At 37.0% G+C, this 144179-nt stretch overlaps 7 protein-coding genes and 1 long non-coding RNA gene across 13 annotated transcripts; 6 read left to right on the top strand and 2 right to left on the bottom strand.

Annotated features, from left to right (window-relative positions):
- The first annotated feature begins 2644 nt into the window (after nt 1–2644).
- LOC117331364 (caveolin-1-like) lies at nt 2645–4919 on the top strand. The gene is made up of 2 exons (XM_033890050.1): nt 2645–2750; nt 4276–4919. Exons 1-2 carry the CDS (start codon nt 2682–2684, stop codon nt 4606–4608), a joined length of 402 nt encoding a protein of 133 aa, XP_033745941.1. The 5' UTR covers nt 2645–2681; the 3' UTR covers nt 4609–4919.
- A 2989-nt stretch (nt 4920–7908) lies between these two features.
- LOC117331365 (caveolin-1-like) lies at nt 7909–11116 on the top strand. The gene is made up of 2 exons (XM_033890051.1): nt 7909–8048; nt 10456–11116. The coding sequence occupies exons 1-2, from the start codon at nt 7980–7982 to the stop codon at nt 10786–10788; spliced, it is 402 nt and encodes a 133-aa protein (XP_033745942.1). The 5' UTR covers nt 7909–7979; the 3' UTR covers nt 10789–11116.
- Nucleotides 11117–14183: 3067 nt separating this feature from the next.
- LOC117330709 lies at nt 14184–16242 on the top strand. Its single transcript, XR_004533390.1, has 3 exons — nt 14184–14290; nt 15169–15240; nt 15735–16242. It is a non-coding gene; the product is annotated as an uncharacterized LOC117330709 (long non-coding RNA).
- Nucleotides 16243–27111: 10869 nt separating this feature from the next.
- Nucleotides 27112–28447, top strand: LOC117331493 (caveolin-3-like). The gene is made up of 2 exons (XM_033890228.1): nt 27112–27174; nt 27735–28447. The coding sequence occupies exons 1-2, from the start codon at nt 27112–27114 to the stop codon at nt 28065–28067; spliced, it is 396 nt and encodes a 131-aa protein (XP_033746119.1). The 3' UTR covers nt 28068–28447.
- A 4993-nt stretch (nt 28448–33440) lies between these two features.
- LOC117331802 (caveolin-1-like) lies at nt 33441–34786 on the top strand. The gene is made up of 2 exons (XM_033890698.1): nt 33441–33602; nt 33951–34786. Exons 1-2 carry the CDS (start codon nt 33549–33551, stop codon nt 34305–34307), a joined length of 411 nt encoding a protein of 136 aa, XP_033746589.1. The 5' UTR covers nt 33441–33548; the 3' UTR covers nt 34308–34786.
- A 2779-nt stretch (nt 34787–37565) lies between these two features.
- LOC117331010 (caveolin-1-like) lies at nt 37566–38212 on the top strand. Its single transcript, XM_033889603.1, has 2 exons — nt 37566–37619; nt 37880–38212. The coding sequence occupies exons 1-2, from the start codon at nt 37566–37568 to the stop codon at nt 38210–38212; spliced, it is 387 nt and encodes a 128-aa protein (XP_033745494.1).
- Nucleotides 38213–52387: 14175 nt separating this feature from the next.
- LOC117331366 lies at nt 52388–108959 on the bottom strand. Its single transcript, XM_033890054.1, has 32 exons — nt 108825–108959; nt 101462–101560; nt 97328–97639; nt 89318–89502; nt 84754–84919; nt 84056–84304; nt 81357–81458; nt 80261–80365; nt 79694–79945; nt 75170–75336; nt 73360–73512; nt 72839–72989; nt 72032–72319; nt 71250–71458; nt 69525–69753; nt 67860–68273; nt 67115–67339; nt 66899–66974; nt 66484–66656; nt 66111–66263; nt 65656–65778; nt 64947–65069; nt 62595–62801; nt 62029–62359; nt 57689–57867; nt 56981–57115; nt 56605–56721; nt 54152–55711; nt 53783–53910; nt 53539–53594; nt 53044–53282; nt 52388–52898 (listed from the first exon to the last, which is right to left on the bottom strand). The coding sequence occupies exons 1-31, from the start codon at nt 108913–108915 to the stop codon at nt 53252–53254; spliced, it is 6789 nt and encodes a 2262-aa protein (XP_033745945.1). The 5' UTR covers nt 108916–108959; the 3' UTR covers nt 52388–52898; nt 53044–53251.
- Nucleotides 108960–124757: 15798 nt separating this feature from the next.
- LOC117331367 (guanine nucleotide-binding protein-like 3 homolog) lies at nt 124758–138754 on the bottom strand. 6 transcript variants are annotated; one of them, XR_004533506.1, is made up of 18 exons: nt 138671–138754; nt 136345–136397; nt 135570–135624; nt 134954–135036; nt 134107–134235; nt 133782–133865; nt 133128–133263; nt 132508–132611; nt 130730–130874; nt 129062–129149; nt 128576–128687; nt 127890–127955; nt 127057–127199; nt 126335–126471; nt 125649–125845; nt 125219–125471; nt 124920–125031; nt 124758–124874 (listed from the first exon to the last, which is right to left on the bottom strand). XR_004533506.1 is itself a non-coding variant. In XM_033890058.1 (18 exons), exons 1-17 carry the CDS (start codon nt 138687–138689, stop codon nt 124970–124972), a joined length of 1866 nt encoding a protein of 621 aa, XP_033745949.1. In that variant the 5' UTR covers nt 138690–138754; the 3' UTR covers nt 124762–124874; nt 124964–124969. The 6 variants fall into 6 exon arrangements, 5 of the variants coding, with proteins under 5 accessions (XP_033745949.1, XP_033745950.1, XP_033745948.1 ...); XM_033890058.1 differs by having other exon boundaries at nt 124762–124874; nt 124964–125031; XM_033890059.1 differs by having other exon boundaries at nt 124762–124889; nt 124964–125031.
- Nucleotides 138755–144179: the final 5425 nt, after the last annotated feature.

Here is a 144179-nt window from a genome sequence, read left to right on the forward strand (position 1 = left end):
TGTACAGGATTTACAATCCTCTGACAACACACATACAATATGTGCAGGATTTATAATCCCCTGACAACACACATACAATACGTACAGGATTTACAATCCTCTGACAACACACATACAATATGTACAGGATTTACAATCCTCTGACAACACACATACAATACGTACAGGATTTATAATCCTCTGACAACACACATACAATATGTACAGGATTTACAATCCTCTGACAACACACATACAATACGTACAGGATTTATAATCCTCTGACAACACACATACAATACGTACAGGATTTATAATCCTCTGACAACACACATACAATACGTACAGGATTTATAATCCTCTGACAACACACATACAATATGTGCAGGATTTATAATCCCCTGACAACACACATACAATACGTACAGGATTTACAATCCTCTGACAACACACATACAATATGTACAGGATTTACAATCCTCTGACAACACACATACAATACGTACAGGATTTATAATCCTCTGACAACACACATACAATATGTACAGGATTTACAATCCTCTGACAACACACATACAATACGTACAGGATTTATAATCCTCTGACAACACACATACAATACGTACAGGATTTATAATCCTCTGACAACACACATACAATACGTACAGGATTTACAATCCTCTGACAACACACATACAATACGTACAGGATTTACAATCCTCTGACAACACACATACAATACGTACAGGATTTACAATCCTCTGACAACACACATACAATATGTACAGGATTTATAATCCTCTGACAACACACATACAATACGTACAGGATTTATAATCCTCTGACAACACACATACAATACGTACAGGATTTATAATCCTCTGACAACACACATACAATACGTACAGGATTTATAATCCTCTGACAACACACATACAATACGTACAGGATTTATAATCCTTTGACAACACACATACAATACGTACAGGATTTATAATCCTCTGACAACACACATACAATACGTACAGGATTTATAATCCTCTGACAACACACATACAATATGTACAGGATTTATAATCCTTTGACACTCAGCTCATATTACAATATGTACCATCATTATTATATTTTTTAACATAACTATCTTTAAAACAAAAACAATATTTCCTGTATTCATTTAGCCAAATTGTTAAACTGCCGCTTTGTTAACTTTACTCGATGGGAGATTATTCTAAGTATGAACAATTCTCTGTGTGAAGGAATATTTCTTACATTTTTAAGTTATGGCCTCGTGTGTTTGGACTTTTTATCAATTCTAAATATGTCAGTATCTCTGTCATATTTACCAGTTTGTAAATCTCTATCACATCTCTATGTCGTGATTCTCTATATGATAATGTTGGTAATCTTAGTTTCTGTATATGTTCCGTATATGATAAAATACGAGTTTTGTTACATTTTCTAGGTTGGGGCTTCACCTAATTTCCATTCTCTATATGAGGTATACCTAATGCTGTATAGGATACTTAGAAACTCAGGGGCCGCGGTGGCCGAGTGGTTAAGGTGCCCCGACACTTTAACACTAGCCCTCCACCTCTGGGTTGCGAGTTCGAAACCTACGTGGGCAGTTGCCAGGTACTGACCGTAGGCCGGTGGTTTTTCTCCGGGTACTCCGGCTTTCCTCCACCTTTAAAACCTGGCACGTCCTTAAATGACCCTGGCTGTTAATAAGACGTTAAACAAAACAAACCAAACCAAACTTAGAAACTATTGTATATAAACAGGACGAGTATTAGCCATCATGGGGTAACCGCAAACCTGTGTTGGAGGGGCTTGAATTATATATGACTGTACATTGACCAATTCACTTTAAATTCAACAACAACAAAAACACACTTGTATGTCATATATTAAACTCATTATTCTTAATACAAATTGCTCCTTCAAATTGAAATAAATGATTCACTTGTGTTGTGGAAATAAATGTTACTACACGTTTATTAGTACCATATGTGGATTGGTAGGAATGTGTGTTAGATAACACGCTTTAATGACATGGCTAACCTCCGTGTGAACCAGGATAACATTTGTCTGGACGATACCGTTATGATATAATAGCTTGTTAATTCTATAATGGGATGTTTACACCACTGATTACAACATACATTCATATCTACAATAAGTTATGTTTCTCCATATTGCCTGATTAATCAGAGTTACATTCCTGTTTGGTACCTTTGTAAACATAAACAACAGTTTTATGTATTAAGATGACCACTATTTACCGGTATGTTATGGTATAAAATCCATAATCACCAGCTTGGGCGTTACGATAGACAGAATAGACATTTCCCTATATGTTTAGTTAAAATTACAGATTTAAGTGGTCATTTCCTAAATCAGATCAGAAGCTAATTCTATTTTCATGTAAAGAGTATTGGTGTTATATTTCAGATTTTCTAGTCCTATCTTTCAGCGATTCACTATTCGGAAGCGTAAATGGTAAGGTATTGTGAGTAGCTCACAGTGGTATTTAAATATTCACTCTATGACGAGATTGTAATAGGTGGCCAATCGAAGAAACGTTACCATCTGACTCCAAAAATCAAACACCTCCTTTCCTCCAAAGGTTGTCAGGTAATTAACAACTCACTATAAATTAAAAAAACATTTATTAGAGAGGGACACTCACTTGGACTACCAGCATGGCGGAACAACAACAAGAGGTAGATCTTTTGAACAGGGATCCCAATTCCCTTAATTCCACAACACAGGTACGTTTTTATTGCTTATTACAATTTTGATTTTGACCTTCTCTATAATTTTTATTTATGTCTGCTTTACATCTTCTTTGCAAAACAAATCAATGGGTTCGTATTGTTAATATTATCTCGGCTTATGTGTGCTTCCAATTGTGCGATTAGTTCAAATGCCGTTTCACGGGCAAATAGATGGTCATGAATGACATGTCAAATTATTAGCATGTTTGTCGAGTATTTTCATATAAGATAGTAGATACGTGTTACCATGGTTACTGTATATGAAGGGTTTGATGAGTAATCTCTTCACACGATAAAACCACTTTCAAAAGTATGTTACATATCTTACTATTTTTTATCTAGTTATATGTTTATATTTATTCAATAAATTACCAATAATCATTGTATGCTAGTTTTTGGGCTTAGACCGTCTTAATGAATCTTACACTTATAATTTATTCATTTGATTTTTTGTCATATGTGGTTATGAATATACTTGCAAACATGACCTTAACACAAAATAAAGCTCAGAATCCGATAGAAACAAATATCCAGCTTTTTAAAAAAAAATGTTATCAGAACGAGCTAAAATTCTCAAATATGGTCATATATATTCCGATATACGATTCAGATTACAAACTGCAGATAACTTATTCAACGTCATTACTTGAAGTGAAGTATCGTAAAACTGTCCGGCTTGAACAATATTTCCATAGGTGGAACTAAAATATTACTTCTAGAGGTTGAACTAAAAAATAATTTAACTAGATTAATCTAAAACATAATTTAACTAGGTTGAACTAAAACATAATTTTACTAGGTTGAACTATAACATTATTCTATAGGTTGAACTTAAGCATTATTCTATAGGTGGAACTAAAACATTATTTCTATAGGTTGAATTATAACATTACTTCTATGAGTTGAATTATAACATTACTTCTAGAGGTTGAACTATAACATAATTTAACTAGGTGGAACTATGACATTATTTCTATAGGTTGAACTATAGCATAATTCTATAGGTTGAACTATAACATTACTTCTATAAGTTGAATTATAACATTATTCTAGAGTTTGAACTATAACATTACTTCTAGAGGTTGAACTATAACATTAGTCTATGAGTTGAATTATAACATTACTTCTATAAGTTGAATTATAACATTACTTCTATGAGTTGAATTATAACATTACTTCTATGAGTTGAATTATAACATTACTTCTAGAGGTTAAACTAAAACATAATTTAACTAGGTGGAACTATGACATTATTTCTATAGGTTGAACTATAACATTATTTCTATAGGTTGAACTATAACATTACTTCTATAAGTTGAATTATAACATTTTTCTAGAGGTTGAACTATAACATTACTTCTATGAGTTGAATTATAACATTACTTCTATGAGTTGAATTATAACATTACTTCTAGAGGTTGAACTAAAATATAATTTAACTAGGTTGAACTATAACATTATTCTATAGGTTGAACTAAGATATCATTGTATAGGTTTAACTTAAACATTACTTCTACAGGTTGCCTTTGAGGATGTGTTGGCAGAACCGGACGGCACACACAGTATCGACTGTGTCTGGAGCAACAGTTACAAATGCTTCACCTGTGGGAAGAACTGTTGCTACAAGCTCATGAGTACCCTGTGTGGGATTTGTATTGCACTGTACTGGGGATGTGAGTTCGCCATGATCACGTTCGAGATGGTATGGTGCTGTACACCTGCTCTCAAAGTCCATTCCATCATGCTCGGAATTTGTCAACGTTTCCTCGGATCATGTATCCAGTGCTGTCTGGCTCCTCTCTGTGAGACGATGGGATTATGCTTCGGGAACATTACAATTACTAAGAAATGATAAAAGGGTGTTTCAGGAATTTGCTCATGTGATATTCAAGTCGACAGCTGCGAATCATTTCTCAATTTAATGACTGTGATACTTACCACTATGGTTTTGCAACTGAGTTAGTCATTTTAAGAAATACTTGACAATTATTTAAAACAAAAACTCGGCAAAAGAAACTGCTTTGATTTTATAAATAAAATATTTTTGTTTGTATTAAGATGACAAGCATTATTGTCTGTATGATGTTGAAAACCTTTCCGAGTATTAATATGCTTATCGGTCTATTTTACGAAATTGATTGAATAAAGAATATAAGTTATACATTCAAGCGTTGTGATTGATGAGCAAAATGTATAATATACATATACAATGTAAAAATGGGTAAATATTGTGATAATGTATAATATACATATACAATGTAAAATGGGTAAATATTGTGATAATGTATAATATACATATACAATGTAAAATGGGTAAATATTGTGATAATGTATAATATACATATACAATGTAAAAATGGGTAAATATTGTGATAATGTATAATATACATATACAATGTAAAAATGGGTAAATATTGTGATAATGTATAATATACATTTACAATGTAAAATGGGTAAATATTGTGATAATGTATAATATACATATACAATGTAAAATGGGTAAATATTGTGATAATGTATAATATACATATACAATGTAAAAATGGGTAAATATTGTGATAATGTATAATATACATATACAATGTAAAATGGGTAAATATTGTGATAATGTATAATATACATATACAATGTAAAAATGGGTAAATATTGTGATAATGTTTAATATACATATACAATGTAAATATTGTGATAATGTATAATATACATATACAATGTAAAAATGGGTAAATATTGTGATAATGTATAAAGGTAAAGGGCCTGTCACACTACGACGTTCTCACCAGCGTTCGAGTAACATGTTGCGAAACGCAGAGGAACGTCGAGAACGTTGGAAACAAGTTATAAGAAAGTTAGACGAGCGTCGACAAACGTTTAGGAACGTTGAGGGACGCCGACGAACGCTGAGGGTGAAAAATATTTTTGGGTGTGCACAAAAATTCACGACGTTCTACCAAAACGCTACTTACGCGTTAGAGGAACGCTACACGAAAGTTGGCGGGCGTTACTCGAACGTAACTCGAACGTCAGGACGTTCCCTGGACGCTAGGTGGACGACGGTCCATCAGGATCGAGTGTACAGCGCGTGGCTTGCGCTTGGGTAACGCCTGTGTAACGTCCGTCGAACGTCTATCCAGCGTGTCGCCAACGTTTCTCAGCGTTCACTGAGCGTTATTAACGCTCATGTAACGCTCTTTTAACGTATGTCAGCGTTCTGAATTTTTCCAACGTCAGTGTAACGTCCATGTAACGTCCTTGTAACGCGCCTGTAACCTACTGGTAGCGTTCAGGAGCGTTTGACAGGCACTTGCCATATATAAGGGGCTTGCAGAGGCCACGCCAGCCCTGTTGGAACTTTCACAGAGTCAAAAGCCCTCAGAAGAATGACAGCAACCCAACCCAAACGCTATCAAAGCGCTGAGAATGCAATAGAACGCTAGATTTTGCTGCTATTTTCGACCACAAATGTCACCTGACGCTGAGTGAACGTTGTCTGAGCGTTACCCAAGCGTTACAAGAACGTTATAACAACGTTGACCTAGAAACTCAATTTGAAGAACGTCGACGTTCCCCGACGTTTCTCCAATTTTTCAAAATGCAACCAAACGTCCAACAAAACGCTATAGTGTGACAGGGCCTTTAGTGAGCGTCCTGATGTCGTAATCACATCACGGTTAGCTGACGTTCCACAGGTATCGTATGGTCGTGTTATCACTATCTGATGAGAAGTACTGATTGTAAGGATACTATGAGTGAACCGATTAAATTTCATACACATACAAATCCATACACATACAAATTATACATATACAAATTCATACATATACAAATACATATATTTACAAATATATGCACATACTCATCTTTACACATACCGTATCAGTTTCTATACTAGAAAGTACATAATACTTTATTTATAATTGTAAACATACAAGACCAATCCCTCTAGAACAATAAATGTGTAGTGAATCGGTATAATGACTCTCGGCACAAATAACTTGTCCCAAATGTTGTTTACCAAAACCCGCTACATAGCAACAGGACAAAACACGCCCATTCTATACCAAAATTTTGTAAGAAAATGTGTCAACGGTATATCTTTTCGAGGTCAGCTATTTTATGATGTATCTCACATGGGTAGTCTTAATACCGAACAAAAGACTGTAGATCAACTAATCACTTAATTTTCCTAAGGTGTTTAAATCCAGGCTGTCACACGCAGAGGCGGTGTAGAGTTACATGATCATGCGGAGAAGTTTTTAAGATATACATGTATAGATCTATAATTATCTTACCATTAATTACATTACTCTGTCTCTTAATGTCTCAGGTGTGAAAGGCATGAGCACTTTAATAGCACTATGAAATACATAATCAGTAATAGATACAGCACACGCCAAAAAAGTAATATGATATAATATATAAGTTTTGTTTTTGTTTATTTTTCTTCTCCACGTCAAAACCTCATAACGGATATTTTTTCCTAAGTGAATAGAAATTTCAGCGCGGCCATTGATTATCAATATGTCAGATAACTTCGTGATCATTACCCCATTCGCAGAAGATGACATTACAAGTACTCTAAAGAAAGAAAAGACGTTTATTTCTCCGCAACACCTGGCCTTGATTACATTTTTGTCTGATATTTTAATAAATAAACATTTTTTTTTGTTCATCATTTGCTATTGTTTATTATTGATGATACCTTTAAATTAAGGTTACATGTCGCGTTACCTAACACGACATAAATTGTTGGCTGACAGCATTAGGATAACGTTTGTTCCCCACTACAAAGAAGAGTATTGGAATATTTTAATACATACAGAAATTGCGTGTAGTACCGGCTATCTATATTATAATGCATCATTATAAAAGCATGCCAAAACACCTTTAATGCATGCAGATAATCTGAAAACAAGTTTACCTAAGGTCATTGGGCTTAATCGTCCCACAATGCACGTAACGCGGTCAATAAAGCAATTGTGTAAGTTTGGATTTTATTTCATCTTTAAATATCTGACGAACCAAACATGCGTTTACTTTATTTTAAATTGCAATAAGAACGAAAAGTAACGTGATACAGGGCCTTGTAACACGTGATACATAGAATGTCCTTTGTTCGAATCCTTATACCATGAACACGAGTACCCATGACTACAGTATAAAAGGGAGAACGGAACGCAATAACGGTCATTTTAAGAGAATAGCCTTGTAAATTAAGTCACTATGGCAGAGCAAGCAGTACTCGTTGACATGGTGAAAAGAGACCCGAATGAGATTAACACTGATGTACAGGTAGGGAGATTAACACTGGTGTACAGGTAGGGAGATTAACACTGATGTACAGGTAGGGAGATTAACACTGATCTACAGGTAGGGAGATTAACACTGATGTACAGGTAGGGAGATTAACACTGATGTATAGGTAGAGAGATTAACACTGATCTACAGGTAGAGAGATTAACACTGATGAACAGGTAGGGAGATTAACACTGATGTACAGGTAGAGAGATTAACACTGATGTACAGGTAGGGAGATTAACACTGATGTACAGGTAGGGAGATTAACACTGATGTACAGGTAGGGAGATTAACACTGATGTACAGGTAGAGAGATTAACACTGATCTACAGGTAGGGAGATTAACACTGATGTACAGGTAGGGAGATTAACACTGATCTACAGGTAGGGAGATTAATACTGACGTACAGGTAGGGAGATTAACACTGACGTACAGGTAGGGAGATTAACACTGATGTACAGGTAGGGAGATTAACACTGATGTACAGGTAGGGAGATTAACACTGATGTACAGGTAGGGAGATTAACACTGATGTAGAGGTAGGGAGATTAACACTGATGTACAGGTAGGGAGATTAACACTGATGTACAGGTAAGGAGATTAACACTGACGTACAGGTAGGTTGTCTTCCCTCTCATGACTTAATCACTTAACTGAGTTTCGATTTCTGAAATGAATTAAGAAATGAAATATTTGAACGTTTGCGAAGATCTGCTAAAATGAATGAGAGACTATATAATCAGATAGCTGACCAGTGTTTAATGTATATGGATACGTTAATTAGCATTGTTTGAAATAAACAGAAGTAATGCTGGTCCCTAACGATATGGTAGTTCTGGTCCCTAACGATTGGGTAGTTCTGGTCCCTAACGATTGGGTAGTTCTGATCCCTAATGTTTGGGTAGTTCCGCTCCCTAATGTTTGGATAGTTCCGCTCCCTAACGAATGGGTAGTTCTGGTCCCTAACGATTGGGTACTTCTGGTCCCTAACGATTGGGTAGTTCTGGTCCCTAATGATTGGGTAGTTCTGGTCCCTAATGATTGGGTAGTTCTGATCCCTAACGATTGGGTAGTTCTGGTCCCTAACGATTGGGTAGTTCTGGTCCCTAACGATTGAGTAGTTCTGGTCTCTAACGATTGGGTAGTTCTGGTCCCTAACGATTGGGTAGTTCTGGTCCCTAACGATTGAGTAGTTCTTGTCCCTAACGATTGGGTAGTTCTGGTCCCTAACGATTGGGTACTTCTGGTCCCTAACGATTGGGTAGTTCTGGTCCCTAACGATTGGGTAGTTCTGGTCCCTAACGATTGAGTAGTTCTGATCTCTAACGATTGGGTAGTTCTGGTCCCTAACGATTGAGTAGTTCTGGTCTCTAACGATTGGGTAGTTCTGGTCCCTAACGATTGGGTAGTTCTGATCCCTAACGATTGGGTAGTTCTGGTCCCTAACGATTGGGTAGTTCTGGTCCCTAACGATTGGGTAGTTCTGGTCTCTAACGATTGGGTAGTTCTGGTCCCTAACGATTGGGTAGTTCTGGTCTCTAACGATTGGGTAGTTCTGGTCCCTAACGATTGGGTAGTTCTGGTCTCTAACGATTGGGTAGTTCTGGTCCCTAACGATTGGGTAGTTCTGGTCCCTAACGATTGGGTAGTTCTGATCCCTAATGATTGAGTAGTTCTGGTCCCTAACTAACGATTGGGTAGTTCTGGTCCCTAACGATTGGGTAGTTCTGGTCCCTAACGATTGAGTAGTTCTGGTCCCTAACGATTGGGTAGTTCTTGTCCCTAACGATTGAGTAGTTCTGGTCCCTAACGATTGGGTAGTTCTGGTCCCTAACGAATGGGTAGTTCTGATCCCTAATGATTGAGTAGTTCTGGTCCCTAACTAACGATTGGGTAGTTCTGATCCCTAACGATTGGGTAGTTCTGGTCCCTAACGATTGGGTAGTTCTGGTCCCTAACGATTGGGTAGTTCTGGTCCCTAACGATTGGGTAGTTCTGGTCCCTAACGATTGGGTAGTTCTGGTCCCTAACGATTGGGTAGTTCTGGTCCCTAACGATTGGGTAGTTCTGGTCCCTAACGATTGGGTAGTTCTGGTCCCTAACGATTGGGTAGTTCTGGTCCCTAACTAACGATTGGGTAGTTCTGGTCCCTAACGATTGGGTAGTTCTGGTCCCTAACGATTGGGTAGTTCTGGTCTCTAATAATTGTTGGTCGCACGGTACAAACAGTTTACTTAAAACATCGATATTCACTATATTTACTATATCGATAATGACGGTAATCAAAATTTAAAAGATATTCGTAAAACGAATATCGAGTCTGATGCTAAGAAAATGTAGATATATTTTTACCTGAAGTAAAATAAAGTTCATCATGATACATGTACATGTTTCTTGCAGGCTAATTTTGAAGACGTACTTGCTGAACCTGACGGTACCCACAGCTTTGATTGCATCTGGAAGTTCAGTTACGTGTGTTTCAGTGGAGGGAAGGATTGCTGCTATAAGTTGCTGAGCACGTTATTTGGTCTGTGTATAGCTCTGTTATGGGGCTGTGAGTTTGCAATTATCACCTTCGAGATGGTATGGTGCTACACTCCCATGCTAAAAGCCTACACGATTTCCATGGGACTCCAACAGAAGTTCTTCTCTGTTTGTATCAACTGCTGTTTGGCGCCTGTCTGTCAAACTTGTGGACTTTTCTTCAGTAACATTAATGTTAAGAACGGATAAATTGTTGAATGAGAACGAAGAGGCAACATTTACACGAAGCTTCTACATAGACTATTCTAGTGTTTCTGAAAGATCTGCGACTATTCGAGTACTTCCGAGTGATCTGTTACTAGCTTCGATTAAGTGTAATCTCAATGCGCTCCCTGTTAATACTTGGCTGTGATAAAAAGCAAACATTACTCAATAGCTGCTCTTTTGCATTATAATAGAAGTGAAATACTTGTGATATCTTAGCCAATAGCTGCTCTTTTGCTTTGTGATAGAAGTCAGAAATGTGATATTTTAAAGTTCATTCGACTTTACAGTCATTAAAATTGTATAAGACAAATATGTTTGTTTTTTATTGACCTATTTTCTCTAACATTGATCGGTGAGCTGTATTAATACATTAACAGCACTACAGCGATGGACGAAACAGCGATGTGATATAATATCATTCATTATATTCGGCTTTTACTGGGGAGGTTTTGAACATCGGAAATAATTGCCAGCCTAACGTCAAAACGCAATATATTGCAGGTAAACGCAAAAAATGCAATTGGGTGCGAACCTTAAATTAATTCGGGATAACGGAATATTTTTCTTTGTCTTTTCCCGGCCACTATTTATAAGTATTATTCCCTATCCTTTTGGCAGCACTGTCATTTAGCGCATGACTATAAAACATCAATGTTACAATGTGTCTGATTCGTCTTTACACGAAAGCTGATTAATACGACATTAAAAAAAATATCGTTATTATGATTTAAGCTATCTCGTTGTTACGACTTACGCTATCTCGTCGTTACATGTACACTTGTATCTACCTTTACTGAGATATATACAAATATATGCCCTTAAAAAATCACCACACAATGTAACATGTCTTTGTGTGTATAAAATCACAAAACAATGTAACATGTCAATGTGTGTATACAATCATCACACATTGTAACATGTCAATGTGTGTATACAATCATCACACATTGTAACATGTCAATGTGTGTATAAAATCACCACACAATGTAACATGTCAATGTGTGTATAAATCACCACACAATGTAACATGTCAATGTGTGTATAAAATCACCACACAATGTAACATGTCAATGTGTGTATAAAATCACCACACATTGTAACATGTCAATGTGTGTATAAAATCATCACACATTGTAACACGTCAATGTGTGTATAAAATCACCACACAATGTAACATGTCAATGTGTGTAATAAAATCACCACACAACGTTACATGTCAATGTGTGTATAAAATCACCACACAATGTAACATGTCAATGTGTGTATATAATCACCACACAATGTAACATGTCAATGTGTGTAATAAAATCACCACACAACGTTACATGTCAATGTGTGTATAAAATCACCACACAATGTAACATGTCAATGGGTGTATAAAATCACCACACAAAGTAACATGTCAATGTGTGTATAAAATCACCACACAATGTAACATGTCAATGGGTGTATAAAATCACCACACAAAGTAACATGTCAATGTGTGTATAAAATCACAAAACAATGTAGCATGTCAATGTGTGTATATAATCACCACACAATGTAACATGTCAATGTGTGTATAAAATCATCACACATTGTAACACGTCAATGTGTGTATAAAATCACCACACAATGTAACATGTCAATGTGTGTAATAAAATCACCACACAACGTTACATGTCAATGTGTGTATAAAATCACCACACAACGTTACATGTCAATGTGTGTATATAATCACCACACAATGTAACATGTCAATGTGTGTATAAATCACCACACAATGTAACATGTCAAAGTTGTGTATAAAATCACCACACAATGTAACGTGTCAATGTGTGTATAAACTCACGACACAATGTAACATGTCAATGTGTGTATAAAATCACAAAACATTGTAACATGTCAATGTGTGTATAAAATCACCACACAATGTAACATGTCAATGTGTGTATAAAATCACAATACATTGTAGCATGTCAATGTGTGTATAAAATCACCACACAATGTAACATGGCAATGTGTGTATAAAATCACAAAACAATGTAACATGTCTATGTGTGTATAAAATCACCACACAATGTAACGTGTCAATGTGTGTATAAAATCACCACACAATGTAACATGTCAATGTATGTATAAAATCACCACACAATGTAACATGTCTATGTGTGTATAAAATCACCACACAATGTAACGTGTCAATGTGTGTATAAAATCACCACACAATGTAACATGTCAATGTGTGTATAAAATCACCACACAATGTAACATGTCAATGTGTGTATAAAATCACCACACAATGTAACATGTCAATGTGTGTATGAAATCACCACACAATGTAACATGTCAATGTGTGTATAAAATCACCACACAATGTAACATGTCAATGTGTGTATAAAATCATCACACAATGTAACATGTCAATGTGTGTATAAAATCACAAAACAATGTAACATGTCAATGAGTGTATAAAATCACCACAAAATGTAACATGTCAATGTGTGTATAAAATCACCACACAATGTAACATGTCAATGTGTGTATAAAATCACCACACAATGTAACATGTCAATGTGTGTATAAAATCACCACACAATGTAACATGTCAATGTGTGTATAACATCACCACACAATGTAACATGTCAATGTGTGTATAAAATCACCACACAATGTAACATGTCAATGTGTGTATAAAATCACAAAAAAATGTAACAGGTCAATGTGTGTATAAAATCACCACACAATGTAACATGTCAATGTGTGTATAAAATCACCACACATTGTAACACGTCAATGTTAAATAGAAGATGTGCACTCGCCTCGTAGTTGATGTATTGAAAAAAATTTAACCGCTCTCCAATACTATTTGCATTTTCCAATAAGAGCGTAGTTTACGATATCGTTCCTTTCTACAGGAAATACTTATCTACGTTTATACAATAGCATTACAGTTACACTCAACAAAGACAATGAACAATGAGCCTGCTACGACGAGACAAACATTCACAATTAACATTGAAAACCATTGTTGTGTTGGTATTTTGACCATGTAAACAAATAATGTAAATGGAACCAAAACAAAGAATGAAAACAGCAAAAGTACAAAGAAACATTACACGTTTAGTCAATATAACAAAGAAGCATTTTTCCCCAGTCTTATTACGAAAAAACAGTTACGTTCACTATTATTCTGGCTTAACTACAGAACAGCAACTAAAAATATCATATACACATGTATCTGTTGAAACATATAGTGAGTTATGGATACTGAAAATGATTGAACATCCAATTAAAACCCTAAATATATTTAAACAACATTAAAATCGTTTAAAGTACATGTGGTTATTCAGGCACGGTTTTGTAACATATCAATTGAGGGTTATTTCTCAGGAAAAGCTCATCCTGCTTTGGTGACACAAGCATGTATGCTAACGAGTTTTCTCGCGCTGTTGTTTTACCTAGTGATGGTGGGGGACGATACACAAAAGACCTGCTGAAATAGGTAAATTCTGTTATATTTATACACTTATTTATTTCGTTCTGTATTTATAAATACTAATCGCAATAACATATCGCATTTTAACGCTAACTTGTGACGTTGTTTAATGTGACAGATGACAAATCTTTACAAGGAGAAATTAGTGTAAGCCGATATAAACCATTTAGGTTAATGTGAAACTATGCCAAAGACATATCATATGTATCAATCATCTATGGTAGTGTATGAAGGAATACCTTTCGTGTGTATTAATGAAACCAATTATTTTGATCATGGATATAAGCGTTTTATAAGTTGAACTGTAGAATATGCAATGGTCTCTCTATGATCAGTATTGATAACTAGTCTAAATCAAAGTGTCTACCTACGATATCATTATGTTAAGAAAAAAATGTCTAATAACGTTTTTAGTGTAGTTTTTATGTGGAAGCTTTTTGCGGTTATAATTACCAATTTATGGGTTACATAGACTTTAATGTATGGAGATTAGATCACACTATTAGTATCTCTATGAAGAATTAATGCTTTAAAAAACATTTCCATAAAATCATCAAAGATGTAACGACGACGGTGAATTTTTCATAATATACAACATGGACAGGGTAAAGGAACACATATCTGATCAAACCAAGCCGGTTACCGAAATCCAGCCCAAAGTTTACTGAATGGGAAAGGTACACGGCGAAATTAGAGCTAAATGTTTATCCAAGGTTGCCACTCAAGTAAAAATAGACAGTTTTCCCTGACCTTAATTGTCTAAGACAATCCTAGACACGTATAGACACTCGAACGGTGGCACGAATGGTGCAATATGTGGATTTAGAATATCACTCGTTCATCTATTCGACCACAAATAACAATTACAGTTCTTTTATTTCAAGATGGCGTCTCATCGATATGAAGGAGTTGATTTAGAAAATCGAGACATCAATTATATCAACGAAAACATCAAGGTAAGAGTTACAATGATTTCATAATAATCTTATATATCCATCACGGTATATTATAACATATGCTATTAAAAACAGAAGAGTTCCAGCTCTGAATTCCAACAGTAATAAGAACCTAAATGTCCGTGAACATTATAACACGATAAATGGGTGACCCTCCATGACTAAAAGGGGAGTTTGCTGTTATATTAATACATGTGATCGCAGCCACCATTCATGTGATATTTCTATTTATGACCATAGTAATGATTATATACCCCTACTCAACCCCGATAATTATCTTACGTGTGATATTGATGTAATTATGGATGTGAACTTCACTTCGGGAAAAATGCTTTGGACATGTATATGATATCCATCTTAAGAAAATAGCACTTTCACATAATATTTCACAAATGATAAAACAAGCGGATCCGCGTTTTTTTGTTTTTTGTTTGGTTCACACAGCCTGTTATGTCATTTGTTTGTGCTATGTACACTGTTTCACTCTTTTTAAGGTTGTGTTTGATGAAGTCCTTGGTGAGCCGTGGGGATCACATAGCTTTGACTGTGTATGGAATGCCAGTTTTACGTGTTATACATGCGGCAAAAACTGCTGCTACAGGTTCCTGACATTACTCTGCGGACTTTGTATAGCACTGTACTGGGGGTGTGAATTCGCTGTCATCACATTTGAAGTCGTATGGTGCTGTACGCCAATATTCAACATATGGAAGCTTATACTGGGAGTGTTTAAAGAGATCAACCAAACTAACATCAGATGTTGTTTAGTGCCATTCTGTGAAAGCATTCGTCTCTTGTTCAGTAACATACAATATCACAGCACAGTCACATACATAGATCTAAGGAGAGTTTGATCGCATGACTAAAGGGGCGTGGTATGTCTTACATCACATCCGTATGGACACATGAGAGAGCGGACAGACAGAACACTTCTGTTGATGAACCAGGATGTCATACATTCAGTTAGACACAGTTTGCTTTATCATACATTGATAATGTATCATCCATTATCTACATTAACTTCCATACTGTATTACTAAATGCTATGGATATAAGTATCATTCCTGTAAATGAATTGATATATTTTGCATAATAAAATAAATGGAAGTGAATCAGGAGCCATTAAATTAACCGCATCGTTGATTTAGTGTTCACGAACTCTGGAGTAGCTAATTAGACACATAGGTGCATTTAACACCCTTAGACCTGAACCTATCTATATAGATCTTTGATCGCAGCAGTAGTATTATCCCGCTATCTCGTTAGTCATATTTACTTATCTACCTACACTTAAGGATGATACATTCTAGATAAAAAGAGCTCGATGACAATTAATGACGAATCTATGAATCCAATCTATAATGTTTGCGTTGAAGGCCAATGGTTTAACCTGTCTGGCAATAACTTAAAATGCTTAGGTGACTAAGTAGCAGATGCTATATCAATTTAAATAACGATACTATAGATTACATGAAAAAATAATTATGAATTTTATTTCAAAGTGTTCAGTATAGATATTAACAGGATAAAAATTTCTGATGAAATTTGATCTTTTTTTAAAATGTTGAAATAAAACACGTTCTTATTATACATCGTTTCACATTTTAAAGACGTGATTGAAAAGGGAACACAAGTCATTGGTAGTAGTTTTATTTATTGAATGCTCTGAGATATAACTGGATGCTCAGAGAAATGATGGTCAGAAAATGTGGCCAGATCAACTATGCGATTACAAAATGTAATCGGAAGGATAGAAAAATAACGACGAGTTGTCATAAATATAGATGTTTGTAACAAATATATAACCGGTAGGCCACGACATAAAGATTAGCTTTCGGAAAATAAAGCTGGGTGTTCATACTTGGTGGTATGTGGAAATAATCAGTGTGGTCAGAAAATATCCCCGGGAAATATCCCCTGGAAATCAGAAAATATATTGGATGGTCAGAAAATATACCCGGTAAATCAGTAAATATATAAGAAGGTCAGGAAATATACCCGGGAAAAATTATAGGATGGTCAGAAAATATAGCCGGTTGCTACACCGAGAGGTTGTGGAGATTTCACGTCCATTAGGAAAAAGAGCACATATGATGACTGCTCAAACAGGGACTACCTATTCTTGTTTTAAATCGTCACCTTACTTTTATCTGAACTCTTATCTCTCCGTAATGTCAATAACTCGGTGAAAACATTAACTTTGTTTGATAAGTAAATATGTCAAGGGGGAGTTGTATTTAGACCCAATTAGTGACTGTTAATATTAAAAGCATGCGCTTGTTATTTGGAATGAGTAGTTATGGATACGGCTGATATATAAGGACTTGGACGACTGAGAAAGTCTTAGACTGAAGGAGACAATTAAACGCTGTAGGTCCCACCGGAGAGTCCGTATATCTATTAACAATGTCTGACTTAGAGGTTGATCTTCTGAACAGAGATCCTAATGGATTAAATAACACTGTACAGGTACGTAAAATAAGTATTTAATTATAAATCAGGTAATAGGAAAATAATCAAAATTACCAATATTCCAAGGTATTGATTTCATAGTTAACAGGCATCATTGTAGGTGTGAATTGTGTCACTTCAAAATGATCAACAATCATAACATCAGGAATGTTGATATACCTATGTAAACAGGTTTGTAACCGTATGTAAAACATGATAAGCCTATTTGCATGAATACTTCTGGGGGAGAAAAAGTATGTATGTGAATTTTTAGGGCTTTAGAGGAAGTGAATGGGACTTAGATCGTGTAAAGGAAGATTCAGAGTGATGCCTAATTTTGCACATATTCAAAATTAGTTCATAAACTTTTCAATATGTCCATTTACAATAAAAATAGAAACATTATCATCACTTAAACGGCCCGAATCTACTAAGATCCTGTCAATCGTCCGAATGGACAGTGGATTGGAAATGAAGTATACGTGTAAGGTCCCATAGTTTCAGACGGTCGAAATAACGCCTCGCATCCAACTCCGTCACATTTTCGAAAAGATAGCTGTTCATTTCGAATCGAAGCTGGAAGCAACCAGAGAACACAGACTAGTCATTATTCTTCCGCGAAGCTGGCAACCATGCTAACTTTAATATTGTTTTATTTAAAATGTGTTACATTCTCTTTAGTTTTTTTTGTTTTTGTTTTTTTTTTATTTTGTCTGTATAATTCTGTTTGGTCGTCTTATTGACGGGCTATTTGTAACACCAGACAGTAGACTTGCGCAAGTTCTAGAAAATGAAGACATTGTTAATTGAAATATAAGAATTAAATGTTGCTTTCGCCAATATCATGGAGTGATGAACTGGGTTGCTCTTGAAACAAAGTCAACATGAACTGCTTTGCAATAAACTAAATTTGTCCTAAGAGCAACTCAATTCATCAGCACTTGAAATCGACCAAAGCAACATCCAAACCTTTTATGAAAATAAACAAATAGACGTGAGCAGACAATATAATTTTTTACTCCAAGGATAGCATGTTTCTGAGAAATAACGTGTTATGCTATTTTGGTGGTCTCTGTTGTTCAAGCATAATCAAAGAGCTACAATCAAAATTTTCTGGCTTTAAGTTTATTCTGATCCCAATTCGATTGTTTTTACACATAATTGTTCCTTTCGTAATAATATTATATTGCATTGTACGAACTATTCAACCCATATTCCAATTTAGAAAACGAAGAACATTTCAAATTATCATGTATTAATAATACAGTACAGAAAAGTAAATTGTCGAATTTTCGTGGCAATCTGCCCCTTTATCAAGACACGAGTAAATCACATATAGACATAGAACATGAAACAGTTACATAAGTTTAGCAGATATACAACGAACAATATCGTTATAAATGTGATATTGATCCCTTCGGGCGATAATTATTATGCTGGAGGTCTTTTATAATTAGTCAGAAATCATCTTAGGTAGTGTACAGCTGGTAAAATAAATATATAAAGAAATAAATAGGAAGGATAAAAGGTTTAACGGATTAGCAGCGCATGTTGAATAGATGTGACGGCAGTGCTTGATCTGTAGCAAATGTTTTTGTTTTTGTTTATCTTCGCATTTGTATAAATGAAAACACCGGCGACTCTATATATATTCTATATTGCAGGTAGCGTTCGAGGATGTTCTCGGTGAACCAGAAGGTACCCATAGCATCGACTGTGTCTGGACCAACAGCTACAAATGCTTCAACTGTGGAAAGAACTGTTGCTACAAGTTTATCAGTACCCTGTGTGGGATTTGTATCGCACTGTACTGGGGATGTGAGTTCGCCATGATCACATTCAACGCTGTCTGGTGTTGCACACCGGCTCTCAAGTCTTACACCATTGTTTGTGGAATCACTCAGAAGTTCTTTGGTACATGTATCGCTTGTTGTCTTGCTCCACTGTGCGAGACTTGCGGACTGATGTTCAGTAAGATACAAATTTCAAAGTCCTAGGGATACTTCTGACTAACCCCATTATCAGATCAGCGGGTGGTGATGCGTGACGTTTGTTTTTGCTCGTCAAGACTTAAACGGATTGTGGCTACAGAACTGATGCCTTTTCCTACGACAAACACTTTGTAATTCATTTTTGCTAGCACTCACTTTAACAGTACAAGCATGACTGTGATATTCCCGGTGAATGTGATGACTTTTATAGCTATTAATACTCACTCAGTCATTGGCTTTAATTTATATTTAATATTACGCTCTATAATGTATGCCAAAATGCAAATTAGCTATAAAAAATGAACATTTTATTTCAATAAATTTTTAAAACTGAGTCTTATGTCTGTGTTTTCTTACATAAATCTCATGCATGTGTTACATATTGTCAATAAAGTGTATGGCGTCACCATTCATGTGTTACATATACATATTGTCAATATAGTGTATGGCGTTACCATGTGTGTGTTACACATTGTCGATATAGAATATGGCGTTACCATGCATGTGTTACACATTGTCGATATAGAATATGGCGTTACCATGCATGTGTTCATCATAACGGTCCAGAAGATAGGCTTACCTTTAATCTCATGCGGTCAAATCAATGTCTCGTTCATCCTAAGGAGAACCGGGGATATGATATCATACATACCAAACAGCTTGGGCATTTATATAACAACAGTAAAAAAACAGAACAATTTGAAACGATATCGAGGTGACAACTGAAACTTTAATCAATATGATACAGATACTAAAAGCTAATATGTGTTGACTCTCTTTCGTAATGTAAATAACTGTATAAAGAACTTAGATGTTATTTGGTAAGAACAAGTCAATGGAAATTACATCTCACGCGAGTGCATATTCTATATGTAACCATGGTAAATACTAGCCGCAATATACCGCTTGAAGGTTTCTTCTTTTAGCTAGATCTTATGCGTAATACTAAGAAGTCAGCGGTCCCGGGTTCGATCCCTAACGGAGGCAGTGATTTAAATTTAATCAATCATGTGCTCTGTTACATATATACAAGTTATCCTTTAATAAAACAAACTTTAGATGTGAATTAACAGACATTGATATTGGAGACAGTTTCCTTGCTATGAGAGTTTAATTCTAAGTAATTGTGATTACAGAGATATTGAAATTCTACATTATAAACATGATATAGTCCATAGTTACATTTGTTTGAATGAATATTTCATCCCAACAGAAAATAACCATTTATGTGTGTTTTATATACAATATAATATTGATTACGAGCGTGGAATCCTTGATGAACGTCGCGATTGTGTAACATACAATATAAATACGTTATGAACGACAAAGACATCGTTTTAAAAAAAACATTCCAAGCATTCTGCTATATTACCACAATAGCCAAGATGTACAGAAGTCAAGCCAACAAATGGTACCTATTAAAATTAATGTGATAATAGAAATAGTATATGCCGAATCGTGAATATATAACTGTATCATATAGCGTTTTCGTCCCGTAGGACTCGTCAATGATACTAAAGACATCATACAGCTGTTCGCCCCTCTAAGGCTCGTCGATGAAACTAGGGGCATCATACAGCTTTTTCGTCCCCGTAGGACTCGCCAATGATACTAAGGACATCGTACAACTTTTTCGTCCCCGTAGGACTCGCCAATGAGGCAAGGTACATCACGCAGCTTTTTTGTTCTTCTAAGACTAGTTAATAATGCTAGTGACGCAGCTTTTTTGTTCTTCCAGTACTCGTCAGTGATGCAAGGAACTTCACACAGCTTGTTTGTCCTTCTTTGACTTGTATCAATGATGCTATGGACATTATGCGGTTTTTTCCATGTCCATCTTGAATTTGTCATAGATGATATTGACTAAATGTATGGAATTCGAGTAGTGATATAAGCATTTACATCACACAAGACAAATCACTGAGATAAAAGGCATATGTTTCGGACAAGGACAAGAGATAACCTTAAAACGATAGAGGATTTGTATACCTCAAGACAGTAGAAAGACGATTTACTAAAGCTAGGTAGCACAATCAAACGCTCTATAGTAGTTACTGTGTAACTAATACAATACCAAACAAAGAACTAAACCAACCATCGACGTCATCATAGTTGACATAATGCATCAGTTTGTGATGATTATTACATTTATCAACACAGATGTAAGCTACCGCATCGTTGAATGTGTATATACAGCCTCTCACAAAACAAAAAGAACACACACAAAAGATATATCAAATAGGACCCAGGTATATAGAGGATTTTGAATGGTTTCCTGTTGAATATAACATTTCACGAGAATGACAGAATGCGATATTTTTAGGAGTGCGAAAAAATATCGAAATATTCCGTCATACAAGTGAAATATGTTATATTCAACGGTAAACCATTTAATTTTCATTTTATTGCATGTTTGTGCTAAAACAAATTAAAAACTTAAAAAAATTAATACTGTAAAAAAGTGCAGGGATCAGTTACATTATTCATGGCGTCGATTCTTTGTGACGTTACTCGTGATCAACGCAATCTAAAGCGTTTTCTGCTGTTGTCGGGAATCTGTACATAAAAAGCTAACGTCAAGTTAGTATTTTGTCAAAAACTAGTCTGAATGTTTGCTTCGACTGGAAAATGTTCAATGAGGTGAATGCAAAGATCGTTCTAATTGGTAAAAAAAAAAAAAAAACGAAAAAGCTTATATTTTCACTGCACATCACTGCAGTGAAAATATAATATTCATCAGTTTGATCAATTTCTTTATTTCACTTGGTAAAAATACAATAAAGAAATATATCAAATCATCACGACCAAATTAATATCAATGTCAAAGCACAAAATAAAGAGGTAGATATTTGAAAGATGAAATAGGAACTTTTGGATTGAAGTGATAACGTAAGACAACATTCTTTTATTTTTATTTTTTATCGATCATAGCTACAAAGGAAGCACGGAGGTTGATAGTTTATCAATTAACAGTTTGTTTACTGGTGGCATACCAAATCGCATTTTATAGAGAAACCTTTCATCGTTTCATTCTAATACGTTTTAACTGTCTCGGGGAGAAATTTGCACATAAATATGGGACCAGTAACATTTTAACTTTTTTTTTTATCAGGAAAGAGATATTTGCATTTGGTAGTTATAAAACAACTTAATCAAAATTTACGTCGAATGAGAAACAGAAGTCAATTTCCGCTATATTTTAGACTAATTTGTACGAAAGTAATTCTAACACAGTATCGATGAAACGAAGATAAACTATTAACACGATATTTATATTTAGATAGAGATCATTTTAAGAGTACAAAGATAACATGACCAGTTGTTAGAAAAGACTAAACGTCTTCTACTTCATCTACGACATCCGCCATTCAAATCTAGGTCAAATCTAAGGTAGGTCACAATTTTAAAATAGGAACTAAGGTGGTGACAACGGAACCACTAGGCATCAACGAACACAGAAGACGACTGATGTCTTACCTTATGTGGAACACAGAACACGTCTGATGTCCTACCTTATGTAGAACACAGAACACGTCTGATGTCCTACCTTATGTAGAACACAGAACACGTCTGATGTCATACCTTATGTGGAACACAGAACACGTCTGATGTCTTACCTTATGTAGAACACAGAACATGTCTGATGTCTTACCTTATGTAGAACACAGAATACGTCTGATGTCTTACCTTATGTAGAACACAGAACATGTCTGATGTCTTACCTTATGTAGAACACAGAATACGTCTGATGTCTTACCTTGTATAAAACATAGAACACGTCTGATGTCCTACCTTATGTAGAACACAGAACATGTCTGATGGCTTACCTTATGTAGAACACAGAACACGTCTGATGTCATTACTTATGTGGAACACAGAACACGTCTGATGTCTTACGTTATGTTGAGCACAGAACACGTCTGATGTCTTACCTTATGTAGAACACAGAACACGTCTGATGTCTAACCTTATGTAGAACACAGAACACGTCTGATGTCTTACCTTATGTGGAACACAGAACACGTCTGATGTCTTACCTTATGTAGAACACAGAACACGTCTGATGTCTTACCTTATGTAGAACACAGAACACGTCTGATGTCTTACCTTATGTAGAACACAAAACACGTCTGATGTCTTACCTTATGTGGAACACAGAACAAGTCTGATGTCTAACGTTATGTTGAGCACAGAACACGTCTGATGTCTAACGTTATGTTGAGCACAGAACACGTCTGATGTCTAACGTTATGTTGAACACAGAACACGTCTGATGTCATACCTTATGTAGAACACAGAACACGTCTGATGTCTTACCTTATGTAGAACACAGAACACGTCTGATGTCTTACCTTATGTAGAACACAAAACACGTCTGATGTCTTACCTTATGTGGAACACAGAACACGTCTGATGTCTAACGTTATGTTGAGCACAGAACATGTCTGATGTCTTACCTTATGTAGAACACAGAACACGTCTGATGTCATACCTTATGTAGAACACAGAACAAGTCTGATGTCTAACGTTATGTTGAGCACAGAACACGTCTGATGTCATACCTTATGTAGAACACAGAACACGTCTGATGTCTTACCTTATTTAGAACACAGAACACGTCTGATGTCTTACCTTATGTAGAACACAAAACACGTCTGATGTCTTACCTTATGTGGAACACAGAACACGTCTGATGTCTTACCTTATGTATAACACATAACACGTCTGATATCTTACCTTATGTGGAACACATAACACGTCTGATGTCTTACCTTATGTAGAACACAGAACACGTCTGATGTCTCACCTTATGTAGAACACAGAACACGTCTGATGCCTTACCTTATGTATAACACAGACACGTCTGATATCTTACCTTATGTGGAACACAGAACACGTCTGATGTCTTACCTTATGTAGAACACAGAACACGTCTGATGCCTTACCTTATGTGGAACACAGAACAAGTCTGATATCTTACCTTATGTAGAACACAGAACACGTCTGATGCCTTACCTTATGTGGAACACAGAACACGTCTGATGTCTCACCTTATGTAGAACACAGAACACGTCTGATGCCTTACCTTATGTATAACACAGACACGTCTGATATCTTACCTTATGTGGAACACAGAACACGTCTGATGTATTACCTTATGTAGAACACAGAACACGTCTGATGTCTTACCTTATGTAGAACACAGAACACGTCTGATGTCCTACCTTGTATAGAACATAGAACACGTCTGATGTCTTACCTTATGTATAACACAGAACACGTCTGATATCTTACCTTATGTAGAACACAGAACACGTCTGGTGCCATACCATATGTAGAACACAGAACACGCATGATTTCATACCTTATGTGGAACACAGAACACGTCTGATGCCTTACCTTATGAGGAACACAGAACACGTCTGATATCTTACATTACGCGGAACACAGAACATGCCTGATGTATTACCTTATATAGAACACAGAACACGTCTGATGTCTTACCTTATGTAGAACACAGAACACGTCTGGTGCCATACCATATGTAGAACACAGAACACGCATGATTTCATACCTTATGTGGAACACAGAACACCTTTGATGTCTTACCTTATGTAGAACACAGAACACGTCTGGTGCCATACCATATGTAGAACACAGAACACGCATGATTTCATACCTTATGTGGAACACAGAACACCTTTGATGTCTTACCTTATGTAGAACACAGAACACGTCTGGTGCCATACCATATGTAGAACACAGAACACGCATGATTTCATACCTTATGTGGAACACAGAACACCTTTGATGTCTTACCTTATATAGAACACAGAACACGTCTGATGTCTAACCTTATGTTGAACACAGAACATGTCTGATGTCTTACCTTATGTAGAACACAGAACACGTTTGATGTCTTACCTTATGTGGAACACAGAACATGTCTGATGTCTTACCTTATGTGGAACACGGAACACGTTTGATGTCTTACCTTATGTGGAACACAGAACACGTCTGATGTCTTACCTTATGTGGAACACAGAACACGCTTGATGTCTTACCTTGTATAAAACACAGAACACGTCTGATGTCTTACCTTATGTAGAACACAGAACACGTTTGATGTCTTACCTTGTATAGAACACAAAACACGTATAATGTCTTACCTTTTATAGAACACAGAACACGTATGATGTTCTACCTTATGTGGAACACAGAACACGTCTGATGTCCTACCTTATGTAGAACACAGAACACGTTTGATGTCTTACCTTACGTGGAACACAGAACACGTCTGATGTCTCACCTTATGTAGAACACAGAACACGTCTGATGTCTTACCTTATGTTGATCACAGAACACGTCTGATGTCTAACCTTATGTTGAACACAGAACACGTCTGATGTCATACCTTATGTAGAACACAGAACACGTCTGATGTCTTACCTTATGTGGAACACAGAACAAGTCTGATGTCATACCTTATATAGAACACAGAACACGTCTGATGTCTTACCTTATGTGGAACACAGATCACGTCTGGTGTCTTACCTTATGTAGAACACAGAACACGTCTGATGTCTTACGTTATGTTGAACACAGAACACGTCTGGTGCCCTACCTGATGTAGAACACAGATCACGTCTGATGTCTTACCTTATGTAGAACACAGAACACGTCTGATGTCTTACGTTATGTTGAACACAGAACACGCTTGATGTCTTACCTTGTATAAAACACAGAAAACGTCTGATGTCTTACCTTATGTAGAACACAGATCACGTCTGATGTCTTACCTTATGTAGAACACATAATAATATGATGTCTTTCCTTGTAAAGAACACAGATCACGTCTGATGTATTACCTTATATAGAACACAGAACACGTCTGATGTCTTACCTTATGTGGAACACAGATCACGTCTGATGTATTACCGTATGTGGAAATATATTAAGTCACAATGCGTTTACAGTATAATAATGTAATTATATGAAATAATATCACCATTAAGCTGTCTTTTGATTTGTTGTTCCTTAATGGTTATATCACTCCTGAATTTCCACACGTTTTAATGAGTCCATATTGTATTTTGAACTCTTACCAATGTAAAGACTCCAACAAGGGGTTCAGATAGCTCTGTAATCAAAGCAAAGAATATTTTCCTGACTTTTAAACTTTAAAACATTCGTAACGTACTATGAAGATTAGCTGTTTGCTAACTCCTTCAGAAAAAACTTTAAGATAAACAGAGAATTACCCGAACCAATATTAAAAGCACGTATAGTCCAGAACCCGATGGGATGATGAATCTCCCATGTCCGTAGTTATGGGTACAGTAGGTATATAAAGACAGACAAAGTAAGAGTGTAGCGTGTCATACCTCAAACGTCCCTCTAACCACCAACCCAAAACGACTAGCAAGTCATGGCTGAGCAGGAGGTCGACCTCATCCAAAGGGATCCAAATGCATTAAATGAGCACACACAGGTGAGATTGATTATGATTAGTTATATTGTTGATGTCATTTCCTTCTAATAAATTAACTTAGATGCATGTTTTAAAAGTAGATAAGATGATCAACGTTACCTAGTGCTGCCGAATACAATAGCAAATGTATATTGTATGCCAAAAAGGTAGCAGACATATCACGCTTACCTTTCCGAGACTTATAATCCCATTATTCGTTGAGTTAGAATGGCAGTTCTGTGTATATGTCTTTACTCGCCACAATGTCTGTTTTACTTAACGGATACAAACTTTAACTCAGTCAACATTTTAAAGAGTATGAAAGAAAAGGAAATTAATGTATCTATTACTTGGTTCTGGACTAATATTAGTATTTTTTATTGATGTCTCTCTATCTTACTGGTAAAATAATTTGATATGACACTCAGCAAAACGTTAGTGACTAAATTCTATATGACTTTATATATTAAAAACACATGCTGTATGTATTACATCATGTATTGTACATATTACAACAAATTGTTTAAGTCATTGAAAGTATAATAAACTAACCTAAATTAATTACATTTTACAAATTTCAGATAGCGTTCGAGGATGTCCTTGGTGAGCCGGACGGTACACATAGCATCGACTGTGTCTGGACAAACAGTCACAAATGCTTCACCTGTGGGAAGAACTGTTGTTACAAGTTCCTGACCACATTGTGTGGCATCTGTATCGGCCTGTACTGGGGATGTGAGTTCGCCATGATCACTTTCAATGCTGTCTGGTGTTGCACACCGGGTCTCAAGGCATATACCATTTCCTGTGGAATAGTTCAGAAGTTCTTTGGCACCTGTGTCGCCTGCTGTTTAGCTCCTCTCTGCGAAACATTTGGATTAATGTTCAGCAAGATTCAAGTGACAAAGTCGTAACAAGAACACTAGTCGTTAATGTTGTTGTGTTGGTTTACACAGCAAAGCACATCTCCGGTTAATCTGATGGAATCCTTAAACATCTGAACTTTAAACCCCATATATGAAGTTCGAATGAAGAATAACAAAAGAGATGATGTTTTAAGTGTGATATGTAACCAAGTTTCATTAAAGCTGTTTAATGGAATACTACAGAAAACGCTTCACGTCCAAGTTATTTCTCTGAGACTGTGATAAGATAACTCAATACTCGTTATGGAAAGAATACCTTTACCTTAGTGCCCTATTTAATGAAGTATTTCATTGTAAATACTAGGATGAAAGTACTTCCTGTATTATACAATCGATCTTATTGATTTAATAAAGACTTATTTATTGTATTGCCTGTTTGAAGTTATTATTTGGGAGTGAGACTGACTATACTTTACTTGACAGTACTTTTACTTTTACTTATGTACTCGCTGACAGGTATATTTTGCGAAAATTATTGCGGTCGGATGATTAAAGAAACCCCAAAAATACCCAGGAAATGTCCACTGTTTCACTTGAAATAACCTACGTTCATCAATCTCCATTTGATTACTGACTCAATAGTACACAATGCGATTAACATACATTGAAGACTATTTTTTTCATTGTATTTTTACGACGTTATAAGCACATATGTGTTAATTATACAAGAGCGTATTTCGTTAAACATACAACTAGGTAATGATATAATAAGAATGATTAATATATTGTTGAGTTTTGTTAACAGATATTCCAACAGATTTTTTGCATACCAATGCGAGTAAGCTGTGGTCCTCTGTTGACCGACTTTTTTCTTTTTTTTTTAAAGATGCGGATTATATTGGAGGGCTTATTAGAACGTATAATAGAGACCTTTCAAAACCCTCCAATTTCACATAGGTATCTAGACGTCGTTTTATCTTATAATACAATGAATCAAAGACCTTTATTGAATATGTCAATCGGATATACCATGTATAATTTAAAATCAAGGACGCTACATCAATAGCAGCCTACTTCGATCCTTATTCACAACATAACCGATACATATATGTATATATATATATATATAACTTACAATTAAACTGTATGATCAGCGTGATGACTTTATTCGCAATTGTAATTTTCCATTTCCAGACAGTAACATCCCAGCTTCCCCTACCTACGGTGTATATATGTCCTTGTTGATTCGATATTCAAAGATTTTTTTTATCATACTTACTACTATGGGATTATTAAGAAATAAAGGTTTCGAGAAATGCAGTTTGGTGAAGATCATGTAAAAGCTATTTGGTCTACATCGTGATCTTATTTCGGAATACTATATTACCTTCTGCAATATGAAGTCAGACGTGGACGTGTTCGATACATGTTGATATGCCTAGTGGTTCTGTAGTCATTGCCCTAGTTCTCATTTGAGATATCGTGATTTGAATAGTGAAGACGTTTACTCTTCCGGACACCTTATTCTCCTTGTACTTTTTTCAAGGATGTCCATATAAATCTATATTTTTGTAAAGATTGTGCTGTAATTTTATTAACTTTGAATTCGTTTTATGACTTGGGTATTATGTATTTTTTCTGCAATCATTACAATATACACTTAATTACAACGAAAAAAAAAAGAATTTAGCATACAAACATATACTGTAAATCACTTATATTTCGCGTGGGATTTATTTTCGCGTTAATTCGCGAGGAGAGTCAAATGCGAATTAAAATCCCTCGCGAATATTTGTATAAGAATGACAAGAATACTAAGTGGCGTCCATTTTGAATCTACTGTAATCTTTAGTTGGTAAGCAAACATCGCCGTTGAAATAATGAGAGAATGATAGATAATATACTTATATCAGAGTGTGTTTTTATATTACAAAACACCAAAATTTCACACACAAAAAAAACCACTGAACACCGATAATGTGGTTGAACTCGGACTTAATTAACTTCTAGACTACGTTTTACATGTAGTTAATTTAAGTTTAATAGGTACGGTCCCGAGGACCCCGAATGGTCACCCGAAATACGTCTTACTTTATTACCCACGCTGTTGCAAGTTATGTAAGGTTACATGTATACATAGCACTTCACATCGCTTGATTCTCGAAAAGATATTTACCATAACAAAGTTGAAATCAAACAAATTACTTATTTAATTCAAACATTCCAAGCAAATAATCGCCTGGAGTATAAATCATTGCAATAGACTGTCCTGAGAACTGTTCATCGGTATCACTGTATACACACGTACGTTAATTACAATGTACTTTAACTCACAACCTATTGTAGTCCCGTCATCATCCAGGCATTTGTACTGAGCCGTGGGTTTTGTTCAATGTCTGACACCACCTTTGTAAGCCATTTAGCATGTATACAGGTACGGTAAATACAATTCAGTATGGCCAGACACCGAAATCACATGATTGAATCACATGACTTTTCTTGTACTGTCACATGACTCTCATCAACAAAATGGCTACCAACATGGGAAAATCGCCGATGTGTTAGACAATCTAACGTCATTCGCGAATTTAAAGTCATTATGAGATCGGAATTCGCGAAATTATGTATTCGCGAATAAGTCAAATTAGACGAGTTCGCGAAATTAAGTACTCGCGAAATATAAGTGATTTACAGTACTCTTATAATAGATTGATACAAATCGTGGCATTGTATTTCATATGCAAATCAAATAAAATGATATGTGTTATTATGGAACATAAAATACAGGTATGCGAATCAGCACAATCACAGTGGCTATCTTGCATAAATAAATAGTTTCTTTTAAAATACAAGTGTGCTCGAGCTTCCAGAAATACGAGGGAAAAGTTGTATTCATACAGCAATCGACCCCTTGTGGTAAGCTGCTGTTCGCTGTTTCTGAAGACACCGAGGGGAACTATTTCTTATATGGCCACATTGGAATCATATAAAGAATAATAGAGGTGTACGGCTCTATATAGTCAGAGAGTAGTAGAGTCTTAAAAAGAATATCATTGAGTACCTCCTTCAATACGAGGCTCACAACATATCAATCATCCCTCGTAACTACCATATACAGAAAAAATAATTGGTCGCATGGTAAAATTGGAGTCGTAGCGTGGCTGATATTTGTACAATGTAGTTATATACTCGAAGAATGGCTATCTGAAATTATAAACACGAGCCTTGTTAACAGTTGTCGCTATGGCCTGACTTTCTACTTAGAAATTGCACGATTTTGTTTTCATGTCAGTCGTTACTAGGATCAGTTCATGTCGTAGCTACTTAACGAATTGTCGCGCCTCAATGACCATATTTCTGATTAAGATATTTCTGTGCTTGCATGACCTGATTACCAACTGGACCTTTTCTATCTCCAAATGCTATTACCCACTATATAAACCGTATTATACGTTAATGTGGTAAATGCAATCAGTGAATCTGAGCAGTGAATCCCACCAATTTGTTATCATTGCTACCACGATTCTTAAGAATTAGACTTATAATATTCAAAGCTAAAATGTAAACGCATTCGATAACTCATCTTTGGGCCCCGCAAATAGCCCCGCTAATAGCCCGCAAATAGTCCTACAAATAGCCCCGCTAATAGCCCCACAAATAGCCCCGCTAATAGCCCCATAATAGCCCAACAAAAAAACCCACAAATAACCCTGCAAATAGCCCCGCTAATAGCCCGCAAATAGCCCCGTAAATAGCCCCACAAATAGCCCCGCAAATAGCCCCATAATAGCCCAACAAAAAACCCCACAAATAGCCCCGCAAATAGCCCCACAAATAGCTCCACAAATAGCCTCACAAATAGCCCCGCAAATAGCCCCACAAGTAGCCCCGCTAATAGCCCGTAAATAGCCCCGTAAATAGCCCCGCAAATAGCCCCGCAAATAGCCCCGCAAATAGCCCAACAAAAAACCCTTTTCTATCTCCAAATGCTATTACCCACTATATAAACCGTATTATACGTTAATGTGGTAAATGCAATCAGTGAATCTGAGCAGTGAATCCCACCAATTTGTTATCATTGCTACCACGATTCTTAAGAATTAGACTTATAATATTCAAAGCTAAAATGTAAACGCATTCGGTAACTCATCTTTGGGCCCCGCAAATAGCCCCGCTAATAGCCCGCAAATAGTCCTACAAATAGCCCCGCTAATAGCCCCACAAATAGCCCCGCAAATAGCCCCATAATAGCCCAACAAAAAACCCCACAAATAACCCTGCAAATAGCCCCGCTAATAGCCCGCAAATAGCCCCGTAAATAGCCCCACAAATAACCCCACAAATAGCCCCGCAAATAGCCCCACAAATAGCTCCACAAATAGCCTCACAAATAGCCCCGCAAATAGCCCCACAAATAGCCCCACAAGTAGCCCCGCTAATAGCCCGTAAATAGCCCCGCAAATAGCCCCGCAAATAGCCCCGCAAATAGCCCCATAATAGCCCAACAAAAAACCCCACAAATAGCCCCGCAAATAGCCCCGCAGGGCTCTGAAAGGTCAGTAACTTGCCAAATAAAGATTTTGATTCCAATACAGGACATGATTGTTGTTGAAACATTACTACTTGGAGGTTTATTGAAGTTTCTTGGTCTTTTTTTCTGGGGTACTTTACTCCATTGTTGAATTTTTATCAGCTCATACATTGACATCTGGATTTCCTATAAGCCCAGAAAAGATATGATGTTGTAATAGCATGCCAGATGCAGTTGACTTTAAAGTACCTCCACAAAAACATATTATGCTTACCTCTGAGGGACAGACAGAATGACCCAAATAGATACGCCTCTTTTATAGCTGCCAATCAAGTCTATGCATTTTGTACAATTTTTGGAGATTGTGAGATTGGTGATGACTGACACGATAACCCGTCACTTATTCCATTGTTACGTATACATATTGACAATGCCCTATTTAACTCGCAGAATCAGGGGTAGATACCAGAACAGGAGGTAAAACATTCGCCGACAGAGTAAGACAATCAATAAAAGATGTATCCAATGCTTCCTGCGCTGTAGAGAATGCCGTCGCCACTGTACCAACATCTTGTTAATTATTAAACGTGTTGACAATAACTGTTTTAGCTTAACTTGACAACGATCTACAGGCTTCCATGCCTGTCCAATGATATATCAAAATACTCTTTACCATACTTTTTTCTTCTTCTAAATACTGGTTAAAGGCAAAGTAAAACAAAACAGTCATGTTTTAATAATCAACATTTCGTTACATAAGAAATAATGGCTTGACAAGGATGACAATGTGACAAAGATAAATAGGAGACATAGATCAATAAACCTAGATACGGTATCTAAGGCCTTATGCCAAACATGGTCGTCATGGCAGTCAACATCCCACCATTAATATAAAACGGAACGTATGATGTTTTAACAATCAGTTCATGAAATTCAGTTGATGAAAGTATCAAGGGAGATAGCATTACCGAGTAAGGAACGACATATATACGGCTAAAATGGATATCGATATGCATAACAGAGACCCGAATGACGTCAACTCCAATGTCAGGGTATGCTTATCTTTTTATTTTATTGTGTTGTGAACACACAACATTGCAATTTCTATTTAAGTACATTGCTTGAAATTAAAAAAAAGGATGAAAATTGTTTTAAATCTATCGTGTTTTGAACATGTAACATTGCAAATACTATTCATACATAATCATTTGATGAATGATAAATATAATAGGTCATAGAATGTCAAAATAATACGTATTCTAATTTTACTGCCTGATTTAATTACAGTACTGAAAGCAATCCTAAAAACAATCAATTTCTAGCTTAGCATTTAAAGGAAATACACAAATATGAAATATGAATATATTGCTTAGTATTAAAACAATGTATTGTGTTTACAGGTTTCTTTTGATGATGTGTTGGCCGAACCGGAGGGTGCCCACAGCATTGACTGTGTATGGAAGTTGAGTTACTGCTGTTTCAACTGTGGTAAAAACTGCGCCTACCGATGTATGACATTCTTTTTTGGGATATGCATCGCATTTTATTGGGGCTGTGAATTCGCTGCCATAGCATTTGAACAGATCTGGATCGTGACCCCGATGTTGAGAGTCTTTGCCATCTACTGTGGAAGTTGTCAAAAGTTCTTCAGCATCATTATAAATTGCTGTATGGCTCCCGTTTGCCAGACCTGTGGTTTATTCTTCAGTCAAATAACAGTGAATCACGGTGAGGGAGGAGGACAGAGGTCTTTTTAGTGGTCATGATGTGGAGTACTGTTCAAAAATGTGACTTTCCTCACATAGCAGAACAAAACAATAGATGTCAATGGTACCGTTTCAAGCCAATTCTGCCGTTAAGTACTACTAATACCAACTTATAGTAAAAACAGTGAAATCTTTTGAATATTCAGTTTCGAACAATACCATACGTTTTTTGCTTCGTGACAGAATGTCAGCATTCTAAAGACTAAATACCTTTATGGAATGATGGGAAGAATGATAAGCATTACTAAATGCTGAAATTATCTAAAGTAACAGCGGCAGTTGATACTGGCAACTATCTCACTTTCGATATATATATATCAAAGATGAATGATTTTGTCAAATTCACTCTACTTAAAAAAGAACAAATAAAGAAAATGAAAAACGGCCAAGAAGATGAGTATCTTAACCAACGTGTATAAGTAACCCATGTTTATCTGTGATATTAATCAAAATAAATGTTTGTATGAGAACTCTTTATTTAACATTTTATTTGTAATATGTTCGTTTTGTTGATATCATAAAAGCGTCGACTGTATCGTAATGCTATATACCTGGTATTTATGAGTGTTGTTTTTCGTTATAAGGAGATGTTACGAACGATGATTGATATATTGTCAGCCTAGTATTGAAAGAGGTACTCAATGATCTTCTTCCACTTTCTCTGACTATATAGGGCGGTGGACCCAAGGACTGGTCTCATTTGGTTTATTTTATAGCGACGAGGTAGCACTCTAAAGTAAAGACAAGTGGCTTTTGCAAAATGGACAAAATCGATGAAAGAGCAGTGATCAATCCATAATGATATGGTAGCAACACTAGGGAAGATGCCCCTTCATATGCTAGGCAAATCACAAGAGATATATAGTCTGTAGAGTTGGCATTTCACAGGACGGAGTACATTCAATTCTGACCAAGAATTTTGCAATGAGAAAGCTTCCGGCCCGATTGGTACCAAGACTTCTGACGGTTGATCAAAAGCACACCATGCGCACATCATCGTATGCTAATCTTAACCGTTTGGAGGAAGATCCTGTCAATTTTTTCAGAGATTTGGCACTATGGATGAAACATGGGTCCATCATTGAACCCCAGAGGCCAAACAACTATCGAAACAATGGAATCATCCTGGCTATCACCAAGCCAATGAAGACAAAGACTGTTCCATCAGCAGGGAGGTTTATGGCATCGGCTTTCTGGGATGCAGGTGGTATTTTGTTGATAGATTATCTCCAAAAGGGACAAACAATTAATGGCACATACTATGCTTCACTTCTAAGGAAATTACGGGAAAGTATTGAACTTAAGCGCCATGGAAAGCTCACCAAAGGACAGTATCGTGCTCCTCGTTGTGGGGATAATTCTAATGTTACTAGTATTTATTCTACTTGTTTTACTTTTGTTGGTGACTGCTGTTCTTTGACCTCTGTCCCAATAGCAAATAACAACGTTTAGCTTTTTCTCATATACAGAAGGATGTTACATGAGTGGTTATGTCACATGGAATTTAATAAACAAGTTTATCAATTCTAAATGCCACGATCTATTAGGCAAAATTGCATATCAAATGATTGATATCAATAAATTCCTATAACAACCATTAATGTAAGATTTCGTTTTTCACCTAACTCATATTCATGGAAATATTAGTGAATACATGCAAATTAATCTTTATGACTCGGGTGATATATTTTCTCTAATGCGCGACGTCATATATTAATTGTGACATCAAACAAATCTGTGACATCACAATGGTGTTATTGCAGAAATGTCGTTATTTTTTAAATGTTGAAATAGACGAAGCAATATGACATTCCTTATACATCTGTCGACATATATGTGTCCATGGTGTAAAGCAATCGCATTCAGGATATGAAGGATACTTTTATGTTGATTTTATTTACTTGAATAATACAGGACATGATGTATAAGCGATTTGTATAGCCGATTATTGACCTTCCAACGCCTTATAATGATTGTTCAATTAACTGCAAATAAAAAAACCAGTTCAATGGCATAAAAGCCTCGTGGCATCAATCGATATTGTATATGATGATTGTGTTTCAGTGCAAATGTGTTATGATTATTCATGCGAGTCGACCCTAAAACAATTGATCAGGAGATCACGCCTAACACAGTCTACACTGAAAAAGCCAATATGAAATATTTACAGCTAAACCAAACCGGGTTATAACTAATACAATACATCAATAAGGACACAATGCCCTAGGTGTCACAGTCCATTGAATTAGTCAATCCATTAACGAGGCGAATATAATTACTTACAGTGTAGTGACTTTCACTCAATGTTATACCACATACAATACAATGATAAGGAAACAATTCACCGAATGTCACGCTCTATTTAAGTTTTGTAATTAATCTGTTTATCTTTAACAAAGCTTATCGTCACTTACAATGAAGAGACTTTCACAGAAATAACACAATGTTCATATTTAAGGAAAATTTCGAAAAACAATCATCTGCAACCGCAGGTTGATAACTTTAGCATTTGTACTAGAGTTAAATTGCTTAATAGGTTTTATATAGCTGAATAATATCTAGATTAGAATTACAGGAATGGACGATTTAATATCGAGATAGTGAAAACACAGAGGGATTTCTTAATTTGATATGGGGTTTTTTTCTGGTAAAAACAAATGAATAGTATTTTGTCTTTTGGGTAAATAATAATTGAAAATTTTGATTTTAAGATGGCAACTATCATAACCTTTTCCTGAAAAAAAAATGTTAGGGACTACAGCAATATTTCTAGTTAAATGTAAATTAACAGAATTAGAAACTGTATTATAGGCATATTGTGTGATATACTCCGGACCGGACTCAATATGTTTGTGGCAATCAATAAGAAGCCATCAGGTATAGCTTCGCTTGACAAAGTTTCTAAAACACCGAGATGCAAATTTCAATCATGGGATTCTATAAAGTGGGGTAGCGAATGAGCGATAGGCTGACTTACCCACACAGATACCTTTGTGACCTTTGTGAGATGTGGTAAGGGTTGATTGCTCCCTCAAAGAACTGGGATCTATCAATTTGCTTTATTTCTAAGACCAAGTCAATTCATGGTAAATGGAAGGAATCCTACGATTATCTATTATTGGACATATACGTCGCTATAAACAAATCAACAATAAAAGGTCACCATGATAGAAACTACAAATATGTGAAAACATGTATATGGTAGATCACTCCGGGCCCGCCTGCTAGAAGCATCACATAACTACCATCATGGAACTCGATATGGAATGTAGAGATCCCAATGCCCTGAACAGTAATGTTCAGGTATGTATACTGTTCGATCAAATGCCAAGCCTTCTTAAAACAGATTCAATTCATGCAATTATATTATAAATTTTCAAAACAAACAAAACAAACAAACAAAAAGGCAAAACAAAAATGATCGTCTATATTTATTCAAATAATCTAAGGTGAAACAAATATTATGGATAACATGATTTGTAATTTGTGTTTATAATCATTCAGACTGATTTGAATGCAACTAATTACCATTTCTTTCACGAAAATTCTTCAATGTTTTGAAGGTTGCCTTTGATGATGTTATCGCAGAACCAGAAGGTGCCCATAGCATTGACTGCGTGTGGAAGAATAGTTATTGGTGCTTCAACTGTGGTAAGAACTGCTGCTACAAGTTTATGACCTTCCTTTGCGGAATTTGCATCGCTCTTTACTGGGGCTGCGAATTCGCCATGATCGCCTTTGATATGATTTGGTGTGTGACACCAATGATGAGGGTGCATGCTATTTACTGCGGATGTGCCCAGAAGTTCTTCGGAGCCTGTGTTAACTGTTTCCTGACCCCAATTTGTGAGACAACTGGTCTGATGTTCAGTAAGATAACAGTCAAAAACACATAGTGGACTTATCACATGTTTCCTGGTGGCAGTATGTAGAACAATCTATTATATTGTTGGAAGTGATTTCAAGCATAAGGTAGTTATTAACTGTTTTCTGACGTAAGTTTGTGAACTGGTCTTATATTAAGTAAACTTATGTTTTCCTTATGTGTACGTCAACAGCTGAGAGGAGCCAACAAGGATTCTGTCTGGATAGAAGAAATAATAAAAAAAAAAACACGAACATATTAACTCCAGGATACACACATTGTGATATTAGATTATTTATTTGTACACTTATACCTTCTACAGCCAAACTTTGTTTCTAATAAATCCTTTTGTTTATTATTTGTTTTGTAGCGTAATTATATTATATAAAACAACTTATATTATGGAAGATGTGAAAGGCCCTCGTGTAGGATATGCTCAGTCGCATACCTTCAAACAATGGTTTGAGGTATTACTTTTCTCAAAGTGGTTGGATAATATACATATAACGTTAATGTAGTCAGCTGTTGTTCGTTGTTCGTTGTTCGTTGTTCGTTAATTCAATAAACATTGCTTCATAGGATGGTACATACAGAAGGTACGAGATCGTAAAGACTGGAATTAGTTTTACGCTAATTCATTGGCGGATTTTATGGAGAGTACATGGCCTTATTGATATAGGAATTGTGGAATACTTCCACTAAAAATGATTACCAACTCCCTGAACTATCATTACGTATAATGCTGTGACTCCTTCCTCGTGACACTTGATTACATTGTCAATCTTATCATAAAATTAGTTTCGTATTCAGATTGAACCTTCATCATTATAATATAATGCGATTACTATAGGTAAAAACCTCTCCAAAGTTAAATTAATTTATGTAGATAGCTATTTTTTCGATAAAATAAGTTCTTCATTTATGCTCTGTGTGATTTAAGCTGATATACATTGTTCAGCGTGGTGCGCTAAATTTTTGGTATCCTTTTGAGTAGATTTATATTGAAGTCATGCTAGTAAGGGTGTCCAGCAGGTAACATTGAGAAGCTATGCTATCAATAAGTTTATTGTTAACGCTATCAAGAAAAGAATTTTTAATAGATGCAACCTGTTTCGATAACTAAACATTCTTAAATTGGAATAAGGATACAACGAAAAATTAAGGGAAGTATTAAGCAAATGGAATAATCATTAACCTCAATTAAAAATAATCGAGGAGGCAACAAGGTACCCGAATGCATATTTCGTGTACCATATCACCAGTAAATCAAGCATGGTCAGTCATCTGATAAAATGTCTCCTTTCGTCTATGAACAGCCTTCATATATTATGGTGAGCTTGAAACACGCAGGAGCCTGTTTAACCCAGAACGTTAAAAAGAAATCAGTATTACAGATCGAGTTTTTTAGCCAGACACCCGATCGGCGAAAGTTTACATGTGTTTCCTTGTTGCCATGGTCGCGCATGAATCACACGTCGATAACCTCTTTCATTAACAACAGTTAGGAATTGATTTCGTGTAGAACAAATCTTTTGTTAACAACTGAAGGAACACTCATGCTTTTATGCTTATAGAAATGTTTTTTAATGTACGTGTGAATGTACAAGTACTCTGAAAAAAACCAGTCCATGTTCTCGTGAGAAGCTTCAATGAATGTTAAAAACGGCCAGTTTTCATATAAATACTATTCTGTATGCGCTTACTGTTCCAAAATGAAGACACCCGACGATGAATATATGATAACCTTCAGTGGTGTATAAGGTTGACGAAATTATTTTTAATCATTTATTATATATAAGTCGTTACAACTGTCATGTAACGTAACATGAAAGATTTATAATTACCACAGCATTTGTATTATTCATCAAAGAATATGTAATGAATAGCTCTTATGGTTACTGAATAATCTAAATGTTTAGTTTAAAAGAATTTAAAGCGAAAACAACGATCAGCATTTATATTTGACCTGCGAATTTGTGTTCGTCAAATAAAAAGCCCTATATATTTCAACGCGACACTGGTGAGTTGTCTGTGATACTTGTATGTAATTCGTGCATTTGTGTAAATAGCTTCATAATACCTTTTGTTTCATTGACAGTATGTCACATTTACTAGAATGTGTATCATATTCTTTGCTGTAATTCAGACTACGTAGGATCTTAAATCCCCATTGGTATACTGTATACCCATCATCAGTGATTAAAATACACGATGGCATGGTAGCGAGCGAGCGGTGGGACCTATATTATTTACCTAATTTGCGTCCCTAGCAACCCTGTCCTAGTGGGCGTGAACTACCGGTAGACCAATGACATATTCCCTGTGTAGGTAACACCTGCATGGTCATGTCCTAGCCTGCTCTGTCACAGATCACATACCCCGGTATGAATGGGGAAACCCATAGGTTGAGGTGGCACATTATTTCAGTGCCAATAAGTTAACCACATCTTTGCAATATGACGGCTGAATATCAATCAAAAGCTATTGATACCTTTTTTGTCAACTGAACTCGAGTTTATAAGCATCTGAGTTCAAATGGTAATGACATTAATATGAATTCTATGCTTTGTAGTTTTTATTGTAATATCATATTATTCAATGACAGCAGAAAACAAAACTGCTTTGACCAGGGTAAGGTTAAAACACATATCTTTACCTATAGGACTCCTCGTAATGTTGATGAGATTTTGATTTTTTTACGGATTATTCTATCAACCTAGTTTTCCTAACGACATGGGAAGAAACTTGTCACTTTCACCATAGTACAACGTTAATAATCAAATCCTAACCATTACGAATACATCTGACGGATAAAATTGTATAATTTAGATAAAAAAAAATATATATTCGAAATGTATATTAACTGCGCCGATATCATCAACATTCATACGTATTCTGCAATACACAGCTGAAATATATGCTGACCGGCCAATCCATTAGTCGATCACAAATCACTACACATAGATAAAACTAATAATACAGCGGCCAATACACGCTCTGTCGACCTGGGTAGTTATGAGGCCACAACACCGTTTATGTATAATCATAATTATGTCTCCGTAGGAATAGTGTCAATAAAGGTAGACACTCCTTGGTAAAAACCCAATCAGCTATTACGGGAATTACACGTACTTTATATTTGGTAATATTTGCGAGGGATTAAATTTCCCCCATATTCGTGGTCAGTAAATATAGCGCGAAAATGAACACCCAGAGAATATTTATCAATATACAAACAGAGAAGTGTTTACTGCTAAATGTTCACAATATGTGTACGCGACCTAGGTCCGACCCTGACATCCGCGACGTACTAGACCCGTGAAATTCAACTATACCGTACATTATCAATATAAGGATAGAATCTGAAATCGGTTTAAAACTTCATTTAAGTGAATCAAAAGACAAATATGGCAATCTAATTTCATCCACATAAACACTACTGTCAAGTCGGTATCTAAATTCAGACTTCTAACTATTGGCCACGCTTTCAAAACATAATAGCATTTTAGTAATGACCTGACGTTATAATGGTTAGTATCACTCCGAGTTATTAATTAGGTAATTAATGTAATTGATTCGAAAATCAATACAGATATCCACCATTTTACATACCATGATTCCTAACATCCATGTAACCTATGTATATTTATATTCAAAGATGAATCATATGTACAAATGCATCTATTTTCTTAAGAACATAGACAATGTATGATTTAAAACTATTCACATAGAATAGAATTTGTAGGCAGACAGTTGTTATTTACATGTATTCTCGGTACGTTTAAATACGATGGTCGTACCCCGTCGCACAGTTAGCATACACGTAGAGCCATTGCCGATGCTTTACAACATAATGTCATAGGAATAAGGTGACAGTGCTGAAAGAATCGGCACAATTTCACAATAAAGTATCACATTGATATTAAGCTATGTAACTCTTTACTGATGAGACCCTTTATACTATTATTGATTTTGGAATATGATAGTTAGGCTGCAACTAATGCCTTACCCCATTGTTTTTGTTTAATCGGGGATAAACATTATAGTATAATACTGGTAGTATATTTTAAGCATTATACAGACCCTAACATCAGTGTGTCATGGTTGGTACTATAACCGGATTCAGGTGATACGCTGTAGTTCCGGAATTATATAGAAGTAGAAGTGATGGATACACCGGAAGTTAGCATCATCAACAGAGATCCAAATAATATCAACGAATTCCTCTTGGTAAGAATGTGTTCAGACTCACCAAATAGACCAACACTCAATAAGGACGCGTGTAATTAATTCTAAATCAATAACAATTTAATGATGTAGATAGCAAGCGTGTCACTATGAACATATAACAAAAGGATTTAATAAATAGATAAATATCGACGAGGCCCAGTTTCGATAGTCTCAGATAATTAATATAACCATTTTGCATTCAAAATATAAATGTCATATTTCGTTTTCATCATCCCCTCTTTTCTCCTATTTCTTCTGCTTTTACTATTTTTGTCAGTGCAAATTAAACAACTCAAGAGTTCATCTAGGTGTGCCATCCTTGCTATGTCTTTGATGGAGATAAGTAGAGCCTACCTGTGTCATTAAACTTCAAACGAGTACCTGATGGATTACCCTTTTCATACCTTTTGGAATTATAGATTCTGAAAATATGTTTGCTGTCATCACAAAATGAGAATAGGATCTTTGTTTGACAGGTAAATTTTGAGGACGTCTTTGCAGAGCCTGAAGATACCCATAGTCCTGGCTGTGTATGGCGGAACGGCTTCAGCTGTTATAGAGGAGGAAAAAACTGCTGTTACAAAATGCTCACGTCATTTTGTGGTCTGTGTATCTCCCTGGCATGGGGCTGCGAATTTGCGTTAATGTCCTTCTCCATGGTTTGGTGTTTTGTTCCGAGTTTGAGAATCTATGGTATCTGTTGTAGTTGTTTGCAAAAGGCATTTGGTACCGCCATGACTTGCCTACTTGCTCCAATCTGCGAAAATTGTGGACTTTTTTTCAGCAGCATGCACTTGCGAAAACATGGAAATGTAAAAGGTATGATGTTTTAACATATTTTAAAAGACAAAAAATTTATCCCTAATTTTTACTTAAATACTGAGGTATATTTGCCTGCCCTATGAGATGAATATGACGAACTATAAGTATACAATACGTAAAATTATTTAACGTAAAGTTGTTTATTTTTAACATTATTAGCCGCGAGTAAGACAAAATGATTCAATTCGAACGTAATCATGTATAAGCAGCAGATGTGACACTGTAAGTATATATGGTAGAAGACAATACTGTCTCTTTCTCTTGTTGACAAGGCATTCTTTCTCGTTCATTTCGGCTTATTGTCATGCAGATACAGGTTGTCAGTTACAGTTCATTGATATAGAGGTGTAGGCTGCCTGTTAATGCCCATTGACATGTGAGTGCAAGGTACATGTACATATTCATTGACATATAGGTACAGGGTACCTGTTTATGCTCATTGATATGAGGATGCGGGGTACCTGTTAATGCTCATTGGCATGAGAGTACATGGATCGAGTCTGCTTATGCCTATTGACATGCAGGTAAAGGGTGCCTGTTATGTTCATTGGCACATAGGTACAGGGGGCCTGTAAATGTTATTTATTCAGATATGGGTACATGGTGCATGTAAATGCTCATTGACATATAGGTACATGGTGTCTGTAAATATTCTCTGATATATGGGTACAGGGTGCCTGTATATGTTCATTTATAGGTAAATGGTGCATGTTCTTGCCTCATTGACATGCAAGTGCAGGGTTGCTTTGAATGTTCATTGGTGTGAAGGTTAAGGGTGCCGGTTAATGTTCATTGATATGCAAAGTACATAGTGACTGTAAATATGCTCATTGATACGAAGTGCAGGATACCTAAAAATGTTTATTGCCATGTTAGAGCATTGTGCCTGTTAATGCTCATTGATATAAAGAAGCAGAGTGCCTGCTTATGTGCATTGACATGAAGGTGTATGGTTCCTAATTTCCGCAGTGTCATGCAGGTGCAGGCAGTCTAATTTCTGAGACTGTGATATTACTCCTGGTTTTTCGCTGAATCACATGACGGGTGTCATTAATTAGATGGATTTTGACCTACGCTTTTGTCCTCTTCAAATCTGAATTCTATTTATTGTTTTGTATAATTGTTAGTGTAATTAATCTGATTTCAACCTATGGCTAATTTTACACATTTATTTCATCGAAATTTAAAAAGTGTTTCACTGTAATAATATGGTGATTAATGTCTGATATTGCGTTTTTTTAATTCAACCTGTCTGTTTGGGTTAATTTAAAAAACAACAAAAAGCCAAGTACCTCCCAACCGTTACAGCTTTTCCTTCAGTGTACTTTGGTATAATTACAGAGAAAAGCTACGACGTGACTGTTCATGTGAATATGCTAAATAGATACATATCACGGTTTTATTAAAAACTACCTTTAGGTTTCTGGAAACCTAATCCGACATTACACGTAATTCACTTCAACGACCATAGAATATCTGAAGGTTAATTATCCCGAAAATAGAACAAACCTGTTTGTTTAACAACGAACAAAGAACTAGAAACACTTTTAAAATCTACGTCACCTGGTTAGAATATCGTGACAGCCACGGGTACCTGATTTAAATACAAGCAAAAAGGTTTAAAAGTTATTTCGTATTATACATGCTTGGGACGGGTCGAATTTGCAATATTTGACAAAATGGCGGTTGACTTACAGAACAGAGACCCCTGCGCGATAAATTCTCACCTACAGGTAACGTTACTTTTATCTTGTCGGTATCTTATAGTTTGTCTTTATTGTTTAATTAAGTTATATATAGTGTCGGAACACTTTGATTTTGTTCTACACGCATTGTTGTGAAAAAAGGTTACAATGTTAGATGAAAATATTAATGCCTATATCAACATGATATTGTGACGTCATGATAAGATGGCCTATGGAATATTTGCTGAATTCATCGCTCATAGATATGATAGTGATCTATTCGTGTACGTATTTTATTGTCGTATCCATGTATTTCAATGCATCAACAACACTTTAAGCTTCAATGATGAAATAACTTAAGATGACACAATCTTCATTTGACTATGTAATATCTATGTCTATGTACTTACACTTTATATAGATAAAAATAAAATAAACCTCGAGATGTGTGGTTCATTTACAAGATATCTGAAGCCAACTATATTTTGAATATATTTTGGACAGGTGAATTTTGAAGATGTATTGGCTGAACCGGATGGAACCAGGAGTTGTGACTGCGTTTGGGAAACCAGCTTCTGGTGTTTCACAAACGGCAAAAACTGTTGCTACATGTTCATGACCGGAATCTGCGGTATCTGCATCGCGCTATTTTGGGGATGTGAGTTCGCCTTTATCACATTTGAACAGGTGTGGTGCGCGACTCCTTGTCTTCGAATATTCTCCATCTACATGGCATGCTGTCAAAAGTTCTTCGGTACCGCTGTCCAATGTATCTTGGCTCCCGTTTGTGAAACATGCGGATTATGTTTCAGTAGAATTATAATAGACCATCAGAACAAGCGATAATCCTCACCACACCACAATCAACAGTTATATAATAATGTTGGACTTCCAAGCAATGCGGTGATTTAAATGACACTGAATATATTCTGGATATTGCTTTATGATTAGTTTTGCTTCTCTTAATCACAGTCTTCCAGCTGAATGACATGACATCATTTGATTTAAATGCACGTTGATATAGAGTCTGGTTTATAGTAACATAAACACTTGTTGTTACGTACACTATATGTGGTGTTGTATATAGTAATATAAATAAACAGTTAATGTTGCGTATCTGTGATGTTAATTACAGTAATATAAATACAACAGTGTTTATGGTTACGTTTCTATGATGTTGTTTATAAAAAAAACGTGAAAGTGTTTTTATGTTTCAATAAACTTAGTGTATATAAGTGTCTTTCCAATAGTTTATACATGATGGTTTGTCAAATAATGCACTACTAAAGTGAAATGACGCTGAATGATAAAAAAAGAAATAACGATTGGAGATTGTAGAACTACAGAATATTATTACATGCAATTTTGTTCATTATTTTGTATCATTGAATTTTACATTTGTTACATTAAACATCAATAACTAATATTGTGTTTTTTTATTTACTCTGTATAAGATAGAAAGGTATACCCGTTATTATATATCCACTGTATCAATACGTCTTTAAAGATAAACTATAACATATATTTACTTTCTATCGATTTATTAATTATTTAAAAGTACTTGTTCTTTGGATTTCCTTAACGTTTGGATTTCCTTAACGTTTGTAGGCTCGTAAAATCCTCCTCCTCCTCCTCCTCCTCCTCCTCCTCAAATAAGACACACGATTATATTACAAAGTAATCGATCATCTCGTGTTGATATCGAACAATGAATTGATTTACATTTGCAGATATATTGTCGGAGTTGTCAATAAAATGTTTTAGGGTTATCAACACACACAAAATGGGACAGGAAATGGCAATCTAGATAATGTTAATCAATCAATTACACTTCACATTATTGACGATCATAACAAGTATATAAACAATCGCTCTCCGATAAGTTTATTCCTCCACTGTAAATCAATTGATTAATTTGATATCTACATGTATATCTGCTTGGTGTCTACTAGGAGAATAAAGTAGTTGTAAAACATAATTTCTGTAATAACAAATAGTAGTACCTTACCTATTTAGACTCAAGACACTATGGAAACATTTCTGTTTCTAGATGGTACAAATCTCCTATTAGGCTAAATGTCAAGTTGGTGCTACCGTTGTGTAACTATCTATTTGTAAACACAGTACTACCATAGTATTTCAGTGGACATCCTTTCTCGTTGATTGAACACAAAAATATTCCATCACAAAGTGAGTGGTTATTGGTATGAAAATTAGTTAAATCAAACATTACATAAAGATGTACAACTTGATAATGTTAATGCCTGTCTTATGTTGTTGATAAATTAGAATTATCCGATATTTTATTTGCAGTTATTGGTTTCTCAGGTCTAGCTAGATATCGAAAGGTGAAAATGTTTATCTGTATGCGAATAAATACGGACAACCAAGCCAAGACTTTTAAAATAAAATCAAAAATTAAAAACATATATGTCTGTTTTAAAACGACATTGGAATTACATGTGATGTTGTTTTTTTTGGTATGTTATATAAATATAGACTAACTTGGATCACTGATCGTGTCTAGTGTTATACTGAATCAGTATGGAAAAACCAAACTGTTCCGACTGATATTGAATCAGTACGATCTCAATACATCAATATTCATTAAAAAGTAATGTAAGCCATCGAGGGTGACCTTGTTTACGAAATGTTTGGAAGTTGTCAGTACCAACCATAAAAAACAAGTGCTATAGATAGTCTTAAGACGACCGCAAGTCAAACAACTTGGAGACGAGCAAACAAACTTTAATTAGTACTTTCGAATTGTGCACAAGTTATTTTCCTATAATATTCTATAACTATCATACAGACAAGTATCATTATAAATGTTTAATTCACTCATAAGGCATATTTCTCTTAACATGGGACATATGTTCGAAAACAAGAAAGTACTTACTATTTCGATAGTTTTATCAAATGTGTCGGCGTGTAGTTGTATTTAGAAAAGATAAAATGTTTTTATTTAACTCTAACTGCATCCCTTATGCCTGGTATTAAATTATACAAAAATCATATCCAAATGTATGGGGTGTTTTTGTCTCGAGCGACGACAATTATGTATTCCTATTAAACCTTTTCGCTTGAACATGGGATCAATGTCCTCTGTTTCAGGTCAAATCGATGTGTAAAGTCAATATGTAAATGACCGAGCTCTACATCAAACAGACTAAGGTGACCTGAGGTCTTCCTGGTGAAACACTATAAGTATGGTTGACCATGAAAGTCAATATTAGAAATGTGGATACCTGTAGAAGTTGTAAGGTTAATTAGATCGGTAATATTTTTAGATTAATTGTATTACTATACATAGTTGTCAGAACAAATAGTTAGATGTGAATATGAGGCAGTTACTAAGGGAATCACATTGACGACCCATATCTCTTTCGTTGAATCAATGGCAACTTTTTGGTGCGCTATTTTCAACCGACCTTTAGGAAAGACTGTTATTCATAAGTACTGCGATAACAACATTTGCCGTATTTCGTGTTGCCTTATTTCAGAAAGAAATAAAAACAATGAATTAGATACAACCCTATTAGAACAACTATGTTAGCATAGATGTGATTCTCACTAAACGTATATATCATTAACAAGCAATTAGTACTACGGTATTACCCACAAAACTGTTCTTACTTATTTCCACCTAATTTCAACCATTCTAAAATACCTGTAATTTTACCCACTCATGCTTTGGATAGGCTTTCTATTCAAACATTGTACATAAAAACATATTATTGAACAAACGAATCCTTGTGGTGTCCCGGGTCGTCATGGCAAACCAAAACAAACCATCAAAACATACACTTACTGACAAGGCCTATTCATTTTTCGGTCGACTATCAATAACGGATGTTATTAACTAAGCTATTTAGGTACACACAGCTGAAAAAAGAAGTCAGCCGTGATGTGCTGAGGTAGCCAGATATCCAACAGCAACCTGTAAATATTTACCTAGGTAAATTTCACCTGGCCGACAGGTATTCCTTAAACTCGCTCGACTGACACGCCTTCTGTCCATTGGAACGCAGAGAATTCACAGCGATTTCTTTACATTTTAGAAAAACTGGGTTATTCATAAAGGTTGATTTGAGTAGTCAATTTAGTTGACTATATCGAAGTTTGTGTGTATGTTTAGTCGTACACATGTAGGAAACATGCATTTTATACATACAATATATGTATATCTCGTTTAAGGTATTAAACGGTGCACGATACACAATTACATTAGTACACTACAATTACAGTAATTAAGGAGACAATGACGCTCGCTTTCTACACATTTATCATTGTCGTACCGATGATAATTATTGACCGATTTTCAACATACAAAAATCGCTTATCTCGCTTAATATTCAAAGGGATAGAAAGTTCCATACATGTTTTTTATTATACATTAAATCGTTACATAAAACATATGATGTTCTTGTAAGTAACTATCATACATCCTAATACTTGTTACATATCAAACCTTATAAGACTATTGTAAATTTATTTATTTTACAACAATTACGAAACAAGTTATATAAACTTATATTAATCACGCTTATTGGCCCGGATTGGAGTGGGCGAGGTGTCGTACGATGTCTAACTGTGTTATACTATTAACTGTACATCGTAAACTTTGTACATTTGTAAACATAGTAAACTCATGTTTTAAAGGTAGCATATCCACTGAATACAATAATAATAAACATAATAATAAATGAATGAAAACGTCAGATAAATAGTGAAGTTCCAAATTGCCTTATAGTGTTAATCAGTGATCATAGACAGTAAACATTACAACAGGTCATTATACACGAGTAGCAATAACAATAATCAGCTAGCGTAGTAAACTTCTGTAATGTGCCATTGTAATCAGCTAGCGTAGTAAACTTCTGTAATTTACCATTGCAGTTTGCACGGCCAGGGCCAAACGATGTAACCGTTTAATTACGACGAGAAAATATCAATTTTGCTGATATTTCGCACTCGTTTTATCCATTTGGGATTACAATTACGATTTCTTTTGTATGAACACAAGAGAGATTCCAAAAGCATGATTGACATTTATCTTCGAAGATGCGGTGACTGAGTAGTTAAAGGTCTCCCGACGCTTTATCACTAGCCCTAAACCTCTGGGTCGTGAGTTCTTTGGGGTAGTAACTTGGTACTGACAGTATGCCGGTGGTTTTTCTCCGGGTATTCGGGCCTTCCTCCACACCTAAACCTGTCACGTCCTTAAATTACCCTGGCTGTTATTTGAACGTCAAACAAAATAAAACAAGTGTAGTATAACGGCATATTGTAACTTAGATTTTCATGTGAAAATGTCATCATTTTTTTTGTTTTTAAGAATGCCGTTTTTCACTGGGTGTATGATGTTTAAAGTTTGTCCTGGCTAATGGAATCCAGTTAATGAAAATATTTTGAAATTCATTTCGTTCTCGGTTGACCTGAAATCGAACGTTTTAGACATTACACATGTAACTTGTTACATGATGTATCTTCCTTTTTATTTAGTTATGGAATATGCTTAAACATAATTTCAAAGACATGAAATATTTCTGAAATATCTTATATTCTCCCAGACTATAAAAATATTTGAACTTATGAATTGTAACTTTAGGATTTTACACTCCATTTAGTTAAATGATGCAAGTTTTACACTGCTGATGGTTTCGGAAGAATAATTTTGGCTTTTTATATTGGGTATAGCAATACAGAAAAGGTAGGAGTTCATCAAGCATGTTCCCGTCGCGTGACAGAAGGGAAATAACTCTTTCTATCACTAACATTACTATTATTTATTGGGTTTCGCGACCAACAGGACACTTTAAATGACTGAATATTCCACTAGATGTTAATATTTTTTGAAAATATATTGTCAGTTTTATATACAACTTTCACTTACAGATTAAACTTGCCAATATGTCTCACTAATACGAGCATCCGTCTTCGTGTTGTATATATGCTGGTTTGTTTGTTTGTTTGTTTAGGTTTTACGGCCCATCGACAGCCATGGTCAATTAGGGCCAAACAAAATACTATTAATTGATTTTATTTGAGTTTAAAAACAGATAAAAAAATAAGACATTTAAAAAAAAATTCGCATTGTGTATTTAGACCACTATGATCATAAAAGGGGTTTAAGATAATAAAAGATATAAAATGAATAGATTATATGCTAGCGTACAAACATAGTTCATCTCTGTAATGATTCGGTCTCGCTATTTTACACATTCATAGGGAGATGAACTCGAGAAGTTGCGAGTATTTTTAATCCAGTCATCATATTTTCTATATCATCTAAATAACCGCAAGTATAAGTGATTTTCTCAGACCTTGATTTCTTTCTATGGTTAAATTCCTTTAGTACATATCCACATATATAACTTTTAGACTGATTTAAATAATGAATTATCGTATAGTGAGTCCCCCATTAGTTTAAAAGAAAAAAAGAGAAATTTTTTTTTCGTGTATGGAAACTATGACAGCGTAGTCAATATCTCAATATTTCTGTAATAATTTGATTTATGCATGTCAACGCCATTAAAAGGATACATCCAAAGACTTCTGAATATTTAGGATGTCGTTTATACTTACACGGCCTTGTACGCTATGGTAACGCCACGTGACTAAAATGCTTTAGTAATTTTACTATACGTAAATTTGATGGTATAAATTATTACCAAGATTATTTAAGGCCAGAGTAATATTGACACAATATATCTATATTGTTCTTTCGAATGCAATGGCGGTTCTGTTTTATAAACAAACACGAAGCCCTAGGGTCTTAACAGTAATCTGACTGTGAAGACATACTCAATAGCGAGAATAGTGGAAATATTGGTCGTGGCGGCCATCTTGGATTTCGGGCCGCCCCGAAAAATAACAACACTTGGGCAGGACTATCTCAGTATCATTCAAGGTAAGTGAAAGCCCAATTTCACTGGTGAAATTTGAGAAGAAGTTTAATATAAGTGTTTTTCAGTAAAACAATGCGTAATCATGTTACAAAAAGACCACCATGGCTGCCATATCAAAGCTTTTTCGAGGCCTAAAAATAACAACACTTTGATGGCTACCCTTCCTTAATATACCTATCAATTTCCAGTTCTAAAGTACCACTGGAACTTGAGAAGAAGTTTAAAATGTGTTCTTTAAGATGGCGGTCATCTTTGATTTTAGTCAGACCTGAATAATAACAACACTTGGTCAGGACTATCTCAGGATCATTTCAGATAAGTTAGAATATAATGTACGTATAACGTAGGTGTTGTTCAGGAGAACCATGATTGCGTAATCATGATACATTTTTTCGGCGTCTTAAAACTTTGACATGGCAGTCACGGTGACTATTTTGTAACATAATTGCGCAATTATGGTTTTCCTACGGGTTCTTTCGGTGACCAAAAAAGTCATTATGATTACCAAATCAATTAAACAATTACAAAACAACATTTATATTTACAATTTCACACAACTGTGACATAAAAACAGCCTTTATTAACTTGCATTAATGGAGTTTACAACACTAAGAAAAGATATCTGGTTATACAATGAATGTCAAGTTCTGGGTACTGTTATGTTATAATTATCTGACGTCACTTTGTGTGCCTCTCGCTGTGTAAGATCTGTATCTCGGTGATGGTATTGACACTAACAAAACATACACTTTTCTTTAAGTTTCACTCTGTCTGAAGAGACCATTCGCGCAGTGAACGTTGTGTGTTATAGGGGAAAACACAACAAATAAAGAGCTTGTCCATTTTACCATATAGTATGATTTCCACAGAGTTAGTCAACAATGAAAAAATGCAGCGTGTCGCTTTTTGATTAGAGCTTTTGGGTTTCACGGCGAGACCCATATGTCTTCTGATTCCATCGTAAAAGCCTGCTGACGATTCTCCCCATTGCCTCTATGTCTGGGTATCCGAATTGTGCCTCTTCGTCCACTACACTTGGGTCTAATCTGAAGTAAGCCCTCACTCTCTTCTACAAAATACAATATACAGATGTGAAATATGGGGGGAAACAATACATACACCATATAATATCATTGTTAAAATACCGTACTTATATCAGGTACAAGAAGTGAATCTTAGTGATGTTTTCTTAAATATGCAAATCATTTTCTTACGTTCCTATCCTTAACTAGTATGACCGTTTGGTCTGACACAGATCCATGGAGTGTTTTACGCTTATGAAGAAACTCGAGGTGTTCCGCTAGGTCAGACACAATCTTGTATATCCGTCTCACGTCTGGTTTGTCCCCTTTCATGAAGTCTTTTAGGGTCACGTGACAGGGTAAATATGCGCCGATAATAAACCGATCACTGCTGCAAATATCATTCCATTTTGTCTCCGGTGTCGAATTTGCTGTTAAATTAAGATATTTTTTTATATTACTTACGGGATGGAATCATTTATTTCACATGGTTTTAAATAAATCGTATGTTTGATAAATAAGCAGTATTTGGCAATGTTAGATATAAGCAACGTACTGTTTTCGCTTTGATAATTAACGTTTTCGTTTAAATGCTATTCTCCTCAAATAATTTGTCGATACACGAAATATTTGAAGATGTTCATACATATAAATTATCACATATCTTTGGTTGACAAGAAAACGCACATGTTGAGAGTCGAGACAGGGTGGTTTTGGTGCTCGCACGGTTGAGACTTTCCTTTCTGAAAAAGTTTAAAATATAACAATAAATAGTAAACGTCTGTGAGCTCATACAAAATAAATGAAATTAAAATATTAAGAATAAAATACATATTAGTCAGGATTTAAAACGGCAACTTACAATAATAATCTTATGTAAGTATATGTAATTAGCTGACATTATTTACAAATTTACAAAAAATGGACGCACCTTCTGTCGTATGATGGCAGAGAATGTGTAAAGAATCGGGTTTAGTGCTGAGTTGATTGGCAAAATAAACACAGCCGCCCAAGCATATACCTCGGGCGGGATGTGGTGTCCAGATAACGCCATGATACCTGTACAGGAAAAGATAATACTAATCAGAGATCTTATTCTTTTCTCTCACGATGTTAAAATCATTTAAAAGGATGTCGAATTATATAGATGTATTGAAATTCAGAAATTATAACACCGACTTATTTAAAGCAACAACGCATTTATGTTAATCCTATAAAAAAGTATATGGCTTCTCTGAATTTCGTTCTTGGTGATATAAGAATAATGTCATAGCCCAATATTATGCTTTGTGATACTAACCCATTATTCCTAGAGGAAACCAACACAGGAAATCTGAGAAAACGACAAGAAACAGACTCCTTGCTATGGCAGCGTCCTGCGAACGCCGTTGTGATTTAATCAGTTCGTGGGTTCCTGACACTTCCCGGTAGATCAGAATCTGTCCAATGGCTATACATATAAATATGATGAAGTTCACCAAAATGAAAATGGCGGTTCCATATTCCCATCCGGCAGGCCATTCGCGTGTGAGTGGTAAGCCTAAACAAACAGCGGATCTCGAATAGAACTGGCCTTTGAAATAGTTGATAGGGAGTAACGGCAACACTGCAATTGACAACGCTATCAGCCACACCCCCATACAGGTTAGCATTGCTTTCCGTTTAGTGAACTGGATCTGTCCAAATACGAACTTCACAGACACGAAGCGATCTAAAGTTATCAGCAACAAAAACAAGACGGAAGCCTCACTGGACACGGTTGCCAGGACACCAGCCATTTTACATATAATGCTGTTACGCCAGTAAATGTCATTCCATATATACCTTCCCCGAAACATGGTGTCTGCGATAGCTATTATTAACATATAAACACCCATAAAAAAGTCCGCACAGCCAAGATTCAAAATAAAAATTCCGTGACCTTTCCTCATGCTCCTACGATCATATATAGTTTTATAGATAATGACTCCGGCGTTACCAACCAACGAAAGACAACCAATGATCCACATAAACGACCTCAGATGGTCTTCACGCATCAGGTCGGCACAAGATGAAAACTCATCCTGATATGGATGGCAGTTTTTGTCTGTGACCGAGCTTGGCTTCACACAACAGAACATATATGCGTCGGTGTATAACTCTTTCAAATTACTTAGTCCATTGAAAATGCCGTTGGAAAACTCCCGGATAGTGTTACCACGTAGATCAAGAACAGACAAATTAGTTAGTGATGCGAATGCATCATTTTCCACTTGTGTGATCCTGTTTTTGGTCAAATTAAGAACTTTAATCTGATTTAAACCGACGAAGGTTCTACTAGCTATCTTCGAGATCATCGTATTTTGGACAGTCAGTGAAGGCAAAAGTGACAATCCAAGGAAGGCATTTGGATAAATAGAAACTAATTCAGTATTGCCATGTAGATGAAGTGTTCGGAGATTCCTAAGACTGTGAAAAGTTTCTTCAAAAATACTTGTCAGATCATTGTAGCTCAGATCTAAAGTGTATATATTACTAAGGTTTTCGAAATTTTCCCGAGTTAGGTATTTGATAGAATTACGCGAAAAATTTAACTCCGCTAATGCAAAAGTTTTCAATTTTGGAATTCCCAATGAGAAATCGGATGCGTTGAATGACAGTTTCCGAACATTTGAAAACACTTCAAATGTATTGTTCGGCGTAGTATTTATATTGGTACATTCAGCAGTCAGCTCATGACAGGTACAGCCAGGTGGACAGTGAACATCACACAAGGCCTCATCGTCGCCCTCTGGACATTGAGGTATCCCGTCACACACCTCGACTTGACCAAGGCAAATGTCACTGTTGTGGCACCGGAAGAGGCCGACACAGGTTCTATCTGCAAATACACACACAACTAAATTCTCAGTAAATGTTATACATTGATGAAGTAACAAATCAGGAAATCCATATTCAATATCTCAGTTTGAGCATAACCCGGGCTTAACATAGATTTGTATGGTGGGTTTCGTCGATCAGGTAGAAGATGCTTGAACTTACGGAACAACTAGTCTTGTTCTTATATTTTTCAAGGATATAATGAAAATTCAAATTTCTTTGATTTTGAGTTAGAAATGCGGTGTCAGTATTCTCTGGTGATTTTGCTGTAAACGGGACCAAATGATTAATTGTGCTGTTCAAAGATATACAGTCATCGTTTTTGTCATGTCTTTCATTGACTCACATAACATCAAGTGTTTTTAACTTCTAATGATAAAGCTATTATATGCATGCTCTTCAATTAACAATTGGAGGTTGATACTTTAATCTATCTAATGATATTCCTCCAGTCAGTATGCAGGCCCACATATATTTGTACATTAATACAATATCGTAAAGAGATAACCTCCGTACATCCAATAAGGCAAAGTTGTGATTGTAAAGAAAATGAATGATCGTGCGCATAGTGCAGTAACTTATAATGTGTGTTAGCAGAACTTTACCCTAATCGAACGATTTATATCCCTATCTTTGTACATTTCTGTTTTATACAGTCACATATGAAATTCTACAAAAATACTATTTTAGTACTATTGACCTTATCAATGTCTTACACTCACACAATCCACATTATCAACAGTACAGTTAATATGGTAAAGGGAGTTGCCTCCCTTCTCCCCTTACGTCATCATTTTAACTTTAACGCAAAGAAATGAAAGGAAAGACATATATACGATCAGCACACTTAATGATTATTAGTATCGTGTCACTCATGATGTTCTATTCACTTACCACACATTTCTTCGTCCTCTCCGTTCGGACAATGTTTTCGGCCGTCGCATAGAAACCTGACATGGATACAATAGCTGTTTCTGCATTTAGCAAAGTCTTGAGGACAGACAAAATCCGCTACAAATAAAACAAAACTTCAATAAACTGAGAAGCTTAAACAGACGTCTACAGTTAACCACATAACAGCCATTTTTTCATTTGTGTATCCAACATATTCCCTACATTGTCTAATGTCAACATTTCTTCGTTGTCTACCGACGCGTTGTTGTTACGTATATGTGATTGTGTTGATACAATTATATGAAAGGCGTTACCTTACAGTTAAGAAACGTGTCGAGACAATATGATAACGAAAGGGAAGTGATAAGTTGCTTACAGCAGTGATCCAAATGTGATAGATCTCTGCATCCTTTCATTTCACCATATTCATCATAGTCCATCAGGCAATATTCCGATTTATTCACCGATATACTGCTTCTGCATAGAAACCTCGCAGATTCAGTGACGTCATCTGGAAACAGTAATTTACATAAAACGTCACGGATTCAATGACGTTATCTGAAAATGAACTTACGTAAAAACATCAGATTTACTGACGTCATCTGAAATAGTGCCTAAAACAATAGTCATATATTTTAGCAAAAATAACATGTTAAAACCTTATAAGAATAAATATATCATTTAAAGAAATAAATATGATGAACATATGGTGGCTCGTTAGGGCAAATATCAAATGCAGGATTTGATGGTTTGCCCTAACGAGCCAACATGCAATGTATGAAGCACTTTATTCTCCGTGAATTACAAATAATAATGACGTCAGATTAGAATCGCACCACGCGAGCTCTTTATAAAATGTCGATGTTATTCAAAACATTATACGTAAGAAAACAATTATGAGGACTGTTTTTATTTTTTATTTTATTAGTTCTATTTTTTTTTTTTTTTTTTTACTTTATGATTAAAACAATTCAGAATGAACAGTTGTAACTCATACTTCAGGGTTTATCAACTCATTAATTTATTACCAATATCTCCCTGATTACAAATTAAACAATTTGTAGATAAAAATGATCATATTTACCGTTTTCGCAGACTAATGGATCCACTTTGAATGCCAGATAGCTGTATTGTCCTCCAGACAATCCTGCATACAGACCAGTGATCGGTAGATCATCCTGTACCGCTATATCTCCAGTGTCCTCAAACTCATCATTAATATCCACCACGTACCATTCATCAAAACCCGTTGTGCAGTTACATCTATGAGGATATGAATATCGAGTTCATCATTATAATCCACTATGTCCCATTCATCAAAACTCGTGGTGCCGTTACATCTATGAGGATATGAATATCTAGTTCATCATTATAATCCACTACGTACCATTCATCAACACCCGTGGTGCAGTTACATATATGAGGATATGAATATCTAGCAGCCCCCCAAAACACACATACGCACTCACCATAATCATGCATGTCGCACGCACGGGAGGCCGTCCTTAAATGACCTTAGCTGTTAATATGACGTTAAACAAAATAAACCAAACCAAACCAAGTTCATCATTAATATCCACCACGTACCATTCATCAAAACCCAAGGTACAGTTACATCTATGAGGACATGAATATCTAGTTCATCATTATAATCCACTATGTACATTTCATCAACACCTGTAGTACAGTTACATATATGAGGATATGAATATCTAGTTCATCATTATAATCCACTATGTACCATTCATCAACACCCGTGGTGCAGTTACACCTATGAGGATATGAATATCTAGTTCATCATTATAATCCACTATGTACCTTTATCAACACCTATAGTACAGTTACATCTATGAGGATATGAATATCTAGTTCATCATTATAATCCACTATGTACCTTTATCAACACCTGTAGTACAGTTACATCTATGAGGATATGAATATCTAGTTCATCATTATAATCCACTATGTACCTTTATCAACACCTGTAGTACAGTTACATATATGAGGATATGAATATCTAGTTCATCATTATAATCCACTATGTACCTTTATCAACACCTGTAGTACAGTTACATCTATGAGGATATGAATATCTAGTTCATCATTATAATCCACTATGTACCTTTATCAACACCTGTAGTACAGTTACATCTATGAGGATATGAATATCTAGTTCATCATTATAATCCACTACGTACCATTCATCTAAGGATATAGACATCTAACTCATCAAAAACTTATTATCAATAATCATACTTATCCTAACTATCCTGTTATTGGTGTCGTGGCAGTTTTACAATAGATCGCGTTATAGCGTGCCATCCCTATGGAGCTAGTAGGTATTTACAGTGAGAAGTTTACATATACCCATACGCATTTGGAGGAGAGCAATCATTATTCATAACATATAATTGTCACAGGGTTATATTTTATGTAAAATCATTGTATGTTATATTTCATGGAGTGTGCATCTTTAATGTACTGTTGGTATTTGTTTGGTGTGAGAAACCTTAATAGGAATGAAAGGAATGTGAGTATGTATGACATGTGACCTGACATGGACAATTTCATTGGACAGTTTTTACCTGTATTGCATGTTTTTAATCCTCTTAGTATTTCAAATCACTTCTCTTCTGGCGCTCTAGCTGAAAACAATCTGTAGAAGTCAGAGCCTAAATTATATTGAAGATCTGGTGAGTTTTTACTTTCATTTGATACTATTTTGTAACTAAGTATATATTAATGTTGTATTATAAAACAACATATAATATTGTGTTTTAATAAGTATTTTGAAAAGATCTGTGTAGAAAGCATATCTGGTACTTTGTCAGAAGTTATGTGCTTCATGTATGTTTAATTGGAATTGATAGATATCATAATACAATATATTTTGTATATGACCTTTTTATTTGTATATATATTAGACCAGATTATTCATTGATTACAGCTGGTGATTACTTGTGAATCTGGTTGGTGGTAATGAATAATGTTTCGGAAACCTCCGCATGATATGTGGGGTGAGTTGTAGTTCTGGTTGTTTTAATTGTATAGTACATTATGTACATGGTGAATTTGTCTGTAGGAAAATTACCAATGTTTTATATATATTAATAGTAATGTAAGTGATAAAGGTAGGGATAATTTCCTAATTTGATATTTGTATATCTATTGTGTCTAAATAGTGAATAACTAGTTTGATATATTCTAGTTATCGATATGTGTATTCTAAAAACATAAATGTATTAGTATTTGGTTCTGTTAACGTATTTATAACAGAAATTGTGCCATCTCTTTGTTATCGGTTCAAATATGTTACATGTAAGAGTTATGTCCCTTGATTATCATGTCTGTAGTTTAGTATGTATGTGTGTATGATTAGTATTTCTTGTAATTGTAGGGTTTTATTAATGGATAATAAAACTACCATGAACAACAAAGTGGCATTGGATTATATATACCCACACCTGTAACATAATGCGTTTTGTATTTTAACGTCTAAAACAGTACATCTTAAAGTAAACAAATACTACCGTGATTTATATGAGTGATTATAAAAGAAAATGGAGTGACTGAATCGATACAATCTCTCGACGCCTATCTGCATTCTTCACTTAAAACGCACGGTCATTACACGGCTAAACGTATACCTGGGTTTACGATGGGGTCATTAATTCCTGATGTATATCCGATGTTTACAATTTATCAAATATATTTACAAATTATTGAACATATTTTTTTTAAATTATTGAACATATTTTCACAAATTATTGAATATATTTTCACAAACCATTGAAAATTTATTTGCAATTATTCAAATTGGTTTGGTGGACGGTATGTGCCGGGGTATTAATGGGGTAACGAAAATGATCGTATTTCGCCTCACGGGGCGACAGAGCTATGATCATCGTCTTTTCGCAGCGAAATAACGATACCTTTACATCACCTACGGGCGGCAGAACAAAGGAACATCGTCTTATCGTATTGCTGAGGAAACCAATAAACGAAATGACATATTAGCCATTGAAAGTGATACATATATCTTGTTATAAATTCACTTATTCAGTTTGTTGGGTTTTTTTTTTTGTTTTTTGTTTTTAGTCCCTCACCGATGGACTATATATTTCCTCTCCGTTTGTCAGTCCATCCTCCTTCCGTTTCCGCACTTTTCTCGGCCCATCTTTGCTAGCCAATGCCCCTGATTACGTTTCACTCCACGAACCGAAACGTAATCAGAAGCCTTGGCTAGCGAAGACGTTTTCGGCCATGCTTCAATGAATTTTAATGAAAGTTGGTACGGCCCAGTCAATTCGATCAACCGCACTAATGACCAGTGTACAGTTCCCTTTCTACATTTTGATATTTAAGCTTGCAAATGTGCATATAATAACCCCGTAATGATCGTGCGATTTAGACCAAGATGGTGTAGGCATCGACACACTGTAATATGAAGACACGCCAAAATGTTCACAATGAACAATACAAATCACAGTTGTATTTGTTTAATTCTAGATATACAATTTTCCTAAACGATAACAGAAAATTCATAATATTTTATAAATAATGCTTGCTCCCATCCAAATAGGTATGTTATACGTATCCGTATACGTAAACCTCTTATTGTAAGCTTCCGTTTTCTTTCTGGCACATGTATCATACCGGTCTGATAAAGGGATGTGTTCAAGAATGTTTGTACAAATATGTTAGTCATGTGATAAACAGAATATATCCATTTCCAATTCATATCAATTATGTGATACTCGTCACGAATTATTTGATTTCACTTGATAAAGGATAGCATGAAAAAGGGGAAACGTTTGATAATCTCATGCAAAATCCATTAGGAATTACATATTCTATTTCTTTTTCTTCAATATCACTCCAGTAACGTTAGGGATTTATACTTCATAACTTTGGTTGGTTTGACAAGATATTGGGAACTTGTACAACCTGACAATACGGGATAATCAATTTATTATTCAATTTAATTTGGTAAACAACATAAAAGGTGCTCAATAAAAGTTTGAGCATAATTGATCGTTTAAATAAGATAAATATTCCTATTAAATAGAAATAAAAAAGTTTTTCCTCAAAACAAAGATTACTCAGAAAGCCCACAGGTTTATTTCCACTGGGGTCCATTGTTGAAGTTTGAATATTCGTAGAATGTTTTATGATGATATCATATTTCATGTCATGACCTTATCACGAGATGTAATTCTTTTATAAGATAAGGTGAGGCAAGTACAATATGGCGAAATACACAGGTTTTGATATAAAGTTCTCGTTAGAAAAGGAAATATTCTATCTTTGATGATTTAAACAGGATTTCGGAAAATTCAGAGTCAGAATAGATTTTAGCTATGCTGATTTCAATTTAACAACAGTGTATTTGAGAATGGAAAAGAGTTGAATTAATACACTGACTTGTCTAAATTTGTGTCACATCTATGGAACATTGGACAGGAGCATGTGCCGTTGTTTGTTCCTTCAGTGTTCGAGTCGTGCCAAACACCATTACCTCCCTGCCACTTATATGTCACTAAGGAGGTCATGTGACATTTAGCAGTAATTCTTTGGGAGCAGTTGTACCGACGTTTTAAAATGTCAATATAAGGCATCGGAACTTTGTATTTGATGACGTCGTCAATATTGTTGACCCTTTCAACAAGCCATTCTTCGTGATCATGGTGGATGATTGTCTTCACGGATGTCTTGTCGTTTAATGTCGAAAAAGTACACTCGACTTTGATTGTCGCTGAAATTTCAAACCACAGACACGTGTTTTTCATATATAGTTATAGAAATGCGGGTGATATTATGTATTCATTCCCCTAGTTATATTTAAACAGAGCCAAAAATTTTTTTTTTTTTTTTTAAACTAATAAAAGTTAATAAAACTTGAAATTCAGCACTAAGCCTTCAAATTGAAATTACAAATGAGAAAAATAGAAAAAAAAATGCATTTAGTACAATAGTTCTGAGGTTCTTACTATCTGTGCCTAGAGTGATTAAGTATTCCCCGTTGTTCGCTATCCCTAGGCTCAACAGATCTGTACACGATGAATATTGCTCTGTTGTACATAGCTGGTTCTCATCCTCTGAAAATCGTCCACCACAATCGATATTTCCATCACATTGACGACTCCCACGAATACATGTCTGGTCATAACACAAGAAATTTTCAGCCCGACAAGTATCTGAAACATAAGATTTTACATTTTATTATTTTCATCGGTTAATAAATGATGCAAGGATATCCATTTTGTTTTCCAAAATCTACTGTCAACACTCTTGTACAAAGAAACAAATATAATTTGTTTTAATTATATTTTTTAAATCAAGCTTGTTCAATAGAAACATGATATTTGCTAAACTTTTGGGATCCTTAGAATTACATCAGATAGAGCGATGTCCTTATTACTGAAATATTAATAAACACGAGAAAGATTACACATATCAATAAATAAAATCACACATTCCTCTTTGTCCCATACCGATCTACACTACATGTAACGCCAACTTTAATCACTCTTATTTAGTGATTACATAGTATCCTCCCTAATTGGGCAAGTGAGTCATGGTCAGCCCCTGTATTGTACTTTTGGTCGATTGTTTTATTTCTTTACGTCAAATCAACACAATGTGGTCATTTAAGGACGGGTCATTCTCGATATTCTAGGGATTACGTTTACGTTCGCTCTCTGTATCCCTGGTATATGTCATGCCAAAACTGAAGGCTCACAACTGGCTATTTAATTGATTTCAGGGAAAACCCCATCAACCGCTAAGCATAGTGACATTTAAGTTCAAAGTCAGTCATTTCGTTTGAGGTACATCATATGATCAAAATGGCCTTTTTATCAACAAAGTGACGTTAACCGAACCTTTTATTTTGCCATGACATATTCCAGGGGTAAAGAGAGCAAATGTGAAGTAAGCCCAGGAGCAACGATGATGATAACGTATGTAATAAAACTAAGTGCTTTAGTTTCATTATGTAAACGTTTGATAACCTAGTGTATATTATTCTGCTTATTAATATAGCCTGTCTGTATTGTACTTTATCGGTGGGAATGGTCCTGTTACCGTCTGGGTAGATGTCTGGATAATTTATCATTGCTGTGTATTTGGGATTGCTAAAAAAAATGTTTTTTAATTGTTAATATGACTTACTGATGGTGTTAATATGACTTACTGATGGTGTTAAGATGACTTACAGATGGTATTACAACGACTTACAGATGGTGTTACAATGACTTACAGATGGTGTTACAATGACTTACAGATGGTGTTACGATGACTTACAGATTATGTTACGATGACTTATACATGGTGTTAACATGACTTACAGATGGTGTTACGATGACTTACAGATGGTGTTACGATGACTTACAGATGGTGTTACGATGACTTATACATGGTGTTAACATGAATTACTGATGGTATTACGATGGCGTATCAATTGTGTGATGACGTACAAATCGTGATTGATTGGACACAAATGGTATTACGATGACTTACATAATTAAGATATGTGACATCCGTTTATAAGATTACGTTGTGTTTTTTGTTGATAAGAGTACGTGCTGTTATCTGTTTATAGGAGTGTGTGGTGTAATCTGTTAATATAGAGACAACCAACCAATTGTTTTCCCATAGACCTTAGTGTTAACGTTTTGGATTATTTCATTCAAATTCTTGAATTGAATATGACGATTATGGTTTATAACAAAAGTTTAGGGTCTGATATAACACCTAATCAAAAAAAAAAGTTGGGTCCTTCAGCTCAAATTTTTTCCAGGGTAGCCATTTTGAAAATAGGTGAATTTCGCAGTAAAAATTCTCAAAAATCTTAAATGTTTACCTGTTTACTATTATTACGTGAACTTTTGGGAAAAAAACAATCGGACTTAAGAAATTTATATCAACATTTCTTATTGATAGTTACCTATCAGGCTATATATCTATTTTCTCACTTCATAACATACTGGCCAATCAGTGGCTGCCAGACATTTTATCCTTGGCTCAACGTTCTATACACAGGGGCTGTTTCAAAAATATATTTTTTTTAATTGGTTGGTTGTTCCCTAATATACTTTCAAAATAGCTCTTCCTTAGTTTTTGCATTTCCCCCCGATATTGTCGTTGTGTATAGCTGGCATTCGTTAGTTGACCTTTGTTTGATTTATTAGACTTATAAACATAGTATGACACTAATTAATACATCTTGATTAACGCTAATACAGGTGAAATGCAACTTTTACTTTCTAATTTCGAATGGTTTCTTTATCCCCTGACAAATCTCGAACCCACATACAAATACAAATCAAACTTTGTGTTACCACACTGATCACTGTCCTCGTCTGATCCGTCCGGGCAGTCCTCCTTCAGGTCACACACCATACTCTCCGCTATACACTGGCCGTTTTTACAGCGAAACTCGTTTGGTCGACACTCAGGGTGTACTGATACAAAGATATTCACAAACAGTTAATTAAAAATTGTAAAAATCGATATCTTTAAAACTCATATAGTGATACTTTAGCATTTTACTTATTTCGCTAACATCCAAACAATAACATATTCCTTCTGGTTACGTGCATGTGGTTATGATTGAGATATTTTCTTTATTTCATTGTTACCAAAGAAATATCGAAAATTCTTCATTCTATAAAAGGGAAAAATATCACTTTTTCTAATTTGGCCAATCAGAAAACTGCTTACAAACGACAATGGGGAAATTAAGATTTGCATATAGCTCCCCGTCATATTATATGACGTCATAAAGCAAGATAGAAAACATAATGTCACGACTTGGCGTACATTTGTGAGCCCCTGAGATGGGACCGCAGTGACCTCTGGGAGAGATTGAGCTACCTCGGTATATTTTGCTATAAAATGTAATCAACAAAATATCAAACAGTATCTTCAAAAATAATAAGGTACTGTTAGATATCCTCTGTATAGCTACACCAACCTAACTTATACTTTATTATATTTCTACGATGGTTTAATACCTTATACATGTTATATCAATACGTTAATACTTACCACACGTTGTCTCGTCAGAATTGTCCTGGCAGTGAGGGATAAAATCACAGAACAGACTCAGGGAGATACACTTTCCATCACTACACCGAAATTGGTGTGGCGCACATGTAGAGTTGTTCACACCTTTAATTGTATACAACAACAAAACTACTTTAGGACATGATTTGGTCATTCCTTCAATCAACAACACGAAACATATCATCACATTTAGCCTAGAGTTACAAATTCCATAAATGGAGAACATCAAAATATGAACAGCTTACCCCTGTGCTGCCTATTCTAAATATTATCGATATCAGATCATTAGAATAGCATACATGTTACTTTTTAATCCATAATACTATAATCTAACTACCGATTTATATTATACCTTACGCGTATGTTATACAATACCTTGTCGTCCCTAGAAATTGAGATTTTACCATTAATAAAGTACCAAATGTATTAAAACGTACCGCAGTCGTTTTCATCACTGCTGTCTCTGCAATCCGCTTTGTCATCACATAGAAACTGGCGTGAAATCGCCTCCCCGTTATCGCAGAGAAACACAGAGTTGGTTGTCGTTTTACTGGAGACAATTGTCGGTAATATACGCTGAACTTCACCATCTGTAAAATATGTTTATTACATCTAAAATTATCAAACATTAAGTAAAATAGTTGTCATTTCTACAAAAATGACATTAGAAATATATAGTTGAACAACAATCTATGAGGGATGCTTGGGCAATAAACACACGTTTTACAATTAAGAAAAGTAGATTTATAATCATCAATCCAAATTAATATTGTATACTTGTTTACTCTATATGTTTAACTATGATATTACCGTTGATATTTGTAGCTGAACTCATTTCACAAATGTAGCTAGGAATGCGATCGTAAGCACAGGCAATATCGTGCCAGTTGTCCAGAGAATGGATGCTAAACAGTCGAATGGCGGTACACCTCTCGTTCCAAAGACCGTCCGGTTGTGACGTTGATGTTCTAGAATCTTTAAACCTAAATAACACACACAAGATGATTTTAATGATAGCTTGGTATCAGGATTGTGAATACATAAAAAGTTGGTAAAGCCTAAAAATCATTCAAAGAAACCTATCAATTCGTCTTAGTAGTTGGTAAAGACCAGAACTCATTCAAACAAACCAATCAATTTATCTTAATGTTTGGTAAATCACATAACTCTTTTAAACAAACCAATCAAACTTCCTGTATTAATTTGTATTGCCTGCATGACATACCATGCTGTATATGTCAACGGTGTTCCATCAAGCCATTCATACTCTGCATCACCACCACTAAAGGTTTTTTGAAGACCTGTCGAGGAAAAAGAGAGAGCGAACTATCATTCTAGGGTTAAATTTTTAATGGAAAAATAGAATATTACATTTCACAGTTACAAACGTATGTGAGCACGTGTTATTTGTTTATAATAAGAAAAACTATAAATAGCATACCTATATAAGCCTCGTCTTTATCCACACCACCCCAGACTTTTGTCATCAAGTAGTGAATGAAGGTCATTTCCTCTACGGATCCTATACTGACGAGATGTCCTCCCCTGTCTGTACAACGGTCCCGACTCTCTACCCACGATATACCATGACTGTTGGTATCATTGCTAGTCTCGGTAAACAGGTTATAACAGCTTGCTTCCAGCCTTGTCCATCCTGGCAAACAACCTGAAATAGGGTTTAATACAACGGTTTATGTTCCCAGTGTATCCTTACAAAAACACTGTCTGAATGGCTTATGTAGTGTCCAATAACTGTGTCGTTCGTCGGTTTTTCATCACCTCAAATACTGACATCAAAATGTATTATCAAAATAAGCAAATCTTCCATCATTAAGAAATCTGGAATATCATAGTATTCATCATCCATTAACCTTCTCCCGTTTTATTTTTGTTTTTTGTTTTTTTGTTTTTTTTTTTAAATAAGAAATACATGAAACGTCGCCTATGCCTCTAACTAAGTAACAAACAATGGCATACATTTAGATGTACACGATAAATAAAAGAAAACACATCTTATTTCTTTTCCTATCCAACATTATCTTATTTCTTTTCGTTTATAACCATTTATTACAGGATTTTGAATGATGTAACTAATATCGAAATTATTGTCCACCCATATCATTATACGAATAGCTTAATTTTATATATTTTTATCAAATAACAAAAGTGATATAAAAAACATTTACCATCTTCTGTGATTTTAATTGTTGTCTGAGTGGAATCAACCAGTTCATATTTTCCTAAGAAGCCACTGCCACTACCGTCGCCCGCTCGAAACTCGATCTGCATGGTATGCCAGCTTGATACCAGTGTATTGTATTCCCGGTCTGCCGAGCACATCTTAGATATGAGTGATAGCTCTCCATTCAGTGCCACATCGTATACAGCTAGGAACGTCTTTACACAGGCTCTATTGCTGTCATACATGTCCAGGTTTAGAACGTGTAAACGGACGAAATTACCAAAATTTCCCTGGATGGTCCAACTACAGGTGTCCGCCATGGATATGTCGGCCGGAAATCCGGGAGTGCCGATGTAAGCTGACGGCAGAGTACATGTAGTTATGCAATGTCCTGACTCTATTCCACATCCAGGCACGTCTTCAGAAGAAGGAAATACATGTGATTAGCATAGATCAAACAAAAGGCTCAATGGGCCTGAATCGCTCACCTGATTCTAGAACCACTTTGAAGCTGATCTAGGTCAGATTATATGCATATACTAACTGGTGCTGATCACCACTTTATCAAATTATCAAAGTTGGCTAGCTAGGTGTATTCACGTAAGTAAATTGTGTAAGCCTTCCTTCTTCCGGCATACTATTGACCCAATATCAGGTCTCGGGAGTCTCTAGGCTAACAAGGAATCAGCGTTTACAGATTTTCACATATTTGCCCCCTGTGACCTTGACTGTGGATAAATTTTAATCAGTTGAACAAATTATTTGGTCCCTGTGACTTTTAATGGAGGTAAATGTTATTCATTTGAACAAACTGGTAAGTCCATCATCAAGGCATGTTACAGAGCCAATATCACCTCCCTGGGTCTCTTGGTTATTGGGAAGACGTCGTTTGATGATTTAAGCCTATTTGACCAATGTAACCTTGAATGTAGGGCAATGTCATTAATTTGAAAAACAGACCTTATATCAAGTATATGGGCCTCTTGGTTATAGAGAAGAAGGATTTTGGTATATTTGCCTTAAGTGACCTTGAATATAGGTCAACGTCATTCACTTGAACAAATTGCACCCCAGCATGATACAAACCCAATATCATATCTCTGCATCTCTTGGTTATTGAGAAGAATTTAAGATGTAAGCCTTTTTAACTCCAGTGACCTTGAATTAAATTACATTCAAGGTCATTCATTTGAATAAACTTCGGTCAGGTGAACTAATAAAAAATGAAGTAAAAAAATAAAATAAATATAGCATAGCATTACAACTCAAAACAAGGCTACATTAACATGGGGATATAAATAGTAGGTTATACACTTAATCAAGGTCACATTACTGAGGTATGTTGTCAGTGTCTGTTAGCCAACCAAAGCAATGTTGTTTCTTAGATTCGTTATCAAACATTGTCAACTACATGACAGTACCACTATTCAACTCTATCAAATTCAGATAAAATATCAATCCCTCGTTTGACGTTTGACTTAGAATGTTTAATGTAGACTTGATTTTGAGCCGATACGTTCTATGCAACAATGTATGTTATCTGCAATCTTTAAAAAAAATAGCATGAAGAATAGCATGAAATAGAAAATGAGTTCCTCATCAAATCATTCAACTTAACCATTCAACTTAGTTTTCTGATTCGAAACATTACATTAAATTATTGCCTCACCACTTTCTTCCACAGCAAACTCAAAATTGCGCATTGGCGACTTGGAATATAAAAAGCAGGAATGAAGTTCGACATGTAAGGTTGAGGAGGAGGATATGATGATAGACTTCTGAAACTGCTCGACGGTATCAATCTTAGTGCCATGAGATATGCTGACATGTGAATCTGGTGTCCGGTATATTTTAACCTCATCGCTACATACAATGACGTTCTCTGTAGTGTCACCAGCCTGTAAGAATTATAGCATAGCGTAACCAATATTAAAAGGATACCTTTGAACTCAACTTGATTTGAGTAGCAAGTGCATTCATATTGTGAGAATGATAATTTAACCACATATTTACAAATTTATGTTAGTTGTATGAAACATCAGTCATAATATTAAAGTTAAGTCTTATTACACGCTTGATTGATAAACTCTTTAGTACACAAAAGGTATTATAGTGTGAAAGGACTATAACGTATTATAGTGTGAAAGGACTATAACGTATTATAGTGTGAAAGGACTATAACGTATTATAGTGTGAAAGGACTATAACGTATTATAGGGTGAAAGGACTATAACGTATTATAGTGTGAAAGGACTATAACGTATTATAGGGTGAAAGGACTATAACGTATTTCAGTGTGAAAGGACTATAACGTAATATAGTGTGGAAGGACAAGAACATAATATAGTGTGAAAGGACTATAACGTATTATAGTGTGGAAGGACAAGAACATAATAAAGTGTGAAAGGACTATAACGTATTATAGTGTGGAAGGACTACAACATAATATAGTGTTAAAGGACTGTAACATAATATAGTGTTAAAGGACTGTAACATAATATAGTGTGAAAGGACTATAACGTATTATAGTGTGAAAGGACTATAACGTATTATAGTGTGAAAGGACTATAACGTATTATAGCGTGGAAGGACTGTAACATATTATAGTGTGAAAGGACTATAACGTTTTATAGTGTGAAAGGACTATAACATAATATAGTGTTAAAGGACTGTAACATAATATAGTGTGAAAGGACTACAACATATTATAGTGTTAAAGGACTGTAACATAATATAGTGTTAAAGGACTATAACATATTATAGTGTTAAAGGACTGTAACATAATATAGTGTGAAAGGACTATAACGTATTATAGCGTGGAAGGACTGTAACATATTATAGTGTTAAAGGACTGTAACATAATATAGTGTTAAAGGACTGTAACATAATATAGTGTTAAAGGACTGTAACATAATATAGTGTTAAAGGACTGTAACATAATATAGTGTGAAAGGACTGTAACATAATATAGTGTGAAAGGACTATAACGTATTATAGCGTGGAAGGACTGTAACATATATTAGTGTTAAAGGACTGTAACATAATATAGTGTTAAAGGACTGTAACATAATATAGTGTTAAAGGACTACAACATAATATAGTGTTAAAGGACTGTAACATAATATAGTGTGAAAGGACTATAACGTATTATAGTGTGAAAGGACTACAACATAATATAGTGTTAAAGGACTGTAACATATTATAGTGTGAAAGGACTATAACATATTATAGTGTGGAAGGACTAAAGAAACACATTTTCAACAGGAAGCGAGCCTCAGCTCTAGCATTTAAGCCAAAGCAATGTGTTACTTTAGTTGAGTGACAAAGACTGTACAGTCACTATGATCGCCCCGTCATGTGAGTATTTACTTATATCATACTTCATCAGTATTACCTTCAGAATATCATTCCACTTTACTTTACTCCCGAGTGTAATAGCTAAAGTATCCAACTTGATGAACTTCCCAGGGGATGCCTGAATAGTCCACGTGCAGTGAATGTGTTGACCATAGCTCAGTGGAAACGAAGGGGAGCGGAGACGCTGTCCACCCTCTCCGGCCTTCAGATGTATATCTCCGCCACATTCTGTCATGGCCGTTATGTCTGTAGGACGAAAGGCATTTAAAACATGACTAAATAAACACAGTAAGGAAATATTGACTCGTAAAGTATAGCATGCATTATTACCTATAGCATGTGTATCTCTTAAACAAGGTTATGGCATACAGAACCAAAATATCCCACCACAAGGTCACAGTGGTATCCCTGATGGAAAATAGTATGATATCTCTGTATAATAACGTTTGATCAAAGTCCTTTTACAAAACATACCACACCATCGAGCCAAACATTCTAGCTAATAATGTAAAAATATATATTGAAATCCAGCTAAATTATACTTTAAACGGTAATATGTGAGGTACTGGTATTTTGACCCCAAAGATAAGTTGTTTGTGTAAATTGCATTTAATAAGCCAGCAAGGTGTTCATGGCTAAATGTTCAGACATAGTGTAACTGGTCGGTATTCTCGGTTGTTGTATGTTATAATCTGATGAGGAATACCTCCTACCTTGGAAACAAAGACGGTTACCATGTTATAACCTGATGAGGATTGTCTCCTACCTTGGAAACAAAGACGGTTACCATGTTATAACCTGATGAGGATTGTCTCCTACCTTGGAAACAAAGACGGTTACCGGCGAAGTTGTTATGGGTGCTGTCCCTGACCCAGGAGGACGAGAACTGTCTGTAGTAGCGATGGCCGACGTGTGTGATACAGAACTGGTTATATGCGTCGTAACTGTAGCTATTACAATTCCTGTCCACCATTAACTGACGACATTCATCTATAGATGTGTTTGCTATTCCATTCTCTGGCGGATGTACTGCCCAGTACGAGTGATACTTCAGTTCCTCAAAACCGAAATCTCTACTTCCGTTGTCGCACCGTATTGCACGCACACCTGAAAAATATCAGTACATTTAAGCACCATTTAGCACAAACACCTGTAAAATATCACCACATTTAAGTACCATTTAGCATACACACCTGTACAATATCACCACATTTAAGTACCATTTAGCATACACACCTGTACAATATCACCACATTTAAGTACCATTTAGCATACACACCTGTAAAATATCACCACATTTAAGTACCATTTAGCATACACACCTGTACAATATCACCACATTTAAGTACCATTTAGCATACACACCTGTACAATATCACCACATTTAAGTACCATTTAGCATACACACCTGTACAAACTCAGTACATTTTAAAACAACCCTCGAGTATTTGGATATGACATGTAATACAAAAACACACCTTGTGATTACTTACTTACATTTCATTTTAGTTAATTGTATGCAAATAGAATATATATTACTGTTTGCCGGAAGCAGTTTTTAAACCTTTTAATCATCAATGTCCTCTCTACCCTTGAAAAAGCATTGTAAACATCGTCAGAACATACCTCGTTTAGGAGATCCGATCACTTCTAGCTTCAGACAAGCGTCATCCTTTGTCCCCAGTATATCTATATGGATAAACCGGGTCATAATTTCGTGGATGAAGATAAAATCCTGAATTGCCGTACTCTCGTAGTGGTCAAACGTTTCAAAGACCTGGTAAATAAAGTTTTAAACCCGTTTACATTCAGAGGAAAAGCTTAACTAAAGTTTGATACCAGACACAGTACGGTTTTTAATACGTGAGTTTCCATTTTAGTTTCAGTGAATAAAGTAATCCGTAATATCAAATGAATACATGCGATTAACATCAGCTATACACTTGAAACAAGGCCTGTAAATAAACGAATACAAAAACAGCCAAATTGCCAGGCTATTTATCTTTTCAATTTTCAAAAATACATGTGTAATCATAAGATGACGATTTCGATATATTTTAGATTTATACGATGATTTAGCTGTTTTATGTTAGTTTCATTTTTATTTTCTTTCCGACGACAATGATCACACGTGTTGTGTATATAACCTTGGTGATGCCGGGAGGATCAGTGTAGGTCATCAGCTCGTTTAGATCGGTGCCGTACTTGACGATGAATCGTTTGGTGAGTTTTCTAGTGTTGCCTTCCTGCCATCCCTGTATTCGTAGTCCTTGTAACACGACCGGGATGATCAAGTCAACCTTCATAGACAAAGAACTACAATATATACAACGGGTACCGTGGAGCGGCAGGGTTTGGAGACCATACCCCAGTGACATTTGATTTAACGTAGAAAAGTCCTTGTCATTGCTTTCTAGGTTTTACTGTCGTCTACTATATCTGATGATAATATCATTATAAAACAGTTTTCTATGTTTTTCTGTCGTCAACTATATCTGACAAAACTATCATTATAAAACAGTTTTCTATGTTTTTCTGTCGTCAACTATATCTGACGATACTATCATTATAAAACAGTTTTCTATGTTTTTCTGTCGTCAACTATATCTGACGATAATATCATTATAAAACAGCTTTCTATGTTTTACTGTCGTCTACTATATCTGATGATAATATCATTATAAAACAGCACTGAACAAAACGAAAATTGTCCACATATAGCAGGACAGACAATTAACCAATGAGTTCAGTGTTATGTGTTTACGTTACCCTAAACCAGGGAGTTCCGTCTCCGTTATTAGTGTTTACGTTACCCTAAACCAGGGAGTTCCGTCCCCGTTATTAGTGTTTACGTTACCCTAAACCAGGGAGTTCCGTCCCCGTTATTAGTGTTTACGTTACCCTAAACCAGGGAGTTGCGTCCCCGTCATTAGTGTTTACGTTACCCTAAACCAGGGAGTTCCGTCCCCGTCATTAGTGTTTACGTTACCCTAAACCAGGGAGTTCCGTCCCCGTTATTAGTGTTTACGTTACCCTAAACCAGGGAGTTCCGTCCCCGTTATTAGTGTTTACGTTACCCTAAACCAGGGAGTTCCGTCCCCGTTATTAGTGTTTACGTTACCCTAAACCAGGGAGTTCCGTCCCCGTTATTAGTGTTTACGTTACCCTAAACCAGGGAGTTGCGTCCCCGTCATTAGTGTTTACGTTACCCTAAACCAGGGAGTTCCGTCTCCGTTATTAGTGTTTACGTTACCCTAAACCAGGGAGTTCCGTCCCCGTCATTAGTGTTTACGTTACCCTAAACCAGGGAGTTCCGTCCCCGTCATTAGTGTTTACGTTACCCTAAACCAGGGAGTTCCGTCCCCGTTATTAGTGTTTACGTTACCCTAAACCAGGGAGTTCCGTCCCCGTTATTAGTGTTTACGTTACCCTAAACCAGGGAGTTCCGTCCCCGTTATTAGTGTTTACGTTACCCTAAACCAGGGAGTTGCGTCCCCGTTATTAGTGTTTACGTTACCCTAAACCAGGGAGTTGCGTCCCCGTCATTAGTGTTTACGTTACCCTAAACCAGGGAGTTCCGTCCCCGTCATTAGTGTTTACGTTATCCTAAACCAGGGAGTTCCGTCCCCGTTATTAGTGTTTACGTTACCCTAAACCAGGGAGTTCCGTCCCCGTTATTAGTGTTTACGTTACCCTAAACCAGGGAGTTCCGTCTCCGTTATTAGTGTTTACGTTACCCTAAACCAGGGAGTTCCGTCTCCGTTATTAGTGTTTACGTTACCCTAAACCAGGGAGTTGCGTCCCCGTCATTAGTGTTTACGTTACCCTAAACCAGGGAGTTCCGTCCCCGTTATTAGTGTTTACGTTACCCTAAACCAGGGAGTTGCGTCCCCGTCATTAGTGTTTACGTTACCCTAAACCAGGGAGTTCCGTCCCCGTTATTAGTGTTTACGTTACCCTAAACCAGGGAGTTCCGTCTCCGTTGTTTGGACACCATCCTTTCCCGGGAAGTTCTAGTCGTCCGTCATCAGACATTACGTCATCCGCAATGTTGGACGAGGAATCGATCTGGTAGTCAAAGACATCTCCGGACATCATCCCCATGTGTTGTCCTCTACCTGTACCTGTTGGGTTTGACGATATTTATACCAGGTAAGTCGTGATGGAAGAGTGTTCATTTACACATGATTTTACTTCTATTCATGAAATCAAAGTAAGCTTGGCTCAATTAGATATAACCCACCTCCCTCATTACTAAGATACCCCACCTCCCTCATTACTGAGATATGTCCACGGTCTCACATAGATACACCCCACCTCCCCCATTACTAAGATATGTCCAAGGACACACATAGATATACCCCACCTCCCCCATTACTAAGATATGTCCAAGGACACACATAGATACACCCCACCTCCCTCATTACTGAGATATGTCCACGTTCTCACATAGATATATCCCACCTCCCTCATTACTGAGATATGTCCAAGGACACACATAGATATACCCCACCTCCCCCATTACTAAGATATGTCCAAGGACACACATAGATATACCCCACCTCCCCCATTACTAAGATATGTCCACGGTCTCACATAGATATACCCCACCTCCCTCATTACTAAGATATGTCCACGGTCTCACATAGATATACCCCACCTCCCCCATTACTAAGATATGTCCAAGGACACACATAGATATACCCCACCTCCCCCATTACTAAGATATGTCCACGGTCTCACATAGATACACCCCACCTCCCTCATTACTAAGATATGTCCACGGTCTCACATAGATATACACCACCTCCCCCATTACTGAGATATGCCCACGTTCTCACATAGATACACCCCACCTCCCTCATTACTGAGATATGTCCAAGGACACACATAGATATACCCCACCTCCCCCATTACTAAGATATGTCCAAGGACACACATAGATATACCCCACCTCCCCCATTACTAAGATATGTCCAAGGACACACATAGATACACCCCACCTCCCTCATTACTGAGATATGTCCAAGGACACACATAGATATACCCCACCTCCCCCATTACTAAGATATGTCCACGGTCTCACATAGATATACCCCACCTCCCCCATTACTAAGATATGTCCACGGTCTCACATAGATACACCCCACCTCCCTCATTACTGAGATATGTCCACGGTCTCACATAGATACACCCCACCTCCCTCATTACTGAGATATGTCCACGGTCTCACATAGATACACCCCATCTCCCTCATTACTGAGATATGTCCACGGTCTCACATAGATACACCCCACCTCCCTCATTACTGAGATATCCCACCTCCCTCATTACTGAGATATGTCCACGGTCTCACATAGATATACCCCACCTCCCTCATTACTGAGATATGTCCAAAGGTTCACATAGATATACCCCACCTCCCTCATTACTGAGATATGTCCACGGTCTCACATAGATATATCCCACCTCCCTCATTACTGAGATATCCCACCTCCCTCATTACTGAGATATGTCCACGGTCTCACATAGATATACCCCACCTCCCTCATTACTAAGATACCCCACCTCCCTCATTACTGAGATATGTCCACGGGCTCACATAGATATACCCCACCTCCTCATTACTAGATATCCAAGTCTCAATAGATACCCCACCTCCCTCATTACTGAGATATGTCCACGGGCTCACATAGATATACCCCATCTCCCTCATTACTGAGATATCCCACCTCCCTCATTACTGAGATACCCCACCTCCCTCATTACTGAGATATGTCCACGGGCTCACATAGATATACCCCATCTCCCTCATTACTGAGATATCCCACCTCCCTCATTACTGAGATACCCCACCTCCCTCATTACTGAGATATGTCCACGGGCTCACATAGATATACCCCACCTCCCTCATTACTGAGATATGTCCACGGTCTCACATAGATATACCCACCTCCCTCATTACTGAGATATGTCCACGGTCTCACATAGATACACCCCACCTCCCTCATTACTGAGATATGTCCACGGTCTCACATAGATACACCCTACCTCCCTCATTACTGAGATATGTCCACGGTCTCACATAGATACACCCCACCTCCCTCATTACTGAGATATGTCCACGGTCTCACATAGATATACCCACCTCCCTCATTACTGAGATATGTCCAAGGTCTCACATAGATATACCCCACCTCCCTCATTACTGAGATATGTCCAAGGTCTCACATAGATATACCCCACCTCCCTCATTACTAAGATATGTCCAAAGGTTCACATAGATACACCCCACCTCCCTCATTACTAAGATATGTCCACGGTCTCACATAGATATACCCCACCTCCCTCATTACTGAGATATGTCCACGGTCTCACATAGATACACCCCACCTCCCTCATTACTGAGATATGTCCACGGTCTCACATAGATATACCCCACCTCCCTCATTACTGAGATATGTCCACGGTCTCACATAGATATACCCCACCTCCCTCATTACTGAGATATGTCCACGGTCTCACATAGATACACCCCACCTCCCTCATTACTGAGATATGTCCACGGTCTCACATAGATATACCCCACCTCCCTCATTACTGAGATATGTCCACGGTCTCACATAGATATACACCACCTCCCTCATTACTGAGATATGTCCACGGTCTCACATAGATATACCCCACCTCCCTCATTACTGAGATATGTCCACGGTCTCACATAGATACACCCCCACCTCCCTCATTACTAAGATATGTCCAAAGGTTCACATAGATATACCCCACCTCCCTCATTACTGAGATATGTCCACGGTCTCACATAGATATACCCCACCTCCCCCATTACTAAGATACCCCACCTCCCTCATTACTGAGATATGTCCAAAGGTTCACATAGATACACCCCACCTCCCTCATTACTGAAATCTGCCCAGGGGCACACATAGATATACCCCGCCTCCCTCATCATTTAAATCTGTCTAAGGGCTCAATTAGATATACAATAAATCTAGTGTAACTATTAAAGCCAATGTCACGATCAACACCAATGTCACGATTAAAACTAATGTCACGATTAAAACTAATGTCACGATTAAAACTAATGTCACGATTAAAACGTATGCCACAATTAAAACTAATGATACGATTAAAACTAATGACACGATTAAAACTAATGATACGATTTAAACTAATATCACAACTAAAACTAATGCCACAATTAAAACTAATGATACGATTAAAACTTATGATACGATTAAAACTAATGTCACGATTAAAACCAAAGTCACCATTAAAACTAATGATACGATTAAAACTAATGTCACGATTAAAACTAATGTCACGATTAAAACTACATGTAATATCACAATTAAAACTAATATCACGATTAAACCTAATGTCACGATTAAAACTAATGTCACAACTAAAACTAATGATACGATTAAGACTAATGTCACGATTAAAACTAATGTCATAATTAAAACTAATGTCACAATTAAAACTAATATCACGATTAAACTTAATGTCACAATTAAAACCAATGTCACTATCAAAACCAATGACACGATTAAAACTAATGTCACAATTAAAACTAAGGTCACAATTAAAATTAATGTCACGATAAACAGCCGATTCCAATTTGGCGGGAAAGGTTGTCAGCCACATAAATAAAAAAAAGTATAGTTCTACTGTAACATCGATTTATATATATATACATATATGTATTAGTTAATTTTATCATATTCCATTCATACTTTATTGGGAAAAAGTCAAAACAGAAACGAAAAGAGTCATTGCGCATTCATACTTATTTCGCATGTGTGCACCGGTCCGGCAATTAACAAAGTACTCATATACGCGTCAAATTCGACGTGTACACACTTATAAACGATGTTTTCGTTAGTAAGGTTATATAACGAACGCACACCGGGAATGGAAACGTTATTATTACTATTATTAGGCAATAGCTCGCATTATTTTGCTCAATTATGCATCATTTCGCGTTATTACGTGTTATTTCGCGTTATTACGCAATTCCTTCCCGTTATCATGTATCATTTTGCATTATTACGTATTTCTATTTCGTTATTACGAAACATTTTGCGTTATTGCGCATTTTCTCCTGTTATAGCGTATCTATACACGTTATTACGTAATATTTCGCGCTATTATATATCAGTTCGCCTTATTACGAGTTTAATTCATTACCTGTTTTTCCGCTACATGACATGCTTATCCTTTTTTTCTGTTATTACTAGTTTCAGTTTGCGTTCTCATGAGCTTCAATTTGTTTTATTGCGCGTTTGTTTTATATTATTACGTGTTTATTTACGTGATAACGCGTTGTTCAATCACAACGAGCATACATGTTCTGCGCTATCTTCTGAGGCGATAACTTGCGATTGCGGTTTGCGTGAACAACAACTATTAAACACGTAAAATCGTTCTAGTGTATAATTGACAAAGCATTGGTATACTCACTCTTTCCAATGACTTGTAGTTCATTTATTTCTAAGAAGTAGAATTTCCCTGCGTTATAGTAAGTGTCTGTAGAGTCAAAATTCCTGACCGTGACATATCGGCCGATGATTGGACGCCTGCACTGGATGCGGAATATTGTGTTCTTGTGAGTAAACCTGATGTCGTCACATCTCGGCGCTCCGTAGTCGAGAAAGTCCCACTGATTTTTACTGACGAAAGACCCGACTTGTCGGAAGTTTACAGGAAACCATACTGTGTTGGAGGATGACATGCATTATAGTTTCTTAATGAACGTTTAAAAATGTTATCTTTTATAGCGACAAATTATTGATATAAATTTTGTATTATGGAAAAAATTCTTTGCATCAATGATATTTAATATTTCTAACGAATGCATCACACATATCAGCAATTAAAACATTTCTTTGTGACAATACATTAACAAGCATTCAAACTAAAATGATTGATGAATGAATAAATACATAAATGGTGCACTTAATTTTCTTTAAATGACAATATAATGTTATATTTCAGGACAGAGAATATTAACACAAAGTTGATACTTACTGTTTTTGCGGTACACACGTATGGCATGGACTTCATACCATTCCTGTATGTCTACTTGTAGAAACGGTTTCATCTGGGGCCTTGTTGTCACAAATGATACATCTCCTGTAGAATTAAGGTATTTATATTCAAGGTATTTTACAGGTACACTTTGTAAGATGGAATTACCGATAAGAATTATCGTGGATGATTAATGGTGGAAGGAATGATAAAGGACCATAAAGAGAAAATGTTATAAATCGGGTGTAATTTTAGTGGTTCCGTTTGTACCACTGTAGTTAATATTTTGAGAATGTGATTTAACTTGTATCAAACCTAGATTTGTATGGCGGGTGTCGTCACCTAGATTTGTATGGAGGGTGTCGTCGTCACCTAGATTTGTATGGAGGGTGTCGTCACCTAGATTTGTATGACGGGTGTCGTCGTCACCTAGATTTATATGGCGGGTGTCGTCACCTAGATTTGTATGACGGGTGTCGTCGTGACCTAGATTTGTATGACGGGTGTCGTCGTGACCTAGATTTGTATGACGGGTGTCGTCGCTTTGACCTAGATTTGTATGACGGGTGTCGTCGTGACCTAGATTTGTATGACGGGTGTCGCCGTGACCTAGATTTGTATGACGGGTGTCGTCGTGACCTAGATTTGTATGACGGGTGTCGCCGTGACCTAGATTTGTATGACGGGTGTCGTCGTCACCTAGATTTGTATGGCGGGTGTCGTCGTCACCTAGATTTGTATGACGGGTGTCGTCGTCACCTAGATTTGTATGACGGGTGTCGTCGTCACCCAGATTTGTATTGCGGGTGTCGTCGTGACCTAGATTTATGGGGCGGGTGTCGTCGTGACCTAGATTTGTATGGCGGGTGTCGTCGTGACCTAGATTTGTATGGCGGGTGTCGTGACCTAGATTTGTATGACGGGTGTCGTGGATAGTACACCTGGTCGTGTATACAAAAATCTATGGTATCCAAGCAAATCTTAATATAGATGGTGACTTGTCAGTAAACACAAAGTACAATGTAATAACAACCATTAGGTTCAAAGAACATCAATAAAATACATCCTATTTGTATATATGATTGGTGCTACTCACCGATGACTCCATCAGTTGCAAGAAATGGGGCATTATCTGCATAAAACTTGTACGAGTAAGCTGGCTTACCGCTCTCAACAGTTTTCAAGTCAGGATCTCCTACTATAAACACCAAATATATAATATAACTATAGACATCAAATATATAATATAACTATAAACATCAAATATATAATATAACTATAAACATCAAATATATAATATAACTATTGATGTAAGATACACAGTGTAACTATTGTCATCAAATATATAATATAACTATTGATGTAAGATACACAGTATAACTATTGTCATCAAATATACAACATTATATAGACATCAAATATACAACTTAACTATAGACATCAAATATACAATGTAACTAAAAACAGAAAATTTACAATGTAGCTATAAACATCAAATATACAATGTTATTATAGACATCAAATATACAATGTATAACTTTATTATGTAAATTCTAAACAAACAATTTTAATTTTTTCTCTTCCCCCACTTCTCATTCCCCACATTTCATTCCCAAGCTTCTCGTTCCCCAGCTCTCGTTCCCCAGCTTCTCGTTCCCCAGCTTCTTATTCCCCAGTTCTCGTTCCCCAGCTCTCGTTCCCCAGCTTCTCGTTCCCTAGCTTCTCATTCCCTAGCTTCTCGTTCCCCAGGTTCTCGTTCCACAGCTTCTCGTTCCCCAGTTCTCATTCCCTAGCTTCTCGTTCCCCAGGTTCTCGTTCAACAGCTTCTCATTCCCTAGCTTCTCGTTCCCCAGTTCTCATTCCCTAGCTTCTCGTTCCCCAGTTCTCATTCCCTAGCTTCTCATTCCCCAGCTTCTTATTCCCCAGTTCTCGTTCCCCAGCTTCTCGTTCCCCAGCTTCTCATTCCCTAGCTTCTCATTCCCTAGCTTCTCGTTCCCCAGCTTCTCATTCCCCAGCTTCTCGTTCCCTAGCTTCTCGTTCCCCACTTATCATTCCCAAGTTTCTCGTTCCCCAGTTCTCATTCCCTAGCTTCTTATTCCCCAGCTTCACATTCCCTAGCTTCTCGTTCCCCAGGTTCTCGTTCCCTAGCTTCTCATTCCCAAGCTTCTCGTTCCCCAGTTCTCATTCCCCAGCTTCTCATTCCCTAGCTTCTCATTCCCTAGCTTCTCATTCCCCAGTTCTCATTCCCTAGCTTCTCATTCCCAAGCTTCTCATTCCCCAGCTTCTCGTTCCCCAGCTTCTCATTCCCTAGCTTCTCGTTCCCCAGTTCTCGTTCCCCAGCTTCTCGTTCCCCAGCTTATCGTTCCCCAGCTTCTCATTCCCAAGCTTCTCGTTCCCCAGTTCTCATTCCCAAGCTTCTCGTTCCCCACTTATCATTCCATAGCTTCCCGTTCCCCAGTTCTCATTCCCTAGCTTCTCATTCCCCAGCTTCTCGTTCCCCAGCTTCTCATTCCCTAGCTTCTCATTCCCCAGCTTCTCATTCCCTAGCTTCTCATTCCCCAGCTTCCCGTTCCCAAGCTTCCCGTTCCCAAGCTTCCCGTTCCCAAGCTTCCCGTTCCCCAGCTTCTCATTACCCAGCTTCTCATTCCCTAGCTTCTCGTTCCCCAGTTCTCATTCCCAAGCTTCTCGTTCCCCACTTATCATTCCCAAGTTTCTCGTTCCCCAGTTCTCATTCCCTAGCTTCTTATTCCCCAGCTTCACATTCCCTAGCTTCTCGTTCCCAAGGTTCTCGTTCCCTAGCTTCTCATTCCCAAGCTTCTCGTTCCCCAGTTCTCATTCCCCAGCTTCTCATTCCCTAGCTTCTCATTCCATAGCTTCTCATTCCATAGCTTCTTGTTCCCCAGTTCTCATTCCCAAGCTTCTCGTTCCCCAGCTTCTCGTTCCCCAGTTCTCATTCCCCAGCTTCTCATTCCCCAGCTTCTCATTCCCTAGCTTCTCATTCCCTAGCTTCTCGTTCCCCAGCTTCTCGTTCCCCAGCTTCTCATTCCCCAGCTTCTCGTTACTTAGCTTCTCGTTCACCAGCTTCTCATTCCCTAGCTTCTCGTTCCCCACTTATCATTCCCCAGCTTCTCATTCCCAAGCTTCCCGTTCCCCAGTTCTCATTCCCTAGCTTCTCATTCCCAAGCTTCTCGTTCCCCATTGATCATTCCTCAGCTTCTCGTTCCCCAAGCTTCTCATTCCCCAGCTTCTCATTCCCTAGCTTCTCATTCCCCAGCTTCTCATTCCCCAGCTTCTCATTCCCTAGCTTCTCATTCCCTAGCTTCTCATTCCATAGCTTCCCGTTCCCCAGTTCTCATTCCCTAGCTTCTCATTCCCCAGCTTCTCATTCCCCAGCTTCTCGTTCCCCAGCTTCTCATTCCCCAGCTTCTCATTCCCTAGCTTCTCATTCCCCAGCTTCCCGTTCCCAAGCTTCCCGTTCCCAAGCTTCCCGTTCCCAAGCTTCCCGTTCCCAGCTTCTCGTTCCTCAGCTTCTCCTTCCCTAGCTTCTCATTCCCAAGCTTCTCCTTCACAAGCTTCTCCTTCCCCAGCTTCTCATTCCCAACACCTCATTTTGGTCTTACTTTACATACCGTATTCGTTTACGACGAAGAAGCCATTACTATCCCAGGACACCGGTCTATTCTGTTTCTCTCTATTTTTATTTTGTTCCTATTTTGTCTTTTAATCTTGTCTTTTTGATATATAAAGAATGATTAAATGGACCGTTATCATATGCTAACATCTTGCTATACCTACCACATATTGGTACGTTACACGCCTCCCTGGTGTCCTTGTCTATGTAACACATGGGCTGTTTCTCCTCCGGCCGATAGTCCACTGTACCACAATAGTTCTCCTCCCGTTCGTAGTACCAATGCTTGCTATTGGCGTACGGATTGTCCGTTATATCAGACCATTGGATACAACTTTTACCACTGGCCGACGTGTTGTGACGTCCATTATAGGACGCGCCAAGGTCATCGGGATAGTAACACTCACGACGTGCTGTTATAGAAATTAAAAAAACAAAGCTCTTCAATTGCTTTCGGTGGGAGAAATAATGTCATACAAAATCGAGAAAATTAGAAAAAGCTATGAACAGTGTATCCTTTTACTGTTAGTAGTAATTGTAAATCATGTGATAACATACTATTCTAAATACTATATGTAAATCACCAATAATAGATGTGATAAAATACTATTCTAAATACTATATGTAAATCACCAATGATAAATGTGATAAAATACTATTCTAAAGACTATATGTAAATCACCAATGATAAATGTGATAAATACTATTCTAAAGACTATATGTAAATCACCAATGATAAATGTGATAAAATACTATTCTAAATACTATATGTAAATCACCAATGATAAATGTGATAAAATACTATTCTAAAGACTATATATAAATCACCAATGATATATGTGATATTTACGTACTCCCTTACCTGTAGGTTTGTAGTAGCAGTATGGTATCCCGACATGTCTATCACCCAAAGTGATGTTAGGGTAGTGACCAGATAACTCCCAGTCCAAGTGTTCGTTTGTCATGAAGAAAACCTCTTCCTTTACCTCCATATCACTGACATTTTGGCAACCACTTGCAGATGAACCCTGCGAGATAGGCATTCATGATCGAGGAATATATATTTTAGAGCTTGAAAAGCGGCCCTATGGGCCTTATCGTCACCAGCGTTCTGACGTATTTTAATCAAGTTTGACACGTTAAGACCCCGCCCATCATCCCCTAGGGGTCAGTCAGGACAAATACATGCTATAAATATTGGAAGTTCTTACCAAGTTTGTAATATTTCCAACGGGCAATTAAACAAATATTGCACAAATATGATATTTTCCATTACGAACTACGCACAAAGTAAGATTCCTCCCATTTCCAGGGGTAAACGTGAGACCACAGTGTCATGACATTCACCATTTTTGTAGAGCACCTTAGGGCATTCCATCTTTCAACAGGATTTGATTCTACTTTTTCTACTATATTTGGGTATTGAGAAGAAGATTTTTAAACGGTCGATTTAACCCGTTTTGCCCTACCCCTTGGGGCATTGGGACCATATGATTCACAATTTCTGCAAAATTTCATTGAAATTGGTCCAGGGTTTTTAAATCAGTTATAAATATATCTTTGTTGCAGACGCACGACGACGGACAAAGGGCGATTAGAATAGGTCTCTTGTGATATATAATTCTGACGCTAATAAATTACAGGAATCAATAACAGCCTGCCCTAATTCAGGTGACATCACGTGATTTGAGGAAATGATACCAAGACAAGTGACAAAACATTCTACAAATCTGCCACTTCTGATGACAAGTTATTATAATGATATACAAATGTAATAGATAATGCGTGAGGTCCTCAAAATATATATCTACAAAACGTGTGTGACTATCAAATATATCTGCAAAACGTGTGTGACTATCAAATATATCTACAAAACGTGTGTGACTGTATCAAATATAGCTACAAAACGTGTGTGACTATCAAATATATCTACAAAACGTGTGTGACTATCAAATATATTTACAAACGTGTGTGACTATCAAATATAGCTACAAACGTGTGTGACTATCAAATATATCTACAAACGTGTGTGACTATCAAATATATCTACAAACGTGTGTGACTATCAAATATAGCTACAAAACGCCGTCTAAAGTCGTATATCAGACAACTTCAAAACACAAATATTACATAGAATACTGACGTAAAAATCTGTTGTGAGAGTACGCCAAAGTTATTGACATGTTTCTGAGTGAGTAAAAATCTGTTTCAATTACAACTATGTAAATTACTGCGTGACAGATGTACATACTAGATGATAAATTACCCTGTCATACTGTAACTATCCGAGGACTTAATGGCCACCACATCTCTCTCTATCCAGGCCATGACTTAATTCTCTGTGTAAATAATTACATCTAACTAGGACTATAGAACAGTAAACAGTTCGCGTGGCATTTATCGTTTAATAAATGCAATGTTGTACATTAATGTCTTATTGATATGCACCTGTTTTCCAAATTCATTAACGATATATCCATTGGTGATATCAATGCATAATATCAATTTACCAAGTCTCTTTAAGTTTGTAAATAAATATTAATAAAACAAAAACAACACAATGGTGGAGGAATAAAATATCTGTCAAAAATCAATGACACTTTTATATAATTATGGAAACAGTTTTAAATCAATGATTGTCTTTAGAATGTATTTCTATCAACAACCATTGCAGATTGAAAAATATATGTATTGATTTAATTTTAAAGGAATGTACAAATAGCACACAAGGTGTGAGCAGCACTCAAAACAAATCTCAACCTACACGACATATCATATGGAGTTTGTTACTTCACCGATATCGACGTTACTTAATCCAAACTCTCTGTAATCAGTTTCTTGATGGGACAGCAGTACATCATTGACAGATGAAATTCCAAAATGAAAATGGATTTGAAATACCACATCATCATATTTTATAAACGCCTTTAATATGGAGTGTTTTCAATTTTGACTTAGAATTATAACTTTTTCGTTCGTATGTCATCGTGGTGGTGGTGGTGGTGGTGGTGGTATTAGTAGATTTATAAAGATGGTAATATTTGGGTCGTGTTTTACGCCTATGTATCGCTCATATCTTTTCGACACCTCCGGGAAATATAAAAAAAAATACACGTTGTCCCTGTAGGACAATATAAAAAACATCAAACATATTGTACAATTCCGGGTAATACCCACAACAGACTTTTCCAATCATATGAATGGGATATAGATATTAAACTTATCACACAAGGTCGCCTTCGTTGCAATTAGGACAATGTATAGTAAATGATTGTTTCTGAAAGTGAATGTCTTCAAAATCACTCTCTTTTTTTACTGTGGATGGCTAGTTTATGGATAATAACTAGCCGCAAGTTAATACCAACAAATCTATATATGTATGTGTCGTTCAGCTAACTAGTCTTTTAAGAGGATTTCTATCAATACGCCCTATATATTCTCTAGATATTACACAGTTCAAGGACTCCATCGTTAATAACAAGGTCTCCTCGAACACATTATATACAACTCCAAAACAATTCCAAGGGTTATTTCCCAATGCGCCCCTTAATTGCTTCATTGGATCAAATTGCTGAAATTGCGAAGCATCACAAGAGGGCTCATTCAAGTACAAATAATATGACTCACTACATTCACTAATTGTTCCATAGCATTTTAAATGAAAATTGTTATATTACATTTTTAGGAACAATTTATTTGTTGATATGATGATTCATTTATGACAATTAATCATATTGGATCTCTTTGCATGGTTTATCAGGATTGTTTACAAAATAAACAGACATATTTGTGTAAGATATAACCGTGTTATAGAAATACACTAACGCCTTCAATTATACAACATTACCAGTAGTGCCCCACCTCGCCCACTACAGCTGAAATTACTCGCGAATCACTAGTCAATATTTCACTTCGTCTCTTTTTTTTTAATGTTTAATCAGTGTTGGGAGTTATATAAATCATAATGCATTAATGTTGACAGATATAAAGATAAACAGTAATGTTAAAGGAAAAAACCCATTATATTTACTTACAACAATTTAATTTGGAGGGCAGTCCTTCCATAATTAAGTAATACAGCCCAGACTTTGGTCGTTTCCTATGATCAACACTTTAGACTGCAGTTAAATTCATTTTGGCTCCACTGTATCTAACTTTCAAGGTGTACTAATTTGTTAACGTAAAATAATTCCCATGAAAGGTTTGTGGATTTGACTGTAGATAAGGTATCTTGTTATTTGATCCCCGCCAGTAAACTCTTACCTTTCCTGATTACAGCTACAACTAGACTTACCTGACAATGGTAACCCTACCTTCATATTGTCTATTGTTTCTCTAAAGACAAATACTGTCCAATCTTTAATAAAGTAGTGCGATCTTTCCCTGATAGTGAGAAATCGACTTCGTTTATAGTGGATTGTAAATATTTATAGGAATCCTTATAAACAACGTTTTATTGTTTATTTAAGTAGTCGGGGATGCAGCCCTATCTGGATACTGTTTACTCCAGAAGTGAATTGATGGAATGTGGTTAAAAAAAAATAAAAAAAGTAAATTCTTTCGTTTAATCTTGATAACCGTTTCTTCCATTTAATCATTTGTGTTTCTTTCTCTTTGCACTACCATTCCCCATTCTTAAGTTATTTGTTCCCTTGTGGTCAGCGCTTTCTTTTCGAAGAAAGGCGGACGGCAATATCAGTAAACGTTTTGAAACTAAACGGGAGAAAATTTTCTAAATTATACAACTACGGCTCATAGAAAATACACTATTGTTCATAAACAGTGCACTAGGACTCATAGAAAATACACTAGGGCTCATAGAAAATATACTAGGGCTCATAGAAAATACAATAGTGCTCATAGAAAATACACTAAAGCTCATAGAAAATATAATATGGCTCGTAGAAAATACACTAGGCCTTATAGAAAATACACTAGGCCTTATAGAAAATACACTAAAGCTCATAGAAAATATACTAGGGCTCATAGAAAATACAATAGTGCTCATAGAAAATACGCTAGTGCTCAAAAAAAATAAACTAGGGCTCATAGAAAATACACTAGGGCTCAAAGAAAATACACTGGGGCTCATAGAAAATACACTAAAGCTCATAGAAAATACACTGGGGCTCATAGAAAATATACTAGGGCTCAAAGAAAATACACTAGGCCTCATAGAAAATACACTAGGGCTCAAAGAAAATATACTAGCGCTCATAGAAAATACACTAGGCCTTATAGAAAATACACTAAAGCTCATAGAAAATATACTAGGGCTCATAGAAAATACAATAGTGCTCATAGAAAATACGCTAGTGCTCAAAAAAAATAAACTAGGGCTCATAGAAAATACGCTAGGGCTCGTAGAAAATAAATACACTAAAGATGAAACTTTAAGATTGATCGTAATATCATAGAAATCATACCTTTAGCAGTACGAATGGAAATTCGCTGGGTAGGCTCATTTCATCATCAATGTGCCCATCACTCCTACAGCAGTAATGTAGTTCCAGAAACGACGTATTCCCCTCCTCGTAACTCACAGACAGTAGTATACCACCCATATTATCTGTGTTGTATCCGTGTATCGTGATAGAGCCGTTCACAAAATCTACAAAATAAATATGGTTCCTCATCATATTTTTATTCAAGTTATTATAGATATGTGTATTCCTGGAACTTCATAATGTCGACGTGTTGTAATTACTCGAGATACACGAACTATTCAAGTTCTTATTTTGAGAATATGGTTTAACACGGCTTCGACCTAGATTGTATGGCGGATGTCGTCGTGACCTAGATTGTATGGCGGATGTCGTTGTGACCTAGATTGTATGACGGGTGTCGTCGTGACCTAGATTGTATGACGGGTATCGTCGTGACCCAGATTTGTATGACGGATGTCGTCGTGACGGAGATTTGTATGGCGGGTATCGTCGTGACCTAGATTGTATGACGGTATCGTCGTGAACTAGATTGTATGATGGGTGTCGTCGTAGCCTAGATTTTATGATGGTATCGTCGTGACCTAGATTGTATGACGGGTGTCGTCGTGACCTAGATTGTATGACGGGTATCTTCGTGACCTAGATTGTTTGGCGCATGTCGTCGTGAACTGGATTGTATGACGGGTATCGTCGTGACCTAGATTTGTATGATGGGTGTCGTCGTGACCTTGATTGTATGATGGGTATCGTCGTGGCCTAGATTGTATGACGGTATCGTCGTGACCTAGATTGTATGACGGGTGTCGTCGTGACCTAGATTTTATGACGCGTGTCGTCGTGACCTAGATTGTATGGCGGGTGTCGTCGTGACCTAGATTTTATGACGGGTATCGTCGTGACCCAGATTTGTATGACGGGTGTCGTCGTGACCTAGATTTGTATGGCGAGTATCGTCGTGGCCTAGATTGTATAACGGGTATTGTCGTGACTTAGATTGCATAACGGGTGTCGTTGATGAAGCAGAAGATGCTAACTCTCCCGAAACACCTGGTCTCGTTCTCCTTGTACTCAACCATCTCCACGTTAATCTATTTTTTCTTCGTATTTGACCTATTTTTACCGATTTTGAGTTACAATCATGTTTTCTTTATTATATCAGTATTCTCTTTGAATTGTTAACAAAATGAACATGAATTTCAAACTAGTATTGAACGTATTTTAAACGATAGTTATACTCTATAGCAACGCCTAAGCTTACACTTAATTTTATTTACTTCGGAAATAAAACCAAACAGGATTATGCATTGTTATTATTGACGTTATCATGTGTTATCTAAAGGTTGGGAGCAATTATATCATATAATGGTTCATCAATGTCACCGTTATATTACGTCCCTAGTCCTGTTACACTCGTGTGTCTTCATTGTCACCGTTATATTACGTCCCTAACCTGTTACACTCGTGTGTCTTCATTGTCACCGTTATATTACGTCCCTAGTCCTGTAACACTCGTGTGTCTTCATTGTCACCGTTATATCACGTCTCTAGTCCTATTACACTCGTGTGTCTCCATTGTCACCGTTATATTACGTCCCTAGTCCTGTAACAGGTCTCCTTTCCCACCGAAACGTCCCCTTTCCTCCCACTCTTTTCATTTTCCCCGTTTTTCCCCTATTGTTACATCTTTTTGTTTTTCATTTTAAAAAAATACTAAGACTGTTCACTTTGGTTCTCATTTCACAGTTAATTAGTAGTCCTGCTTATACTGTGTTACTCACGAGATAACGCAAACATGTTACAGTTCTTATTTGTCAGTTATAATGGTTTAGATTTACACGTGTGTCTCCTGATTGTCATGCGCGGTTATATTACGCCCTAGTCCTGTAACTCGTGTGTCGTTCATGCCCCGTATATTACGTCCCAGACCTGTTACACTGTGTGTCGTCATGTGTCCAGGGTTGTATACGGTACTAGCCTGTACCACTCGTGTGTCTTCATTGTCACGTTATATTCGCGTCTAGACCTGTACACTCTTGTTGTCTATGTCGTACCGTAATTACGCCTAGTCTGTACATCGTCTGATCTTATGTCCCGTTATATGACGTCTCCTAGTACCTGTTACACTCGTGTGTCTTCATTGTCACCGTTATATTACGTCCCTAGTCCTGTTACACTCGTGTTTCTTCATTGTCACCGTTATATTACGTCCCTAGTCCTGTTACACTCGTGTCTTCATCGCCACCGTTATATTACGTCCATATACCTGTTACACTCGTGTGTCTTCATTGTCACCGTTATATTACGTCCCTAGTCCTATTACACTCGTGTGTCTTCATTGTCACCGTTATATTACGTCCCTAGTCCTGTTACACTCGTGTGTCTTCATTGTCACCGTTATATTACGTCCATATACCTGTTACACTCGTGTGTCTTCATTGTCACCGTTATATTACGTCCCTAGTCCTGTTACACTCGTGTGTCTTCATTGTCACCGTTATATTACGTCCATATACCTGTTACACTCGTGTGTCTTCATTGTCACCGTTATATTAAGTCCCTAGTCCTGTTACACTCGTGTGTCTTCATTGTCACCGTTATATTACGTCCCTAGTCCTGTAACACTCGTGTCTTCATCGCCACCGTTATATTACGTCCATATACCTGTTACACTCGTGTGTCTTCATTGTCACCGTTATATTACGTCCCTAGTCCTGTTACACTCGTGTGTCTTCATTGTCACCGTTATATTACGTCCCTAGTCCTGTTACACTCGAGTGTCTTCATTGTCACCGTTATATTACGTCCCTAGTCCTATTACACTCGAGTGTCTTCATTGTCACCGTTATATTACGTCCCTAGTCCTATTACACTCGAGTGTCTTCATTGTCACCGTTATATTACGTCCCTAGTCCTGTTACACTCGTGTGTCTTCATTGTCACCGTTTATATTCACGTCCCTAGTCCTGTTACACTCGTGTGTCTTCATTGTCACCGTTATATTACGTCCTTAGTCCTATTACACTCGTGTGTCTTCATTGTCACCGTTATATTACGTCCCTAGTCCTGTAACACTCGTGTGTCTTCATTGTCACCGTTATATTACGTCCCTAGTCCTGTTACACTCGTGTGTCTTCATTGTCACCGTTATATTACGTCCCTAGTCCTGTTACACTCGTGTGTCTTCATTGTCACCGTTATATTACGTCCCTAGTCCTGTTACACTCGTGTGTCTTCATTGTCACCGTTATATCACGTACCTAGTCCTGTTACACTCGTGTGTCTTCATTGTCACCGTTATATTACGTACCTAGTCCTGTTACACTCGTGTGTCTTCATTGTCACCGTTATATTACGTCCATATACCTGTTACACTCGTGTGTCTTCATTGTCACCGTTATATTACGTCCCTAGTCCTGTTACACTCGTGTGTCTTCATTGTCACCGTTATATTACGTCCCTAGTCCTGTTACACTCGTGTGTCTTCATTGTCACCGTTATATCACGTCCCTAGTCCTGTTACACTCGTGTGTCTTCATTGTCACCGTTATATTACGTCCCTAGTCCTGTTACACTCGTGTGTCTTCATTGTCACCGTTATATTACGTCCCTAGTCCTGTTACACTCGTGTGTCTTCATTGTCACCGTTATATTACGTCCCTAGTCCTGTTACACTCGTGTCTTCATTGTCACCGTATATTACGTCCCTAGTCCTGTTACACTCGTGTATCTTCATTGTCACCGTTATATTACGTCCCTAGTCCTGTTACACTCGTGTGTCTTCATTGTCACCGTTATATTACGTCCCTAGTCCTGTTACACTCGTGTGTCTTCATTGTCACCGTTATATTACGTACCTAGTCCTGTTACACTCGTGTGTCTTCATTGTCACCGTTATATTACGTCCCTAGTCCTGTTACACTCGTGTGTCTTCATTGTCACCGTTATATTACGTCCCTAGTCCTGTTACACTCGTGTGTCTTCATTGTCACCGTTATATTACGTCCCTAGTCCTGTTACACTCGTGTGTCTTCATTGTCACCGTTATATTACGTCCATATACCTGTTACACTCGTGTGTCTTCATTGTCACCGTTATATTACGTCCCTAGTCCTGTTACACTCGTGTGTCTTCATTGTCACCGTTATATTACGTCCCTAGTCCTGTTACACTCGTGTGTCTTCATTGTCACCGTTATATTACGTCCCTAGTCCTGTTACACTCGTGTGTCTTCATTGTCACCGTTATATTACGTCCCTAGTCCTGTTACACTCGTGTCTTCATTGTCACCGTTATATTACGTCCCTAGTCCTGTTACACTCGTGTGTCTTCATTGTCACCGTTATATTACGTCCCTAGTCCTGTTACACTCGTGTGTCTTCATTGTCACCGTTATATTACGTCCCTAGTCCTGTACACTCGTGTGTCTTCATTGTCACCGTTATATTACGTCCCTAGTCCTGTTACACTCGTGTGTCTTCATTGTCACCGTTATATTACGTCCCTAGTCCTGTTACACTCGTGTGTCTTCATTGTCACCGTTATATTACGTCCCTAGTCCTGTTACACTCGTGTGTCTTCATTGTCACCGTTATATTACGTCCCTAGTCCTGTTACACTCGTGTGTCTTCATTGTCACCGTTATATTACGTCCCTAGTCCTGTTACACTCGTGTGCCTTTATTGTCACCGTTATATCACGTCCCTAGTCCTGTTACACTCGTGTGTCTTCATTGTTACCGTTATATCACGTCCCTAGTCCTGTTACACTCGTGTGTCTTCATTGTCACCGTTATATTACGTCCTTAGTCCTATTACACTCGTGTGTCTTCATTGTCACCGTTATATTACGTCCCTAGTCCTGTAACACTGGTGTGTCTTCATTGTCACCGTTATATTACGTCCCTAGTCCTGTTACACTCGTGTATCTTCATTGTCACCGTTATATTACGTCCCTAGTCCTGTTACACTCGTGTATCTTCATTGTCACCGTTATATTACGTCCCTAGTCCTGTTACACTCGTGTGTCTTCATTGTCACCGTTATATCACGTACCTAGTCCTGTTATACTCGTGTGCCTTCATTGTCACCGTTATATTACGTACCTAGTCCTGTTACACTCGTGTGTCTTCATTGTCACCGTTATATTACGTCCATAGACCTGTTACACTCGTGTGTCTTCATTGTCACCGTTATATTACGTCCCTAGTCCTGTTACACTCGTGTGTCTTCATTGTCACCGTTATAGTACGTCTCTAGTCCTGTAACACTCGTGTGTCTTCATTGTCACCGTTATATCACGTCCCTAGTCCTGTTACACTAGTGTGTCTTCATTGTCACCGTTATATTACGTCCCTAGTCCTGTTACACTCGTGTGTCTTCATTGTTCCCCTTATATTACGTCCCTAGTCCTGTTACACTCGTGTGTCTTCATTGTCACCGTTATATCACGTCCCTAGTCCTGTTACACTCGTGTGTCTTCATTGTCACCGTTATATTACGTCCCTAGACCTGTTACACTCGTGTGTCTTCATTGTCACCGTTATATTACGTCCCTAGTCCTGTTACACTCGTGTGTCTTCATTGTCACCGTTATATTACGTCCCTAGTCCTGTTACACTCGTGTGTCTTCATTGTCACCGTTATATACGTCCCTAGTCCTGTTACACTCGTGTGTCTTCATTGTCACCGTTATATTACGTCCCTAGTCCTGTTACACTCGTGTGTCTTCATTGTTCCCGTTATATTACGTCCCTAGTCCTGTTACACTCGTGTGTCTTCATTGTCACCGTTATATTACGTCCCTAGTCCTGTTACACTCGTGTGTCTTCATTGTCACCGTTATATTACGTCCCTAGTCCTGTTACACTCGTGTGTCTTCATTGTCACCGTTATATTACGTCCCTAGACCTGTTACACTCGTGTGTCTTCAGTGTCACCGTTATATTACGTCCCTAGACCTGTTACACTGGTGTGTCTTCATTGTCACCGTTATATTACGTCCCTAGTCCTGGTACACTCGTGTGTCTTCATTGTCACCGTTATATTACGTCCCTAGTCCTGTTACACTCGTGTCTTCATTGTCACCGTTATATGACGTCCCTAGTCCTGGTGCACTCGTGTGACTTTAATGTCACCGTTATATTACGTCCCTAGTCCTGGTGCACTCGTGTGACTTCATTGTCACCGTTATATTACGTCCCTAGTCCTGGTACACTCGTGTGTCTTCATTGTCACCGTTATATTACGTCCCTAGTCCTGTTACACTCGTCTGTCTTCATTGTCACCGTTATATGACGTCCCTAGTCCTGTTACACTCGTCTTTCTTCATTGTCACCGTTATATTACGTCCCTAGTCCTGTTATACTCGTGTGCCTTCATTGTCACCGTTATATTACGTACCTAGTCCTGTTACACTCGTGTGTCTTCATTGTCACCGTTATATTACGTCCATAGACCTGTTACACTCGTGTGTCTTCATTGTCACCGTTATATTACGTCCCTAGTCCTGTTACACTCGTGTGTCTTCATTGTCACCGTTATAGTACGTCTCTAGTCCTGTAACACTCGTGTGTCTTCATTGTCACCGTTATATCACGTCCCTAGTCCTGTTACACTAGTGTGTCTTCATTGTCACCGTTATATTACGTCCCTAGTCCTGTTACACTCGTGTGTCTTCATTGTTCCCCGTTATATTACTTCCCTAGTCCTGTTACACTCGTCTTTCTTCATTGTCACCGTTATATGACGTCCCTAGTCCTGTTACACTCGTCTTTCTTCATTGTCACCGTTATATGACGTCCCTAGTCCTGGTACACTCGTGTGACTTCAATGTCACCGTTATATTACGTCCCTAGTCCTGTTACACTCATGTCTTCATCGCCACCGTTATGTTGCGTCCCTAGTCCTGTTACACTCGTGTGTCTTCATTGTCACCGTTATATGACGTCCCTAGTTCTGTTACACTCGTGTCTTCATTGTCACCGTAATATTACGTCCCTAGTCCTGTTACACTCGTGTGTCTTCATTGTCACCGTTATATTACGTCCCTAGTCATGTTACACTCAAGTGTCTTCATTGTCACCGTTATATTACGTCCCTAGTCCTGTTACACTCGAGTGTCTTCATTGTCACCGTTATATTACGTCCCTAGACCTGTTACACTGGTGTGTCTTCATTGTCACCGTTATATTACGTCCCTAGTCCTGTTACACTCGTCTTTCTTCATTGTCACCGTTATATGACGTCCCTAGTCCTGTTACACTCGTCTTTCTTCATTGTCACCGTTATATGACGTCCCTAGTCCTGTTACACTCGTCTTTCTTCATTGTCACCGTTATATGACGTCCCTAGTCCTGGTACACTCGTGTGACTTCAATGTCACCGTTATATTACGTCCCTAGTCCTGTTACACTCATGTCTTCATCGCCACCGTTATGTTGCGTCCCTAGTCCTGTTACACTCGTGTGTCTTCATTGTCACCGTTATATGACGTCCCTAGTTCTGTTACACTCGTGTCTTCATTGTCACCGTAATATTACGTCCCTAGTCCTGTTACACTCGTGTGTCTTCATTGTCACCGTTATATTACGTCCCTAGTCATGTTACACTCAAGTGTCTTCATTGTCACCGTTATATTACGTCCCTAGTCCTGTTACACTCGAGTGTCTTCATTGTCACCGTTATATTACGTCCCTAGACCTGTTACACTGGTGTGTCTTCATTGTCACCGTTATATTACGTCCCTAGTCCTGTTACACTCGTGTGACTTTAATGTCACCGTTATATTACGTCTCTAGTCCTATTACACTCGTACCCATTCCACGACGTGGTACCTGGCTTATTATGAGTTATTGTTACCTTTGCATGAATATATGCCTGTTTTCATACGTCATAATGAGATTTAAACTACAAAACAGTAAGGGACAATAATACAATTTTACGTCCTTCGTCAAAAGTTTTTCTTGCTAGTACAAACTTTAATGAAACATACCTGTAGGACATTTGTCTCCGGCCTGGTAGATACAATAATCACCAATAGGCCAACTTCTGTCTTCAGAATCATCGATCATTGTATTTTGTTTCGAGCAGAAATTGATCATTTTAACGTGTGTGTGGAACGGGCCCATGATGTGTGGTTCTACACTCATGTGGTCGTCATCATTCCAAAGTTGGGATCTCGAAGAGTCCGGAAGTGTCAGGTTGACAAAGCCGTAAGTCCAGCCAAATCTGTCAACTTCCGGACAGCCGAAACTGGACATTGGTATGGAATACTGTCCAGCAGGCCACGCAGACCTTCCAATCTCTAAAATTAAATTTAAAAAAAAATGTATTACATACAAATATTCACTTCAATTTGCTTTCTGTAGGTCATCATAGAGTTATCCCTACTGTAGTTTATCTAATACAATATACAACTGTAATTGATTTTGTCTTTAATTTGAAAAGGTACAGTATATTTTTCTCAATCAATGTATTTACTCAAGCATGTATTTTTACGTTTAGCATTAGTCTTTAAAAAAACCCAGATTTTACAACCAAGATGAGTTCTTATCACTGATATAACGCAATGATTATCATTATATAAATGACAGAAATAAGCATCCCCTTTCTTTAACACAGTCTCACTCACCTGTCTCTAACATAGTCTCACTCACCTGTCTCTAACATAGTCACACTCACCTGTCTCTAACATAGTCTCACTCACCTGTCTCTAACATAGTCTCACTCACCTGTCTCTAACATAGTCTCACTCACCTGTCTCTAACATAGTCTCACTCACCTGTCAATAACATAGTCTCACTCACCTGTCAATAATAAAGTCTCACACACCTGTCTCTAACATAGTCTCACTCACCTGTCTCTAACATAGTCTCACTCACCTGTCTCTAACATAGTCTTACTCACCTGTCTCTAACATAGTCTCACTCACCTGTCTCTAACATAGTCTCACTCACCTGTCTCTAACATAGTCTTACTCACCTGTCTCTAACATAGTCTCACTTACCTGTCTCTAACATAGCCTCACTCACCTGTCTCTAACATAGTCTCACTCACCTGTCTCTAACATAGTCTCACTCACCTGTCTCTAACATAGTCTCACTCACCTGTCTCTAACATAATCTCACTCACCTGTCTCTAACATAGCCTCACCCACCTGTCTCTAACATAGTCTCACTCACCTGTCTCTAACATAGTCTCACTCACCTGTCTCTAACATAGCCTCACCCACCTGTCTCTAACATAGTCTCACTCACCTGTCTCTAACATAGTCTCACTCACCTGTCTCTAACATAGTCTCACTTACCTGTCAATAACATAGTCTCACTCACCTGTCAATAACATAGTCTCACTCACCTGTCTCTAACATAGTCTCACTCACCTGTCTCTAACATAGTCTAACTCACCTGTCAATAACACAGTCTCACTCACCTGTCAATAACATAGTCTCACTCACCTGTCAATAACATAGTCTCACTCACCTGTCAATAATATAGTCTCACTCACCTGTCTCTAACACAGTCTCACTCACCTGTCTCTAACATAGTCTAACTCACCTGTCTCTAACACAGTCTCACTCACCTGGCTCTAACACAGTCTCACCCACCTGTCAATAACATAGTCTCACTTACCTGTCAATAACATAGTCTCACTCACCTGTCTCTAACATAGTCTAACTCACCTGTCTCTAACACAGTCTCACTCACCTGGCTCTAACATAGTCTTACTCACCTGTCAATAACATAGTCTCACTCACCTGTCTCTAACATAGTCTCACTCATCTGTCTCTAACATAGTCTCACTCACCTGTCGTCTCTAACATAGTCTAACTCATCTGTCTCTAACATAGTCTCACTGACCTGTCTTTAAGATAGTGTCACTCACCTGTCTCTAAGATAGTGTCACTCACCTGTCAATAACATAGTCTCACTCACCTGTCTCTAACATAGTCTCACTCACCTGTCTCTAACATAGTCTCACTCACCTGTCTCTAACATAGTCTCACTCACCTGTCAATAACATAGTCTCACTCACCTGTCTCTAACATAGTCTCACTCACCTGTCAATAACATAGTCTCACTCACCTGTCTCTAACATAGTCCCACTCACCTGTCAATAGCATAGTCTCACTCACCTGTCTCTAACACAGTCTCATTAACCTGTCAATAACATAGTCTCACTCACATGTCTCTAACATTGTCTCACTCACCTGTCTCTAACCTAGTCTCACTCACCTGTCTCTAACATAGTCTCACTCACCTGTCTCTAACATAGTCTCACTCACCTGTCTCTAACATAGTCTCACTCACCTTCAAATAACATAGTCTCACACACCTGTCTCTAAATAGTCTCACTCACCTGTCTCTAACATAGTCTCACTCACCTGTCTCTAACGTAGTCTTACTCACCTGTCTCTAATATAGTCTCACACACCTGTCTCTAACACAGTCTCACTCACCTGTCAATAACATAGTCTCACTCACCTGTCTCTAACATAGTCTCACTCACCTGTCTCTAACATAGTCTCACTCACCTGTCTCTAACACAGTCTCACTCACCTGTCAATAACATAGTCTCACTCACCTGTCTCTAACATAGTCTCACTCACCTGTCTCTAACATAGCCTCACTCATCTGTCTCTAACATAGTCTCACTCACCTGTCTCTAACATGGTCTCACTTACCTGTCGCCAACAAAGTCTCACTCACCTGTCGCCAACAAAGTCTCACTCACCTGTCTCTAACATAGTCTCACTCACCTGTCTCTAACATAGCCTCACTCACCTGTCTCTAACATAGTCTCACTCACCTGTCTCTAACATGGTCTCACTCACCTGTCTCTAACATAGTCTCACTCACCTGTCAATAACATAGTCTCACTCACCTGTCTCTAACATAGTCTCACTCACCTGTCTCTAACATGGTCTCACTCACCTGTCTCTAACATAGTCTCACTCACCTGTCAATAACATAGTCTCACTCACCTGTCTCTAACATAGTCTCACTCACCTGTCTCTAGCATAGCCTCACTCACCTGTCTCTAACATAGCCTCACTCACCTGTCAATAACATAGTCTCACTCACCTGTCTCTAACATAGTCTCACTCACCTGTCTCTAACATAGTCTCACTCACCTGTCTCTAACATAGCCTCACTCACCTGTCTCTAACATAGCCTAACTCACCTGTCTCTAACATAGCCTCACTCACCTGTCTCTAACATGGTCTCACTCACCTGTCTCTAACATAGTCTCACTCACCTGTCTCTAACATAGTCTCACTCACCTGTCTCTAACATGGTCCCACTCACCTGTCTCTAACATGGTTTCACACACCTGTCTCTAACATAGTCTCACTCACCTGTCTCTAACATGGTCTCACTCACCTGTCTCTAACATAGTCTCACTCACCTGTCTCTAACATAGTCTCACTCACCTGTCTCTAACATAGTCTCACTCACCTGTTTAACATAGTCTCACTCACCTGTCTCTAACATGGTCTCACTCACCTGTCTCTAACATGGTCTCACTCACTTGTCTCTAACATGGTCTCACACACCTGTTTAACATAGTTTCACTCACCTGTCTCTAACACAGTCTCACTCACCTGTCTCTAATATAGTCTCACACACCTGTCTCTAACATAGTCTCACTTACCTGTCAATAACATAGTCTCACTCACCTGTTTCAACATAGTCTCACTCATCTATCTCTAACATGGTCTCACTCACCTGTCTCTAACATAGTCTCACTCACCTGTCTCTAACATGGTCTCACTCACCTGTCTCTAACATGGTCTCACTCACCTGTCTCTAACATAGTCTCACTCACCTGTCTCTAACATAGTCTCACTCACCTGTTTAACATAGTCTCACTCACCTGTCTCTAACATGGTCTCACTCACCTGTCTCTAACATGGTATCACTCACTTGTCTCTAACATGGTCTCACTCACCTGTCTCTAACATAGTCTCACTCACCTGTATCTAACATGGTCTCACTCACCTGTCTCTAACATAGTCTCACTCACCTGTCTCTAACATAGTCTAACTCACCTGTATCTAACATGGTCTCACTCACCTGTCAATAACATAGTCTCACACACCTGTCAATAACAAAGTCTCACTCACCTGTTTCACATTCCAGTCCAGTGAAATTGGCGCTACATTGGCACTGACATGTGCCATTGTCAATGGTACCACCGTTGCGACAGTCCACTGACAGGCAAGCTGGATAACAGAACTAGACTCATTGTAATCCGATACTTAACCAATTTCTATTATATATGACAAATGGCATATTTATTGTAGCGTATAATTTGTTTTGATTTGTAATTGATTTGCTCATCGAGAACGGAAATGTACTCGATTTGACAGGTATTTCGCTCCTAATGTTTTATTATTTCTGTTTTCATTATATCTGTTTTCATTATTTCCATTAAAGTATTTTTTTACTTAACACATCCTTAATAGTACATATGACCATGTATAACTCAAATATCGTAAAACGTATAAAATACCCCAAAATAAATTTAATTGTAAGAACAATAGATAATTACTTATTTGGGGATTTTCAAATTACAAAGGAAATTCTTTTAAAGCAATACAATGTACGTAGTTTAGAACAGGAAAATTACTGTGTACCTAAAGCTGCCCTAACATATTTGTTCATGTAAATCATTGTGCACATTTGTCCTCTACCTACAAGCTTGTGTACCTCCAGAGACCTTCTAGAGACAGAGGCCGATCATCTGTCCTACCAGTAATACACACTACAAACAGTACATGGCTCTCTTTAAACGAGCCTTTTTTTAAAGATCTTAGATTCGATTTTTTCATCACGATGAGGACGTCATCCAGAATTTACTTAAGCGCGGTGTTAGTGCCAATACTCATTAAGATTACATCTCTAAACTCGTGTTATACTGGTATGGAAACTCAAACAATATCATTTTCCCGTAAGCACAGCTTTTAAACGATCATAAAGTTTAATATAACATGTCCAGGATACCAATAGGACCATATAGGTGTATTACTTCAAGGCGTCAGCATGGTGGGCCTACTGTAATGTCCTCAACAATGGACAGGTATCTGTGGTATATCTACATGAAAAACATGCGGCAATTGCCAAAGTAACGTCCCGGGGCTAATGTTCAATTAATAACAAGAACAAGCACCGAACCCAATATCGTCAATAATCCCCAAGGTATCAACTTCATTCGGGGTGGATTAATAATGTATATGTCACTTATCATAGCGTTGTTGTCGAGAATTACCACTATTTGAAAAGAAATCACAAAATCAAATAGCAATAGACTGTTGATAGTGACAGTACATGTCCTGTTCAGTTGATAGTGTCGGTACATGTCCTGTAACAGTTGATAGTGTCAGTACATGTCCCGTAACAGTTGATAGTGTCGGTACATGTCCTGTTCAGTTGATAGTGTCAGTACATGTCCTGTAACAGTTGATAGTGTCAGTACATGTCCCGTAACAGTTGATAGTGTCGGTACATGTCCTGTTCAGTTGATAGTGTCAGTACATGTCCTGTAACAGTTGATAGTGTCAGTACATGTCCTGTAACAGTTGATAGTGTCAGTACATGTCCTGTAACAGTTGATAGTGTCAGTACATGTCCTGTAACAGTTGATAGTGTCAGTACATGTCATGTTCAGTTGATAGTGTCAGTACATGTCCTGTAACAGTTGATAGTGGCAGTACATGTCCTGTAACAGTTGATAGTGTCAGTACATGTCCTGTAACAGTTGATAGTGTCGGTACATGTCCCGTAACAGTTGATAGTGTCGGTACATGCCCTGTAACAGTTGATAGTGTCGGTACATGTCCTGTAACAGTTGATAGTGTCAGTACATGTCCTGTAACAGTTGATAGTGTCGGTACATGTCCTGTAATACTTGATAGTGTCGGTACATGTCCTGTAACAGTTGATAGTGTCAGTACATGTCCTGTAACAGTTGATAGTGTCAGTACATGTCCTGTAACAGTTGATAGTGTCAGTACATGTCCTGTAACAGTTGATAGTGCCAGTACATGTCCTGTAACAGTTGATAGTGTCAGTACATGTCCTGTAACAGTTGATAGTGTCAGTACATGTCCTGTAACAGTTGATAGTGTCAGTACATGTCCTGTAACAGTTGATAGTGTCAGTACATGTCCTGTAACAGTTGATAGTGTCGGTACATGTCCTGTTAGTGTTGATAGTGTCAGTACATGTCCTGTAACAGTTGATAGTGTCGGTACATGTCCTGTAACAGTTGATAGTGTCAGTCCATGTCCTGTAACAGTTGATAGTGTCAGTACATGTCCTGTAACAGTTGATAGTGCCAGTACATGTCCTGTAACAGTTGATAGTGTCAGTACATGTCCTGTAACAGTTGATAGTGCCAGTACATGTCCTGTAACAGTTGATAGTGTCGGTACATGTCCTGTAACAGTTGATAGTGTCAGTACATGTCCTGTAACAGTTGACAGTGTCAGTACATGTCCTGTAACAGTTGATAGTGTCAGTACATGTCCTGTAACAGTTGATAGTGTCAGTACATGTCCTGTAACTGTTGATAGTGTCAGTACATGTCCCGTAACAGTTGATAGTGTCGGTACATGTTCTGTAACAGTTGATAGTGTCAGTACATGTCCTGTAACAGTTGATAGTGTCGGTACATGTCCTGTAACAGTTGATAGTGTCAGTACATGTCCTGTAATAGTTGATAGTGTCAGTACATGTCCTATAACTGTTGATAGTGCCAGTACATGTCCTGTAACAGTTGATAGTGCCAGTACATGTCCTGTAACAGTTGATAGTGTCAGTACATGTCCTGTAACAGTTGATAGTGTCAGTACATGTCCTGTAACAGTTGATAGTGCCAGTACATGTCCTGTAACAGTTGATAGTGTCAGTACATGTCCCGTAACAGTTGATAGTGTCAGTACATGTTCTGTAACAGTTGATAGTGTCAGTACATGTCCTGTAACAGTTGATAGTGTCGGTACATGTCCTGTAACGGTTGGTAGTGTCAGTACATGTCCCGTAACAGTTGATAGTGTCGGTACATGTCCTGTAACAGTTGATAGTGTCGGTACATGTCCTGTAACAGTTGATAGTGTCGGTACATGTCCTGTAACTGTTGATAGTGTCAGTCCATGTCCTGTAACAGTTGATAGTGTCAGTACATGTCCTGTTAGTGTTGATAGTGTCAGTACATGTCCTGTAATAGTTGATAGTGTCAGTACATGTCCTGTAACAGTTGATGGTGTCAGTACATGTCCTGTAACAGTTGATAGTGTCAGTACATGTCCTGTAACAGTTGATAGTGTCAGTACATGTCCTGTAATAGTTGATAGTGTCAGTACATGTCCTGTAACAGTTGATAGTGTCAGTACATGTCCTGTAACAGTTGATAGTGTCAGTACATGTCCTGTAACAGTTGATAGTGTCAGTACATGTCCTGTAACAGTTGATAGTGTCAGTACATGTCCTGTAATAGTTGATAGTGTCGGTACATGTCCTGTAACAGTTGATAGTGACAGTACATGTCCTGTAACAGTTGATAGTGTCGGTACATGTCCTGTAACAGTTGATAGTGTCGGTACATGTCCTGTAACAGTTGATAGTGTCAGTACATGTCCTGTAACAGTTGATAGTGTTAGTACATGTCCTGTAACAGTTGATAGTGTCAGTACGTGTCCTGTAACAGTTGATAGTGTTAGTACATGTCCTGTAACAGTTGATAGTGTCAGTACATGTCCTGTAACAGTTGATAGTGTCAGTACATGTCCTGTAATAGTTGATAGTGTCAGTGCATGTCCTGTAACAGTTGATAGTGTCGGTACATGTCCTTTAACAGTTGATAGTGTCAGTACATGTCCTGTAACAGTTGATAGTGTCAGTACATGTCCTGTAACAGTTGATAGTGTCAGTACATGTCCTGTAATAGTTGATAGTGTCAGTACATGTCCTGTAACAGTTGATACTGTCAGCAGATTCCCTGTTGCATAAAATTGTTCGACTATAATATTTTCATTATGATAAGTATATTCTGTTTTTGTATTGTCGAATTTTCTATATAGCTAATACTATACATGTAAATATCACAGCACGTGTAAATGTTAGTACGCGTGTAAATATCACAGCACGTGTAAATGTTAGTACACGTGTAAATGTAAGTACACGTGTAAATATCACAGCACGTGTAAATGTTAGAACACTTGTAAATATTACAGCACGTGTAAATGTAAGTACACGTGTAAATATTACAGCACGTGTAAATGTTAGAACACTTGTAAATACTACATCACGTGTAAATATTAGAACACTTGTTAATATTACAGCACGTGTAAATGTTAGAACACTTGTAAATACTACATCACGTGTAAATATTAGAACACTTGTTAATATTACATCACGTGTAAATATTAGAACACTTGTAAATGCTACATCACGTGTAAATATTAGAACACTTGTTAATATTACAACACGTGTAGATGTTAGAACACTTGTAAATACTACATCACGTGTAAATATTAGACCCACTTGTTAATATTACATCACGTGTAAATGCTAGAACACTTGTTAATACTACATCACGTGTAAATATTAGACCCACTTGTTAATATTACAGCACGTGTAAATGTTAGTACACGTGTAAATATTACAGCACGTGTAAATGTAAGTACACGTGTAAATATCACAGCACGTGTAAATGTTAGAACACTTGTAAATATTACAGCACGTGTAAATGTAAGTACACGTGTAAATATTACAGCACGTGTAAATGTTAGAACACTTGTAAATGCTACATCACGTGTAAATATTAGAACACTTGTTAATATTACAGTACGTGTAAATATTAGAACACTTGTTAATATTACAGCACGTGTAAATATTAGAACACTTGTAAATACTACATCACGTGTAAATGTTAGAAAACTTGTAAATACTACATCACGTGTAAATGTTAGAAAACTTGTAAATACTACATCACGTGTAAATATTAGAACACTTGTAAATACTACATCACGTGTAAATATTAGAACACTTGTATATTACATCACGTGTAAATATTAGAACACTTGTATATTACAGCACGTGTAAATATTAGAACACTTGTTAATATTACAGTACGTGTAAATATTAGAACACTTGTTAATATTACATCACGTGTAAATATTAGAACACTTGTAAATACTACATCACGTGTAAATATTAGAACACTTGTATATTACATCACGTGTAAATATTAGAACACTTGTATATTACATCACGTGTAAATATTAGAACACTTGTATATTACAGCACGTGTAAATATTAGAAAACTTGTAAATACTACATCACGTGTAAATGTTAGAACACTTATAAATACTACATCACGTGTAAATATTAGAACACTTGTAAATACTACATCACGTGTAAATATTAGAACACTTGTTAATACTACATCACGTGTAAATGTTAGAACACTTGTTAATATCACAGCACGTGTAAATATTAGAAGACATATACATGTTACATTGCGTGTAAAGGTTATAAGATGTGTTTATCTATATACACGTGTAATTTATACAGGATGTGTACAACTAACCGCGCGTAGATCTTACCAGACATGGTAATCAATGTATATTAACATATATTTAACAATACACTTCTCACTGCCTGTGTGATAATATATCTCATGGTTTTATGTTTGTATACTTTTTACAGTCGAATTTTGGTCAGAATCGTGGTAGTTGTTTGTGATTTTTATTACGATTTTCTTGCGTGAGTTCTATGCGAATGTCGTCAGAATGACCAAATCGGGCCCATCAGTCTGAACCAACGCTACTGACAGTTCGTGACATTCCACAGGGGACAAATAACTATTGTAATTGATTTCAATAACAATGACAATGATTCTTATAATAACACCAAATTGTGTATAATCATTAATAAATGGTGTTAGTTATACATGTTGTCGGGCGATGGTGGGACCGGAATGGCTTTCAGTAAAGATGATAACGGAAAACTATTCATTCTGCTCTAATAACGTGGGGATAAAACGTTAGTTACCGACACACAAAATGTTACATTACTAGCATCTATTTAGATATGAATTTATGTCTATTTGTTATATATTATCAAATACATAGTGACAGTACTTAGTATTTCTATCACTTAGGACTTTTGGAAAGCTTTAAACTCAATAGTAAAGATGTTCGTGTCATGGCTGATAAAAGGGTGTTATGATATTCAAACGAACGTGAAGTCCACCTGACAGGTGCTCTCAATGGACCAGGTTAAAACGAGGTTTGTCTGGGGAAAATCAAGTTATTACTCTGCTGGCTGACAAATCGAGTGTTTATAGCTAAAAAGTTTGAATCTTGAAATCTTTATCAAAAAGTGATGTGTCAGTTATCTAATTTTGTGTGTTCAAATGTTTGCCCGATACCAAATGCCGGGAGAAAAAGAGCGAAATCTAACCATGGGGTCATTTGAATTAAACTAACTCGGTCAGAGGGAATAATCATGAGTACATTTAACAACCTCTGTTTAAAGAAGACTGATATTGTACTAACTGACAAGGGACGAACATAATATGTCACAGGAGGTCGGTTGTGGAGTTTTGTTAGTATCACAGTTAATGTATCATATCTATGGGCTCGGTTTCGAAATTTTGTAAACATGTATCACACGGGCTCCTTTTCGGGATTTTGTGAGCATATTGTTTCACAGGGGTTCGGTTGCGGGATTTTGTGAGCATATTGTTTCACAGGGGCTCGGTTTCGAGATTTTGTGAACATATTGTTTCACAGGGGTTCGGTTTCGGGATTTTGTGAACATATTGTTTCACAGGGGTTCGGTTGCGGGATTTTGTGAACATATTGTTTCACAGGGGTTCGGTTTCGGGATTTTGTTACCGTAATGTATCAGAAGGGGTTTGCTTTCTGGATTTTAAGTAATTCTTAGCTGGTTGGATTTTTAATGTTTAACGTCCTATCAACATTAGAGTCTATGGACAGCCGCCATGTGTGTAAGATACAAACATGTAGTGTATGATTTAGAAAGCGGACCAGTCCTCCCACTCCACATTGCTGGGTATTCCGTTTTCGTCACAGGGACTCAGTGTTAGAAAGAAGGGATTTGTTAAGACTGAAGAACGACAGGGATCCAAAATTTAGTCCCTCTTATGGTCATGCAATGGGAGCGACAAGAAATTCTACGCACTACCTGCAGACTACAATGAGTTTTATGGAATCAATTAATAAGCTTCATAAAAATAGGAGTTATCAATCTCTAGCCCGATTTTAAACTGGATATTTAGTTTATGATTAACTGGTACATTGCATTATTTACCAACACCATAGCTGACTAGCCTATAGAAACAGACCCAGAACACACTTTTATTACATTTCACACATCTACAAATATAACAACAAAATTACACGGTCAAATATCCCGATAGAAAAAATACTAATACAACAAAACTGTATCATAACTTACCTGGTTCCTGTCCAGAGCTAACTATGTAGGTAAGTCCACGTCCGGTCAGAATAAACGACAAGATTATTTGTATGGCGATAGTTAACGACATTTCCAGCTGTAGCCGTCCACAGCCGCGACAGTGATGACGGACTGGGATAGGTGGTATTGTAATATATACACATTGTTAAATCCAATCGGATCTCCCACACAGATACCGGAATATTAGCATATCATAGACTAACCAATCAATGTTCCAGCGCCTATTACATGGACTGGGTAAACCCACAGAGATCGTTAATTATAATTGACGTACTTCATTGCAGAGTACAACAAACTCTATCGTTGACGCTGAAATTATGCACAATGCACATACTTCTATAAACTATTCTCTTACGGGTACAGATTATCACTAATCTATGATATGTGTGATGATCTTACGGGAACAGATTATCACTAATCTATGATATGTGTGATGATCTTACTGGGACAGGTTATCACTAATCTATTTGATCTTACGGAGACAGATTATCACTGATCTATGATATGTGTGATGATCTTACGGGAACAGATTATCACTAATCTATGATATGTGTGATGATCTTACGGGGACAGATTATCACTAATCTATGATATGTGTGATGATCTTACGGGTACAGATTATCTCTAATCTATGATATGTGTGATGATCTTACGGGGACAGATTATCACTAATCTATTTGATCTTATGGGGACAGATTATCACTAATCTATTTGATCTTACGGGGACAGATTATCACAAATCTATTTGATCTTACGGGGACAGATTATCACTAATCTATGATATGTGTGATGATCTTACGGGGACAGATTATCACTAATCTATGATATGTGTGATGATCTTACGGGGACAGATTATCACTAATCTATTTGATCTTATGGGGACAGATTATCACTAATCTATTTGATCTTACGGGGACAGATTATCACAAATCTATTTGATCTTACGGGGACAGATTATCTCTAATCTATGATATGTGTGATGATCTTACGGGGACAGATTATCTCTAATCTATGATATGTGTGATGATCTTACGGGGACAGATTATCACTAATCTATTTGATCTTATGGGGACAGATTATCACTAATCTATTTGATCTTACGGGGACAGATTATCACTAATCTATTTGATCTTACGGGGACAGATTATCTCTAATCTATGATATGTGTGATGATCTTACGGGGACAGATTGTCACTAATCTATGATATGTGTGATGATCTTACGGGGACAGATTATCACTAATCTATTTGATCTTATGGGGACAGATTATCACTAATCTATTTGATCTTACGGGGACAGATTATCACTAATCTATTTGATCTTACGGGGACAGATTATCTCTAATCTATGATATGTGTGATGATCTTACGGGGACAGATTGTCACTAATCTATGTTATTTGTGATAATCTATAATTCTGTCTGTTGTCTGTATATTTCGAGGGTTCCCCTGTAATTCTGTCTGTTGTCTGTATATTTCGAGGATTCCCCTGTAATTCTGTCTGTTGTCTGTATATATCGAGGGTTCCCTGTAATTCTGTCTGTTGTCTGTATATTTCGAGGATTCCCCTGTAATTCTGTGCGTTGTCTGTATATTTCGAGGGTTCCCCTGTAATTCTGTCTGTTGTCTGTATATTTCGAGGGTTCCCCTGTAATTCTGTCTGTTGTCTGTATATATCGAGGGTTCCCTGTAATTCTGTCTGTTGTCTGTATATATCGAGGGTTCCCCTGTAATTCTGTCTGTTGTCTGTATATATCGAGGGTTCCCCTGTAATTCTGTCTGTTGTCTGTATATATCGAGGGTTCCCCTGTAATTTTGTCTGTTGTCTGTATATATCGAGGGTTCCCCTGTAATTCTGTCTGTTGTCTGTATATTTCGAGGATTCCCCTGTAATTCTGTCTGTTGTCTGTATATTTCGAGGGTTCCCCTGTAATTCTGTCTGTTGTCTGTATATATCGAGGGTTCCCCTGTAATTCTGTCTGTTGTCTGTATATATCGAGGATTCCCTATAATTCTGTCTGTTGTCTGTATATATCGAGGGTTCCCCTGTAATTCTGTCTGTTGTCTGTATATATCGAGGGTTCCCCTGTAATTCTGTCTGTTGTCTGTATATATCGAGGGTTCCCCTGTAATTCTGTCTGTTGTCTGTATATTTCGAGGGTTCCCCTGTAATTCTGTCTGTTGTCTGTATATTTCGAGGATTCCCCTGTAATTCTGTCTGTTGTCTGTATATATCGAGGGTTCCCCTGTAATTCTGTCTGTTGTCTGTATATTTCGAGGATTCCCCTGTAATTCTGTCTGTTGTCTGTATATATCGAGGGATTCCCCTGTAATTCTGTCTGTTGTCTCTATATATCGAGGGTTCCCTGTAATTCTGTCTGTTGTCTGTATATATCGAGGATCCCCCTGTTATTCTGTCTGTTGTCTGTATATTTCGAGGGTTCCCCTATAATTCTGTCTGTTGTCGTCGTTTATCTATTTAAAATTAGAATTACGATAGCACATTACAGAGGATTCTACCACGTTTGCTATGCAACGCCAGTTTTGATTGGTTTAAAATCGTGTATTATTTGCCAGTAATACATTCTCGTGTCAATAATACACGCTCGTGAGTCACGGCTGTTACAATCTTTCCCCTCCAAAATCGTGCATTTGTAAACAAACATGGCGGCGCCAATACGTTTGAACGTCGGAGACCGTGTATTTTACAACGGAGAAATTTGCCAGATCTTTAATTTCTATCAACCCAGAGCAGACTTTGCTAAACAATATGTTGTAAGGTCAATTTCCACAGGCAACTATTGGAGAGATCGTTAATTACTTGTTAAATAACCTTCGTATAAAAAGTAGACGTTTTTTTTATCGATTTACAGAACAGGAGTGTTGACAAATCAAATACGTTAAGAACGTCCCGTGTAATTCTGTAAGAAAGCTAATTAAGATTGAAACCGATGTGGAGTAAAATACCATTAATTGTGAACTATATAACATAATCCCAATCGATACAAAATAATCTTAGCTCCTGACAGCTAATCATTTTTCGTTCAGTTAAACATAAAACTTTAAGCATTTCTACGAGAAATCTAGATATGATTTTAAGGCGCTTGACAGAATTTCAATATTTGGTGATTTTAATAACCATATATGGTATGAGCCATGATAGATCAGTGTCATATCGAATCGTACGTTATTTAAAGCGTTTAAAAATCGATATATATAACGTGAATAAGGTTGTTATCAGATAATTTAATATCCTCTCGCGACGAAACTGTATGCTGTACATACGTGTGTTCGTATATTCCCCTGTTGTCAGTGCTCTAGCGACTTCATTTTAACTGGATCCCAATCAAACTTCATAAATAAAGTATGTATACCTCAAACGAGTCCGTTTGTCAGGCTGTCAAGGAAGGTCATCGTTGCCATTTATATAAAATCTTTGTCAGCGCTCCAGTGATTTCATTTTCCCCCGGATTTCAACCAAATTCCATACATTGGTCAAGTATGAGTATATATGTGCATCGTACAATTTCCTATTTTTAGGCTGCCAAGGTCAAGGACAAGATCACCGTTGTTATTTACAGAATATCTTTGTCGGTGTTCTAAAGTGACTTCATTTTTATAGGATTCAATCAAACTACATACATTGGTCAATCATGAGTACACATCGAGAGAGTTCCGTGTTTCAGACTGCCAAGGTCATGGACAAGGTTACCGTTGCTATTTACAGACAATCTTTGTCAGCGCTGTCACGACTTCATATTTAACCGGATCTACCTTGATCGGACTGCCAAGGTCAAGGACAAGCTAGCTGTAACTATTTATAGAATACTTTTATAGCGACGTCATTTCTAAACGGATTTCGATCAACCTTAGTATGACAGTAACTCGAAAGAGTTAGTATCAATGGTTATCAATCACAGGGTCATTGAGCCGGTACACACGAGGGATTATATGATTATTTTTTATTAGACTTGTTAATTTTCTCTACACATCAGAAGGAGATTTTCAAGGACTATTGGTTGTTGACTATTTAACTTTCGGCAATGACTCGGGTCAGACGCGGTCAAAAATCTCCTTCGTGGGCGAATATTTATCAGTTCTGGTCGTTTATGAAAAGTTCCTTACAACAGCATTACGAACTTATGCTGTCTGTCGCCATGACAAATGTGTCCGACGGTGGTTATCGGTTTCCGGTACCCCTGCTGACTAGTTGAACGTTGCTGGTATACCGGGTGTTTTCGATGACCTCGGTGTCCTTCCCTCTATGTCACACCGAAGCTTGGTGAACACTGCTGTTTTCGTACGCTAAATTGTTGCATTAATGTCATGTTTTTATTTGTCTTTTATTCCCTTCTATACCTCCGGTAATTACCCGGTATCGTATTCCGCCGTCAGTTTTAACTCTCAGTATTAAAATTCAATCAATTAGGCTAATATTTATCCATTTAAGAACACCGAAGCCAATGTCGATCAATGTTGCCGCAGTCCGCGATTTCTTTATACGACTCCATAACAGTGTACGGGGTCTTGTCAATTTTAATCATTATTAATATTTATTTATTGAAGTGAACTTTATTATTATTATTATTTTTTTTTTTTTTTTGAAAAGGTAATATAATGTATACATAATCGTTGCCACGGCCACGGTGTTGAACGCGTACACACTACAGAGATTTTGCTTGCAATGAAATCTCAATGGTGTCGATTTGACCGGTTTCGAATTTACTTATATGTAACGCTTATAATGACGTTTACGTCTCGCATTCTTACATCGCGCGGTTTGATCTATCTTCATCTTCGTTACGTGTACGTATCGCCTTTTTATCGATCTTCGACTAAGTTACGTTTACGTCTCGCGGTTTGATCGACCTTCACCTTCGCCACGTTTACGTCTCCTTTTTATCGACCTTCACCTTCGTCATTTTTACGTCTCGTCTCGCCTTTTTATCGACCTTCACCTTCGTTACTTTCACATCACGCGGTTAGAACGACCTTCACTTGGTCACGTCTATGTCTCGCCATTTAATCGACTTTCACCTTCATTGTTTACGTCTCACAAATTGTATCGACCTTCACCCCTCGTTATGTTAAACGTCTCGCATTTTTACATCGCGCGGTTGCTCGACTTTCATCTTCGTTACTTTTACGTCCCGCGGCTGTATCGACCTTCATCTCATCGATACCTTCTCAACGTAAACGTTTTACATGGAATTAGAATAATCTTAAGTCCTCGTGTTTCCATGGTGTTTTATGCATATATACGTGGGTTGACTCTGCCCAGTTCTTGCTACTTGTAGGGTAGCCAAACATTTTTTTCATAACTATGATAGGTCAAAAGTCATTTTATACAGAACAAGAACTGATAATTGGGAAATTACCTACTGTATATAAAATAAAGCTGATGGAAAATCAACATGAGATTGGAGTAACACAATGACCGCTGGGGTAGAATCATTCTATCACCATGGCCACACAATGACCGCTAGGGTGAATCATTCTATCACCATGGCCACACAATGACCGCTAGGGTAGAATCATTCTATCACCATGGTCACACAATGACCGCTAGGGTAGAATCATCCTAACATCATGGTCACACAATGACCGCTGGGGTAGAATAATTCTATCACCATGGTCACACAATGACCGCTAGGGTAGAATTATCCTAACATCATGGTCACACAATGACCGCTGGGGTAGAATCATTCTAACATCATGGGTCACACAATGACCGCTAGGGTAGAATCATTCTAACATCATGGTCACACAATGACCGCTAGGGTAGAATCATCCTAACATCATGGTCACACAATGACCGCTAGGGTAGAATCATCCTAACATCATGGTCACACAATGACCGCTAGGGTAGAATCATCCTTACATCATGGTCACACAATGACCGCTAGGGTAGAATCATCCTAACATCATGGTCACACAATGACCGCTAGGGTAGAATCATCCTTACATCATGGTCACACAATGACCGCTAGGGTAGAATCATCCTAACATCATGGTCACACAATGACCGTTAGGGTAGAATCATCCTAACATCATGGTCACACAATGACCGCTAGGGTAGAATCATCCTAACATCATGGTCACACAATGACCGCTAGGGTAGAATCATCCTAACATCATGGTCACACAATGACCGTTAGGGTAGAATCATCCTAACATCATGGTCACACAATGACCGCTAGGGTAGAATCATCCTTACATCATGGTCACACAATGACCGCTAGGGTAGAATCATCCTTACATCATGGTCACACAATGACCGCTAGGGTAGAATCATCCTAACATTATGGTCACACAATGACCGCTAGGGTAGAATCATTCTAACATCATGGTCACACAATGACCGCTAGGGTAGAATCATCCTTACATCATGGTCACACAATGACCGCTAGGGTAGAATCATTCTAATATCATGGTCACACAATGACCGCTAGGGTAGAATCATCCTTACATCATGGTCACACAATGACCGCTAGAGTAAAATCATCCTTACATCATGGTCACACAATGACCGTTAGGGTAGAATCATCCTTACATCATGGTCACACAATGACCGCTAGGGTAGAATCATCCTTACATCATGGTCACACAATGACCGCTAGGGTAGAATCATCTTTACATCATGGTCACACAATGACCGCTAGGGTAGAATCATCCTAACATCATGGTCACACAATGACCGCTAGGGTAGAATCATCCTAACATCATGGTCACACAATGACCGCTAGGGTAGAATCATTCTAACATTACGGTCACACATTGACCGCTAGGGTAGAATCATTCTAACATCATGGTCACACAATGACCGCTAGGGTAGAATCATTCTAACATCATGGTCACACAATGACCGCTAGGGTAGAATCATCCTAACATCATGGTCACACAATGACCGCTAGGGTAGAATCATCCTACATCATGTCACACAATGACCGCTAGGGTAAGAATCATCCTACATCATGGTCACACAATGACCGCTAGGGTAGAATCATCCTTACATCATGGTCACACAATGACCGCTAGGGAGAATCATCCTTAACAATGATCACACAATGACCGCTAAGGGTAGAATTCATCCTAATCATGGTCACACAATGACCGTTAGGGTTAGAATCATTCTAACATCATGGTCACACAATGACCATTAGGGTAGAATCATCTACATTCACTGGGTCACACAATGACCGTTAGGGTAGAATCATCCTAATATATGGTCACACAATGACCGGTAGGGTAGAATCATCCTAACATCTGGTCACACAATGACCGCTAGGGTAGAATCATCCTTTACATCATGGTCCACACAATGACACGAAGGGTACAATCATCCTTACATCATGGTCACACAATGACCGCTAGGGTAGAATCATTCTAACATCCTGGTCACACAATGACCGCTAGGGTAGAATCATCCTTACATCATGGTCACACAATGACCGTTAGGGTAGAATCATCCTAACATTACGGTCACACAATGACCGCTAGGGTAGAATCATTCTAACATCATGGTCACACAATGACCAGCTAGGGTAGAATCATCCTAACATCATGGTCACACAATGACCGCTAGGGTAGAATCATCCTAACATCATGGTCACACAATGACCGTTAGGGTAGAATCATCCTAACATCATGGTCACACAATGACCGTTAGGGTAGAATCGTCCTAACATCATGGTCACACAATGACCGCTAGGGTAGAATCGTCCTAACATCATGGTCACACAATGACCGATAGGGTAGAATCATCCTAACATCATGGTCACACAATGACCACTGAGGTACAATCATCCTAACATCATGGTCACACAATGACCGCTAGGGTAGAATCATCCTAACATCATGGTCACACAATGACCGCTAGGGTAGAATAATCCTGACATCATGGTCACACAATTACCGCTAGGGTTAGAATCATTCTAAATTCCGGTCACACAATGACCACGCTAGCGTAGAATCATCCTGACATCATGGTCACACCAATGACCGCTAGTGTAGAATCATCCTTACATCATGGTCACACCAATGACCGCTTAGGGTAGAATCATCCTAACATCATGGTCACACAATGACCGCTAGGGTAGAATCCATCTAACATCATGGTCACACAATGACCGCTAGGGTTAGAATCATTCCTTACATCATGGTCACACATGACCGCTAGGGTAGAATCATCCTAACATTCATGGTCACACAATGACCACGTTAGGGTAGAATCATTCTAACATCATGGTCACACAATGACCGCTAGGGTAGAATCATTCTACATCATGGTCATACAATGGACCGCTAGGGTAGAATCATCCTAACATCATGGTCACACAATGACCGCTAGGGTAGAATCATCCTACATCATGGTCACACAATGACCGCTAGGGTAGAATCATCCTAACATCATGGTCACACAATGACCGCTAGGGTAGAATCATCCTTACATCATGGTCACACAATGACCGTTAGGGTAAAATCATCCTAACATCATGGTCACACAATGACCGCTAGGGTAGAATCATCCTTAACATCATGGTCACACAATGACCGCTAGGGTAGAATCATCCTAACATCATGTCACACAATGACCGCTAGGGTAGAATCATCCTAACATCATGGTCACACAATGACCGCTAGGGTAGAATCATCCTAACATCATGGTCACACAATGACCGCTAGGGTAGAATCATCCTAACATCATGGTCACACAATGACCGCTAGGGTAGAATCATCCTACATCATGGTCACACAATGACCGCTAGGGTAGAATCATCCTAACATCATGGTCACACAATGACCGCTAGGGTAGAATCATCCTAACATCATGGTCACACAATGACCGCTAGGGTAGAATCATCCTAACATCATGGTCACACAATGACCGCTAGGGTAGAATCATCCTAACATCATGGTCACACAATGACCGCTAGGGTAGAATCATTCTAACATTACGGTCACACAATGACCGCTAGGGTAGAATCATCCTACATCATGGTCACACAATGACCGCTAGGGTAGAATCATCCTTACATCATGGTCACACAATGACCGTTAGGGTAGAATCATCCTAACATCATGGTCACACAATGACCGCTAGGGTAGAATCATTCTAACATCATGGTCACACAATGACCGCTAGGGTAGAATCATCCTTACATCATGGTCACACAATGACCGCTAGGGTAGAATCATCCTAACATCATGGTCACACAATGACCGCTAGGGTAGAATCATCCTTACATCATGGTCACACAATGACCGCTAGGGTAGAATCATCCTTAACATCATGGTCACACAATGACCAGCTAGGGGTAGAATCATCCTTACATCATCGGTCACACAATGACCGCTAGGGTAGAATCATCCTACATCATGGTCACACAATGACCGCTAGGGTAGAATCATCCTAACATCATGGTCACACAATGACCGCTAGGGTAGAATCATCCTAACATCATGGTCACACAATGACCGCTAGGGTAGAATCATCCTTACATCATGGTCACACAATGACCGCTAGGGTAGAATCATCCTTACATCATGGTCACACAATGACCGCTAGGGTAGAATCATCCTTACATCATGGTCACACAATGACCGCTAGGGTAGAATCATCCTAACATCATGGTCACACAATGACCGCTAGGGTAGAATCATCCTTACATCATGGTCACACAATGACCGCTAGGGTAGAATCATCCTTACATCATGGTCACACAGTGACCGCTAGGGTAGAATCATCCTAACATCATGGTCACACAATGACCGCTAGGGTAGAATCATTCTAACATCATGGTCACACAATGACCGCTAGGGTAGAATCATTCTAACATTACGGTCACACAATGACCGCTAGGGTAGAATCATCCTAACATCATGGTCACACAATGACCGCTAGGGTAGAATCATCCTAACATCATGGTCACACAATGACCGCTAAGGTAGAATCATCCTAACATCATGGTCACACAATGACCGCTAGGGTAGAATCATCCTACATCATGGTCACACAATGACCGCTAGGGTAGAATCATCCTAACATCATGGTCACACAATGACCGCTAGGGTAGAATCATCCTACATCATGGTCACACAATGACCGCTAGGGTAGAATCATCCTAACATCATGGTCACACAATGACCGCTAGGGTAGAATCATCCTAACATCATGGTCACACAATGACCGCTAGGGTAGAATCATCCTTACATCATGGTCACACAATGACCGCTAGGGTAGAATCATCCTAACATCATGGTCACACAATGACCGCTAGGGTAGAATCATCCTAACATCATGGTCACACAATGACCGCTAGGGTAGAATCATCCTAACATCATGGTCACACAATGACCGCTAGGGTAGAATCATCCTAACATCATGGTCACACAATGACCGCTAGGGTAGAATCATTCTAACATCATGGTCACACAATGACCGCTAGGGTAGAATCATCCTAACATCATGGTCACACAATGACCGCTAGGGTAGAATCATCCTAACATCATGGTCACACAATGACCGCTAGGGTAGAATCATCCTTACATCATGCTCACACAATGACCGCTAGGGTAGAATCATCCTTACATCATGGTCACACAATGACCGCTAGGGTAGAATCATCCTAACATCATGGTCACACAATGACCGCTAGGGTAGAATCATCCTTACATCATGGTCACACAATGACCGCTAGGGTAGAATCATCCTTACATCATGGTCACACAATGACCGCTAGGGTAGAATCACCCTTACATCATGGTCACACAATGACCGCTAGGGTAGAATCATCCTAACATCATGGTCACACAATGACCGCTAGGGTAGAATCATCCTAACATCATGGTCACACAATGACCGCTAGGGTAGAATCATCCTTACATCATGGTCACACAATGACCGTTAGGGTAGAATCATTCTAACATCATGGTCACACAATGACCGCTAGGGTAGAATCATCCTTACATCATGTTCACACAATGACCGCTAGGGTAGAATCGTCCTTACATCATGTTCACACAATGACCGCTAGGGTAGAATCGTCCTTACATCATGGTCACACAATGACCGCTAGGGTAGAATCGTCCTTACATCATGTTCACACAATGACCGCTAGGGTAGAATCATTCTAACATCATGACGTTCGCACTAAAGATCATTTGAAAAATACTTCAAATTGTTCCTGTGGTTACAGAATTGAAAACTCCTACCATTTCTTCTTTGAATATTCTCGCTTTACTGATGCTAGACAGACTCTATTTCAAGATTTTACATTAATTGATATAGACATTATTGATACAATGTCTTTATATATAATTCTAAATGGCAATCAAGAAATTATTCATGTACAGAACCAGGATTTGTTTGAGTGTGTGCATAGATACATTATTGCTACACAACGGTTCAAATAGCTGATATAGACATATAATTAGAAGTATATTTATTATAAATTGTTGATTGTGTTATAGTAATTCTATGATGTTGAAACAATAGTATTAACCCGTAATGGCTGGTAAAATTATGTTATTATGATATTATTATATACAAAATAATTACCTGTGTTGATTGACTACTGGGCATCACTTGCCAGTGGTTTTTATGTGGTCATGAGTCATAAGGTATATACGTATACATGTAGTACGAAATAACTAATTTAAAAGTTATGACATAATATATTTAAGTATTGTATTTATTGTGTAACACCAAAATAACACTAGTACTTTTAGTATCTGTTGTTTTTGAACCACAGTGTAAGTATATGGTATATGTTAATGTCCACCAGCTCATAGTATCTTCTAAATATCTAAAATTAGTTTTAATAACAATTATATAATTACATGCATGCAATGTCTGTGAATGTATAATGTGTGTTTGTGTGTATGAGAAAGTATGTGTTCTAATTGTCTAGTTTGTTTGTTGTTTTTTTTCCATTTTTCCCCATTCATTTACAATATCTATTAATTTTCATTTATTATATACTGGAAGCTAGGGAGAGAGTTTATATAGGCTATTTCTGTTGCTTAATCCCCATTGATTTATCAATAAAATATGTTTGAAACGTTCGCACTAATACCACACCATGAGCAGTACATGACCCCTTGGATTGAGCATCACAACTTCATGGACCTGGGGATATTTTACACGGGAATACCCAATGGCCTGTCGGTGAAGAATCCATAGCTATTAACCATTAATGTCTAGATAAATTGTACAGATTGTATATGTATCCAGTGATCATTCGACACACCTCGATAAATCGAGCTGTCATAATTATTAACGAAAATTAATCATTTATTATCGTTAGTATCTCGTACAAATCTCTGTACACGAGGTAATTTTGTCACCGGTTTGTCACGATTTAACGTTCAAATCTCTATATACGAGGTAGTTTTGTCACCGGTTTGTCACGATTTAACGTTCAAATCTCTGTACACGAGATAATTTTGTCACCGGTTTGTCACGATTTAACGTTCAAATCTCTATATACGAGGTAGTTTTGTCACGATTTAACGTTTATTGTCAGTTATTTTGATTATTTGTCGAACCTATTAATAAGTCATATCGTATATGACTTAGACGTATACTTTTTACTTAAGAAATGACCAATCGCTGCTTGACCTGCTTGCTGTATTTTTCAGTTGATTATACAGAAGACATTCACCATTTTCAAGCAAACAACACTACGTTTATATTTGTGTCAATAACTTTTTTATTCGTATTAACATTTAAGCACCCCGGTTGGTGCTGCTCGGGTGTTTTCCAGTCAGTTTAAGTGCATTCGGCCATCATGGATGATCGGTAGTTTGTAGCTTAATATATTATAAATACATGTATTACCATATAATTACCATTAGTGCCCTACTTAAGTGTAAATTGAATATAAGGGTATACATCTCCGACAAAGCCTGTGTTTAATTGAAAACAACTTTAAGCTATCTTAATTGTTATATGGTGTACTAATATCATTACGTTACAAAACAATCTATGGTCTTCCCCCTCTATTCGGTCTAATAGCTGATAATTGTTGTTTTTTTAATCTTCCTTTTTTCCATTTACTTGCGTCAATTGAATACATATTGTATACGTATCAAGTGGCCCTATATCCCGCCGGTGTCATTTTATGCATTATTGTGACGAGGAGTGTAGATGTATTTGATTTAAACTGATCAATACGATTAGAACATCATTTCTGATGTACACATTTTAAAGTATTGCAACCATAACATTTTAAAAGGTGAAAGCGTCAAAATAACAAAATAAACTGAAATAGCTATAACATACCACAGGCATACTTATGTATACGTAACAAAACCTGGCACGTCCTTAAATGACCCTGGGTGTCAATAGGACGTTAAACAAAATAAACCAAACTATGTATACGTTGTATTAAAGCGCAGTCTGGCTGAAATGTTACACGATACCTTATACTGGTAACAGTATCACTACAACAGAGTAACAAGGCGTCCCTAGGGAGTCAATACCGAAAAGAAAATGATGTTATATAGGAAGCCTCATATTACTATAGTTACAGTATCCCAAGGCGTCCTTAGGGAGTCAACACAGAAAAGGAAATGATGTTATATAGGACACCTCATATTACTATAGTTACAGTATCCCAAGGAGTCCTTAGGGAGTCAACACAGAAAAGGAAATGATGTTATATAGCACACCTCATACTATAGTTACTGTATTCCCACAGCAGAGTAATCAGGAGTCCCTAGGGAGTCACCCGAAAAGGAAATGATGTTATATAGGACATCTCATACTACAGTTACAGTATCCCAAGGCGTCCTTAGGGAGTCAACACAGAAAAGGAAATGAAGTCATATAGGACACCTCATATTACTATAGTTACAGTATCCAAAGGAGTCCTTAGGGAGTCAATACCAAAAAGGAAATGATGTTATATAGGACACCTCATAGTAGTTACAGCATCCCAAGGCGTCCCTAGGGAGTCAATACCGAAAAGGAAATGATGTTAAATAGGAAACCTCATATTACTATAGTTACAGTATCCCAAGGAGTCCTTAGGGAGTCAATACCGAACAGGAAATGATGTTATATAGGACACCTCATACTATAGTTACAGTATCCCAAGGAGTCCTTAGGGAGTCAATACCAAAAAGGAAATGATGTTATATAGGACACCTCATAGTAGTTACAGCATCCCAAGGCGTCCCTAGGGAGTCAATACCGAAAAGGAAATGATGTTATATAGGAAACCTCATACTATAGTTACAGTATCCCAAGGAGTCCTTAGGGAGTCAATACTGAAAAGGAAATGATGTTATATAGGACACTTCATAGTAGTTACAGCATCCCAAGGAGTCCCTAGGGAGTCACCCGAAAAGGAAATGATGTTTTATAGGACATCTCATACTATAGTTACAGTATTCCAAGGAGTCCTTAGGGAGTCAATACCGAAAAGGAAATGATGTTAAATAGGAAACCTCATATTTGTTATAGTATTCCCACAGCAGAGTAATCAGAAGTCCCTAGGGAGTCAATACCGAAAAGGAAATGATGTTTTCTACCACAATACCCTGTGTTATTCAACTCTCAGACCATCAGTTAATCATTACAGCCGTTGATTAACAATCTGTTTATACCACACGTGATATAAACTCTGTACGCATTTCGATTGGCTAACATGGTGAACTTTGACCCAAGCTGCAATTGTTATTGACGTCATTAATAATCTAATGACGTCACATCATCGGGTCCCGGACGTCACCGGTACACTTTATTTGCATACGCGAAATTATACTTGGCCACGTTTCCCTTTGATTCAAGCTGATATTATTGTGGTAGAAACAGGTCACACGACTCGAAATTGTTGGATATGGAATTTATTTCACACGAGTAAGTTATTTTTTAAAAGTTGCAAAAAACACTCGCTAAAGCTCGTGTCTTTTGTAACTTTTAAAAAATAACTTACTCGTGTGAAATAAATTCCATATCCAACAACCACTCGTTGTGTAACCTCTATTTCTACCACAATACCATGTGTTATTCAACTCTCAGACCATCAGTTAATCGTTACAGCTGTTGATTAACAATCTGTGTATACCACACGTGGTATAAACTCTGTACGCATTTTGATTGGCTAACACGGTGAACTTTGACCCAAGCTGCAATTGTTATTGACGTCATTAATAATCTAATGACATCACATCACCGGGTCCCGGACGTCACCGGTACACTTTATTTGCATACGCGAAATTATACTTGGCCACGTTTCCCTTTGATTCAAGCCGATATTATTGTGGTAGAAACAGGTCACACGACTCGAAATTGTTGGCTATGGAATTTATTTCACACGAGTAAGTTATTTTTTAAAAGTTGCAAAAAACACTCGCTAAAGCTTGTGTCTTTTGTAACTTTTAAAAAATAACTTACTCGTGTGAAATAAATTCCATATCCAACAACCACTCCTTGTGTAACCTCTATATATAGGACATCTCATACTATAGTTACAGTATCCCAAGGAGTCCTTAGGGAGTCAATGCCAAAAAGGAAATGATGTTACAAAGGACACCTCATACTGGTTACAGTATCCGCACAACAGAGTAAGCAGGCATCCTTAGGGAGTCAATGCTGGAAGTTCTGTTCCTTTTTAACATCCTTAGGTAGAGGCCTTGTACATAGGCATAATGACTTGCCTAATTCCAAACACATCCCTGATAGAATGTACATAATTGATTCGGAACTGTTCCTGTAATAGATTTACTCCACAATGGTACTTCTAATTTTGACAAACACACAGACCACTACAAAAAGTGATTGACTAAAACAATACCATGTAGCACGCTACAGGTAGGCTATATCCTCTAGAACTCGCATAGAGTATCTTTATTTCTCAAGTCCCTTCGTGAGAACATACACAGAGAGATACAAACAACTGGACAGTTAACAATGTGAGATAAGTTTAATATTATAACAGTTTACAATCTTCTTTTCACAAGTTTCTCCTTCCTCCCCAGGAAATAACAGAAATCCATTAACAGTCCACCTGTAACAGTCCGCCTGTATCTAGTCCACCTGTATCTAGTCCACCTGTATCTAGTGCACCTGTATCTAGTCCACCTGTAACAGTCCACCTGTATCTTGTCCACCTGTATCTAGTCCATACCAAAACTAAATGCTTCCGACATGGCAGTAGAAAGTTCTCCAGCAACTTTATCTACAAAACAAAATACAACAAATTCTGCATTAATAGATAAATTTGTTCATCATACTATAACTTTGATAAATTCTGAATGTTAACACTGTATTCAAACGTTTGGATAAAGACAAATTATTTAACATTAATCAATCACACACAATACATGTTTGTATTTTGATTTCAGCACAACACTAACAGAACTAACCTGCTCTTTTCCTCTGTTTCTTCATTTTTTTGAAATCCTGTTTCCGTTGTTTGTTAAGCTGTAATAGCCCACTATTGAGTTTCTCTTGTGCCTCCTTCTTATCTCCTTTAGATGTCTTGGCTTTCACCCTTAATTTGTGTTTCTCTGCTGACCCTACCACAGGTTTCCTCTCTACTCTACCCTTATTCTTCTTTGGGGTTCTGCCTCCAGTACCTTTCTTTTTGGATTCGATAGACACTGTCATCTGTTTCATCTAAAAACAAAAAGAATATCAGTTTTCACAGTTACAACAGCCACCAGAAATCATGACCTCTGATGACCTCTGATGAAAATATACACTGGTAGTACTGGTAATATGTTCTGCATAGAATTATGACTCATGATGACAATGACAGATACAGATATTTACTGTGACCTTCATAGAACTGACCATGTCATCTTCATCACTTTCCTCTTCCAGGTCTGAATCCTCCATATCCTCTTCTTCCTCATCAAACTCGTAATCCTCCTGTTTCTCTTCATTCTCCATCTGTGTGTCCAAGGCCTCAAGGTCGGACTCCGACATGATGACCTTGGCCGCCCCCAGGGAGTCCACCAACATGTGTTTGTGACTTCTGGACTCTAACCCTACAGGTACATACATTTGTACAGTATCTCTATGACAACTGGATTATAATTTCAATATCTTCCCATAATGATATCCTTATTTTGAGAGTATTGGGGAATTTGAAGGGGGGCATTTTCACTTTTATAAACAGGACATCACAAGTAATGATCAGGCATTGTCATGAATTCACAAAGGAAAAAAACAAGAGGCTGAAAGGGCCTGTATCACTCAACGGAATACAAAATATGCTTGTAATAAATTGAACTGCAACTAATCTATTTTATCCCAGCTCTTTTCCACACCTACTAAAATCTATTCACAAAGAACACATTCTACACATAAACATTTCAGAGTATCACCTTTGATATCTTTATAAAGTTCTATAAATCTGTTATCATCAGAATTGTCCAATATTATTTTGAAAGAGTTTATTACACAAAAAGAAAATTTCCATTTAATCCTGATTAGCCTTTTCATAATATGCTAACAAAAATGTACAATATTGTTACCTTGAAGGTTCTTTTGTTCCTGTGCCAGAAGGTCATCCACACAAAATTCCTTGCCCATCTCTGTAACAAATGCAGCACTGATGTGTGTTGGTAGGGAGTGCTGTTCTGGGGGCTGTGTGTAGTATGTGATCCGTCCACTGTAACATAAAACAGCTTTACTATGGTCTAAAATATTCCATGTTCCAAGTGAAGGTCTAAAATATTCCATGCTCTTAGTGACAAACTCACTCAGGGACCTTGTAATGTGTGACTGACAAGCTCACTCAGCAACCTAGTAATGTGTGACTGTGACAAGCTCAATCAGGAACCTTGTAATGTGTGACTGACAAGCTCACTCAGCAACCTAGTAATGTGTGACTGTGACAAGCTCAATCAGGAACCTTGTAATGTGTGACTGTGACAAGCTCACTCAGGAACCTTGTAATGTGTGACTGTGACAAACTCACTCAGGAACCTTGTAATGTGTGACTGTGACAAACTCACTCAGGAACCTTGTAATGTGTGACTGTGACAAGCTCACTCAGGAACCTTGTAATGTGTGATTGTGACAAGCTCAGTCAGGAACCTTGTAATGTGTGACTGTGACAAGCTCACTCAGGAACCTTATAATGTGCGACTGTGACAAGCTCATTCAGGAACCTTATAATGTGTGACCGTGACAAGCTCACTCAGGAACCTTATAATGTGTGACTGTGACAAGTTTTGTCTATGAAGCCACTTACCATGTCCAGTCGTGTAAAACTGTTTTGGCAGCTTTCCCAACATCAGGTATTCCTCCTTTCTTTAATTTCCCAAAGCGTTTTGCTAGTAAAGCCAAAAAGTCATTGGTGTTGTTGTAGTCTGGCACTCGGTAATGAAGCATTAACTGAAACAGACAAAAATATTATAAAAACAGTTGCCTGTTACAACAAGATGTTTATTTCTGATATAACAGTTACTGTAAATACTAAATAAATGTAACACAACATTAATTAGGATTACTGACTGCACTGAAAATTAGTAAGTATTCATACCAACTTCTTAAAAACCGAAAGTTTTTAATCTAAAGATGTAGCAAAAAATTAAAAGTCATGTCATCTGTAGGGTGTGTTGAGATATCCATACTACAATACATATATATTCCAGATATGGTTGAAAATAGCATGGACAGTTTTTGAGAAAGTAATTAATAAGCTGAACATAGAATAGACACTTTTTTAGAAACTAATTAATAAGCTGAACACAAAACATGAAAAGTCCCAGCATCCCTAACCATTAATTCTGGATGATATTCCATAACTGAAGGCTGTGTTGAGATGTCCTTCATGTAATATTATCATATAAATGGATATGTTCTAAAGGTTAAAGTTGGAATGATAATTTTTTAAGAGAAACAGATCTGAAAACAGAACTTTAAAGAGAAATAAATGTTGATGCTGCCCAAAGAAAAGTAACACCCTTTTTTAAATTGTGACTTTTTCACATGGGAGACAAAATGAACGCGATATTTATATTTGTTTGCACCAAGTTATATCAGTATATATATTTGTACACATAAATTGAAATAGAAACTAACCTGTTCTTTAGAGCAACGTTTCAATATAGCTTCAACAGGTCCCACAGGATCTTCTAAAGTCTCCAACTGTAATACACAAGTTTATACACAAGTCTGATATAATACTAATCAACAGGTCCCACAGGATCTTCTAAAGTCTCCAACTGTAATACACAAGTTTATACACAAGTCTGATATAATACTAATCAACAGGTCCCACAGGATCTTCTAAAGTCTCCAACTGTAATACAGCCACAAGTTTATACACAAGTCTGATATAATACTAATCAACAGGTCCCACAGGATCTTCTAAAGTCTCCAACTGTAATACAGCCACAAGTTTATACACAAGTCTGATATAATACTAATCAACAGGTCCCACAGGATCTTCTAAAGTCTCCAACTGTAATACAGCCACAAGTTTATACACAAGTCTGATATAATACTAATCATTGAAATACAAACACTATCATACTGTACTGGAATATGTCACAATGTTTCATTTACTTGTTATATATAATGTTGTTTAGACATTTTACATGAACTACATCAAAAACTTTAAAATCTGGCAAACAAACAAGTTTTAGGAATAGTATTAATGAAACAACATTTCAACAAGTCTCATAAAATGTTTAAAAGAAAAAAAAAGAAAAATATAGTTAGCAGAAAAAATTTACATGATTATAGGTCAGCAACATGTGTCTTACCTTGACACAATTCCTTAATATCACAGACATATCACTAGCTCCTGTCGCCATAACAACCCCTGGACTGTCCAGTAGCTTTATGTGTTTGTCTAACTGTACCTCCTGCATGGCTCTGTGGAAAAGACAAAGGGAGGCTACAATGGTTTCGAACTGTAGGACGATATTGAAATTATTACAGAAGGGTTATTCCAGTAACATTTTATTCCATGCGAGGACTCTAGAAATACTAAAATTCCAGGTAGATGCCAGGTGGGTACCAGGTAGGTACCATAGAAAAATGGCTTATTATATAGTTCTGAATGAATTAATCACAGTTTTGGTGTTTGAATGGCCTTAGAAACAGAATATAGTTGATTGGAAAACAAATTCAATGGTTTTTTATGGATATACAAAGGACTAGGCCAACACCGGCCATCAGGATACAGCTATTGAGTTTCTTCCATCTAATGTGCCTGAAGCATCAATGATTTGGGTTGGGTGAGTTACCTTGTAATTCCTGGTTGTGATCCGACATTACAAGCCTTGCATCTCTTGAGACTGTTGATAATACTACTCTTCCCTGTGTTAGGGAACCCTGAAACATTAACATCTATTATAAAACACACTTCCCAATATTAAAAAGATGTCACAGTACAGCAAGACACAACAATATACAGCTGTTTGATGCTAAAATGAATGACAAACAAATATAAAATCATGACATTTTGAAATTCACGCCAGGATGACCTTTGTTACGTCAATATTTCACTTTCAGGTCGAATTGACAATTTTTCGATGTCATCAATCTCCCCCAATCGTCACATCATGCATCTGAAGCTAACCATTTCGGTACAACATGTATATAGCTATATGCTTTGTTGGACGAAATGACTTGACACACTATGTAAGCCATGCACTCTAGTCATGCTATTTAGGACATACAGAATACACTTCCAAGATTCTGTAAGTAGTAATTTTATTGGTTAATCCAAAAGGTTATCCTGACGTGACCCCATATGCGATGTTGTTAGATGTTCATGTAACGTAGTGAGAATGATCATCTAGATTTGAATTAGATTGACAATGACCTTGACATAAATTTTCTAATCAAAACAGAGCTCCGACAGGAAAACACAACTAAATATCATGATTATAAAGAGATTGGTTGAAATCTGAGAAAAGGTATCTCTGGACAACCAAAGATTTACATTAACTCTCCATAATCACACTTACCGACCACACCCACTCGTATCACTATATACGGTTACTAGTATTAACTGTCATATAATCACACTTACCGACCACACCCACTCGTATCACTATATACGGTTACTAGTATTAACTGTCATATAATAACACTTGCTGACCACACCCACTCGTATCACTATATACGGTTACTAGTATTAACTGTCATCACACTTGCTGACCACACCCACTCGTATCACTATATACGGTCACTAGTATTAACTGTCATCACACTTACCGACCACACCCACTCGTATCACTATATACGGTCACTAGTATTAACTGTCATGTAAACACTTACCGACCACACCCACTCGTATCACTATATACGGTTACTAGTATTAACTGTCATGTAAACACTTACCGACCACACCCACTCGTATCACTATATACGGTCACTAGTATTAACTGTCATGTAAACACTTACCGACCACACCCACTCGTATCACTATATACGGTTACTAGTATTAACTGTCATATAATAACACTTGCTGACCACACCCACTCGTATCACTATATACGGTCACTAGTATTAACTGTCATCACACTTACCGACCACACCCACTCGTATCACTATATACGGTCACTAGTATTAACTGTCATGTAAACACTTACCGACCACACCCACTCGTATCACTATATACGGTTACTAGTATTAACTGTCATGTAAACACTTACCGACCACACCCACTCGTATCACTATATACGGTCACTAGTATTAACTGTCATGTAAACACTTACCGACCACACCCACTCGTATCACTATATACGGTTACTAGTATTAACTGTCATGTAAACACTTACCGACCACACCCACTCGTATCACTATATACGGTCACTAGTATTAACTGTCATCATCACACTTACCGACCACACCCACTTGTATCACTATATACGGTTACTAGTATAAACTGTCATGTCAACACTTACCGACCACACCCACTCGTATCGCTGTCTTGATGTCTTTACTCCGGCAGTAGTTTCCCAGCAGTTTCATCAGTATCTCCGCTCCTATACAGTGACTTGACTTGAGAACATCATCACTTACTGTGGCCAAGGTCACCTTTTTCTGACTCTGTAGACAGTTGAGAATTAAAATCAATTCACAACCTTGATACACAGAAACACATTCAATGATTTAAAATTTTGGTTTTGAGGTTATTGAATGGTATGCTGTTGAACATAATACAACTTTCATGAGTATGACAGGGCATATTGAATACACTGTCAGGTAGGGGTGAAACAACACATTATACTCAAGATATGATACAGTATCATGATACATACCAACAATATGATTCGTATCACCATACTTTTCTATATTTAGCCTCATACTCAGAATGACAAACTCTTGTTGTTGATGGTTGATAGATAAGGTTTCTTTAATACTAACCAAACTAGAAACCCTCCCGTCACATTTAAAAGCAATGTATGGAGACCGGATGATAACATGTGCACGCTGCGAATTGTGTCCAAGTTTGGCATGGAATATTTCTGACAGCTTTAGCTACCAAGAAATTGAAGCATTACAACTGTTCTATGTGTTGTTCTTGCTAGTTTGGACAATCTCTGATCCCGCTACATGTCACGTGATTTGTTCTGCGATAGGTCGCCATATTAGTTGTATTACCGGTCTTGTAACTCACCTCCAGGTAACATAAACAGACAGATAACTTTGACCTTTTCGTCTGAATCATCACTAAAACCAAAATGTTTTAACACATTGCTTTTAAATGCGACAGAAAATTTTCTTATAGTAATTGTTGGTCCGTCTGCTTCACCCGGTACGAGTGCTGCCATTTTGTTTGGGTTATACTAATTTCAGGAATGAATTGACATGAACTGATATGGAAGTTGTACTCTGAATCAAACCATTGTAAACAAGAGGCCCATGGGGCCTGTATTGCTCACCTGGATGAATTTGACCAAATGGCAAAATAATGTTCATGTTCAATTCCTTTTGTTTGTCAACTTCAAACAATGCTATATATGGTTATAGTGTGGGGATCCCAACTTTTTTAAAGAAATAATGAAGTCCAGACTCTCTAAGTTTACAACAAGCATTAATAACATTATGACTAGTAGCGATTTAAAGGAAATACCATTATTTCCCCTATGGGCCCCACAACTTTGGTCCCTTGGGGGTCAGAGTCACCATTTATGCAAAATCTGTTCTCCTTCCCCCAAGGATGTTTCTGACCAAATTGGGATCAAATCCATTCATAACTTTGACTAGTAGCGATTTTAAGGAATCACATATATTTCCCCTATTGGGCACCGCCCCTTTGGCCCCTTTGGCCCCTTGGGGATCAGAGTCACCATTTATGCAAAATCTGTTCCCCTTCCCCCAAGGATGTTTCTGACCAAATGTGGTCAAAATCCAATTAGAACTTTATGACTAGTAGTGATTTGAAGCAAATGTTGACGGACGACGGACGGACGACGGACGCTGCGCCATGACATAAGCTCACCGGACCTTTGGTCCAGGTGAGCTAAAAATCATGGACTACCGAAGACCTCTATGAATGGTTTCACCCCTACTGTCAGGACTTATTTCTTAGGAAAGATAATCTAAACTGTGTTTTATATGTTGATTTAAGTTGATAGTTGATGTAGACGATCTATTTTATGTTGTGTATATTGACTGACAGTAGTACACTCTCTGTAAGTTGTTAGTTCATGTAAACAATCTGTTTCTGTAGACTTACTAGGTTTTCTGTCTGTGTCTGTGTACAGGCCTTGAAGGCCACTGTGGGGAACTCATTTCGTAAGTGAGTCAGCCAGGCCTCCACATTTTCTCGAGGAACAAGATCTAAAACAAGAACCAAAAAATAAACAATATCCATGGACTAGTGATTGTATCTAATATGATATGTGCTAACATCACTGTTACTATGGTAACCTTAAGTTATCTATGTGCTAGCATCACAGTTACTACGGTTACCTTTAGTTATCTGTGTCAGCATCAAAATTACTATGGTTATCTTTAGTTATATCTATGTGCTTATATTACAGTTACTATGGTTACCTTTAGTTATATCTATGTGCTAGCATCACAGTTACTACGGTTACCTTTAGTTATCTGTGTCAGCATCACAATCACTATGGTTATCTTTAGTTATATCTATGTGCTTATATTACAGTTACTATGGTTACCTTTAATTATCTATGTGCCAGCATCATGGTTACTATTGTAACCTTTAGTTATATCTATGTGCTTACATCACAATTACTATGGTTACCTTAAGTGATATATGTGCTAGCATCACTGTTACTATGGTAACCTTTGTTTTAAGTTATCTATTCGCTATAAAATATCACAGTATACCTATTTTATTAAGTACCAGCACCAAACGTTTATTGGCACCACTGCTGATAATAGCTTCCTCCATCTGGGCACACCTGCTCCCCAAAGGGTCACGTGCATCTAACACCTCCAGCACCACGTCAGCAGCATCCACCACCTGAAGGTCATGACAACGTCATATTAATGTCTATTTTCATTTCAACTAAGGCATGCTAATCTAGTAAAGTAAGACAATTTGGTAAATTACAGTCCCCAAACACCATACATTTTTTATGTACGTATATAGGCCCTCTCACGGCAGTTCTGAAGACTGCCTTTCACAGCTGATGGTATAACAAATGACGCAAGTTTAAAGAACCAGTGTTAAGAGGTGTAGGAAAGAGAACCAGGACCAACTATTTCTTTGATGTAGGTTAAAGGTCCCAATGTAGGTCAGAGTGACCTACTTTTGGCACGTGACACACTGTCTCATTTTGGGGAACCCAAACCACAAGTGTGAAGTACCAGTGTTCAAAAGTGTAGGCGACAGATCCTGCACAGCATTTTTCTCTGATGTAGGTCCAAGGTCACAATTAAGGTCAGGGAGAGTTTTCTGCTGGGGATTAATATCAGGATATGTAAAGTTTACCTGAGAATATCACATTAAAATTTTCTTCTCACTTTAATTAATTTTACCTTTCTGAATTCTTTGTAAAAAGCCTTAAGAGATGTCTCCACGGCTTTCCCGGAGGCTTTGCCATCTGATGCTGTCCCAATTTTCTGTAATTTAACAGATAATCAGATTTTGTATATCCACTTATATTACATGATGAAACATTTCACTTCAGAATCAACTTTGAATCAACAAATGATTACATGTATTTTGGCAATTAAAGGAAATATCTCAAATTTTAAATTGAATTGTATATGATATATATGTATCTGTACTGAAATTTTCCTGATGCTTTCACTTGAATATGAATCTTAATACCTGCTTTTGGGTACAAGAAAGCATCTTTACCTTCTTTTCAAATTCTCCGCTCCTTTTCTGTGCATCTTTTAAAATCCCTTCCAAATTCCTTTTCTTTGCTAGATTTCTTTCTTTATCCTTTTTCCGTTTTTGTTTTCGTTTCTGCTGTTCTTCCTCCAGCTGAAAACATCAACACAGAAGACATTTCCTTCACTACATTTCTTATCATACAATTTATAGTCATATACAAAGTAACACATGCAAGAAAAATAAAATTCAGAAATAAAACACCACTGTAATTATTTCTCTTTGTCATTGACAGTTGTACCATGTAGCAGGATACGTATGTATTTATTTTACAGTAGTGTCAGACAAGCATTAACTACACATTTATAACTTAATTTTATCATGTAGCAGGACATATATATTTTATACCAGTGTGACTAATATTAACTACACATAAATGTAGATTTGGACATAAGAACCCTGGTGACAGTTTTCCTGGAAGCCAGCTGGCAATTGTATCTTTCACACAATGCTAATTTTTGGAGTAGATTTGTATACCGGTAAATGAAATATTAATGATGAAAAGTAGGCCATGCTATGTTCCATTGTACTCTATCTAGATCACAAGTACCTTTGTAGTGGTTACTGCCTTCAAGGGTCTAATATGAGACAATTTATAAAACATTTTGTGACCGATACCCTGTTTATATTTGTATGATACCTGTACCTACTGTCTTTGTAAAATCTGGAATTATATACATGTAATCACAAGCAATATTCATAAAAAGTCACCATATACTTACCCTATTTTAAAGTAGTATTTGAAAGATAATAGAATTTATCAATAACACCTTTACAATTTCTAATAAATTGATTTTGTATTTAATCCTACCCTTTGTTTTCTCTCCTGTGCTTCTTTTAAAACACTCTCTTTAAATGGCAAACTGTTTGGAATTCCTGGATCCTTTTTCAGCTCTGTAAAAAATAATTTTGATCATAAACTACTACGTAATATGCATAAGCAAAGTAATTTCAGCTTCAGATTTTCTTTTGATTTCAAGATGGAATGTTTACAACTGATAGCTATCATGTCTCAGATTGACTGATCAATTTAAGCATGTAAACAGGTCAAGAGTTGAAAACAATTGATGGTATGGCAGAACTTTCATATACACATGCAGACATGTAAACAGGTCTAGAGTTGAAAACAATTGATAGTAATGGCAGAACTTTCATATACACATGCAGACATGTAACAAGGATGACCTTTATTGGATCTCTGTTAGACTGACCTTTTCTTCTACTTTTCTCTTTTTCCTCTAAATTATTAGAAAACAAGAGGAACCTACATCAGCCCAGCATCTTATGATGGTGGGTTAGAAATTGACCATTTGGTTTTCAAACCAGAAATCAGTGCCTATATATGTATCCAAACAAAGAAAAAGGAAATAACTTGGTATTGATAAAGCTCCTCTGAACTGCCATAAATGTATACAATATGTACATACTCTTGCTGCCGTTTTTCCTTTCCATTTTTTTCACTTTTTTCTTGTGTTGTCTAACCTAAAATTAAAAACAAATATTTTTACCAGAAATTTACAAAAACCTTTCTTGTAGTTTTCCTGATAAAAAGAGAGCATTCCAAACTATACACAAGTATGATTTGATTAAACAATGTTTTGTTATTCTATTATAAAAAGTCCTGTGTTTCATTTGGATTTAGTTTTGTATTTAGCATTTAAGTATTAGTCCAGTTCCTTCAACCTGAAGAAAAAGACATTCGCCTATAAGATATCAAAAGTACAAAAAAAAAGAAAAAGAAAAAAGAAAATCACCACTCCAACATATGATTATAAAGCAGAATTGATTAGACAGTACTGTACAGAATGGTTAAAATGAGCAGGTATATAAAACATCAATCTCAGATTTCTCACTAGTAAAACTAACCGTTTTAGGAAAGCCAGTAATATAAGGATTACCTCTGCACAAACACATGTACACATGATAGCTAATATATGTACAAATGATGTATCTTTGTTACAAACTCAATATATATACAGTGTAAAACAAATTATATCAACTTGCATTGATTAAAGACCCAGATTATAGTGCATGAATAGTATTACCCAAGTACTTTGGGAGGAACCCGAGGAATCCTCGTAGTCAGGCAGGAGAACTCTATACATTTTCGACTCCATTTAGGAAATCAAACTCTGGGTACAGAGGCAAAAGGCGTGTGTGTTACTGATGCCTGGTCACCCCAATAGACTAGGTTAAACTTACCTTCTTCTCAACTTTGTATCTATGCCTGGCAGACTGCCTCTTGCTTGCTTTTCCTTAATAAACATATAGAGATTACACAGACTTACACATATATACACCCAGATTATATTCTGACTTCAGGATCTAACAGTCCTTTGCTATCAGTTCAGAAGACAAAAGTTTTTACAGGATTATGCATTATTGCCAATTCAATCCAATATTTGAAAGTTCAGATCATACATGTTTCATTAATAAGTATCAATAATTTGCTTTTTAAATGACGGAAAATTTTACAGGGCTAAAACTTTTATTTTTAAAACCCACTAGTTAGTTTAATAGGCTACATGTATGTACCTGAAATTTCACTAGCTCAATCAGGCTAGCAAATTAAAAACTGTTAGCCCGAAAAATACTATCAACCTTACATTAATGTTTTTATGTCTCCTGTGAATCAGTGAGATATAATAATATTCTATTGTTTTGTTGTGAAAGTGACTGGTGTGACTACATATAGAGGCGATTTTAAGTTAAGTTGATGCCATGACATGTATATTGTGTAAAGTTTTCTCATCTAGCACACATACAGTGTGTACATGTATTGACAGATGTAGGCAAATTCCTAAGGTTTAACCAGGTTGGGCACAATCCTGCATATATTGGTAATACTCCTGCAGTTGAGTAAGTTACTACTTTGACTAATAAATAAGTTACTCAAATGCAGGATATATTGAAATAGAAACGCACCAATTGATTTTATATGTTTGTGATAATAAAAGGGCATCATTTAACATGGCCCAATAACCAATGTGACACTGTGTATGTTTGCACAAGAACTTTTCATTTTTTATCTCACTTTGTGCTAAAATGATAATTTATATCCCTGACTTTACTCTGTATTGATTACAACTAGTATATAACAACTGGGGGCATTTAGTGCAAATGTCATTAGCATAAATTTACCTGTGCATGTTCTATATTTAGCAACCTTAATTATAATCAGTGGAGGTGATACAGTTTATAAGGTCATGACTTTTACAAAAACCAAAAAAATGACAATTCAATTGTAGCTGCGATAACGTAGCTCTGGACGACAGATGGACAATTTCTGACTGATGGTCGTCGTCAGAGCTACGATTCCCTTCAATTGACGCTAGTCTTGCAAAACCAAGAATCTTGAAAATGCTACAAATAGAGGATGTCATGTAACTTTGGAGTAACATTAAGTATAATTAAACATTTCTAATACAATTTTAGCAATGTATTAGCCTACTGTCTCATCTGGAAATCTGTAATTCACACATTCCAATATTACACTACTCGGGAGTTGTCTCCATAATCCGCCATGATACTTCTCGAAGAACCCTCACGAGGATGCTAATCTGAATAAGGTATATACGTGACCATATATGGATGAAGCTACTACGATTAAAAAAACACATTATTAGAGATATCAAACCAGTTTTTTGTAAGGGTTGTGAAGAAAGTGCATCTTACTTGGTGTAAGAATCATCAATTTACATGAGTTTTTTATCCGAGTGAATTATAATCATAGCTAATACTGACCAATGTGAATCACATCGGAGCCTGCTACACTATCGGCAATGGGATGGACTTCACACCCTGCCGGAGAGCTGTGCACATTGGGGCTTGTTACATTATCGGCAATGGGAGGGACTTTACACCCTGTCGGAGAGCTGTGTAGGTTAATACTAACCAATGTGAATCGCACCGGGGCTTGCTACACTATCGGCAATAGGAGGGACTTCATACCTTGCCGGAGAGCTGTGTAGGTTAATACTGACCGATGTGAATCACATTGGGGCTTGTTACACTATCGGCAATGGGAGGGACTTCATACCCTGCTGGAGAGCTGTGTAGGTTAATACTGACCAATGTGAATCACATTGGGGCTTGTTACACTATCGGCAATGGGAGGGACTTCACACCCTGCAGGAGAGTTGTGTAGGTAGGGTATGAATATTCGTTCTATGGTTATTGTGGCCATGTTTCAAAAGAAATTGCCATGGTGTGCTTCTATTTCAATATATCATGCATTTGAGTAACTTATATATTACTCAAAGCAGAAACTGTTACTCAAATGCAGGAATGTTACCAATATGCGGGGTTGTTTCCAACATGTTAACAATTAATCGCGACCATCGTCTGCATATTAAGAAAATAAAGTCAGCGAAACGAAATACTTAAAATCTTACATTTTCGTCACTGATCTAGACCTCACGAATTGACGATGATGGTATAAACTCATGGGCACGCGATATAAAATTTCAGTTTTTATGTATAACGTGTTTACCAATTAAATCAAGAGAGGAATACTATATTAACTTACTCATGTACAAGTTTGCCATCGTGTTGATCTGTTCCGAACTCGGGGCCACAACCACGTGAATTTAACAGGAAATGAGAAATCTGTGTATAAATAGAAAGTCGAAAAACGGAAACAAAGTTCCGGAATTAAAAAAATATTAATCTCTGTTTATAGTTTTGTGTTACATTGAATATGCTACCTTACATTTAAGCGAGATTTACTTTAAGTGAATGCATGGTCCCTGTCTGATACACCGTAATTAGTGTGGATATATAAATACTTTCGTAATAAAAACAAGCTATTCATAATTTATTAACGTATCAACTTGATATCTATTATTATTATTGACCGTTGTTGTAATTTGTATTTGTTATATAATGACATGTAATATGAAAAGTAAATTCCAAATCTTAATTAATACTATCACTTGCAATGAACAAATAAATATGTTTAAAGCATCACGCCACTAGAAATTGATAAAATGATATTGAAAATCACCAATAACTATGATTAATTAATCTGAATGCATAATGTTAAGAATTAAAGAAATTTCGCCTCATATCACTGTTGAACACCACAGAGAATTAACAAAAATCCCTCATTAACATTCCATAAAACAGAGACCTTGTATGATGGATATGTAGGTCTCTGCATAAAAGATTCATTCTCCGAGGCTCAAATATAATTTATGAATTAGCGCGCTATCCTTAAAAATCATCGATTTAAACATATTTCATTGGCACAAGTTATTACAACATTATCAACGCCCTCTCCAAAAAAAAAAAAAAATACAAATTACAACATTTGGCAAAAGTAAAGTTACGGTCAATACGTACCGTATAACTGTGGCAGCGTATTGTTCTCCGGGTCAAATATAACTATATCTACTTAATTATACTAAATCGGTTGCTGGTTTTAATGTATAGTACACATTTCAAAAATCATTATATACGAGTCCATGGACATATTTTGTCTCCAAAAGGTCTGTTAGAGTAGTTAGTTATTTTTCCAAAGCTACAAAAAAATACCCCCTAAAGCTCGTGTTTTTGTAACTTTTGAAAAATAACGAACTTGAGTGAAATAAATACAATATACAACAACCTGTCGTTGAATAACCTCTATTTAAATTATGCTGAAGTGATGGTGGTCAAGTTCCTTTATGTAACCTGTCATCACATGATCCGTATATATGTTTATCTATAGATAAAACAGATCAATCAATATATTTAAATGAATGAGTCAATACAATCTGATCAAACAAACTTGCCTACGTTAATGGACTTAATAAAACTGAAAGTAGACATTATTGGACAAGGCGTGTGCTGGAGGTGCAGTTAACATATCAACATTCATTCTCACTTTATAATTACATTTGGTGAAATATCAACAAAGAAAAAAGAAAAAAAGTCTGACTGTCCAAAAATTAATTTTACTATAGGTGACTTTTACATTTTAAAGCTGTCAGTACTGTAAGTAATGGTGATTCAGATTTTCATAATCCACTATCTATTTCAGACTTTGAAGATTCAAATGTGTATGACGAGTTGGATTCCACTATTACGAATACAGAAATAATTATTGTTTTCAAAAACACTAAACTAGGTAACTCGTCTGGAATCGACAACATTCTTAATGTTTTTGTTTTGTTTTTTGTTGTTGTTTTTTTTTTTTTTTTTTGTCAAACATAAGGAGTCATTCTTTTCTTCCAAAACCTTTTTAATGTTATTTTTTATTCGGGCGCCTTCCATTCAGTCAGGTCTAGGGGTATTATATTCCCTTTGTTCAAAAAAGGTGACGCAAATGATACAAATAACAATGGAGGAATCATTTACTTGTGTTTTATAAAAAAAAAAAAAAAAAAAAAAGACTTTCAGGATGGTCTAAAAAGTACGATACTGTCTCAGATGCCCAATTCGGGTTAAGCCTGATTTTGTAACTAATGATGCTATTTTTGCCTTACATGGTATTACTGATAAAATTCTGTCTAACAAGCGTAAGCTTTACTGTTGTTTTGTTGATTATCGTAAGGCCTTCGATAGTGTAAATAGAAATGAATTTATTTTTGAAGCTGTTTCATAAAGTAATTTGAGGAAAACTACTAAATACTTTGAGATCTTTATATGACGGGTTAAAGTCATGTATTAGGTACAAATCGGAACTGTCTGCATTTTTTCAAGCTCAAGGCTTGACGCAAGGGGAGGGATTATCTCCCTTCCTTTACTCCATGTACAATGTTTATATATATATCCAAGCTAGAAATGAATTTGTTGAAATGTCGTTAAAATACTTTTTGTATCAATTTCTTATTCATAGATATACGTTACGATTGTCATTGACAAAGTCTTTAGCTTATTATTTGCTCTCTCATATTAGTTTCTAGGTTTACCAATATTATAGCCGCCTACCCCGGACACTATTGTATAGGGTACTTCACTTATCCATTCGATACTGCCGCCCAGAAATGTCATAATATCTGTAACCTTACTGTAATAGTTATTTCAAATGTGATATAATATCTGTAACCTTACTGTAATAGTTATTTTCAATATCATATAATATCTGTAACCTTACTGTAATAGTTATTTCAAATGTGATATAATATCTGTAACCTTACTGTAATAGTTATTTTCAATATGATATATTTTAATAGATATACTGTATATGTAAAGTAATTATATTAATGCTGACCATCGTCGGTTCATTTATATTACGTTATAAAGATTGCAAATTGTATGATGTAATCTTAAATGTGCTAACGAACCGTAAGGCTAAAGTTGAATAAACGTTGAACATAATAGTAACACTACCTGTATACTAGTAACAATACCTGTATACTAGTAACGATACCTGTATACTAGTAACGATACCTGTATACTAGTAACGACACCTGTATACTAGTAACAACACATGTATACTAGTAACAATACCTGTATACTAGTAAGAACACCTGTATACTAGTAACGATACCTGTATACTAGTAAGAACACCTGTATACTAGTAACAACACCTGTATACTAGTAACGATACCTGTATACTAGTAACAACACCTGTATACTAGTAACAACACCTGTATACTAGTAACAATACCTGTATACTAGTAACAACACCTGTATACTAGTAACACTACCTGTATAGTAGTAACGATACCTGTATACTAGTAACAACACCTGTATACTAGTAACAACACCTGTATACTAGTAACGATACCTGTATACTAGTAACGACACCTGTATACTAGTAACAACACCTGTATACTAGTAACACCTGTATACTAGTAACAACACCTGTATACTAGTAACGATACCGGTATACTAGTAACAACACCTGTATACTAGTAACGATACCTGTATACTAGTAACAACACCTGTATACTAGTAACACCTGCATACTAGTAACAACACCTGTATACTAGTAACAACACCTGTATCCTAGTAACAATACCGGTATACTAGTAACAACACCTGTATACTAGTAACAATACCGGTATACTAGTAACACTACCTGTATACTAGTAACAACACCTGTATACTAGTAACAACACCTGTATACTAGTAACGATACTTGTATACTAGTAACACTACCTGTATACTAGTAACAACACCTGTATACTAGTAACGATACCTGTATACTAGTAACACTACCTGTATACTAGTAACGATACCTGTATACTAGTAACGATACCTATATACTAGTAACGATACCTGTATACTAGTAACAACACCTGTATACTAGTAACACTACCTGTATACTAGTAACGATACCTGTCTACTAGTAACGATACCTGTATAATAGTAACGATACCTGTATACTAGTAACAACACCTGTATAATAGTAACGATACCTGTATACTAGTAACAATACTTGTATACTAGTAACTACCTGTATACTAGTAACGATACCTGTATACTAGTAACACTACCTGTATACTAGTAACGATACCTATATACTAGTAACGATACCTGTATACTAGTAACGATACCTGTATACTAGTAACAATACCTGTATACTAGTAACAACACCTGTATACTAGTAACAATACCTGTATACTAGTAACACTTGTATACTAGTAACAATACCTGTATACTAGTAACAATACCTTTATACTAGTAACAATACCTGTATACTAGTAACAATACTTGTATACTAGTAACAATACCTGTATACTAGTAACGATACCTGTATACTAGTAACGATACCTGTATACTAGTAATGATACCTGTATACTAGTAGCGACACCTGTATACTAGTAACGATACCTGTATACTAGTAACGATACCTGTATACTAGTAACAACACCTGTATAATTGTAACAATACCTGTATACTAGTAACAATACCTGTATACTAGTAACGATAGTTGTATAATTGTAACAATACTTTTATACTGAAAATAGAAAAAAAAATCCTTTCATTTTAATGCAACTTAGAAATTTGTAATGACAATCTAGAACGATACAGAATTACATTAAAGAGATTTATTAGCACTCAAGCCACACGTATGTAAGCTATGAAAGTTATAAACCATTCTGTACCACAAAGTCATTGGATACTTTTAATAATCATCTTTTCACATGTTTTATGGTATCAATTAAATCAGTTTTGTTAAAAGTCCAGTATTACATATTGTAACACCCCCTCCATTTCAAACAGGTCTGGTGACACATACACCCATTTAAATTGCATTTGGTGGCATTATGTAAATGAATGAATTCAGTAATATTATTAATCTCTGTTGGTGATATCAGAAGCTCAATACAAGTGACCCAAGTAACAAGTTCTAGTGAAAAGTAGTACAGATCTGGCCCAAACATTTTGATCTTCCATGTAGGTCAAAGGTCAAAGTGTAGGCTAGAGTGACCTACTATTGGTACCTGACTCAACCATCCCCTTCCACCTTGGGTGTGGAACTAATGAAATCTGTCATGTCCTGACAGAGTTGTACACAAGCAATATCTTTTGAGTGGTAGTCCAGTGGGATCTTTGACATGGCTTTGAAAGTCCAAGTTCTGATCAGGTGTAGGACTTGAGATTGCGATACAATATTGTGAATATCATATCAAATCTGTGGAAGTTTACGAGATATCTGGCACAAAAGCTTTTAAATTCTAAAAAAGGTCAAGAGCAACCTTTGGCTTTGATCTTTCACAATGACCTATGACAACCAAATCATAATCATGAATGTGTGATGTCCTGGTGTGTATATGATAAAAATCTGTCAAGGAATTCACGAGATGTTTGGTACAGACAAAAGCACGGACACAAATGTGTATATGATCGAATTCTGTCAAGAGATTCACGAGATGTTTGGTACAGACAAAAGCACGGACACAAATGTGTATATGATCGAATTCTGTCAAGAGATTCACGAGATGTTTGGTACAGACAAAAGCACGGACACAAATGTGTATATGATCAAAATCTGTCAAGAGATTCACGAGATGTTTGGTACAGACAAATGCATGGTCACAAAAAATGCCATCCGTTAATATCTCTTTACTAAGTGAAATGATAGAAAGTCCCAAAATATACAC

Source organism: Pecten maximus, chromosome 7 (genome assembly GCF_902652985.1).
Source record: "Pecten maximus chromosome 7, xPecMax1.1, whole genome shotgun sequence".
NCBI lineage: Eukaryota > Metazoa > Mollusca > Bivalvia > Pectinida > Pectinidae > Pecten > Pecten maximus.

What these genes read in the sequence shown, in the direction of transcription:
- LOC117331366 (XM_033890054.1), bottom strand. Translation starts at nt 108,915, where the DNA reads ATGTCGTTAACTATCGCCATACAAATAATCTTGTCGTTTATTCTGACC. An exon ending in TAACCGTCTTTGTTTCCAAG is followed by an intron (nt 71,459 to 72,031) that starts GTAGGAGACAAT and finishes TTCGTCCTACAG; the next exon opens with ACATAACGGCCATGACAGAA. An exon ending in TTCAGCTACAAATATCAACG is followed by an intron (nt 66,264 to 66,483) that starts GTAATATCATAG and finishes CATATTTTACAG; the next exon opens with ATGGTGAAGTTCAGCGTATA.
- LOC117331802 (XM_033890698.1), top strand. Translation starts at nt 33,549, where the DNA reads ATGGATATCGATATGCATAACAGAGACCCGAATGACGTCAACTCCAAT. An exon ending in ACGTCAACTCCAATGTCAGG is followed by an intron (nt 33,603 to 33,950) that starts GTATGCTTATCT and finishes TTGTGTTTACAG; the next exon opens with GTTTCTTTTGATGATGTGTT.
- LOC117331010 (XM_033889603.1), top strand. Translation starts at nt 37,566, where the DNA reads ATGGAACTCGATATGGAATGTAGAGATCCCAATGCCCTGAACAGTAAT. An exon ending in CCCTGAACAGTAATGTTCAG is followed by an intron (nt 37,620 to 37,879) that starts GTATGTATACTG and finishes AATGTTTTGAAG; the next exon opens with GTTGCCTTTGATGATGTTAT.
- LOC117331367 (XM_033890058.1), bottom strand. An exon ending in CACAGGAGAGAAAACAAAGG is followed by an intron (nt 134,236 to 134,953) that starts GTAGGATTAAAT and finishes TGATGTTTTCAG; the next exon opens with CTGGAGGAAGAACAGCAGAA. An exon ending in TTTACAAAGAATTCAGAAAG is followed by an intron (nt 133,264 to 133,781) that starts GTAAAATTAATT and finishes CATGACCTTCAG; the next exon opens with GTGGTGGATGCTGCTGACGT.
- LOC117331493 (XM_033890228.1), top strand. Translation starts at nt 27,112, where the DNA reads ATGGCTGAGCAGGAGGTCGACCTCATCCAAAGGGATCCAAATGCATTA. An exon ending in CATTAAATGAGCACACACAG is followed by an intron (nt 27,175 to 27,734) that starts GTGAGATTGATT and finishes TACAAATTTCAG; the next exon opens with ATAGCGTTCGAGGATGTCCT.
- LOC117331364 (XM_033890050.1), top strand. Translation starts at nt 2,682, where the DNA reads ATGGCGGAACAACAACAAGAGGTAGATCTTTTGAACAGGGATCCCAAT. An exon ending in CCCTTAATTCCACAACACAG is followed by an intron (nt 2,751 to 4,275) that starts GTACGTTTTTAT and finishes TTACTTCTACAG; the next exon opens with GTTGCCTTTGAGGATGTGTT.
- LOC117331365 (XM_033890051.1), top strand. Translation starts at nt 7,980, where the DNA reads ATGGCAGAGCAAGCAGTACTCGTTGACATGGTGAAAAGAGACCCGAAT. An exon ending in AGATTAACACTGATGTACAG is followed by an intron (nt 8,049 to 10,455) that starts GTAGGGAGATTA and finishes TGTTTCTTGCAG; the next exon opens with GCTAATTTTGAAGACGTACT.